The 144179-nt window shown below is 38.2% G+C and overlaps 1 protein-coding gene, 3 non-coding genes and 2 pseudogenes across 4 annotated transcripts; 3 read left to right on the forward strand and 3 right to left on the reverse strand.

The window, feature by feature from the left end:
* Window positions 1-14193: 14193 nt before the first annotated feature.
* On the reverse strand, window positions 14194-93817 carry LOC114411190 (annotated as a pseudogene).
* Window positions 22859-22965, reverse strand: LOC114413907. Its single transcript, XR_003667047.1, has one exon. It is a non-coding gene; the product is annotated as a small nucleolar RNA R71 (small nucleolar RNA).
* Window positions 93818-97274: 3457 nt separating the features above from the next.
* Window positions 97275-97381, forward strand: LOC114413906. The gene has a single exon (XR_003667046.1). It is a non-coding gene; the product is annotated as a small nucleolar RNA R71 (small nucleolar RNA).
* Window positions 97382-101985: 4604 nt separating this feature from the next.
* LOC114413852 lies at window positions 101986-102092 on the forward strand. The gene has a single exon (XR_003666997.1). It is a non-coding gene; the product is annotated as a small nucleolar RNA R71 (small nucleolar RNA).
* A 16661-nt stretch (window positions 102093-118753) lies between these two features.
* LOC114411191 lies at window positions 118754-120801 on the reverse strand. Its single transcript, XM_028374944.1, has 8 exons — window positions 120773-120801; window positions 120581-120665; window positions 120355-120440; window positions 120193-120259; window positions 120031-120113; window positions 119756-119876; window positions 119569-119649; window positions 118754-118774 (listed from the first exon to the last, which is right to left on the reverse strand). Exons 1-8 carry the CDS (start codon window positions 120799-120801, stop codon window positions 118754-118756), a joined length of 573 nt encoding a protein of 190 aa, XP_028230745.1.
* Window positions 120802-141310: 20509 nt separating this feature from the next.
* LOC114411610 lies at window positions 141311-142717 on the forward strand (annotated as a pseudogene).
* The last annotated feature ends 1462 nt before the right edge of the window (window positions 142718-144179 follow it).

The following is a 144179-nucleotide window of genomic DNA, read 5'->3' on the forward strand; positions in this document are numbered from 1 at the left end:
AGAACTACGTAGGTCTGAGTTCCTCATTGGAGGATACGTAGGAGCAAGAGCTTTGCTTTTGTCGGCCGCCCCATAATCTTTGTCATACTGACCCTGAGGTCATGTGACGTGCACCCTTGTATCATCCAGAGGCGGCGGGCCCGATGATACGCGGAGATACCTTACGGTTATCCGCACCCTTTTGTCATCCAGAGGCGGCGGGCCCGATGACAAGCAGAGACCAAGTTTGGTCATTCTGCACCCTTGTATCATCCAGAGGCGGCGGGCCCGATGATACGCGGAGATACCTTACGGTTATCCGCACCCTTTTGTCATCCAGAGGCGGCGGGCCCGATGACAAGCAGAGACCAAGTTTGGTCATTCTGCACCCTTGTATCATCCAGAGGCGGCGGGCCCGATGATACGCGGAGATACCTTACGGTTATCCGCACCCTTTTGTCATCCAGAGGCGGCGGGCCCGATGACAAGCAGAGACCAAGTTTGGTCATTCTGCACCCTTGTATCATCCAGAGGCGGCGGGCCCGATGATACGCGGAGATACCTTATGGTTATTCGCACCCTTTTGTCATCCAGAGGCGGCGGGCCCGATGACAAGCAGAGACCAAGTTTGGTCATTCTGCACCCTTGTATCATCCAGAGGCGGCGGGCCCGATGATACGCGGAAATACCCGAGTGGTTATCCGTATAAACATTCTTTTGCTATCTGTAAGACAGAACGCTTGATAGCATGCAGAGACTGACATAGTCTTCTGCACCTTTTGTTCCTCCGGGAACAACAAGTCATTTACATGTGGAAATTTCATGGTCGCCCGCGACTCTCGTCAACCGAGAGGAGCGAAATTAGTGTCATACACTGATTTTCGGGGACCTTTGCTTGATGACATGCGACCATTCTTTGGTCCTTGTGAGGTGCTTGGCATCCATCATTAGGCAATTTGTGAAATTCTAGGAGCGACCAGTCATGGTCACCCGCGACTCTCGTCAACCGAGAGGAACGAAATTAGTGTCATACACTGATTTTCGGGGACTTTTCCTTGATGACAAGCGACCATTCTTTGGTCCTTGTGAGGTGCTTGGCACCCATCATTAGGCAATTTGTGGAATTTTGGGAACAACAAGTCATTTGCATGTGGAGATTTTATGGTCACCTGCGACTCTCGTCAAATCGAGAGGAACGAAATTAGTGTCTTATCTTTACTTTCCTTTTATCTCCAATAAAAGACAAGTAAAGAGGGGCAACTGTCATACCCTAATTTCGTCCGGGGACCTTTGCTCGATGACGTGCGACCATTCTTTGGTCCTCGTGAGGTGCTTGGCACCCATCATTAGGCAATTTGTGAAATTCCAGGACATGCCGAAAAACCAAAAAAATATTGATGCACAATCCGTAAGTTTCCGTGACACACCGGAAATCAAATGGAAGCATCGTTGCATAATTAAGTGAGGTTCCGTAACATTCCGTAAGTCAAAAAGGGGATGATTATGTAATCCGCAAGGTTCCGTAACATTACGGAAAGAAAACAAGTATCGTTACGAAATTCGTAAGTTTCCGTAACTTTACGAAAAAAGAATCACCAAAAAACAGCAGAGGGTGGTGTACTTAGTAAAAATGGGGGTGCAAATAGCACCCAGGCCCATTTGGGCCCTCCAGAAGATTCCTCCAGAAGGCGGTTGCTTCTGGAGGAAGCAACCCTGCTCGCCTGGGCGAGCTGGGCGGCAACCACCTCCCCTATTTTGCTATAAATAGGGGAGGAAGGCAAGAAGGAAGGGGTTCAGCCCCTTAGGCACTTCTCTCTCTTTCGAATTTGCTTGGAAAAATTGTTTCCGTGAAGAAAATCTAAGCCGAGGCGCTTCCGAAACGTTTCCGTAACGTTTTCCGTGAGGAATTTCGCAAAGATTTCAACCGTTCTTCGACGTTCTTCATTCGTTCTTCGTCGTTCTTCGATCTTCAACGGGTAAGTACCTCGAACCAAGCTTTTCGATTCATTCTATGTGCCCGTGGTGGTCCACATTGTGTTTCGTGCATTTTTATTCTCGTTTTGTTTACTTTTTATACCCCCTGTTGACGTGCTTAAGCCATTTTACTTAAGTCATTTCTCGCTTAACTTAAAAATAAAATAAATTTCCACCGAACGTTTGAATTGTATTACCCATTAACTTCGTTTAAAATAAATTCCGACCGTTCGGTCGTGCCGTAACCACGTTGGAAATCAAAAAGAGGTAAAAAATAATATAATAATCAAAAAATATCTTTTTAGTAAAATAAAGCGGAAAATCAATCGGACGTTTTCTCTTTGGGATTTCTCATTCTTGATCGAATTGATTAATAACTAAAGTGAAACTAAAGGCTAAAATCAATTCGCCTAGTCAAGCTCGTCCACAAAAATAGGCTTTTGAAGTTTGTCATCTCAATTTCTCACTAAGTAAAATGGATCATTTTTAAGGTCCAACGCCTTAAAATGATCACCACTTAAGGAAAAAAGAATCACTTGATAAGAAAGAACTACGTAGGTCTGATTTTCTCATCCCAAATTGGGGAATACGTAGGAGCAAAGGGAAACACCCTTGTCGACCACAAAAAGAGAAAATATAAAAAGGGTATAAAGGATATAGAGACATAAAAAGGGAACATAAAAAATCAAAGTCATGTTTGCACATTCGATTAAAGGCTGCCGTCCCTTGGGACGGACGTGTGGGGTGCTAATACCTTCCCCGTGCGTAAATACAACTCCCGAACCTTTCAACTTAAAAGTTCGTAGATCGCGTCTTTTCCGGTTTTTCCGACGTTTTCCTCGAATAAACGTTGGTGGCGACTCCACGCGTATTCCTTTCGTGGAACACGCATCCCGCGAGTCACGCGTCGCCCTCCCGCCGAAGGGTAGGTTGCGACACTCGGCTTTGACGCACCCTTGCCCTACCAGTGAGTCCAATCCTGGCATGAATTCCAATGCGAGGAGAAACCATCCAGTAAAGAAGCTTTCGGAGTTTGCCCCAATTCCAGTGTCATACGGAGACTTATTGTTGTCCTTAATCACCAACCAATTGGAAGTGGTAACTCCCGGGAGGATTTACCAGTCCCCCTTCCCAAAGTGATACAACCCCAACGCGACCTGTCCGTATCACGGGGGTACTCCGGGGCATTCAATTGAGCAGTGTGTGGCCCTCAAGCACAAAGTGCAAAGCTTGATTAACACGGGATGGCTAACTTTCCAAGAAGATGGCCCGAATGTGAAGATGAACCCACTCGCCAATCATGGAGGATCAGCCATGAATGCGATAGAGGCGGGCGAACTGTAAAGGCCCAAGCAAATGAAGGACGTAGCAACCTCTAGGAGGTTTATCCTTGAAGCCTTGCAAGAGGCGGGCATGCTTTCCCTTGATAGGCACAAAGGGGAATGCTATTTGATGCATCTGGGTGCATCACATGACATGGAAACATGTTTAACGGTGGAGAAGCTGTTACACAACAAGGAAGAACAACATGTGTGTATGCAGTTGGCGAACAAAGAAATCCCCACTAAACCCAAGCCTTTGGTGATACACTTCACTAGGGATGCGGCCTCCCATAAACCCTGAGGTTCTTGACCTATCTTGGGTAGCAAACCTGTCCCTTTCCCCATTAAACCTAAGGCGGTCCTGTGGATATACGCCTCTTAGAAGCCAAGCGAAAGGAAAAAGGAGGCCACCAGCATTGACTTACTTTTCACTAAAGTTACCAACATCACCGGCCTAAGTGGTGTGACCCATAGCGGTCGCGTCTTTGCAGCACCCAACCCATCGGTGCGACCCACGGATGCCAAAGGAAAAGTGAAGGTGGTCATGGAGGAGACCAACGAAGTGTTCGCGGCCTGCAAGTATACCGGATCGCACAAGTAGTATAAAATGGTACGAACCGAGTATCGAACTTTGTGGGAACTTGTGTTATCTGGCAAGCTATTTCGGTAAATAGGTGTCTGGTATGAAAAGATGATTGTGGTTATGAACAGGTATGTAAACTATCTATGCAAAAAGAAAGAAAATCACGCAAGAGAAATGTTGTGTAAAAACAAGTAGAGAACGCATTGGTATTTCTAATAGGTTCCTGATGCTAAAATGGATGTTCTCTATCTAACAATGCCTATGTATTCCTATATTGTCTCCTGGACTGCTAGACCCTAATTCCTCATGATAGCCTAGCCTAATCCTGATCAAGCCTCGTTCGCATATTCCTCTTGTAAGACTAAACTCAACCAGGATCGCATTAAGACACACATACACAACTAAGTTCTTGTACCTCGATTCCTCATGACAACACAACAATTTAGCCCCGTACTATCAAGGACTTTAGAATCAGACCAGTTTCCACTGTTGAATGACCCTAACAAAGCATGCATCTACGTGATCAAGGTAAAGGCATACTGGAATGAAAAGCAGATAGCACAAAGAACACACAAAACATCATAACATAAATAGAAATATATTTACATCAAGTACCTAGAGGGAAGATCCAATAGAGGATTTAGCTTTCCATGGTCCGGAAACCTCCTTTACAACACAGAGAAGAACAAGATGAAAGATTGCAAAAATAAAAGTGGTGAGGATGTCTCCTTCACCTCTAGGATCTCACAATCACTCACAAACTCATCTCAAGTTCTCAGAATGGCTTCCGTTTCGATCTCTCGTTTCTGCAGATCTTCACACAACAAAATCTCTCAAAACTCTATGGAACTTGGACCTTTCCCTCTCTAGAACTTCCTAAACATGCAAAAGCTTCAAGCCAAGGCCAGACTCTCATGCATGCAGAGGCTTCTTCAAGAAAAATGCCAAACTCCATAAAAAAATCTGATTTCAAGCTTAAATAGGTGGGTTGGTCCGTTCTCGCACGCTTAGCGAAAATCTGGATCACTTAGTGCGCATAAGTGGATTGTGGCTTAGCGTGCTTCTCTCGCTTAGCGGATGAGCTGAAGCGGTGTGCTTGATGACCTGGAGCGGTGCGCTGAACAAACCTGAAAGCTCATCTTCTTCTGGATTCTTCCTCGCGCTTAGCCACTGAGTGTCGCGCTTAGCGAATGCTCGCTAAGCCAGCAGATTGGCTTAGCGAGAAGGTGAAAACAACACTTTTGCCAATTTGCCTAATTAACATGAAATTGAGAGAAATTGATTATTAAACACACAAAACAAAAGTATAAATTATCTATTACCTATATTTAACATAAAGTACTTATAATATTATAAAACAACTATAAATTGGAGAAGTTTGATACAATATACAAAAGTTTTATACACAAAAGTTAGTTGTTTTCATCGACTAGCGACTCCCCCAAATTTACAGTTTTGCTTGTCCTCAAGCAAAAGAGAACAACTCACTTGACCTCAAGTGGTAAAACATGTAGTGTTTATGTACAAAGGTGTATGCATCAAAATTTATTGATTGCATGATGAGAAAGATGAAGCAATGTGTACCTATCACTTGTTTTCACAAAATATGCAGCTAGACAAATAGGAGAACAAAATGTGAACTATACAGTTAGATGAAGTTAAGCATAAGACAAATATCAAGGAAAGTAGCTCAAACCACAGTCTAATGGCTACTGTTTCACTCAAGCACAAGTGTTTAAGCTATTCATTGATAACAACAAACAAGAAGTCCAATCTTTGCATCTCATCTCATGCCATCAAGTTAGAAATGTATAAACAAAATCAGAAGAACTTTCTCAGGCTTGTAGTGAGGTTTGGCTACAAAAATTCATTGGTTTTTCTAGGATTCAAAGGTTTAGGTTCTAAGAGAGCACAAATCCTTGACTTATCCCAATGGTCTTGTATTATAACAGTAGCTTTCTCACTATCTTTTCCTTCCAAGTTGCTTTTGACCTTATTGTAACAACACAATTTATTCTTTTTTTTTTAACATACAACTTATTTATTATGTGTGCTGATGCTTAACCTTTTTCTTTTCACTGGAATTGACTTCCCTCCCCTAAATTTAGAGTAAATTTGCCTTGAACCATATGCTCTCCTAGAATCTAAACAAGGTATCAGGAGATATTTATTTAAGTTTAGGATTCAAATTTTTTTACAATATCATTCAGCTCCAAAAGGGAGCAAAGGATGCAATTATCATTTAAGGTAAGTTGTTTGGTCAAAAGAGCTTGTGTATGTACAATCATGGCCTTCATCATGTCCTCATTTATACATTTCATTCTAAAATTCAGAGATTCATGCAAAGATTATCACTCACAGTTAGTCATTCACTCATAGTTTAAGGTCACACCCTCACCGGTTTTGGTTCAAGCTTTTCTTTCACAATCAATATGTCTACTGACTAACAATTCTACTGTGAGTTCACACTCTTGTTCTTTCTTTGTTCAACATGCATATTCGTTCAAATTAATGAAAAGAAACACAAATCTCATATTCAGTATGCATTCAATTTAAAACAAGGCATACATCCATTTTTCAAAATAAATAAACTATTTTACTGCAACACCAACATAAGTTAAGTTAAACTGTTCCAGATGCTTTAGAATGAGCAACTACACTACTCATGCACAAAACTAACAAGAAGAAAATAATGTAATAAAACCATAATTATACTACTAGATCAAAAAGCAAAAAAAGAAGCATAAACTCTTCAGAAATATCCACATTCTTATCAAGATGAACCACAACTTTCTTAATTGTCCATCTAGTCAGAAAAGTCCGAACCATCCTCTAGGTAGTAGGCTGGTGAGTTAGAAGGAGCAACAGCTTCAGCATCTGAGTCATCAAGAATGAGTATCAAAGGTGGTGCCGGTGGAGCTAGTGGAGGAGATAGTATCTCAACCTCTAGAGAAGCCGGTGGGTCTACTACTGGAGGTTGTGACTCAGTTGGTGCAGGCTCTGTCCTTGTTGGTATAGGACTGGGAAGAACAACCTCAGGGGCTCTTCCCAAAAGAAGTTGGGCTTCAGGCCAGGCCACCTTGTCCAGAAATTGTTCCATGGATAATATTGGCCTATTGTGAGCTAACTGTTGCTGGTTGTATACAAGCATCAACTGCCCCCTGAATAAGCTCTGCAACATAGGAATTAGGGTAGTGCTTGTTGGGCATCTGGTTCCATGGTTGCTGTCAGAGGAGGTGGATTGGATGATGAAGGGATGTTTTCAGCTCTTGCTCTCTTTCTTGAGGCCATCTGTAAGAAAAGAATGTGAACATTTAAAAAAATAAAGTCAACAGAAAGATAAAGGCTGCTTAGCGAAATAGCAGTCGCTTAGCGGTTCCCACAAAATAATATACATTGCTTGGCGAAGCAAAAGCCGCTTAGCGACCTATAGAGCCCACTAAGCCTAAGACCAGCCGCAAGGATATGCGCTTAGCTCTCCCTGAGCCGCGCTTAGCGGTATTACATAGTAAAATTTTCACAAATTTTACTAAGTCATGGGAGCTCAGCGAACCAGGTCGCTCAGCTCAGTAACTGACACAAAGAAAACCGCTTAGCGCAGGGATATTGTCTTAGCGTGCAGCTATCAGCACATTATAAAAATTTTCTACGTTACCTGGGCTTAGCGAATCAGCCTCGCTTAGCCACAAGTACTTATCAAGAGGATGAATATTCATCCTCTATAGGTCAGATCTCTTAGCGCAATGAACACGCTCAGCGATTGCTTTTGAAGAATACAACTACTATTGGTACACTCGCTCAGCGCGACATGTGCACTTAGCGAGTTCTTTCAAAACATTCAATGAGCATTGATAATCTCGCTCAGCGCGGCAGGTGCGCTCAGTGAGCTCGTTGCATTTTCCAAAAAGATAGCAGGAAAAACAGTGCATTTCACACATGCAAAGTTCCAAACACATTTTACAACAAACAACCTATACATAAACCTAAAGTTTAACTACTTATAAACATACTAAAATCCTATAATTCCTAAAGCTAATATTAAAGGTCATTTAACCTAAGGTTGAGCAAAATAACAAAGAAAAGGATTATATGGAACTTACTTGAATCGTTGATGCAGTAGACCAAATGCAGATGCTGTATTAGACGAGGGATGGAGAAAGAGGTAAAAATGTTTATGTAGAAAAGAATTTTCCACTGTTCCTTACACTGAACACTTGTCAAAGTACTGAAGCTACACTTAATCAAGTGCTTTTCGACTCTCCCGCTTAGTGAAGAATTCGCTCAGTGGGAGAGTCGTTTGGTTTCTCAAGGCCAGCTGCTTAGCCGAGCTCTTTTTTTTTTCTTAGCTTAGCACGCGAATTCTACCGCTTAGCAAAATATTCAAATAAGAAAACCTGAAAGTTTCTCTAAGCCAAGATCTGGGCCCGCTTAGCTGAAATCATGTATTTTAAGTGCAGAGGAGTTGCGCTAAGCGGTTAATAACATCGCTTAGCGCGCATACTGCCGCAAGCGATTAAGCTCAGTGACCATGAGTGGTGCTAAGCTGCATCAAATCCAGTTTAAACCACAAGAATATCCGCTTAGCCAACATATTAAGCGCTAAGCTCCATGACCCTTAATTCTGGCCGCAATGAATTGCGCTTGGTGACACCGGGTCTTGCTTAGCCAAGGAAAGCCATCGCTCAGTGATCAGTCTGTCGCTTAGCTAAATTCAACTTGGATTGATTTTGGCTTAGCTAAATCTTGGCTAGCTTAGCAGAATTAATTTGCCTCAGATGCTAGGGTTGTGCGCTAAGTGTGGCGTCTCCAAAATAATGACTGGTTTAATAGTATTGATTTAAATAACAAAAACCATGGTGATTTTTTTTTCTTCTTTTTATTTTTCATTTCTTTCTCTTTTCACAATAATTAAGTTCAGAAGGAAAATCATCACTATAGAGTTCTGAATGCCCAGTTCACAACTCTATTCGGAGTCATTTCTTTCTGATCACTCATAACCTCTAAATATTTGCTTTTTCAAAAGGAAAGGTATGCCAGCCATTACTTTAGGTCGTCACGTGAAAGTAATAAAATAAAATACGGTCGATAAACTCTTTTGCAAATAAAGTTAGCTAGTGCTTTCTTTTCAAATAACAAGATTAAACATAAGTACTTTCATCATTTAAAGCTGTGAACTGGTCCATAGAACTGTAAGTCCTAGATACACCCACCCTCAAAAAGTATATAAAACTAGTCCATAGAACTGTCTACTATGATGAAGAGCCTCCACTGATCGCCATCTCTCCAGGGCCACTATCCTCCGTAGAGTCTTCCTCGGATGCCGACATGATGTCCTCGGGAGAATCCACCTCAGGGAGTGGGTCATCATCACCCTCTAGAAAGTCAAGAGCATCCACAGTAGGCTCAGGAGGTATCTCCTCGAGATCCTCCTCAGGGTCTTCCTCGGATGACATTACCTCAATCACTTGGACTGGCTCCACTAGACGGTATGGTGTAGGCGTGGGTAGTATCCACTCCATAGTACCCTGAAATGTGCGCGCGGGTTCATCTGGATGCACCAATGAAGTAGCCGTAAATCGAATCGTGCCCCGAAATCGACACCTCGTGTTGCCTTCGAGGGTCTCCCAAGCTCCCTCTAGGCACTCCATCTCCACTCGATCATTGATTAGCTGCGCCGCCATCACGATCTACAAGAAAGAAAAGAAAGGGGTAGACTCTTTCACGAAAATCTAACTACGCCGCAACACAATGCGTCTCATAACCACTACATGCAAGTAAAAGGGGTATCTTTAGGCTTTTCATCTCTGGAAATCGATTACACAGCCTTGGTAATCGATTACCAGAGGCCAAACTCAAATTACACAGCTTCAGGACATGAAAACATGAAAAAGGCACTGTGTAATCGATTACACATACCTAGTAATCAATTACCAGTGGCCTATTCCTCTGTGTAATCGATTACACAGACTGGTAATCGATTACCAGAGGCCTCCATGATCTTCTAGTCCCATTTCTAAGCCTGGTAATCGATTACACCCCTTGGTAATCGATTACTAGAAGCCCTCCTAGCTTCCTGACCTCGTTTTCAAGCCTGGTAATCGATTACACTCCCTTGGTAATCGATTACCAGAGACCATCTTAGCTTCCTGTCTTCACTTTTAAGCCTTGTAATCGATTACCCACCCTTGGTAATCGATTACCAGAGGCCATATCCCATGTAACACTCAAAGTTCACAGCTGGCCAGCCACCACACAAGCCTCCTTGCTTTGTGGTCTTAGTTCCTTTTATCTATTGACTGCCAGGAGCTCGCCTGCTTAGGTACATCACAGGTTCTCACTGACTAACTATGCCCGGGTTGGGTCGGGATTGGTCAAGCTTGGTTTTGGGCAATAGCACCCCACCTGACGTCCCCAAGGTCTCCTGACCCCCGCGACATATCTCCAGGTACCACTCTGTGGTCAACGAATAAAAGCAGGAAGTTTCACCCTTCTACACTTCCTCATTTCAAGCTTGTAGGATTATGGGGTACCCATTACATGTGGTACTAGGTGGGGGTCGGGCGATGGTGCAAAATGATTCTCCACATCCACAAATCACGTATAACCCACCATCCCCTGCTGCCCACCTCCAATTGAGCTCACGTACTCCCACGTAGCCCTTATCCTCGTTCCTCTCAACGTCGGGTCCCCATCAATCCTCCCAAGCTTCCACAACATCCAGGTAATTCCACCTCCAATCATCATGGACTAACAAAACCAAGCAAAACAGGGCAAAGGCAGAAAACTCTGCCCAAAACACAACTCAAAATCACAGCTTTTCACATACATATACCCCAGTAACATTTCCTTCGTTCCAATTCGTTAACCGTTGGATCGACTCGAAAATTTTACTGGAAGTCTCTAGTACATAAGTCTACATTATGACCGTTGGGATCTGCTAGAAAACGTCCAGAGCCGAATCTGTACTACTCTTTCCACAACCAACAAATACATAACATTTTCTGCACAAAGCCAAAATTCTGCTGCACCTATTTGACAGCAAAATTCTGCATAAGTGCAGATTTTCGAAATCACACTTTCCCCTCATCCAATTTTGCCCAAATTGAATCCTACAAGTCCCAAATCATGTATCAATCATGTCTAAACCAAGGACAAGCTTCAGACCAAAGCAATTCAAAATCTTGGTATCTAAAACCCCTCAATTTAATGGATTTTCAAGGTTTGAGAAGTGAAATTGAGAATGGGGTAAATTTGGAGCAAACTCTCACCTCACACACATCTATAACATCAATTTAAACTTGTTCAAACTGAATTTACACCTCAAATTCCACCGAACCAAAATTTGACTCCTCAACACCCAATTTTACCCTAGAAATGGCTCTTTGTTCACTTTGGTCATTTGTTTTTCTCTCTAGCACAGCCCAAACTTTCTCGTAAGTCCTAAATGACATTTCAAGCTAGGATTAACTCACTTTAACCTCCAAATACCACTAAATCCAGATTTGGCCTTCCAACTCTCAAAACCTCACTCTTTTTCCACTCATAACACCATATTCTCACTTTCTAACCCTAGGTTAACTCCACCCTTCATCTCTAACAGTTTTCCATCCACAATTTCAGCACATAAACATCACAAGCATCATCATAAAAACCCTAAAACTGAATGGGTAAGCTTAACTCATCCAAACATGGCAAGTTCAACATGCTTTCAACAAATTTCCTCACAAATAACTATCATGAAGCAGAAACCTAGCAAAACTACCCATCATATCTCCCAAAACCCAATACCCACGAAAATCAAGTGAGAAAGAAGTCTACCCAAACCTGAAATTTCGAAGTCCCACACGTAGAGATGCGTTTCACGACTCCGAAAATGCCTTCCTTTCACGATTTGGAGCAGAAATGGCTACCAAAGGTTGGAGCTTTGTTGGAGCTTCAATGGTGGAGGAAGAAGAAAAGAATGGAAACGTGAGAGAGAGAGAAAAAGGCTTCTGAAATTTTGGGGCTGAGTGAGGAGAGAGAATACAACTTTTTAGTTTAAAAGAAAGGCTTTTCTCTTTTCCTATTATTTTATTTTAAGCTATGCCACATGTCTCCATTTGAGTGGAGCCAAAAAGGGCCCACTTTTCTTTTGATGTGACCCATACACAGCCACAGGAAGTGAGAAAAATCTGACCTTTGAAACGCTAAAATCTTGCATCGGTTTGTGTGCTGTTTCTCTGGTTCCAGTTCCTCACGTTTCTCTACGCCCGTCGGGGCCAGTTTTCGAAAGTAGGCAAAATATATATCAAAACGCTCAGAATGAAACCCCGAGTGTGGTTCAGAGGTTGGTTTTGTTAAATTTTAAGTTGCACGCAAAACGATGATTTTTAGACTAATTAATTGAGAATTAACCTATAACCATCCAGTTATGGATTTCTCTTCCTTAATTAGCCTAACCCGCGTATCTTGCCCCCACTATTCCTACTCCTACCAGGAATATATATGCATATACACTGAATAATACTTATATATATATATATATATATATATATATAATCATTCAAAATACACCGTTTACAAAAATTCCGGGTAGAAATCTCCAGGATGTCACACTAAGCGCTTGAACTCGTGGCTTAGCGCATAAATGATTATGCGCTTAGCGAGAAGCAAGCGCTTAGCGAAAGCACTAATTTTCAAAAAGTTTTCTAAGTTTTCTACTTAGTCCTTTCCCAAGAAATTGAAACCCTTAATTTTACCATTCAAAGGGAGGCTGATATGCTCCAAAGTTCAGATTATACAACAAGTTCCCAATGATCAAATGCATGAAAAACCAAAAATAACACAAATTTAAAACTGGGTTGCCTCCCAGGGAGCGCTTTTTTAACGTCATTAGCTTGACACTTTTACCTCACTGGGCGATCAAATGAACAGTGTCCTGTGTCCTGATAAATTCCTTCCCATGATACAATTTTAACCTTTGGCCATTTACAACCCATGTCCTTTCCGGATTCTGTAATTGTGGGTCATACAGCTCTATTGCACCATAAGATCGAACTTTCTTGATAACAAAGGGTCCAGACCATTTGGATTTCAGCTTACCAGGAAACTACTTCAATCTTGAATTAAACAGTAGTACTTCTTGCCCTGGTTTGAGTTCTCTCTTCAACAACTTCTTCTCGTGATATATCTTCACCTTTTCTTTGTAAAGTCACGAAGATTCATAAGCTGTTAATCGCATTTCTTCTAGTTCCAACAATTGGATCTTTCTTTGCTCTCTGGATGCCTTCTCATCGAAGTTCAAAAATTTTAGAGCCTAGTATGCCTTGTGTTCCATCTCAACTAGTAAATGACATGATTTGCCATACACCAATTGAAACGGAGACAACCCAATTGGAGTTTTGTATACAGTTCTATAGGCCCACAATGTGTCTTCCAATTTGGATGACCAGTCTTTTCTAGTTGATGCCACTATTTTTTCTAGTATTTTCTTTAATTCTCGGTTAGAGACTTCGACTTGCCCATTTGTTTGTGGATGGTAAGGGGATGCCACTCTATGACTTACATGGTATTCTCCCAATGCCTTTTGAAGCTGAGTATTACAAAAGTGCGAACCACCATCACTGATCAAGATTCGAGGTACCCCAAATTGAGAAAAAATGTTCTTCTTGATAAATTTCACCACAGTTTTAGCATCATTCCTTGCAGTGGCCATAGCTTCCACCCATTTAGATACATAATCCACAACCACCACAATATACTCATTCCCTGCCGATGAAGGAAAAGGGCCCATGAAATCAATGCCCCAGCAATCAAAAACTTCAACTTCCATAATGTTTTGCAGAGGCATCTCATTTCTTCAGGAAATTCCCCTCATTCTTTGACATTGGTCACACGTTAAGACATGATGATGGGTGTCTTTGAAAATTTTTGGCCAAAAAAATCTTGATTCTAAGACCTTGGTTGTTGTTTTGCTTCCGCCATAATGCCTACCACACGATGAATTGTGGCAGTGCCACAATATGCCCTTGGCCTCTTCACTCGTCACACATCTCCGAAGGAGGTTATCTGACCTATTTTGAACAAGTGGGGGTCATCCAAAACATAATGTCGAGCATCAGAGAAAAACCTCTTTCTCTGCTGCCAATTGAGGTCTTTAGGAATGACCCCGGCTGCCTTAAAATTTGCCATGTCAGCAAACCAAGGTCTCCCATCAATCAAAAACAAAGACTCGTCAGGGAACTTATCTCTTATTTCAGCTTCCTTTGAGGTGACATCCTCATTCACCAATCTGGATAAGTGATCAGCTACCACATTTTCAGATCCTTTCTTGTCCTTGATGACCAAATCAAATTCTTAAAGTAGCAGTATCCATCTGATCAATCGTGGCTGAGAGTCAGCTTTGCGCAGCAAATATTTGATTGCAGCATGATCAATGTAGATCACTATCTTTGATCCTACCAGATAAGACCTAAATTTCTCAAGTGCAAACACAATTGCCAGTAATTCCTTCTCAGTGGTGGCATAATTATTCTGCGCTTCATTCAATACTTTGCTAGCATAGTAGATGGTATGAAATATTCTGCCTTTCCTCTGCCCGAGCATAGCACCTATTGCATAGTCACTTGCATCACATTTTAATTCAAATTCTTGTCCCCAATCTGGTGATGTGATCACAAGAGCAGAAACCAATTTAGCTTTGAGAGTGTTAAAAGCTTTTAGTCATTCATCATTAAATACAAACACAGCCTCCTTGTTCAATAGGTTGCTAAGAGGTTTAGAAATTTTGGAGAAGTCTTTAATAAACTGTCGATAAAACCCTGCATGACCCAAAAAACTACGGATGCCTTTCACATTGACTGGAGGTGGAAGTTTATCGATAACATCTAATTTCTCTTTATCCACCTCAATTCCTTTTTTTGAAATCTTGTGTCCCAGCACGATGCCCTCTTGAACCATAAAATGACATTTCTCCCAGTTAAGTACCAGATTGGATTCTTCACACCGTTGTAACACCTTCTCTAGATTTTCTAAACAATTCTCAAAAGATGCACCAAAGACTGAAAAATCATCCATAAAGACTTTGATGCATTTCTCTACCATGTCAACAAAGATAGCCATCATACATCTTTGGAAAGTAGCAGGGGCATTACATAAACCGAATGGCATGCGGCGATAAGAAAAGACACCGAAGGGACATGTGAAAGCTATCTTTTCTTAGTCTTAGGGATCTACTGCGACCTAATTATAACCCGAGTATCCATCCAAAAAACAGTAGAAAGATTGCCCTGCAAGTCTCTCGAGCATTTGATCCATGTAGGGAAGCAGGTAGTGATCTTTTCTTGTGGCTTCATTAAGCTTTCTATAATAAATGCAAATTCGCCATCCTGTGACTGTTCTGGTAGGAATTAGTTCATTTCGATCATTCTTTACTACTGTCATTCCTCCTTTTTTTGGAACAACTTGAACAGGACTAACCCATGGGCTGTCTGAAATTGGATAAATGAGGCCCACCTCTAGTAATTTGAGCACCTCTTTTCTTACCTCTTCTTTCATTATAGGATTCAACCTTCTCTGAGGCTGTCGCACCGGATTACAATTGGTTTCCAAATTGATTTTGAGCATACAATATGATGGGCTAATTCCCTTCAGATCTGAAATGTGCCAACCAATAGCCGCTTTACGATGTTTTAGAATATGCACCAGTTGATCCTCTTCTTCCTTCTTCAAAGAGTTACTAATTATGACCGGTTTAGTCTCGTCATCTTCCAAAAATACATACTTTAAATGTGCTGGAAGGGTTTTTAATTTTGCTTTGGGCTTTTCTGGTGGTCTCATTTTCTCCAATTCTTCAAAAACCACATGATCAATGCAATTGTCTTTCGGATCATCACACTCTTCATTATCGACTAAGTTATCTATCTCATCACCCAATTCTTTTTCCAAAGGAAACTGTTGTATCATGGTTGAAGCTAATAATACTATTTCCTATTCCACCTCTTCCTCCTCAGAACAAGCATCACCCATATTTGAGTGTTTGATGGCCTCAAAGAGGTCAAAAGAGACATTTTGATCCTCCACATTGAGTTCCAATCTACCTTTCTTTGTTCCTCCAACATAGCCAGCAGTGGCTGGACAGGAATATTCTGGAGTACTGGAGACTTCAGATGTTTTCTCTTCAGTGGTCATCTGATGATGGATTGAGGTAACTTTAAAAATGCTTTCTTGATGCGTTTCTGATGTGTCATTATTTTCTCCTATTTCTTAACCCTTTTTGTCACCATTTTAATTACTTATTAGCCTTAATTGTCAAATTAACTATGCAGTTTTATCATTTGGGCCTACTTGACTAATTTTGTGTTTTCAATTTAATTTCAAGAGAATTATAAGCAATTGGGCTGAACTGGCTTGGACTTGAAGAGAGCAGACAATTTTATTTTATTTTGCCCAATTTTATTTTATTTGGCCCAATTTTATTTTATTTCATTTTTGGGCTTGGAATTTAAAACAGATTTGTAAGCTTTGGGGCTGAGGACATATATAACAGCACCAAGGTTTTAGTAGAGGGGGGGTGGACAGAGGAGAAGAATTTTAGGGTTTTGCATGTTACTGTTCATGCGCACTGTTCACGTAGCAATAAATTTCATTTTCTACTTCAATTTGCAATTGTGTTTTGTGCTTCTGTCCTTGAATTCATTTTCATTTTCTGTTGATTAATGGAAGGCTAAGTTTCCAGTGTTGTTTTCTATTGAGGATCAAGCACAACTCTCTTTGAGGTTTTGTTATTACTATTGAATTATGTTCAGTTTTTCCCCTTCACCAATTGCTCTGTATTTGTTGCTATTAATCCATGCATGCTTAATGCTTGATTAATTGTCTCTGTGCTTAATTTACATTCATGCTTAATGATCAATTTCATTCATGCTTAATGGACATGTGAGAGGGATTAATTGGTGTATGTGTTGCTTAATCACATAATGACAACCTTATGTTAATTTTCACTTAGTAAATTAATGTCGGGTTGGTTTAAGTGGTTGAACTGATTAGGGATAAATTTTTGTAACCTAGGATAAGAGACTTGCTTTTGAATCAAGGGGAAACAAACAACCCCCCCCCCCCCCCACTTCATTACTGTTTGATTAACATATGTTATGAATGTTTGGTTTATCATTGCTCACTGAGAGATGACCTAGGATCACTTCCTAGATACTGCATTTTTAATATTTATTTGATTCGGGTACGACCTTTATCAGTTTCAATCTTTGCACGCTCTTCCTCTTGTTTGGCCGCAGCACTAGCCATGTCATCCACCAACTTACTAATCTTAGTTGCAATTCTTCTAAAGGCTTGTTGCATTGACTCTACTGTATCTTTGAATTGCATTAACAGATCATCCAGATTAAGAACTCCTTCTGTTTTATCGTGATAATTTGGTTGCCAGAATGACTCCCATTGATAGCCTGTAGAAAACTGGTTCCTTTGAAACTGAGTTCCCTGCTGTTGCATTCCATAACATGACCCTTTAGAGCTAGCTTGGTATGTCATGAAGTCTGCCAAAATACTCTCAAGATCAGGGGCTCTTTCCTCTTCAAGGTATTCATACATGACCGATTCCTGTCTTCGGTCAAAATTATTTATAGAATAAAAATAACAACTATCTTTGTGCTGCTCTCCTCTGGATAAATCACAGTTCATTAATGGGATTGAGATAATAATCTTCATGATATAGCAATGAAAGAGTTTCCTTACTGAGGAGTAGCTAAATCACATGTAGGAGAGTCTATACACGTAGAATGCTAACAGACAGCGGTTATCCAGTTCAATAACAGAAGACAAATATAATTTAAAGAACAAATACTCATAGAAACAATCAAAGAATAACAAATAAAGAATAGACACCTAAACACGAGCAAACTTCCCAAATAAAAAGAAGTTCCCCGGCAACGACGCCAAAAACATGTTCGCGGCCGGCAAGTGTACCGGATCGCACAAGTAGTATAAAACGGTAAGAACCGAGTATCGAACTCTCGGGGAAATAGGTGTCTGGTATGAAAAGATGATTGTGGTTATGAACAGGTATGTAAAATATCTATGCAAAAAGAAAGAAAATCACGCAAGAGAAATGTTGTGTAAAAACAAGTAGAGAATGCGTTGGTCTTCCTAAAAGGTTCCAGATGCTAAAACGGATGTTCACTATCTAACAATACCCATGTATTCCTATATTGTCCCCTGGACTGCTAGACCCCGATTCCTCATGGTAGCCTAGCCTAATCCTGATCAAGCCTCGTTCGCATATTCCTCTTGTAAGACTAAACTCAACCACGATTGCATTAAGACACACATACACAACTAAGTTCTTGTACCTTGATTCCTTGTGATAGCACAACAACTTAGCCTGTACTATTAAGGACTTTAGAATCAGACCAGTTTCCACTGTTGAATGACCCTAACAAAGCATGCATCTATGTGATCAAGGTAAAGGCATACTGGAATGAAAAGCAGATAGCACAGAGAATACACAAAACATCATTACATAGATAGAAATATATTTACATCAGGTACCTACAGGGAAGATCCAACAGAGGATTTAGCTTTCCATGGTCCGGAAACCTCCTTTACAACACAGAGAAGAACTAGATGAAAGATTGCAAAAATACAAGTGGTGAGGATGTCTCCTTCACCTCAAGGATCTCACAATCACTCACAAACTCATCTCAAGTTCTTAGAATGGCTTCCGCTTCGAGCTCTCGTCTCTGCAGATCTTCACACAACAAAATCTCTCAAATCTCTCTAGAACTTGGACCTTTCTCTCTCTAGAACTTCCTAAACATGCAACACCTTCAATCCAAGGCCAGAGTCTCGTGCATGCAGAGGCTTCTTCAAGAAAAATGCTAAACTCCCTCAAAAAATCTGATTTCAAGCTTAAATAGGTGGGTTGGTCCGTGCTCGCGCGCTTAGCGCAAATCTGGATCGCTTAGCACGCATAAGTGGATTGTGGCTTAGCGCGCTTCTCTCGCTTAGCAGATAAGCTAAAGCGGTGCGCTTGATGACCTGGAGCGGTGTGCTCAGTGAACCTGGCATCTCATCTTCTTCTGGATTCTTCCTCGTGCTTAGCCACTGAGTGTCGCGCTTAGCGAATGCTCGCTAAGCCAGCAGATTGGCTTAGCGAGAAGGTGAAAACATCATTTCTGCCAATTTGCCTAATTAACCTGAAATTGAGAGAAATTGATTATTAAACACACAAAACAAAAGTATAAATTATCTATTACCTATATTTAACATAAAGTAATTATAATATTATAAAACAACTATAAATTGGAAAAGTTTGATATAGTATACACAAGTTTTATACACAAAAGTTAGTCGTTTTCACCGATTAACAGCGGACCCCTCTCTAGAGGAGGACATTCCGGCCAGGAGATTCGCTGAGAAAGGAGGAGAATTCAGTGAAAAGAAGGTGTCCATGGAAGAGGCCAACGAGTTCCTCTGGATCATTCAACAGAGTGAGTTCAAAGTGATCGAGCAACTCATCAAGACCCCGACTAGGGTCTCTCTATTAGAGTTACTCATGAGTTCCAAACCTCACCGGGCGTTGTTGGTTAAATTTTTGAATAAGGCCCACGTGGCCCAAGATATCTCCGTGGAAGGCTTCAAGGGCATCGTCAACAATATTACGGCTAATAACTACCTCACCTTCGCCGAGGAGAAGATCCCTGTCGAGGGGCAGGGGCACAATAGGGCCCTACATGTGTCTGTCAACTATATGGATCACATTATGGCCAAGGTGCTCATGGATAATGGCTCATCACTTAACGTAATGCCCAAAAGCACGTTGAGAAAACTACCATTCAATGCATCTCACCTGAGGCCAAGCTCCATAATAGTGCGGGCTTTTGACGGCACCCACCGGAACGTTATAGGGGAGATCGACCTCCCAATCCAAATTGGGCCCCATGCTTGCCAAGTCACATTCCAAGTAATGGATATCAATCCGGCCTACAGCTGTTTGTTGGGCCGACCATGGATTCACTCGGTTGGGGTGGTCCCTTCGACGCTCCATCAAAAGCTGAAGTTCGTGGTGGAGGGGTGCTTAGTCATCATTTCAGGGGAAGAGGATATTCTAGTAAGCTGCCCTTCTTCCATGCCATATGTTGAAGTTGCGAAAGAATCTTTGGAGACAGCTTTTCAGTCCTTTGAGGTAGTGAGCAACGCTTCTGTGGAATCCCTCCTGATGTTGCCCCACATGTGTCATGCTGCAATGATGGTAGCCCGTGTGATCTTAGGGCACGGATATGAACCCGGAATAGGCTTAGGGAAGAACAATGATGGTGTGGCTAGTTTGATCAAATTCAAGGAAAACCGTGGGAGGTTTGGGCTAGGCTATAAGCCCACGCGTGCCGATGTAAGAAGAGGCGCCCTAGAAAGGACAAGTAGGGGCATGGGTCAACAGCAAAGGCCACAAGTGAAAGAAGCCCCTCCATGCCACATCAGCATAAGCTTCATGAGTGTGAGTGATGTGCCATATTTTCTCTTATTTCTTAACCCTTTTTGCACCATTTTAAGTACTGATTAGTCTTAATTGTCAAATTAATTAGGCAGTTTTATTATTTGGGCCCATTAAGCTAATTTGATGTTTTTAATCTAATTTCAGGAATTAATAAAGCATTGGGCTTGAATCCAGAATTTGGCTTGGACTTGAAGAGGGCAGACTATTTTATTCTACAAAATTTTATCTTATCTAGACTTTATCTTATCTAGATATTATTTAGATTTGATCTCATCTAGATATTATTTCATCTAGATCTTATCTTATCTTATCTAGATTTGATTTTATTTTATTTTTGGGCTTGGATTCAAAACAGATTTGTAAGCTTTGGAGCTGGAAAAAACTATATAACAGCACCAAGGTTCTAGTTTAGGCTCTTCCCTTCTCTCTCTCCTCTTTTCGTTTTTAGTTTTAGGCTTCTCTTCTTATTTTAGACACTTTTTCGTTTAGCAATTCCAGTTGTTACTTTTTGTTTTAGCAATAAAATTTCGTTCTCTATTGATTAATGGAAGGCTAAGTCTCCAGTGTTGTTTTCTCTCGAGGATCAAGCACAACTCTCTTTGAGGTTCTATTATTACTATTAAATTCTGCTCAGTTTTTCCTCTTCACCAATTACTCTGTATTGTTGCTATTAATTCATGCATGCTTAGTGCTTGATTAATTGTCTCTGCGCTTAATTTACGTTCATGCTTAATGATCGTTCATGATTAATTGGTGTATGTGTTGCTTAATCACATAATGAATGCCTTATGTTAAATTTTGCTTAGTAATTTAATTTAGGGTTGGATTAAGTGGTTGAACTGATAAAGGATAAACTCTCGTAACCTAAGATAAGAGACTTGCTTGTGAATCAAGGGGAAGCAACGTGTTTTAATTCTGATATTTTCTAATTCACATCTATTCGCTGTTTAATTTGCAACCCCCCTCCCCCAATTCGTTACTATTTTCCTTCTATCTGTTATGAACGTTTGGTTGACCATTGCTCATTGGGGGACGACCTAGGATCACATCCTAGATACTGCATTTTTAATGTTTATTTGATTCGGGTACAGCCTCAATCAAATTTGGCGTCGTTGCCAGGGAGTAGTGTCCAAAGGTTCATAATATCTAGTGATTCGTGTTTTATGTTTAGTTGTTTTATGCTTTCGTGTGTTGTGTTAGTGTTGTGTTCGTGTTGCGTTAAGTGTTGTTTAGTGTCTTGTTATTTTGTTTAGTGTGGTGTTTTGTTTAGTTTTTCTATTCAGCGCTTCCCCTGTTTCAGTTTTTGTGTTTTGCTGTGAATAGTACTTTGCGACGGATTTAGCGACCACTTTTGTTGAACTGCAAAATAGGGTAGTAGTGGAAATCCCTTAGCGAAGGATTTTAGAGACCACACTTGCTGAATTAATTGGGATTTTTTGTTTTGGTAGCTATATTTGTTATTTTTGGCTGAATTTTTTTTGTGGTCACTTCTTTTGATCCATATTTTGTGGGAAAAATAGCTGGAGACCTTAGTTTGGTCAGATTTGAAAGTTCAAAAAAAGTAGCAAATTTGATTTTTGTCAAAACTTTAAACGGCCATAACTTTTGCTCCGGTTTTCAGAATCGCTATTATTATATATGTATTTGGGGTAGACAAAAATTTCCCATGTTGTGGTACCTTGCCATAGGCTGGCTGAGGTCTCTAGCTAGTCAAAATCGCCTGCTTACTAGTTTTTTTTTTATTTTTCAAGTTTTATTGTTTTATTTTTCTAAACTTTCCTTAGGTTGTTTCCATAGTTAGACTTTGAATTTTTGCCTGAAAATTTTTGTGCCATCTTTTCATGATTTTAGGGTGTTGCTCACATAATTTCAATTCATTTGGATATCATTTGAGGGTAGCTGTAGTTCAAACCTACATTGTTACTTGCATAAGAAGGCAACTAGTTGTGCATGCTGAATATAGTGTATGACTAGAGGCAATCCATCTGACTTACAACCCTTTGATCCTGAGATAGATAGGACATTTCATAGATTAGTTAGACATCATTTAGTACTTTTTGAGCATCCTGAGCATTCTGTTATTGGTGATTTTGAGCATTATAGTTTTGAACATTCTGATTTTGAACATTCTGAGAACATGGCACAACCTCCACCCCGTGAGAGGACTCTAAGGGAAATGGCTGCACCTGATTTCATCTACGAAAGCTTGTGCATCCAATACCCTGATGAGGATGTCCCATATGTTCTTAAAACTGGACTGATCCATTTGCTTCCAAAGTTTCATGGCCTTGCAGGTGAAGACCCACAAAAACATTTGAAAGAATTCCATATTGTCTACTCCACCATGAAACCCCCAGATGTCCAGGAGGATCACATATTTCTGAAGGCCTTTCCTCATTCTTTAGAGGGAGTGGCAAAGGACTGGCTATATTACCTTGCTCCAAGTCCATCACGAGCTAGGATGACTTCAAGAGAATATTCTTAGAATAATTTTTCCCTGCTTCCAGGACCACGACCATCAGAAAGGATATTTCAGGCATTAGACAACTCAGTGGAGAGAGCTTATATGAATATTGGGAGAGATTTAAGAAACTATGTGCCAGTTGCCCTCACCACCAGATTTCTGAGCAGCTTCTCCTCCAATATTTTTATGAAGGACTCTGTAACATGGAGAGAAGTATGATAGATGCTGCTAGTGGTGGAGCCCTTGGAGACATGACCTCTCCTGAAGCCAGAAATTTAATTGAGAAGATGGCTTCAAACTCCCAGCAATTTAGTGCCAGAAATGATGCTATTGTCATTAGAGGAGTGCATGAAGTAGCCATGAATTCATCTTCATCCGCCGAGACTAAGAAGCTTGAAGGTAAACTAGATGCCTTGGTTAACCTAGTAACCCAACTGGCCATGAATCAAAAATCTGCACCTATCGCCAGACTCTATGGTTTATGCTCCTCTGTCGACCACCACACATACCTTTGCCCTTCTATGCAACAATCTGAAGCAATTCAATAGTGTCATACCCTAATTTCGTCCGGGAATTATTATTTGATGATATACAACCTTGGATTGGCCGCTTCGAGACACTTGGCGTCCTTTGTTGCACAATGAATGAAGTCCAGAGACGTGTCAGAAATCAAAAGGAAGCAGGCTTGCGCAATCCGTGAAATTCCGTAATGTGGTGGAAATCGAAAAGAGGTGTTTTTGCGCAATCCATAAGTTTCCGTAACTTCTTCGAAAGCTAAAAAAGAGTAAATACATAATCTGTAAGGATTCGTAACCTTGCGGAAGAAAAATAAGTATCGTTACGAAATTCGTGAAGTTTCGTAACGTTACGGAAAAAGAATTACCAAAAAAATAGAAGGGGTGCATTTAGTAAAAAGGGGGGTACAAATAGCAATCTGGCCCACTTGGGTCTTCCAGATCCTTCCTCCAGAAGGTTGTTGCTTCTGGAGGAAGCAACCTTGCTCGCCTGGGCGAGCTGGGTGGCAAGCTCCTCCCCTATTTTGCTATAAATAGGGGGAGGAGTGAAGAAGGAAAGGGTTCAGCCTTCTTAGCACTTCTCTCTCTCTCAAAATTGCGGAGGAAAATTATTTCCGTGAAGAAAATCCAAGCCGAGGCGCTTCCGTAACGTTTCCGTGAGTAATTACGCGAGGATTCTCGACCATTCTTCAAGATTCATCGTTCGTTCTTCGTTTTCTTCAGTCTTCAACGGGTAAGTACCTCAAACCGAGCTTTTCAATTCATTCTATGTACCCGTGGTGGTCCACATTTTGTTTCATGTATTTTTATTCTCGTTTTCATTCGCTTTTTATACCCCCTTTTGACGTGCTTAAGCCATTTATTTAAGTCATTTCTCGCCTAATCTAAAAATAAAATAAATTTCCACCGATCATTTGAATTTTATCATCCATTAATTTCTGTTAAAATGAATTTCGACCGTTCGGTCGTGCCGTAACCACGTTGGAAATGAAAAAAGAGGTAAAATAGTAATATAATAATCAAAAAAATGCCTTTAAGTAAAATGAAGCGAAAAATCAATCAGACGCTTTCTCTTTGGGATTTCTCATTCTTAATTGAATTGACTAATAACTAAAGCGAAACTAAGGCTAAAATCAACTCGCCTAGTCAAGCTCGTCCACAAAAAAAGTAGGGTTTAGAAAGTTTATCATTTCAGTTTCTTACCAAGTAAAATGGATCATTTTTAAGGTCCAACGCCTTAAAATGATCACCCTTCAAGTAAAAAGAATCACTTGATTCACGCATAATAAAGAACTACGTAGGTGTGATTTCCTCTTCGATGGAGGGTACGTAGGAGCAAGAGCCCCGCTTTTGTCGACCTCAAAAAATAAAAAGAAATAAAGTTAAGGTAACACAATTTCCACAATTCTAAAAAATAGGTTGTTGTCCTTTGAGACAAACGTGAGAGGATCTAATACCTTCCTCAAGCGTAAATACAACTCCCGAACTTAGAATTTTCATTTTGACCAGTTTCCTTCGGTTTTTCCGACGTTTTCCACAAATAAACATTGGTGGCGACTCCGCGCATCTTTCCTCCTTTGGAAAGCGCACCCGTGAGCCTCGCCCTCGCTTGCCCGCAAAGGGCACGTTGCGACAGTTGGCGACTCCACTGGGGACCTTTTTGTGAGTTAGGCCTATTTTAAGGAATTGGGGATTTGTGAAACTTCGTGTGTGCATTTGTTGAACTGTGTAAAATGTAAATAATTGTTGTATATTTCGCATTCTTTACACTATATTCTAAGCACCCACGGGTTTGAGTAAAAAAGGGGCCCTATACCCGGGTTCATGGGAATTTAAGGAGTGGAGGTGAATCTATCATCATGCTAGGTCCTTGCTTGATAATAGTGAAACCTCGTCTAGAGCTTTCTCTCTTTATAATGTGTTGTCGCTGGTATTCCATACCGCCACAATATTATTATCTTGAGTGATGATACCTCTAGAAAACAGCCGTGTGAGTTATGAATTGTTGGGGAGTAGTTATTAGAGACCCCTAGATATTATCCTATAGGTTCCCAAATAGGGGCAAAGAGCAAACACGCTCCATGCCATTCGTTCTCATGCATTTTTGGTAAATAGCACTAGTTTATAGTTTTGCTAGTGATGTTTGGTTTCTTTAGAGTAATATGTAACCTTTTTAATACTATGTTGAGGCGCCATCATGCCCAAAACGTAGCATTAAAGTTGGATCTCTGCAGTCTCGTATGTGTGAATTACCCCTTTGTGTTGTTTTCTTTCCTTTTCATGCATGCGCATCTGCATCATACTGTCACACATGCGTTGTATGTGGGTCTCGTCTTTTGTCATGGGAAGTCGAAAGATCCATATCGTCTTCTTAACTGCACACATGGGGCGTCGCGCCCCCAAATGCGCAAGTAAGGAGAGATGATTTTCCGGGCTCTTGTGTCCGTAAATGCATTCATATCATGCACCGCATAAACATCTCTTCAGCATCATAATGAACATATCGTTCTTGCATTTGTCCGTTATCACATCACATTTTGCATGAGTCATTGCATCATCATGCATATGTGTTCAACAAACTTTTTTGATCTACAAATTGCATACTAATTATTTTCATGTTTGCTCATGCGTGACCCTTGCGTTTTCCCCTTCAACTGACAAAAACAAAAAAAGAAAGCGCGAAAGTTCATGCTGCATTCTTAGTTGCATATATTCGGTACCATGAGCCAACCATGTTGGGATCATAAACCCATTTCACTTAAAAAAAATGATTAAACATGGTACCTAATGCATGGTTAACTAAGAAAGGATGTTTCTTCGGGCATCTCAATCTCATAATTACATTTTCCATGCATAGCATGCATATTCCCGAGTCTTGCATCCCTATGAATTGTTGATGAAGTATTGGCGATCAAAATTGCCATTCCCTGGGTTATGGGGCTGAACCAAGCTCGCGCTTTTACGAAAAGGTTCATCGAGTCAAGTTGAAGCATGGAAGTAACCATCTTGCAAAAATTGGGGCAAAAGATGGATCGTGTTACATCATTGCTTCGTCTACTGCCAAACACATTTAGGGCTGTCGATGTCCCTGTTACTTCCAGTTTCACCTTGACGGAGATGTCATGGACCATGTTGAAAATCTAAATTGATTCAACCCCATATCTAGTGTAAAAATTTGCAATACTTCAACTGTGCATCATTCGCAAACATCCATGTTGTTCATTGGTTGCATTGCTCATTGCATTCTTTCCTTGAAAAAAAAAGAACTTAATCATTGTTATAAAAAAGAAAAAAAACATGCTTTACGGTGCCCTCACCGAACTTGTGCTAGAGCTAGAGTAATGGGTGAAGTAGAGGAGATGCAAGAGAAGATGAAGGCCGACATGGAGGCCATGAAAGAGCGAATGGCCACGATGATGACCATGATGAGCGTGAAGAAGATAATGGAAGCCAATGCGGTTGCAATTGCCGCTACCAGCGTTGTTGCTAAGGTGAACCCGACGTCACCATCCGGCATCAATGAATCATCCAACCTCAGATATGGTAGGCAAAGATTTGGGAAGTATGGGCGGCCCCCATGATGTGCAAATTCAAAACGAGCACGCATTCCCGCCATATGGCTTGCCTCTCAACTATATGCCACCCAATGTGGCATACAATCCCAATAAGAATGTCAATAACTCCACTCCTATACCCATTGAGAGCCAGCAACCCCAAACTGATCATGCACATGTCTCTTAAACTGTGGGGGAGACACATGAAATTCCCCATCACAATCTAGCCGACTTCGAGCCTTGGCTCGGATATGCCACGGAAGGGCAAGCAGTTGGTGGTATATCCCTACAAAACCCTTTGGAGGGCCCTCAGTATCACCCACAACTACACCTCTTGCATTCCACAACAAGTAAAAACCCTCATGCTATGGCAGAAATGGGAAAGCTGGATCATCTAGAGGAAAGGCTCAGGGCCATTGAAGGAGGTGAAGATTATTCCTTTGCTAGCCTAGAAGAGTTGTTCCCAATACCCGATATCATCACCCCTCTCAAGTTCAAGGTGCTGGACTTTGACAAGTACAAGGGGATTACTTGCCCCAAGAACCATCTAAAGATGTATTGTCGGAAGATGGGGGCATACGCAAAAGATGTGAAATTGCTGATACATTCCTTCCAAGAAAGTCTTACTGGGGGTAGCTGTTACCTGGTACACTAACTTGGAACCTTCCCGAGCCCATGATTGGAAGGACCTAATGGTTGCCTTCGTTAGGCAGTGTCAGTATAATGGCTTCGGATAGGATGCAACTACTGAACATGTGCAAAAAAAGGGGGCACAGATCTTTCAAAGAATACGCCTAAAGATGGAGGGATCTGGCAGCCCAAGTGGCACCCCCAAAGATGGAAAGGGAGATGATAATCGTAATGGTAGACACAAACCAAGAGCACCAACCAAGAAATGAATTTTGCAGCGAGAAAGCCTGTAGAATTCACCCCAATTCCAGTGTCCTATGCTGACTTGCTCCTATATCTACTTGATAATTCAATGGTAGCCATAACCCCAACCAAGGTTCATCAACCTCCATTTCTCCGAGAATACGACTCGAACGCAACGTGTGCTTGTCACGGAGAAGCCCCGGGGCATTCCATTGAGCATTGTAGGGCTCTGAAGCGTAAGGTGCAAGGTCTAATTGATGCGGGCTGGCTGAAATTTGAGGAGAATCACGTGTAAATCCCGACATTGACAAGAGATGCCACACATGGGGCAATTTTGAAAGCTGTTGTTAGATGTCTCTAATGACTCATCAGGATTTTCAACTTTCACCGGAATTGGGTGCAAGCCATTGGTCTATTTGCTCAAGCGACCTGTGACCTTTCAATCAGAGATTACTCGTCTTGCACGTTGGTGGGGCTGCCGTAAAACAACAAGTAAAGTTCAAAACAAATAAATTTCAAAATATAAATAAAAATTAAAATTAAAATTAAAAAAAAGGGTTAAAAAAAAACATTTGATTGACTATGTTTTCAAGACGTTCATATGACCTAATTCCGGAAAGTTTGTCTTTTTAGAGAGAAGTGAGTTATCAAGAATAGGATGTTGGACAAATGGCCTCAGTTACCTTAAGAAAAAGAGGGGATTGAATTAAGATACGAAGACTATTCCCCAATTAAACTTTCACTCTCTCTTTTCGGATTAACAATGCACCCTTAAACATGAATTACTCAAAAGACAATTCAAAATAAACTTCTTTAAAGAAAAAGATAAATAGCAATAAATAAAAGAAGTTTAAGGGAAGAGAGGAATGCAAACTTGATTTATATTGGTTCGGCCACTTGCCGTGCCTACATCCAGTCCTCAAGCAACCCACTTGAGATTTTCCACTCTCTTTGTAAAACTCCTTTTACAAAGTCTGAATCACACAGGGACAACTCTTCCCTTGTGTTCAAGAATCCTCTACAACAAGAGACCCACGGTCTCTTAATCCCTTTTCAAAAATAAGAAGAAGAGAAGAAGAAATCTCTCTTAAAAGAGGTAGATTGTAAAATGAAGATCAATCAAAATTCCTTATTGAATATGCAAGTGGTTGACCAAGGAATCTTTTTGAGAGGATAAAACATTTCAGTTCAAAAAAAAAACTCTTAATCTTTTGAGAGGATAAAATTTTTTGGCAACTCTCTTTAAATTCGTGTTTCCAAGTCACATATAAGTAGACCTTTGATGGTCATTCATAAACCATTTGAATAGATGTGACTCTTGGGAATTATATTCTGAAAATCCCCTCTGGTAATCAATTACAAGACTTATGTAATCGATTACAGGTTTTAAAAATTTGAATTAAAACGTTCAATAAACTGCTGGTAATCAATTATCGTCCATGTGTTATCAATTACGCGTTATAAATTTTGAACTCAAATTTCTAGTGACTGTTATAAACATTTTTCTGCTGCTGGTAATCGATTACCAGAGAGCAAATCTCAATTTGAAATGATAGAATTCTTTGGTCAAACCTTTTGTATTTTCAATTTGGAAACTTCTTCCTAAAGATTCTACAGATCAACTTGATCATATCTCTTGATTTTCTTGGATTCTTGTCTTGAGTAAAACTTAGAAGCACTTGATCCTTTAGCATCATCAAGACATCAAAACATCTTGCTTCTACATAGGAGTCATTTGACTTAATCCATCAACTGAAAGATCCTTCAACTATTTCTCGTCCTTGGAAAATTCTTTTTGCAAGAATCAACTGCATCTTTCATTCTTCCTTACTGCGAAGTTGTGAAAACAAGACAACGATTGTACCTCAAAGCCCTACACTGGGGCAATGAAAGGCCCCATGCATAAACCTCAAACGTACCTAGAGGCAGATTAGAAGTTCTCACCCAATAGGTTCCTTGCTACAAGGTCATGACGAAAGACAACGATCGTACCTCAAAGCCTTACACTGGGGCAATGAAAGGCACCATGCAAAAACCTCAAGCGAACCTAGGGGCAGATTAGAAGTTTTCACCCAATAGGTTCCCAGATACAAGGTCATGATGAAAGATAACAATTGGTACCCCAAAGCCTTACACTGAGGCAATGAGGGGCATCGTGCATGAGCCTCAAGTGAACATAGGGGCAGATCAAAAGTTCTCATCCGTCGATGTTTTTAAACAAAGAAAAGGGAGACAAGCCCTGGAATCTCAATAGATTGATTAAATGTCAAACGGCTCCATTGCCGTCACTCCAAAATGGTCAAGTGACTAAATCAAACAGAACATACACTCTGAGGGAGTTCTTGGAGAGATTTGCAAAAGATAGGATAGGGTTGCATGAATTATCACCTTTTTCAAACGGACAGTCAATCTGTGTTTTCCAAAAAGATTAAATCAAAATCAAAATCACAAAATAGGGAAAGAATGTCATGAACATTGTACAACTTTCCATTGCATTGCATTATTTCATATGAGGTCAGCATTACCAAATTTCACAACAAAAGGTTGCATGCGTCTGCATCCCTAAAAATCATGTTAACTGCATAGATTTCCTACATCTCGTGTCCAATCTTGTTGGATGACCGGCCCTCTCGATGAGTCGATCTCTTGCTTTCTCATAAAGGTGGACCCTTGGGTACTAGTACCTATCACCTTTAGAGGACTATATGTCCTCACCATCAGAGGACTGCACATCCTCGCCTGCAGAGGGCTGCACGCCCTCGCCTTTAGAGGGCTACGCGTCCTAAATTTCTGTGTACTCCATATCCACACCTTAGGAGAATATAAGGTCCTTTGCCCTTAGATGCTTAACCGAGACTTGCGCTCCCGGTTAAGGGGCTCGTAGTTTCCTTTTATCAGTTCCTGGGCCACCCCCTGATATTGGAGGGCGACCAACTATGCGAGCACATCCAGAGAGGGAGACTATCATGCATCTACTATGCAAACCGGGGCAAGATTTCCCCCGTGCCGCTGCAAAAAGACGAGTGCGGATCATGCGCACCAACATGGCCACCCTGACGTGGATGACGTTGCTATTTAGCAACATTCTGCCCAGCGACCACAATGCCAATCTCCCCCTGCAGATGTATCGGTTGGTCTGTGCCGTCATGACATAGGTAAGTATGCACATGGTTCAATTGATTTCTGGTGTCATCTATTGTTTGCAGGGATCGCGCCCACAAGACGCCCAGTGGGCCCGGAGAAGTCCAACAGGTCCCTGGGGTTTCCAGCTCTGGTTACGGGCCTCTGTCAGCCCTATAGGGTGCCCATTCCCCCAGCGAGGTCATGTCATCGTGATATAGGTAAGTATACATATGGTTCAACTGATTTCTGATACCATCTATTGTTTGCAGGAATGGCACCCACAAAGACACCCAGTGGACCCGGAGAAGTCCAACAGGGCCCTAGGGTTTCCAGCTTTGGTTACCGGCCTCTGTAGCCCTATAGGGTGCCCGTTCCCCCCGGCAAGGTCACGTCATCATGACATAGGTAAGTATACACCTCGCTCAACTGATTTTTGATTTCATCTATTGTTTGCAGGGATCGCGCCTGCAAGACACCCAGTGGACCCGAAGAAGTCCAACAGGGTCTTGGAGTTGTCAAGCTCTAATTACGGGTCTCTATCAGTTCTACGGAGTGCTTGTCACCTCCGGCAAGGGCATCAGGCCCCTTACTAATCGAGCTTTCATCAAGAAGTACTGCGCCCCCAGGCAGGCACAGGGCGAAACACCACAGCAGCCTGGGGATGGCCAGCAGCGGGCAACAGACGCACCGCCATCACCTCTAGAGTTCACCTCAGCTCATCCACAAAAAGGTTAGAGCCAAAGGTAAAGCAAAGTACTAGGTCCGTGACCGACAAGCCATCAAGCATCCAGCTCAAGACGTTAAAGAAGCGCTACTAGGAGGCAACCTAGTAACTTTTAAATCTCTGCTTGTTTGATCACCTTTGTTTCTCAAGTAATAGTAGGACACACCTAGTTGCTCATGATCCTAGGAATTTAAATAAAACAAGCACAAGCTCGGAAGGTAGTCATACCTCACAAACAATATATGTATATATGTATGTTTAGGTAGAAAGATACCTTGGATATGCATGTATATAGCAAAAATATCTCACAAAACATATATATGTATGTTTAGGTAGCAAGATACCTTGGATATGCATGTATATAGCAAAAATATTGTACGTATGTTTAGGTAGCAAAATACCTCATGAAAAAAAAGAGAGCGAGCAAGAAAAGAATAAGAAGGAAGAAAAAAATAGAAAATAAAAAATAATAAAAGTTGTCTAGCTAAAAAACAACATGCTTGTGAAAAGAGATAACTTCCAGCTTTTCTTTGAAAAATTCACTGATCATAACCAGTTTTTGAAAAAATGTGTATACACCTGAAGGGTGAGTGCTGTGAAAATTTTCCCGAACGCCCAAAATGGACTCGGATGAATGCATGAATTGATAAAAGAATATATTTTGGAAATACCGGGTTGACTTAAAATAGGGAAAATAAATCCTGAGCCCTAGTGTCACATGACCATAAAAACTTGATGCTTGAGTGTCCACATGGGTGCATGCATGACCAGTTTTGCATAAAATTTCCTAATCATCATTTGTTGCATGTGTATCATGGGAATAATGTGGGGACATCCCCTTTATCCCCGAACCGCTGGCCAAATCCTAACATGTATCATGACCAGCCGTTCTACAAGCCTTGAGCCAAAATCCCAACTCACCATAATCCTTACCCTCGGAAGAAAACACAAAAGAGAAGGAAAATTCCCAATCCAAGAAAAGGAGAAGACACAAAAAAAGAAGAGAGAATTCCCAATCCAAGAAAGGGAGAAGACACAAAACAGAAAGAAAATTCCCAATGAAAGAGTGGGAGAAAGTAAAAAAAAAAAAAAGAAAGGAAAATTCTCGATCAAGGATCGGAAGAAAACAGAAGAAATATGCAGAAAGGTCTTCGGACCGGACAATATCTGAACAATACAGAATTGTCACCAAGTAAACAAAAAAGAAAGGAAACCACGACCCAAAGTGGCCCTCTCCCTTTGATTGCCAACCAAAATCCTGTGCGCTAGCAACTTTCTCGCCATGCACTAAACAAAAACAGAAAAGGAAAAGGCAAAAACACTCAAAGCCAAATTCCCCACCTAAAAACCATTCCCAAAATAAGTCCTATTGATCCATGATCACGCATGTAATCTTTGATTTGATAGGAAATGATTTGCAAAATCAAGTCATGCCATATCTATGGTTCGGAATTAGGATAAAACACTTACCTGTGTGAGATTGATACACTTTGAGTGATTTTCTCCTATCTTTGTTGGACCCAGTGTTTCCTCTAAATGGTCGTTTAGAAATGAAATGCTAACATCCAAAATCTCATTTACGGTTATGAGAAAATTTCATCAGCATACTCTCCTTCCCCGATAGACACATTGTTTTTCATCCAAAAGCATATGTTGCTCTGATCAGTTGGAAGTTTTGTCTCTTTACTAAAGCATGTTCGCATTTTGGTGAAGAAAACACCGAGACTATTTTTAGTCTCACAGCTATCAAGAACTACGTAGGTCTGAGTTCCTCATCACAAATTGAGGATACATAGGAGCAAAAGTCCTGCTTTTGTCGACCACCCCACTTTTTGTTACCGTGACCCAAGAGTCCGGGGGCATGCGGAGCCACATGACCGTGGGATCCCCAAATTCGTATGTTCCATCATTTATCATTTGTATGCTATCTTTTGTTTGACTAAGGGACTAATGTTTGTTTCTTGTTTTGACTTTTGTTTTGTACATACATATCGTTTGAGTTGTTACGTCGGTACTTGTTTCATTGTTGTCAATAGTGTTTGTTGAAATTCCGGAACCGTGTAGAGTTTTTTCATTTAGGAACATTGTCCTAAAAGTAAAATGAACCAAAAATCCTAATAAAAAAAGAGAAGCGTTGTGAATAAAAGTCATGTTCATAAAGAAAAGAAAAAGTGTTTTTGTATATATACCTGTATGTAAAAGGAAAATGTGTATAGAAGGTTTTGTGTGTGTAAGTGATGCGTGGAGAGAAATTCTTGTGTGTGTGAGCAACGAATGTATATAAAGAAACTTTTGTATGAACCATAGGTGTGCGTTGGAGAAAAATGAAAAAGATCTTTGAATGTAAATAGGGTTTGACCGTGTGACGTAAAGAGAGAGAGTTCCAATGCGTGTACAGAAAAATTTTGTCATGTATAAAGAGTGTAGATATACAAAGAAAAATTTCTTCATAGAGGACCATAGGTGTATAGTTTTGTGAATATATAAAAATGAAACAAAAAGGAAAAAGAAAGAAATACCGCGAAGGTCGACATGTTATAGTTAAGAAGTATAAATCATTCGTAAAGAGCAAACGTATCTTCTGGAAACAAGGGATTGATGCTAAGAGTTTATTTTCCGGAATAAACCGAGATAAGAATTGATGAATTCATTGAACTGATAAAAGAACATAATTGGGAAACGTTGGGTCTGTTTGTGTAAATTCCCAACCGTAGTATCACAATGCCATAAACAGGATGCTTGAGTGCCCACCTGGGTGTAGCCATGACTAATTTTGCACGTTGTTTTCAAATCATCATTGTCACGCGTGCCTTATGGAGTGATAGGGGAGTTCGGCCCGAGACCGACACCTTGACACCCAAATTTGTTTCGCCCCAGATATCAAGATTGGGTTCCCACGATAAAAGACCCCATTGAAACACAACCTTAGACCTTTTTGAACCTTGGCCTGTAAAAAGGAATCCTCATTCTTTCCCCGGAAGCAAAGGACAGCGGAATCTCCTCAAGGGAGAGCAAATAGAATGCCAAACCCGATTTCCCAAAGAAAGGGATGGGGAAGGAAAAGTGAAAAAAAAGAAAAGAAGAAATGGAAAGAAAGAAAAAAGAAAAATGAAAATAAAGAAAAGAACAGAAGAAAGGAAAGAAGGATTCCCGATCAAAGGTCGAAAAGAAGTGAAAAGGGAAAAGAAGCAATTCTCGATCAATGAAAAAAAGATGACAGAAATTCTTCAAAGCCAGATTGCCACTCAGAATCATTCTTGACTGGCAATATCCCACCCCACATGAACAAAGAGGAAAAGACCGAAACACCCAGCTTCCTCTCCAAAAAACACTATCCTCGAGAAAATCCTATTGGTCCGTGATCGTACGTTTGATCTTTGATTTGATAGGAAATCGTGTGCAAAATGAAGTCATGGTGCAGTTATGGTTTGAGAATAGGATAAAACACTTGCCTTGTGAGTTTTATACACTATGAGTGATTTATTTTCAGCTTAGCCCGATGTTTCCCTTGCATGTTCATTTGAAAGCTAAAAGTTGACATCCTGCCCTTCATTCTCGGTTACAAGGAAAATTACCCGTGGCACAAGTATATTGTTTCTCTAAGATATGGTGCTCTCGCGAATGATTTATTTTTCTTTACAAAAAGCATGTTTGCCTTTCAGGTGGAAAAACCCGGTGGACCGTTCGGTCCTGCCAACCCTTTTCGGAGCCCCATGAATGTTATTGCCTAGCGTTGTTCATGTGTCCTCCACTTTCGAGTTTGAAGTTGTGTTTCATGATTGCCTAAGTGCGGACCCTCAAGGCAATCCTCCATTCTCCCCCTTTTTGGAGCCCCATGAATGTTATAGCCTAGCGCTGTTCATGTGTCCTCCACTTTCGAGTTTGGAGCTGTGTTTCATGATTGCCTAAGTGCGGACCCTCAAGGCAATCCTCTATTCTCACCTTTTGTCGGAGCCCTATGAATTTTATTGCCTAGCGCTGTTCATGTGTCCTCCACTTTTGAGTTTGGAGCTGTGTTTCATGATTGCCTAAGTGCGGACCCTCAAGGCAATCCTCCATTCTCACCTTTTTTCGGAGCCCCATGAATGTTATTGCCTAGGGCTGTTCATGTGTCCTCCACCATCGAGTTTGGAGCTGTGTTTCATGATTGCCTAAGTGCAGACCCTCAAGGCAATCCTCCATTCTGCCCTTTTTTTTTCGGAGCCCGATGAATGTTATTGCCTAGCGCTGTTCATGTGTCCTCCACTTTCGAGTTTGGAGCTGTGTTTCATGATTGCCTAAGTGCGGACCCTCAAGGCAATCCTCCATTCTCCCCTTTTTTCGGAGCCCCATGAATGTCATTACCTAGCGCTGTTCATGTGTCCTCCATTATCAAGCGCAAAGCCTCTGGTGACTGGGAAACACGTTCTTCTGTTGTTTTCTGGATCGGTTCCTTCGCCAAATATGTGTATATGTGTATATGTATATTATATTTGTTGTTCTGGTTGTTGTTTGTATTTTGTTTTGTGCAGAAGAAAAAAGAAGGAGTAGAGACGAGAGTCGTCATCACGGAAAGGGCAGGACGGACGAAATCAGTGTCCTATCTTTGCTTTCCTCTTATCTCCGATGAGAGGTAAGTAAAGAGGGGCAACTGTCATACCCTAATTTCGTCCGGGGATTATTATTTGATGATATACAACCTTTGATTGGCCGCTTCGAGACACTTGGCATCCTTTGTTGCACAATGAATGAAGTCCCGAGACGTGTCAGAAATCAAAAGGAAGCAAGCTTGCGCAATCCGTGAAATTCCGTAATGTGGCGGAAATCGAAAAGAGGTGTTTTTGCGCAATCCGTAAGTTTCCGTAACTTCTTCGAAAGCTAAAAAACAGTAAATACATAATCCGTAAGGATTTGTAACCTTGCGGAAGAAAAATAAGTATCGTTACGAAATTCGTGAAGTTTCGTAACGTTACGGAAAAAGAATTACCAAAAAAATAGAAGGGGTGCATTTAGTAAAAAAGGGGGTACAAATAGCAATCTGGCCCACTTGGGTCTTCCAGATCCTTCCTCCAGAAGGCTGTTGCTTCTGGAGGAAGCAACCTTGCTCGCCTGGGCGAGCTGGGTGGCAAGCTCCTCCCCTATTTTGCTATAAATAGGGGGAGGAGTGAAGAAGAAAAGGGTTCAGCCTTCTTGGCACTTCTCTCTCTCTCTCAATTGCTGAGGAAAATTATTTCCGTGAAGAAAATCCAAGCCGAGGGGCTTCCGTAACATTTCCGTGAGTAGTTACGCGAAGATTCTCAACCGTTCTTCAAGATTCATCGTTCGTTCTTCGTTTTCTTCAATCTTCAACGGGTAAGTACCTCAAACCGAGCTTTTCAATTCATTCTACGAACCCGTGGAGGTCCACATTTTGTTTCATGTATTTTTATTCTCGTTTTCATTCGCTTTTTATACCCCCTTTTGACGTGCTTAAGCCATTTATTTAAGTCATTTCTTGCCTAATCTAAAAATAAAATATATTTCCACCGATCATTTGAATTGTATCATCCATTAATTTCTGTTAAAATGAATTCCGACCGTTCGGTCGTGCCGTAACCACGTTGGAAATCAAAAAAGAGGTAAAATAATAATATAATAATAAAAAATTCCTTTTAGTAAAATGAAGCGAAAAATCAATCGGACGTTTTCTCTTTGGGATTTCTCATTCTTAATTGAATTGAGTAATAACTAAAGCGAAACTAAGGCTAAAATCAACTCGCCTAGTCAAGCTCGTCCACAAAAAAAATAGGGTTTAGAAAGTTTATCATTTCAGTTTCTTACCAAGTAAAATTGATCATTTTTAAGGTCCAACGCCTTAAAATGATCACCCTTCAAGTAAAAAGAATCACTTGATTCACGCATAATAAAGAACTACGTAGGTCTGATTTCCTCTTCAATTGAGGGTACGTAGGAGCAAGAGCCCCGCTTTTGTCGACCTCAAAAAATAAAAAGAAATAAAGTTAAGGTAACACAATTTCAACAATTCTAAAAAATAGGTTGTTGTCCTTTGAGACAAACGTGAGAGGTGCTAATACCTTCCTCAAGCGTAAATACAACTCCCGAACTTAGAATTTTCATTTTGACCAGTTTCCTTTGGTTTTTCCGACGTTTTCAACAAATAAACGTTGGCGGCGACTCCGTGCATCTTTCCTCCTTTGGAAAGCGCACTCGTGAGCCTCGCCCTCGCTCGCCCGCGAAGGGCACGTTGCGACAAATAGCCTGAAGCTTATGCTGCAAACATCTACAATAGACCTCCTCAACCTCAGCAGCAAAATCAGCCACAACAGAACAATTATGACCTCTCCAGCAACAGGTACAATCCCGGGTGGAGGAATCATCCCAACCTTAGATGGTCGAATCCTTCAGAACAGCAGCAACAACGACAACAACCTTATTTTCAGAATGTTGCTGGCCCTAGCAGACCATACGTTTCTCTACCAATCCAGCAGCAACAACAACAACAGCAACAGCCCCAGAAACAACAAACAGTTGAGGCTCCTCCGCAACCTTCCCTTGAAGAACTTGTGAGGAAAATGACTATGCAAAACATGCAGTTTCAACAAGAGACCAGAGCCTCCATTCAGAGCTTAACTAATCAGATAGGACAATTGGCTACACAGTTAAATCAACAACAGTCCCAAAATTCTGACAGATCACCTTTTCAATCTGTCTAGAATCCCAAAAATGTGAGTGCCATTACATTGAGGTCGGGAAAGCAGTGTCAAGGACCTCAACCAGTAGCATCTTCCTCATCTGCAAATGAACCTGCCCAACCTCACTCTACTCCAGAAAAAGATGATGACAAAAATTTAAAGAGTAAGTTACCTAACAATTTCTATGCAGGTGAATCTCCCATTGGTAATTTTGATTTACAAAAGCAGCATATCCCTCTTCCATTCCCTCCAAGAGCAATTTCCAACAAAAAAATGGAAGAGGCAGAGAAGGAGATCTTGGAAACATTTAGAAAAGTAGAGGTAAACATACCTCTGCTGGAAGCAATAAAGCAAATTCCAAGATATGCTAAATTCTGGAAGGAGCTGTGCACTAATAAGAGGAAGCTTAAAAGAAGTGAAAGAATTAGTATGGGCAGAAATGTCTCCGCATTGATTGGTATATCTGTTCCCCAAATCCCTAAAAAATGTAAAGATCTAGGTACATTCAGCATACCTTGTATTATAGGGAACATTAAGTTTGACAATGCCATGCTAGATTTAGGAGCTTCTGTTAGTGTTATGCCTCTGTCTATTTTTAATTCTCTATCTCTAGGTCCTTTGCAGTTAACTGATGTGGTAATTCATTTAGCTAATAGAAGTGTTGCCTATCCTGTTGGTTTCATGGAGGATGTCTTAGTTAGAGTTGGTGAACTGATTTTCCCTATTGATTTTTATATTTTGAATATGGAGGAGGGATTTTCTAAAGGATTAATTCCCATCATTCTAGGTAGACCTTTTATGAAAACTCCTAGAACTAAGATAGATGTATATGCAGACACACTATCTATGGAATTTGGTGATATAACTGTTCATTTTAATATTCTTGATGCTATGAAACACCCATCTGAAGATCTTTCTGTATTTCGTGTTGAAATAATTGACCATATTGTTGATAAATACATGACTGATCTTCATTCTAATATGCATGCCTGTCACTCTTCATGCATTGAATCTGAATTTGTACTTGATCATATGTCTGAATTTGATGCTGAGAGTGAATCTGAATTTGACATTGATTACATGTTTGGTGATGTTTTACCTCTTGAGATTGATTTCATAGGAACTAACCATGTTTCAGGAAGTACACATACCTCTGACTTTCTTTATGAGTTACGGGCTGAGAAACCATCTCTTTCTACCACTATCCAGCCACCCACACCAGAATTGAAGCCTCTGCCATCAAATTTAAAATATGCTTACTTGGATGATAGCAAAAGTTTTCCAGTAATTATATCTGCCTCCCTTGCTGATGAGCAAGAGGAGAAGTTGTTATCTGTTCTCAAGAAGCATAAGAAGGCTATAGGCTGGACCCATGCGGACATTCCTAGTATTAGCCCATCCACATGTATGCATCGAATAAATTTAGAAGATGGGGCTAAACCAGTAAGACAACCACAGAGAAGACTCAACCCGGTGATTCTTGATGTAGTGAAGAAGGAGGTAACCAAGCTTTTGCAAGATGGAATCATTTATCCTATCTCCGACAGCCAATGGGTGAGTCCCATCCAGGTAGTTACGAAGAAAACCGGCCTCACCGTGATCAAAAATGAGAAGGAGGAGCTGATTCCTACTCGGGTGCAGAACAGTTGGAGAGTATGCATCGACTATAGGAGGCTGAACCAGGTTACCAAAAATGACCATTTTACACTGCCATTCATTGACCAGATGCTTGAACGCCTGGCAGGTAAATCTCACTACTGTTTCCTTGATGGTTTTTCTTGTTATATGAAAATCACTATTGCTCCTGAGGACCAGGAAAAGACCACATTCACCAGCCCCTTCGGCACTTTTTCCTATAGGAGGATGCCTTTCGGCCTATGCAATGCCCCTGGTACCTTCCAGCGGTGCATGATTAGTATTTTCAATGATTTTTTAGAAAATTGCATAGAGGTATTTATGGATGATTACACTGTATATGGATCCTCTTTTGATGTTTGTTTGGATAGTCTGGAAAAAGTTTTGAATAGATGCACTGAAACTACCCTTGTTCTAAATTTTGAAAAATGTCATTTTATGGTTGAGCAAGGTATAGTTTTAGGCCACATTATTTCCAAAAAGGGCATTGAAGTAGATCCTGCAAAAATTTATGTTATTTCACAATTGCCTTACCCATCTTGCGTGCGAGAGGTGCGATCTTTTCTTGGTCATGCAGGATTTTACAGGCACTTTATAAGAGATTTTAGCAAAGTAGCCCTTCCACTGTCCAACTTGTTGTAAAAAGAGGTGGAGTTTGACTTTAATGATAAATGCAAAGAGGCTTTTGATTGCCTCAAAAGAGCACTGACTACCACCCCCATCATCCTGGCACCCGACTGGACAACCCCTTTTGAGCTTATGTGTGATGCATCCAATTATGCATTGGGGGTTGTCCTTGCTCAAAGAATTGATAAATTGCCTAAGGTGACATATTATGCTTCTAGGACTTTAGATGCTGCCCAAGCGAATTATACTACTACTGAGAAAGAGCTACTAGCCATAGTTTTTGCTCTTGGAAAATTTCATTCTTATTTGCATTATTATTTATACTGACCATGCAGCTTTAAAGTACTTGTTGAAGAAGGCTGATTCAAAGCCTAGGTTGATCCGATGGATGCTCTGGCTCCAAGAATTTGACTTGGAGATCCGTGATAGGAGCGAAGAACAAAATTTAGTTGCTGATCATTTGAGTCGGATCGAACATGTGTCTGATGAGAATTCACCCATGCGGGATGATTTCCCGGATGATCATTTATATATATTGTATAGTATTTATGATTCTCTTTCTACTCCTTGGTTTGCTAACATTGTCAATAATTTAGTTGCTTCTGTTTTTCCTCCCTTAGCATCTAAGGCTCAAAAAGATAAAATTAAAAGTGATGCTAAGCATTTTATTTGGGATGACCCCTACTTGTGGAAATTGTGCAGTGATCAGGTCATTAGACGATGCATTCCAGATCATGAGACTGACTCAGTCCTACAGTTCTGTCATTCTTCCGCACCGGGAGGTCATCTAGGTGTTCAAAGGACAGCTCGCAAAGTGCTTGACTGTGGCTTTTATTGGCCCACCATCTTTAAAGATGCATGGAAGATTTGTAGCACTTTTGAGTAGTGTCAGAGAGCAGGAAGTGCACTTCCATGGCGACAACAAATGCCTTAGCAACCTATGCTATTCTGTGAGGTGTTTGATGTCTGGGGCATAGATTTCATGGGCCCTTTTCTTGTATCTTTTGGTTATGTTTACATTCTCCTTACAGTTGATTATGTTTCAAAATGGGTGGAATCCAAGCCCACTAGAACTAATGATGCTAAGGTTGTTGTAGATTTTGTCAGATCTAATCTGTTTTGTAGGTTTGGAGTACCTAAAGCAATCGTTAGTGATCAAGGAACCCATTTTTGCAACAAATCAATGCATGTCTTGCTTAAAAAGTACAGGGTTGTACACAGGGTATCCACACCATACCACCCCCAAACCAATGGACAGGCAGAAATTTCTAACAGGGAGATCAAGAGAATTTTAGAGAAGATTGTGCAGCCAAGCAGGAAAGATTGAAGTACCAGGCTTGATGATGCTCTTTAGGCACATAGGACTGCCTACAAAGCACCTATAGGAATGTCTCCTTATCGGGTTGTCTTTGGAAAGGCATGTCATCTTCCAGTTGAGATTGAGCACAAAGCATACTGGGCAGTGAAGACCTGCAACTTCTCTATGGATCAAGCTGGTGAGGAAAGAAAGTTGCAACTGAGTGAGTTAGATGAGATCCGCCTAGAAGCGTATGAGAATGCCAAGTTCTACAAAGTAAAGACCAAGAAGTTCCATGATAGCATGATAATTAAGAAGGACTTCATGGTTGGGCAAAAAGTGTTATTGTATAATTCTAAGCTTGGACTCATGAGTGGTAAGTTGAGGTCTAAGTGGATTGGTCATTTTGTTGTTACTAATTTTTTTCCTTATGGTACAGTTGAGATCAAAAGCGACTCCATAAACAAGAGCTTCAAGGTCAATGGACACCGACTTAAGCCATTCCTCACAAACCCTTCTTTAGTGGACGTAGTGGTGGAAGAGACTTCCTTACTCCACCCTACTCTTCCTCCACCATGACTTAGGGAGTTTTTCTTTTCCTATCTCCTTCTTTACTTTTATTACATTTGTCCGATTCTATTTGATGGTTTAATTGCTTTTAATCTTTTAATTGTGCTACATTGAGGACAATGTGTTGTTAAGTATGGGGAGGGGGGAGTGTTCTTTGGTTTTGGTTTTGCTACTTTTGTTAGTTTTGTTTGTGTTAAATTTGTTAGTTTTGTTGGGTTTCTAGTTTAATATTTTAGGTCAATTTTGTTTGCATGTACAACTTTGCATATTTTTCTTTGAATTATAGGATATGTTCAAGAAATGGGTAATTGTTCTGAAAATAAAAGTCTCTTGACATTTTGTGATTTGAAATCCTTGTTTTTCCTCTACATGTCATGATAGTTTTGAAAGATCAATTTGAAAGTGATAAGTTTACCTTTGTAAGAATTTGAGCCATCCATCATCATAATCTTTTGGTGTGTTTTGCCCCATTGATTGCTTGCACAATAGCCTTGGCTTGATTCTTGTTGATGCTTCCTAATTCACATGCATATTTGGAAATGATTTAGGAAATTTTGTTCTTATAAGCCTCTAGCCAAATGAACCTACCCTAAATTAATTCCTTTGATAGCCCCTTTGACCCTATGTTCCCCTTTCTTTGTTTTGAGCTCATTACAAGCCTTAAGTGAAAAACCATGATTTCACCTTACCCTTAAGGAATTTTGGAGCTTTAGAATTGTTTTGGGAATAAGTGTTGGGGGGGGGGGGGGTTGTTGGATAACATGTTTTGTGGGCTATGCTTCATGATGTATTTTTGGGCCATACTGATGTACATTGTATATGGGTTAAATGTTAGACATGCTGCTGAATGATATGCTAGTTCTCAAATGTTACTGTTAAAAAAAATGATGAAAAAAAATTGCAAAAAAAAAAAATTCAAGCTAAATCAATTCGGAAAAAAAAAAGAAGAAAAAGAAAAACAATAATGTTGAGTGAATAAGATCTTAAATAGAAAAATAATGATGAGACTCTTGGTTCTACTCTTTATGTTTAAATTTTATCTTTAGGTCTTTTTATTTTTTCTAAATATGCACTTATTCCCCATTGCTCCTCTATTGGGATTTAGCTACTTATTCCATATTTTTCCCTACCTTGTCCTTGGCCCCATTACAACCTTAAAAGACCTTTTGATCCTTATGTGCTTGTGTTTATGGGTTGATTGTCAATTTTAGAATCTTGCCAAATTTATTCGGTGTTGGTTTTCATGGGTGCTTTGAGGGTAAATAGTAGCCTAGACACTTGAGAGATAGAGTGTATATCTTGTGATGCTTTATCACTTTTCATTATTGAGCTAATTAACTATTTTTCCATGATTGGGTTGCTTGGATGATTTTCACGAATGTCTTGACTCTTTGGATCTCTTCATCTTAGATGTTACCCATTCCTTTTATTCCTTGATGTTCATTGAGAAATATGTAAATGTTTTTGTTTGTCTCTGTTTGATATCCTTTGGTTTTGTTCTTTATTTCATTTTGCCAAGGAGTGCAAAAGGCTAAGTATGGGGGGTTTTGATGTGCCATTATTTTCTCCTATTTCTTAACCCTTTTTGCACCATTTTAAGTACTGATTAGTCTTAATTGTCAAATTAATTAGGCAGTTTTATTATTTGGGCCTATTCAGCTAATTTGATGTTTTTAATCTAATTTCAGGAATTAATCAAGCATTGGGCTTGAATCCAGAATTGGGCTTGGACTTGAAGAGGGCATACTATTTTATTCTACAAAATTTTATCTTATCTAGACTTTATCTTATCTAGATATTATTTAGATTTGATCTCATCTAGATATTATTTCATCTAGATCTTATCTTATCTTATCTAGATTTTATTTATGGGCTTGGATTTAAAACAGATTTGTAAGCTTTGGGGCTGGAAAAAACTATATAACAGCACCAAGGTTCTAGTTTAGGCTCTTCCCTTCTCTCTCTCCTCTCTCTCTTCTCTCTCTCCTCTTTTCGTTTTTAGTTTTAGGCTTCTCTTCTTCTTTTAGACACTTTTTCGTTTTGCAATTCCAGTTGTTACTTTTCGTTATAGCAATAAAATTTTGCTCTGTATTGATTAATGGAAGGCTAAGTCTCCAGTGTTGTTTTCTCTTGAGGATCAAGCACAACTCTCTTTGAGGTTCTATTATTACTATTAAATTCTGCTCAGTTTTTCCTCTTCACCAATTACTCTGTATTGTTGCTATTAATTCATGCATGCTTAGTGCTTGATTAATTGTCTCTGCTCTTAATTTACGTTCATGCTTAATGATCATTCATGATTAATTGGTGTATGTGTTGCTTAATCACATAATGAATGCCTTATGTTAAATTTTGCTTAGTAATTTAATTTAGGGTTGGATTAAGTGGTTGAACTGATAAAGGATAAACTCTCGTAACCTAAGATAAGAGACTTGCTTGTGAATCAAGGGGAAGCAACGTGTTTTAATTATGATATTTTCTAATTCACATCTATTCGCTGTTTAATTTACAAAAGCAAACAACCCCCCCCCCCCAATTCGTTACTATTTTCCTACTATCTGTTATGAACGTTTGGTTGACCATTGCTTGTTGGGAGATGACCTAGGATCACTTCCTAGATACTGTATTTTTAATGTTTATTTGATTTGGGTACGACCTCGATCACCGAGTTGGAGGTGTGAAGAGCAAGTCGCCATGATACACGATGAAGCCCCCAAAGAGCGTTCAAGCTGGGTTCATTCTTGCCTTCCTGATTTCCAATTAGGAAACTGGCGAATGGTTGAACGACCTGAAGTTTTCGTGGCAGGCATAATGTAATTCGTTAGTTTTAACCCTACAACTGGGCCTAGGCTTTAGGGTTTTCTCCTTGTTAGGGTGTCATACCCTAATTTCGTCCGGGGACTATTGCTTGATGGCATACAACCTTTAATTGACTGCTCCAAAGTACTTGGCACCATTTGTTGCACAATATGTGAAGTCCCGAGACATGCCGAAAATCAAAAGGAAGTATTGTTACGCAATCCGTGAGTTTCCATAACTTTTTCGAAAGCTAAAAAAAAGGAATTACATGATCCGTAAGGTTCCATAACCTTACGGAAAGAAAATAAGTATCATTACGAAATTTGTAAAGTTTCGTAACGTTACGGAAAAAGAATCACCAAAAAAGTAAAAGGGGGTGTATTTAGTAAAAAGAGGGGTGAAAATAGCAATCAGACCCACTTGGGCCTTCCAGATTCTTCCTCCAGAAGGCGGTTGCTTCTGGAGGAAGCAACCTGGCTCGCTTGAGTGAGCAGGGTGGCAAGCTCCTCCCCTATTTTGCTATAAATAGGGGGAGGAGTGAAGAAGAAAAGGGTTCAGCCTTCTTGGCACTTCGTATTCACTTGAAATTGCTGAGAAAAATTGTTTCCGTGAAGAAAATTCAAGCTGAGGCGCTTCCGTAACATTTCCGTGGGTGATTCCGTGAAGATTTTCAACCATTCTTCGTCATCCATCGTTCGTTCTTCATTGTTCTTCGGTCTTCAACCGGTAAGTACCCCAAACCGAGCTTTTCAATTCATTCTATGTACCCGTGGTGGTCCCCATTTGTTTTGTGTACTTTTATTCTCGTTTCATTTACTTTCCGTACCCCCTTTTGACGTGCTTCAGTCATTTATTTAAGTCATTTCTCACCTAATCAAAAAATAAAATAAATTTCCACCGATCATTTCATTTGTAATATCCGTTAATTTCTGTTAAAATGAAATCCGACCGTTCGGTCGTGCCGTAACCACGTTGGAAATCAAAAAAGAGGTAAAATAATAATATAATAATAAAAAAATACCTTTAAGTAAAATAAAGCGAAAAAATCAATCGGACGTTTCTCTTTGGGATTTCTCTTTCTTAATTGAATTGACTAATAACTAAAGTGAAACTAAGGTTAAAATCAACCAACAAAGTCAAGCTCGTCCACAAAAAATCACTAAAAAAGGATTTGAAAAGTTCAATATCTAAGTTTTTCTTACCAAGTAAATGGATCATTTTTAAGGTCCAACGCCTTAAAATGATCACCTTTCAAGTAAAAAGAATCCCTTGATTCACCATTAAAAAGAACTACGTAGGTCTGATTTCCTCTTCGATGGAGGGTACGTAGGAGCAAGAGCCCCGCTTTTGTCGACCTCAAAAATAAAAAAGAAATAAAGTTAGGGTAACATAATTTCACACAATTCTAAAAATAAGGCTGTTTTCCTTTGAGACAAACGTGAGAGGTGCTAATACCTTCCTCAAACGTAAATACAACTCCCGAACTTGGAATATTCTTTTTGACCGGTTTCCTTCGATTTTTCCGACGTTTTTCACAAATAAACGTTGGTGGCGACTCTGCGCATCTTTCCTCCTTTGGAAAGCGTACCCGTGAGCCTCCCCTTGCTCGCCCGCAAAAGGGCATGTTGCGACAGTTGGCGACTCCACTGGGGACTATTTTTTTAAGTTAGGGCTATTTTAGGAAAGTGTGGAATTGTGAAACTTTTGTGTGTGCGTTTTTCTTGAACTGTGTAAAAATAATAAATGTTGTCTTTTCCACATTTTTACACTGCATTCTAAGCACCCACGGGTTTGAGTAAAAAAGAAGCCCTATACCCGGGTCCATGGGAATTTAAGGAGTGGAGGTGAATCTATGGTCATGTTAGGTCTCCAACTTGCTTGATAATAGCGAAACCTCATCTAGAGCTTTCTCTCTTTATAATGTGTTGTCGCTGGTATTCCATACCGCCGCAATATTATTATCTTGAGTGATGATACCTCTAGAAAACAGCCATGTGAGATATGGATCGTTGGGAGTTGTTATTAGAGACCCCTAGATATTATCCTATAGGTCCCTAAAATAGGGGCACGAAGCGAACACGCTACATGCCTTTTAAACACTGTCATGCATATAAATGTCATGTATGCCTTTGTTGTATGATTATTTGAGGATATTGCCATCCTGTGTAAAAATTTGCAATACTTCAACTGTGCATCATTCGCATACATCCATGTTGTTCATTGGTTGCATTGTTCATTGCATTCTTTCCTTGAAAAAAAAAAGGGGAGAAAAAGAACATAATCATTGTTATAAAAAAAACATGCTTTACGGTGCCCTCACCGAACCTGTGCTAGAGCTAGAGTAATGGGTGAAGTAGAGGAGGTACAAGACAAGATGAAGGCCGACATGGAGGCCATGAAAGAGCAAATGGCCACAATGATGGAGGCCATGATGAGCATGAAGAAGATAATGGAAGCCAATGCGGTTACAATTGCCGCTACCAGCACTGTTGCTAAGGTGAACCCGATGCCCCCATCTTGCCTCAACCAAATGAATCATCCAACCTTAGATATGGTAGGCAAAGATTTGGGAAGTAGGGACGGCCCCCATGATGTGCAAAATCAAAACAAGCACGCCTTCCCGCCATATGGCCTGCCTCCCAACTATACACCACCCAATCTGGCGTACACTCCCAATGAGGATGTCAATAACTCCACTCTCATACTCGTTGAGAGCCGACAACCCCAAACTGATCATGCACATGTCTCTTAAACCGTGGGGGAGACACATGAAATTCCCCACCACAATCTAGCCGACTTCAAGCCTTGCCTCGGATATGCCACTGAAGGGCAAGTAGTTGGTGGTATACCCCTACAAAACCCTTTGGAGAGCCCTCAGTATCATCCCCAGCTACACCTCTTGCATTCCACAACAAGTAAAAACCCTCATGCTATGGTAGAAATGGGAAAGTTGGATCATCTAGAGGAAAGGCTCAGGGCCATTGAAGGAGGTGAAGATTATGCCTTTGCTAACCTAGAAGAGTTGTTCCTATTACCCAATATCATCACCCCTCCCAAGTTCAAGGTGCTGGACTTTGGCAAGTACAAGGGGACTACTTGCCCCAAGAACCATCTAAAGATGTATTATCGGAAGATGGGGGCATACGCAAAAGATGAGGAATTGTTGATACATTCCTTCCAAGAAAGTCTTACTGGGGTAGCTGTTACCTGGTACACTAACTTGGAACCTTCCCGAGTCCATTCTTGGAAGGACCTAGTGGTTGCCTTCGTTAGGCAGTGTCAGTATAATGTCTTTGGATAGGATGCAACTACAGAACATGTGCAAAAAGGGGGCACAAATCTTTCAAAAGAATATGCCCAAAGATGGAGAGACCTGGCAGCTCAAGTGGTACCTCAATGATGGAGAAAAAAATGATGACAATGATAGTAGACACATTACCAGTATTCTACTATGAAAAGATGGTGGGCTACACACCTTCAAGCTTTGATGATATGGTCTTCACCGATGAAAGGATCAAAGTGGGTCTAAAAAGAGGCAAATCTGATCATCATGCTTTGATAAATGCCAAAAAAAACTAGGGCAAATGAAGAGGGTGAGAATGAGGGAGAAGCCCATGCTGTGACTGCCATTCCTATACAGCCAAGTTTCCCACCAACCCAACAATGTCATTACTCAGCCAATAACAAACCTTCTCCTTACCCACTGCCCAGTTATCCACAAAGGCAATCCCTAAATCAACCACAAAGTCTGTCTACCGCACTTCTAATGACGAACACCACCTTTAGCACAAACCAAAAACACCAATCAAGAAATGAATTTTGCAGCGAGAAAGCCTGTAGAATTCACCCTAATTCCAGTGTCCTATGCTGACTTGCTCCCATATCTACTTGATAATTCAATGGTAGCCATAACCCTAGCCAAGGTTCATCAACCTCTATTTCTCCGAGAATACGACTCGAACGCAATGTGTGCTTGTCATGGAGAAGCCCCGGGGCATTCTATTGAGCATTGTAGGGCTCTGAAGCGTAAGGTGCAAGGTCTAATTGATGCAGGCTGGCTGAAATTTGAGGAGAATCGCGTGTAAATCTTGACATTGAGAAGATATGCCACACATGGGGCAATTTTGAAAGCTGTTGTTAGATGTCTCTAATGACTCATTAGGATTTTCAAGTTTGTACCATTATTGTAAACCATAATTACAATGTTAAATGAAATGGATAAAGTTGATATCTTTGTCCCTCATCCTCTCAGAAACGCATCTTTGCTTATTCAACTTTCACCGGAATGTGGGTGCAAGCCATTGGTCTGTTTGCTCAAGCGACCTGCGCTCCTGAGTGTTGACTTCCAAGACCGTTCAATCAGAGATTACTCTTCTTACACGTTGGTGGGGGTGCCGTAAAACAACGAGTAAAGTTCAAAACAAATAATTTTCAAAATAAAAAAAAGGGTTCAAAAAGAAAAAGAAAAAAAGGAGCATTTGATTTACTGTGTTTTCAAAACGTTCATGTAACCTCATTTTATCATTCCGGAAAGTTTGTCTTTTTAGAGAGAAATGAGTTACCAAGAATAGGATGTTGGACAAATGGCCTCAGTTATCTTAAGAAGGGGGGGGGGGGGTTGCATAAGATACAAAGACTATTCCCCAATTAAACTTTCACTCTCTTTTTTTGGATTAACAATGCACCCTTAACATGAATTACTCAAAAGACCATTCAAAATAAACTTCTTTAAAGCAAAAGATAGATGGCAATAAATAAAAGAAGTTTAAAGAGAGGAATGCAAACTTGATTTATACTGGTTCGACCACTTCCCGTGCCTACGTCCAGTCCTCAAGCAACCCACTTGAGATTTTCCACTCTCTTTGTAAAATTCCTTTTACAAAGTCTGAACCACACAGGGACAACCCTTCCCTTGTGTTCAGGAATCCTCTACAACAAGAGACCCACGGTCTCTTAATCCTTTTTCAGAAAGAAGAAGAGAAGAAATCTCTCTTAAAAGAGATAGATTGTACAATGAAGATCAATCAAAATTCCTTAATATGCAAGTGGTTGACCAAGGAATCTTTTTGAGAGGATAAGACATTTCAGTTCAGAAAAACTCTTAATCTTTTGAGAGGATAAAACTTTTTGGGCAATGAAAACTCTCTTTAAATTCGTGTTTCCAAGTCACATATAAATAGACCTTTGATGGACATTCATAAACCATTTGAATAGATGTGACTCTTGGAAATTATATTCTGAAAATCCCCTCTGGTAATCAATTACAAGACTTGTGTAATCGATTACAGGTTTTAAAAATTTGAATTAAAACGTTTAAAAAACTGTTGGTAATCAATTACCATCCATGTGTAATAAATTACACGTTATAAATTTTGAATTCAAATTTCTAGTGACTGTTATAAACATTTTCAGCTGCTGGTAATCAATTACCAGAGAGCAAATCTCAATTTGCAACGATAGAATTCTTTGGTCAAACCTTTTGTTTTTTCAATTTGGAAACTTCTTCCTAAAGATTCTAGAGATCAACTTGATCATATATCTTGATTTTCTTGGATTCTTATCTTGAATAAAACTTAGAAGCACTTGATCCTTTAGCATCATCAAGACATCAAAACATCTTGCTTCTACATAGGAGTCATTTAACTTAATCCATCAACTAAAAAATCCTTCAACTATTTCTCGTCATTGGAAAATTCTTTTTTCAAGAATCAACTGCTTATTTCATTCTTCCTCACTACGAGGTTGTGAAAACAAGACAACAATTGGTACCTCTAAGCCCTACACTGGGGCAATGAAAGGCACCATGCAAAAACCTCAAGCGAACCTAGAGGCAGATTAGAAGTTCTCACCCAATTGGTTCCCAGCTACAAGGTCATGACGAAAGATAACAATTGGTACCTCAAAGCCTTACACTGGGGCAATGAGGGGCATCGTGCATGAGCCTCAAGTGAACATAGGGGCAGATCAAAAGTTCTCACCCGTCGATGTTTTTAAACAAAAAAAAGGGGGGGAGACAAACCCTAGAATTTCAATAGATTGATTAAATGTCAAACGGCTCCATTTTCGTCACTCTAAAATGGTCAAGTGACTAAATCAAACAGAACATACACTCTGAGGGAGTTCTCGGAGAGATTTGCAAAAGATAGGATAAGGTTGCATGAATTATCACCTTTTTCAAAAGGACAGTCAATCTGTGTTTTCCAAAAAAATTAAATCAAAATCAAAATCACAAAATAGGGAAAGAATGTCATGAACATTGTACAAACTTTCCATTGCATTGCATTGTTTCATATGAGGTCAGCATTACCAAATTTCACGACAAAGGTTGCATGCGTCTGCATCCCTAAAAATCATGTTAACTGCATAGATTTCCTACATCTCGTGTCCAATCTTTTTGGATGACCGGCCCTCTCGATGAGTCGATCTCTTGCTTTCTCATAAAGGTGGACCCTAGGGTACTAGTACCTATCACCTTTAGAGGACTATATGTCCTCGCCATCAGAGGACTGCAAATCCTCGCCTGCAGAGGGCTGCATGCCCTCGCCTTTAGAGGGCTACGCGTCCTCATTTTCAGGGTGCTCCATACCCACACCTTAAGAGAATGTAAGGTTCTTTGCCCTTAGATGCTTCACCAAGACTTGCACTCCCGGTTAAGGGGCCAGTAGTTTCCTTTTATCAATTCCTGGGCCATCCCTTGATAATGGAGGGCGACCAACTGTGTGAGCACATCCAGAGAGAGAGGCTATCACGCATCTACTATGCATACCGGGGGAAGATTTCACCCGTGCCGCTGCAAAAAGACGAGTGCGGATCATGCTCACCAACATGACCACTCTTACATGGATATGGATGACGTTGCTATTTAGCAACATTCTTCCCAGTGACCATAATGCCAATCTCCCCCTGCAGATGTATCAGTTGGTCTGTGCCGTCATGACATAGGTAAGTATGCACATGGCTCAATTGATTTATGATGTCATCTATTGTTTACAGGGATTGCGCCCACATGACACCCAGTGGACCCGAAGAAGTCCAACAGGGCCCTGGGGTTTCCAGCTCTGGTTACGGGCCTCTGTCAGTCCTACAGGGTGCCTGTTCCCCCAGCAAGGTCATGCCATCGTGACATAGGTAAGTATACATATGATCAACTGATTTCTGATACCATCTATTGATTGTAGGAATCACACCCACAAAGACACTAGTGGACCCGAAGAAGTCCAACAGGGTCTTGGAGTTGCCAAGCTCTAATTACGGGCCTCTGTCAGTTCTACGGAGTGCCTGTCGCCCCCAGCAAGGTCATCAGGCCCCCTACTAATCGAGCTTTCATCAAGAAGTACTGTGTCCCAAGGCAGGTGCAGGGCGAAACACCACAGTACCCTGGGGATGGCCGGCAGTGGGCAACAGACGCACTGCCCTCACCTCTAGAGTTCACCTCAGCTCATCCACAAAAAGGTTAGAGCGTTGCATACGACCCATGGCCGACCAATAGGCAACCAAGTCCAAAGCCAAAGGTAAGCAGAGTACTAGGTCCGTGACCGACAAGCCATCACGCGTCCAACTCAAGACGTTAAAGAAGTGCTACTAGGAGGAAACCTAGTACCTTTTAAATCTCTGCTTTTTATTTGATCACTTTTGTTTCTCAAGTCATAGCAGGACACACCTAGTTGCTCATGATCCTAGGAATTTAAATAAAACAAGCACAAGCTCGGAAGGTAGTCATACCTCACAAAATATATATATATATATATATATATATATATATATATATATATATATATATATATATATATATATATGTATGTATGTTTAGGTAGAAAGATACCTTGGATATGCATGTATGTAGCAAAAAATACTTCACAAAATATATATATGTATGTTTAGGTAGAAAGATACCTTGGATATGCATGTATATAGCAAAAATATCTCACAAAACATATATATGTATGTTTAGGTAGCAAGATACCTTGGACACACATGTATATAGCAAAATACCTCACAAAAATATACGTATGTTTAGGTAGCAAAATACTTCATGAAAAAAAGAGAGCGAGCAAGAAAAGAGAAAGAAGGAAGAAAAAAATATAGAAAATAATAATAATAATAATAATAAATAAAAAGTTGTCTAGCTAAAAACAACATGCTTGTGAAAAGAGATAATTTCCAACTTTTCTTTGAAAGATTTTATTGATCTTAACCAGTTTTTGAAAAAAATGTGTATACACCTGAAGAGTGAATGCTGTGAAAATTTTCCGAACGCCCAAAATGGACTCGGATGAATGCATGATTTGATAAAATAACATATTTTGGAAACACTGTGTTGACTTAAAATAGGGAAAATGAATCTTGATGCTTGAGTGTCCACATGGGTGCATGCATGACCAGTTTTGCATAAAATTTCCTAATCATCATTGTTTCATGTGTGTCATGGAAATAATGTAGGACATCCCCTTTATCCCCGAACTGCTGGCCAAACCCTGACATATATCATGACCAGCCGTTCTACAAGCCTTGTGCCAAAATCCCAACTTATCATAAACCTGGACCCAGGGTGAGAATGTCAATCCTTGCCCTCGGAAAACAACAAAAAAAAAAGGAAAGAAAAATTCTCAATCAAAGAGTGGGAGAAAGCAAAAAAAAGGAAAGAAAATTCCCGATCAAGGATCGGAAGAAAATAGAAGAAACATCCAGAAAGGTCTTTGGACCAGACAATATCTGAACAATACAGAATTCTCACCAAGTAAACAAGAAAAAGGAAACCGCGACCTAAAGTGGTCCTCTCCCTTTGATTGCCAACAAAATTCTGTGCGCTAGCGACTTTCTCGCCACACACTAAACAAAAACTGAAGAGGAAAAAGCAAAAGCACTCAAAGCCAAATTCCCCACCTAAAAACCATTCCCAAAATAAGTCCTATTGATCCATGATCACGCATGTAATCTTTGATTTGATAGGAAATGATTTGCAAAATCAAGTCATGACATATCTATGGTTTAGAATTAGGATAAAACACTTACCTGTGTGAGATTGATACACTTTGAGTGATTTTCTCCTATTTTTGTTGGACCCAGTGTTTCCTCTAAATGGTCGTTTAGAAACGAAATGCTAACATCCAAAATCTCATTTATGGATATGAGAAAATTTCATCAGCATACTCTCCTTCCCCGATAGACACATCATTTTTCATAAAAAAAAAAAGCATATGTTGCTCTGATCAGTTGGAAGTTTTGTCTCTTTACTAAAGCGTGTTCGCATTTTAGTGAAGAAAACACTGAGACTATTTTTAGTCTCACAGTTATCAAGAACTACGTAGGTCTGAGTTCCTCATCACAAATGGAGGATACGTAGGAGCAAAAGCCCTGCTTTTGTCGACCACCCCACTTTTTGTTACCGTGACCCAAGAGTCCGGTGGCATGCGGAGCCACATGACCGTGGGATCCCCAGATTCATGTTCTTTTTATGTTTCATCCTTTATCATTTACATGTTATTTCTATGACTTGAGGGACTAACATTTGTTTTTTGTTGTTGCGATTGTCATTTGTTTTGTGCATATATTTTGTTTGGACTATTGCGTTAGTGCTTACTTCGTTATTGTCGATAATGTTTGTTCAAATTCTGGAACCGTGTAGAGTTTTTCATTTAGGAACGTCCTCCTAAAAATAAAATGAACCAAAAATCCTGATAAAAAGAAAGAAGCGTTGTGAATAAATGTCATGTCTATGTATATAAAGAAATGAAAAAGGTTTTATATATATATGTAAAAGGAAAATGTGTATAGAAGGATTTTGTGTGTGTAAATAATATGTGAAAAGAAATTCTTGTGTGTGTGAGCGACAAGTGTATATAAAGAAACTTTTGTATAAACTACGGGTTTGTGTTGGAGAAAACGAAAAAAGAAATCTTTGAACATGAATAGGGTTTGTATATAGACCGCGTTGACGTAAAGAGAAGGAGTTTTAATGTGTGTGTATACAGAAAAAGTTCGTCATGTATAGGAATGTGGGTGTACAAAGAAAAGTTTTTCTCATAGATAGCAATGGATGTATAGTTTTTTGTGATCATAAAAAATGAATAAAAAAGGAAAGGAAAGAAAGACCTCGAAGGTCGGCATGTTATGGTCGTAGAAAGCATAAATCATTCGTAGAGAGCAAACATATCTTTTGGAAACAAGGGACTGACGCTAAGAGTTTATTTTCCTGAATGACCGAGATAAGAATGGATGGATTCATTGAACCGATGAAAGAACATAATTTGGAAACGTTGGGTCTATTTGTGTAAATCCCCAACCGTAGTATCACAATGTCGTAAAATGGATGCTTGAGTGCCCACCTAGTTGTGGCCATGACTAATTTTGCACGTTGTTTCTGAATCATCATTGTTACGCGTGCCTTGTGGAAATGATATGGAAGTTCAACCCGAGACCGATACCTTGACACACGAATTTGTTGTGCCCCAGATATCAAGATCGGGCTCCCACGATAAAAGACCCCGTTGAGACACGACCTTAGACTACTTTGAACCTTGGCCTATAAAAAGAATCCTCATCCTTTCCCCCGAAGCAAAGGACAACGGAATCTCCTCAAGGGAGGGCAAATAACGAATGCGACAACCTGATTTCCCAAAGAAAGAAATGGAGAGGGAGAAATGAAAAGTAAGAAAAGGAAGAAATGAAAAGAAAGAAAAGGCAAAAATGAAAAGAAAGGAAAATAAGGATTCACGATCAAAGATCGGAAGAAAGTAAAAAGGAAAAGATCGGAGGAAAACAGAGTAATTCCCGATCAATGAAAGAAAGAAAACAGAAGATCTTCAGACCAGATAAATTTTCGGCAAGGTAAATGATTGTCGGCAAAGGAAAACCCATTTTTTGGTGGTTCTTCCTTTGGGATTGCCATTCAAAGTCATTCTCGACTGGCGATATCCCGTCCCACTTAAACAAAGAGGAAAAGATCGAAACACCCAGTTTCCTCTCCAAAAACACTACCCTCGAGAAAGTCCTATTGATCCGTGATCGTGCGTGTGATCTTTTGATTCGATAGGAAATCGTGTGCAAAATAAAGTCATGGTGCAGTTATGGTTTGGGATTAGGGTAAAACACTTGCCTGTGTGAGTTTTAATACACTATGAGTGATTTATTCCCAGTTTTAGCTTGACCCGATGTTTCCCCTAAATGTTCATTTAAAAGCTAAATGTTGACATCCTGCCCTTCATTTTTGGTTACAAGGAAAATTACCTTTGGCATGGGTATATTGTTTCTCTAAGATATGGTGCTCTCGCGCATGATTTATTTTTCTTTGCAAGAAGCATGTTTTCCCTTTTAGGTGGAAAAACCCGATGGACCATTCGGTCCCACCCTCTAATCTTTCAGAGACCCATGAATTGATTGCCTAGCACTATACATGTGTCCTCCACCATCGAGGCTGGAGCCCCGCGAATTGATTGCCTAGCGTTGTTCGCCTATCCTCCATCCTCTAATCTTTCAGAGACACATGAATTGATTTCCTAGCGTTGTTCATGTGTCCTCCACCATCGAGTCTGGAGCCCCGCAAATTGATTGCCTAGCGCTGTTCGCCTATCCTCCATTCTCCACTTTTATTCAGAGACCCATGAATTGATTGCCTAGCGCTGTTCATGTGTCCTCCACCATCGAGGCTGGAACCAAGTGAATTGATTACCTAGTGTTGTTCGCCTATCTTCCACCCTCAAATCTTATTCGGAGCCCCATGAATTGATTGTCATTCATGCATCCTCCACCATCGAGGCTGGAACCCAGCGAATTGATTGCCTAGCGCTGTTCGCCTATCCTCCACCTTCAAATCTTATTCGGAGCCCCATGAATTGATTGTCATTCAAGCATCCTCCACCATCGAGGCTGGAACCCAGCGAATTGATTGCCTAGCACTGTTCGCCTATCCTCCACCCTCAAATTTTATTCGGAGCCCCATGAATTGATTGTCATTCATGCATCCTCCACCAACGAGTCTGGAGCCCCGCGAATTGATTGCCTAGCGTTGTTCGCCTATCCTCCACCCTCAGATCTTATTCGAAGCCCCATGAATCGATTGTCATTCATGCATCCTCCACCAATGAGTCTGGAGCCCCGCGAATTGATTGCCTAGCGCTGTTCGCCTATCCTCCACCCTCGAAATCTTATTCGGAGCCCCATGAATTGATTGTCATTCATGCATCCTCCACCATCGAGTCTGGAGCCCCGCGAATTGATTGCCTAGCGCTGTTCGCCTATCCTCCATTCTCCACTTTTATTCAGAGACCCATGAATTGATTGCCTAGCGCTGTTCATGTGTCCTCCACCATCGAGGCTGGAACCCAGCGAATTGATTGCCTAGCGTTGTTCGCCTATCCTCCACCCTCGAAATCTTGTTTGGAAACCCATGAATTGATTGCCTAGCGTTGTTCATGTGTCCTCCACCATCAAGTGCGGAGCCTCCGGTGACTGGGAAATGTGGTTTTTGTTATTTTCCCGATCGGTTCCTTCGCCAAACATGTGTATATATGTATATTATATTATTAGTGTTTTTGTTGTTTGTGTTTTGTTTTGTATTATGCAGAAAAAAGGAGAAGGAGAGACGGGAGTCGTCATAGACTAATCACGGAAAGGGCGAAGACGGACGAAATCAGAGTTTCATCTTTGCTTTCCTCTTATCTCCGATAAAAGGTAAGTAAATAGGGGCAACTGTCATACCCTAATTTCGTCCGGGGACTATTGCTTGATGGCATACAACCTTTAATTGACCGCTCCAAAGTACTTGGCTCCCGAGGTTCTTCATACTCTGGGCTCTTTCCCTCGACACCTGTAAAAAGAATAAAAACATATGTATTAGTGGTGTTGGATATGTTAGAGTAGGATAAGGTCTAAAAACCCCTTTCATGGACATCTTCCCACGAGGGAACATGGTTCCTCACCAACTCAATGACTGGTGCTACAAGCCTACAAGTATAGAAAAATATGGGACAAACCTTTTGTAAAAGTTTGTTAAGTCATGGCAGCCCCAGATTTCCTTTATATTTGGTGGAGTAGGCCAATCAAGAATGACCTTTATTCTCTTAGGATATGTGCGAACCCCTTGATCACTATTTAAAAAATTAAGGAAATTAATGCAATAAAATGTACCGCTTTATGCATTTTCATGTTGATTATTCCTACAAAAAAATACGACAAACCCAAGGTGTCCCATATGAGCACCTTGGTTTGTATGAAAACCAAAAATAAGAACAAACCTACCTAATGAGTCCCTATGTACATGAATCATGAAGATGTTGGGTGCATGACTGATTCTACAAAAGAGGGTTGCAACACTCAACAAATTCATCATATCACTTATTTTAGGGATTTGGTGCCTAATAATACCTATTTTGGGCACCAACAAAGCACAAGGATTTAAGCTCTTACGAACCATACCCTCATCCAACAACTCCTTTACTTGAGGAATAACCTCAAGCTAAGAGGTGTGGTAGTGCTAACAAGTGTCTTTTTACAAAGGAGAAGATGTGGAGGTTGTCTAAGAGGGGAAGTTTCTTTAATATTTGTCTTTATTTCAAAATGACTTTCCTTCTTAGCTAACCTCTTGAAGGAGACACTTACCTCCTTACACTCCTTCTTAACCATTAATGGTTGTCCTTCTTCTTGGGGGCAGATTTCTTCACTAGCTTCTTCCCCTTTTGCTTCTTCACTTTCACTAGAGGAAGGTGAAGTAGTAGCCTCATCTTGGCTACTATAAATGTCTTGGCCCCTCATAATCATGGTTTTCTTGGTGGGGCATTGAGAAGTAATGTGCCCTCTTCTAAGACATTTAAATCACTTTATGGAGCTAGTCTTCTCTTGCATAATAACCTTAAGGGGCTGCTTTTCTATTGTCTTCCCCTTATCATCTTTGGGCTTAGAAGGTGTCACCCTAAGATGCCTTGACCTTGGTCTTTCTTTGGATAAGAGTGAGAGCCATAAGATTTTGGCCATTCTAGTAATATAGGGTTTTAGCCTTGTATTTCAGGGTATTTTTTAGTGTTCTTTGTAGTAGGGATTTTTTTTGTATTTTCATGTATTTTGGCATGGGGGTGAGCTTAGCTATTATAAGGGGTGTGTAGCTAAGCTCTAGCTTCTCATCTTAAAGAGGTGAGCTTAGTTATTAGAGAGGTGTGTGTAGTTAAGCTCTAGCTTCTCTAGGAATCTTCTCAAGTAAGCTTCTCAAGGAAGTTTCTCTAGGAAGCTTCTCAAGGAAGCTTCTCAAGGAGGTGAGCTTAGTTATTAGACGGGTGTGTGTAGCTAAGCTCTAGCTTTTTTAGGAATCTTCTCAAGGAAGCTTCTCAGGGAGGTGAGCTTAGCTATTAGAGGGGTGTGTGTAGCTAAGCTCTAGCTTCTCAAGGAAGTTTTCTCAAAGAAGCTTCTCAAGGAAGTTTTCTCAAGAAAGCTTCTCAAAGAAGCTACCTAGTCTATAAATAGAAGCATGTGTAACACTTGTTGTAACTTTGATTAATGAGAGTCTTGTGAGACACAACTCAAAGTTCAACTTCTCTCCCCTTTTCCTTCTTCAATTTCATGCTCCCCCCTTCTCTTTTTCTCTCTCTCTTTCTTTTTCTCCATTGAAGCATCCTCTCCAAGCTTCTTATCCAAGGCACATTCTTGGTGACAAAGCTCCTTCTTCCATGGCTTATTTCCTAGTGGATGGCGCCTCCTCTCACCTCTTCTCCTTTATCATCCGCTGCATCTCCATGGTGGAAAATCACCATTGAAGGACCTCATTGAAGCTCAAAGATCCAGCCTCCATAGAAGCTCCATAAGCAAGTGATTTTGATAAAATTAAAAAATACTAAAAATCAAAGAAGTTGGCAGAAAAATCAGTATCCAGGAAAAGAAAAGTGAAAGGGAAGTGTGCTTGTTGTTTTGGCTCAAAATTTATTCTATAATTGGTGCCTATTTTATACCAATCTTAGTTCCTAAATTTCAATTGAAAATTAGCGTGAAAACAAGTGCCAAAGCTAGAGGTTTGTTGAGTTTTTTTTTTGTTTTTTTTACTCTACTCTAGAGCCATTCTAAGTTTCTCTTTGAGTCCTAGCTTGCTTCTATGTCCTTTTCATTGCTTTAATTGTTGAGTAATCCTTGAAAAATTGTATTGTTAAAACTTCATTGGTTTAGCTTTAATTTCATTTTTTGGTCTTTGGTTATTGCTTGTCTCTTTGTTTCCTTGTTTTTGAGTTGCCATATAGGGGAATTGGAAAGGAGGATTGGTGCCATCCCTTGAAGAATTTGAGTCAAGAAGCAAGGGGCCAACCACCTTAAGAGCTATTGGACTAAGAAGCACTCCAAATTAAGTGAATCACCAAAGAGAGAACAACCACCAAAATTAAGGACCTTTTTGTAATTTTGTAATTGACAATTTACTTACCTTCATTACTTTCAAATTTTGTAACAAATGGCCTTTCATTGGAAGTAAGTTGGGAGCCTCCAATAGGTCACCCTACTTTCATTTGTGTGTAATAATTTTAGGATTGTGAGTGTTTTGTTGGGAACCTTAAATGTCGTCATCCAAACACTCTTAGGATTCACCTCGTTTACATTTCTTGCTTACTTTCATACCTTAATGCCTTTACCTTCCATTGTCAAACCGCCTAGATAGCTTGCCTTTTACCAATTAGTTTTTAACTTATCTTTCACACCTCTTTTAGTGTTTATTTTGGCTAGTTTCAACCATAGTTTCTTTTACCTTTTTTTTTCAAACCCCCATCAAGAAAGAACCACAACTTAGAAACCAACATGAGTCTTCATTCTTCATCTAGTGTTAATGGTGAGGGTTCTACTCCTAAGGACCCCTTGTATAAGATATTAGATGAGTTGAGATCCCTTAAGTCGTGGAAAGAAAAACAAGAAAGAAAAGAAAAAGGAAAAAAAAGGTGGAAGAAATAAGTCAATATGAAAGAAAGAAAATAAAAAAGGAAGAAAGAAGACAAATAATGAAAGAAATGAAAAGAGAAAAACATGCCTCCTATAGTAGTCATAACTCTTGCAAGAGCCTAAGTGAAGAAGTTCGTGACTATTACGAAGGAAGGCATAGGTCACATCTTAGACCTCACTCCCATAGGAGAGAAAAGGAAAGAAAGTCTCAAGAGGCTAACATTGACCTCCCATACATCCATGGGAAGGACAATGTAGAGGCTAACTTAGATTGGGAAATAAGGGTAGAGCAACAACTTAAAAGGAAGTCTACCTCAAAATCTTATGGCTCTCACTCTTATCCAAAGAAAGACCAAGGTCAAGGCATCTTAGGGGTGACACCTTCTAAGCCCAAAGATGATATGGGGAAGACAATAGAAAAACAACCCCTTAAGGCTAGTATGCAATAGAAGACTAGCTCCATAAAGTGCTTTATATGTCTTGGAAGAGGACACATTACTTCTCAATGCCCCACCAAGAAAACCATGATTATGAGGGGCCAAGACATTTATAGTAGCCAAGATGTGTGACATCCTGGAAATTTCTACCCAGAATTTTTGAAAACGATGTATTTTGAATGATTATATATATATATATATAAGTATTATTCAGTGTATATGCATATATGTTCCTGGTAGAAGTAGGAATAGTGGGAGCAAGATACGCGGGTTAGGCTAATTAAGGAAGAGAAATTCATAACTGGATGGTTATAAGTTAATTCTCAATTAATTAGTCTAAAAATCATCGTTTGCGTGCGACTTAAAATTTAACAAAACCAACCTCTGAACCACGCTCGGGGTTTCATTCTGAGCGTTTTGATATATATATTGCCTACTTTTGAAAACTGGCCCCGACGGGCGCAGAGAAACGCGAGGGACTGGAACCAGAGGAACGGCACGCAAACCGAGGCAGAATTTTGGCATTTCAAAAGGTCAGATTTTTCTCTTCATGTGGCTGAGCATGAGTCACATCAAGAGAAAAGTGGGCCTTTTGCTCCACTCAAATGGAGACATGTGGCATAGCTTAAAATAAAATAAAAGAAAAGAGAAAAGCTTTTCTTTTTAACCAAAAAGCTGTTTTCTCTCTCCTCACTCAGCCAAAGAAAATTTCAGAAAGCTCTTCTCTCTCTCACGTTGCCATTCTCTTCTTCTTCCTCCACCATTGTTGCCCAACAAAGCTCCAACCTTTGGTCACCATTTCTGCTCCAAATCGCGAAAGGAAGGCATTTTCGGAGTCGTGAAGCGCATCTCTACGTGTGGGACCTCGAAATTTCAGGTTTGGGCAGACTTCTTTCTCTCTTGATTTTTGTGGGTATGGGGTTTTGGGAAGTATGATGGGTAGTTTTGCTAGGTTTCTGCTTCATGATAATTAATTGTGAAGAAATTTGTTGAAAGCATGTTGAACTTGCCATGTTTGGATGAGTTAAGCTTACCCATTCAGTTTTAGGGTTTTTATGATGATGCTTGTGATGTTTATATGCTGAAATTGCTTATGGAAAACTGTTAGAGATGAAGGGTAGAGTTAACCTAGGGTTAGAAAGTGAGAGTATGGTGTTATGAGTGGAAAAAGAGTGAGGCTTTGAGAGTTGGAAGGCCAAATCTGAATTTAGTGGTATTTGGAGGTTAAAGGGAGTTAATCCTAGTTTGAAATGTCATTTAGGACTTATGAGAAAGTTTGGGATGTGCTAGAGAGAAAGACAAATGACCAAAGTGAACAAAGAGCCATTTCTAGGGTAAAATTGGGTGTTGAGGAGTCAAATTTTGATTCGGTGGAATTTTAGGTGTAAATCCAGTTTGAGAAAGTTTAAATTGATGTTATAGACTTGTGTGAGGTGAGAGTTTGCTCCAAATTTACCTCATTCTCAATTTCACTTCTCAAACCTTGAAAATCCATTAAATTGAGGGGTTTTGGATACCTAGATTTTGAGTTGCTATGGTTTGAAGCTTGTACTTATTTTAGAAGTGATTGATACATGATTTGGGACTTGTAGGATTCAATTTGGGCAAAATTGGGTGAGGGAGAGTGTGATTTCAAAAATCTGCACTTATGCAGAATTTTGCTGTCAAATAGGTGCAACAGAATTTTGGCTTTGTGCAGAAAATGTTATGTATTTGCTGGTTGTGGAAAGAGTAGTACAGATTATGCTCTAGACGTTTCTAGCAGATCCCAACGGTCATAATGTAGACTTATGTACTAGAGACTTCCAGTAAAATTTTCGAGTCGATCCAACGGTTAAAGAATTGGAACAAAGAGAATGTTACTGGGGTTTTTGAATGTGAAAAGCTGTGATATTGGTTTGTGTTTTGGGCAGAGTTTTCTGCCTTTGCCCTATTTTCTTGGCTGTGTTAGTTTGTGATGATTGAATGTTGAATTACTTGGATGTTGTGGAAGCTTGGGAGGATTGATGGGGACCCGGTGTTGAGAGAAACGAGGATAAGGGCTACGTGGGAGTACGTGAGCTCAGTTGAAGGTGGGCAACAGGGGATGGTGGGTTTATATATGATTTGTGGATGTGGAGAATTGTTTTGCACCATCGCCCGACCACCACCTAGTACCACATGTGATGGGTACCCCATAATCCTACAAGCTTGAATTGAGGAAGTGTAGAAGGGTGAAACTTCCTGCTTTTATTCGTTGACCACAGAGTGGTACCTAGAGATATGTCGCGGGGGTCAGGAGACCTTGGGGACATCAGGTGGGGTGCTATTGCCCAAAACCAAGCTTGACCAATCCCGACCCAACCCGGGCATAGTCAGTCAGTGAGAACCTATGATGTACCTAAGCAGGCGAGCTCCTGGCAGTCAACAGATAAAAGGAACTAAGACCACAAAGCAAGGAGGCTTGTGTGGTGGCTGGCCAGCTGTGAACTTTGATTGATATATGGGATATGGCCTCTGGTAATCGATTACCAAGGGTGGGTAATCGATTACAAGGCTTAAAAATGAAGACAAGAGGCTAAGATGGTCTCTGGTAATCGATTACCAAGGGCTGTAATCGATTACCAGGCTTGAAAACGAGGTCAGGAAGCTAGGAGGGCTTCTGGTAATCGATTACCAAGGGGGTGTAGTCGATTACCAGGCTTAGAAATGAAGGTAGCAGGTTGTGGAGGCCTCTGGTAATCGATTACCAGTCTGTGTAATCGATTACACAGAGGAATGGGTCACCGGTAATCGATTACCAGTTATGTGTAATCGATTACACAGTGCATTTTTGCAGGTTTTATACCTTGAGGCTGTGTAATTCGAGTTTGGCCTCTGGTAATCGATTACCAAGGCTGTGTAATCGATTACCAGAGATGAAAAGCCTAAAGATACCCCTTTTACGTGCATGTAGTGGTTATGAGACGCATTGTGTTGCAGCGTAGTTAGATTCTCGTGAAAGAGTCTACCCCTTTCTTTTCCTTCTTGTAGATCGTGATGGCGGCGCAGCTAATCCATGATCGAGTGGAGATGGAGTGCCTAGAGGGAGCTTGGGAGACCCTCGAAGGCAACACGAGGTGCCGATTTCGGGGCATGATTCGATTTACGGCTACTTCATTGGTGCATCTAGATGAACCCGCGCGCACGCTTCAGCGTACTGTGGAGTGGATACTACCCACGCCTACACCATATCGTCTAGTGGAGCCAGTCCAAGTGATCGAGGTGACGTCATCCGAGGAAGACCCTGAGGAGGATCTTGAGGAGCTACCTCCTGAGCCTGCTGTTGATGCTCTTGACTTTCTAGAGGGTGATGAGGATCCCCTTCCTGAGGTGGATTCTCCCGAGGACGTCATGTCGGCATCTGAGGCAGACTCTACGGAGGATAGTGGCCATGGAGAGATGGCGATCAGCGGAGGCTTTTCATCCTAGCGGAAAGCTCTTCGGACTAGTTTTATATACTTTTTAAGGGTGGGTGTATCTAGGACTGACTGTTAGGTTTACTCTTTTGTTTTTGGTATGGGTAGACCTATTGTATAGGTATTTGATGATTGTATACATGTGGCTAAAGCTACTACAGTGGATACTTTTGCTCTGGATGACACTATGTATTTTGTAAAACTCCCATATTTTGGACAGCTTTAAATGATGAATGTATTTATGTTTAATCTTGTTATTTTAAAAAAAAGCATTAGCAAACTTTATTTGTAAAAGGTTTTATCGACTGTATTTTTATTCTTTTATTTTCACGTGACAACCTAAAGTAATGGCTGGTATACCTTTCCTTTTGAAAAACCAAATATTTAGAGGTTATGAGTGATCAGAAAGAAATGACTCCGAATAGAGTTGTGAACTGGCCATTCAGGACTCTATAGTGATGATTTTCCTTCTGAACTTAATTATTGTGAAAAGAGAAAGAAATGAAAAAGAAAAAAAAATATCACCATGGTTTTTATTATTTAAATCATTACTATTAAACCAGTCATTATTTTGGGGACGCCACAAGATGAGGCTACTACTTCACCTTCCTTTAGTGAAAGTGAAGAAGCAAAAGGGGAAGAATCTAGTGAAGAAATCTACCCCCAAGAAGAAGGACAACCTTTAATGGTTAAGGAGGAGTGTAAGGAAGTAAGTGTCTCCTCCAAGAGGTTATCTAAGAAGGAAAGTCATTTTAAATAAAGACAAATATTAAAGAAGCTTCCCCTCTTAGACAACCTCCACATCTTCTCCTTTGTAAAAAGATACTTGTTAGCACTGCCACACCTCTTGGGCTTGAGGTTATTCCTCAAGTAACGGAGTTATTGGATGAAGGTTTAGTTCATAAGATCTTAAATCCTTGTGCTTTATGTTGGATCAAGTGGCCTCGGAATAATTAAGAAGGTGGGGGGGTTGAATTAATTATTAATGTGTCTTGACTAATTAAAACTTATCCTTCTTAATATTACTAAATTCAATTAGGCTTTACTACTAAGTTATGAGAAAGTAAAGAACAGAAACAATAACTTAGACAAAAGTAAAGTGGAAATAAAAAGTACACAAGAGATGCACCCTCTCTTGTTCTCAGTATAACAAGCAAGGATCCACAAGGGATGTACCCTCCCTTGTTCTCTTTGAACAACCAAGTGGATGTACGCTCCACTTGAACTGATCCACAAGAGATGCACCCTCTCTTGTTCTCAGTATAACAACCCAAGTAGATGTACGCTCTACTTGTACCACAAAGGATGTACGCTCCAATGTGTTAAGACAAAGAATTCTTAGGCGGTTAGTCCCTTGAATCTTTGTAAGGGGAAACAAAAGATATCTCAGGCGGGTAGTCCTTTGAAATCTTTTGTTTAAAGGGAAAGGGAAAAAGATATCTCAGGCAGTTAGTCCTTTGAAATCTTTTGTAAGAAATAGAAGATATCTCAGGCGGTTAGTCCTTTGAAATCTTTTGTCAAGAGGGAGAAGCGAAGAAACAAAAGAATTCTCAGGCGGTTAGTCCTTTGAATCTTTTGACAAGAGAGAAGGAATGAAGAAGAAGAATAGCACAAGTTTTTGGTCAATGAACTTTTCTTGAAAGAGAAAGTATTGAACAAAAACTTTTAGAAAGATGAAGAGAAATGAATGAAAGAAATTTTGTTATGCATGAAAGGAATCAGTTATTGAAATTCATGCCATGGTCACATATTTATAATCATTTGATGACTCAAATTAAAGTTTGTGACTCTTGGCAATTTCTTTAAAACTAGTCACTTTAAGAGTTGTGACTTTTGTGCAAACTAGTCACTTAAAAAGTTGTGACTTTTGAAAGAAAAATCTTCAGAAACAAGTCACCTTAAGAATTGTGACTTTTGGTAATTTATTTTTCAAAACAAGTCACTGGTAATCGATTACCATCATAGTGTAATCGATTACAAATCAACAGATGTGACTCTTCATGTTTAAATTTAAAATTAAAACGTTTAGAAACATTGGTAATCGATTACAAGTATTGTGTAATCGATTACACAAGTTTGAAATGATTTGAAAATGTTTTATCACAAGTTGTGACTCTTGAAATTTGAAATCTAATGTTTTAAAACATTGGTAATCGATTACATGATTATGGTAATCGATTACAGCTTTGTAAATCAGTTTGAAAACAATGTTGGCTACTAGTAATCAATTACTGCCTTCTGGTAATCGATTACCAGAGAGTAAAACTCTTTGGTAAAATTTTTCTTTTGAAAAATTCTTTTGTACAAAATTGTGATATTCAATAGTTTTTGAAAAACTCTTTTAATACTTATCTTGATTGAGTCTTCTTTTGATTCTTGAATCTTGAGTCTTGATTCTTTACATGAATCTTGAATCTTGATCTTGATTCTTGAAACTTGCTTGACTCTTGATTCTTTGGAACTTGCTTGACTCTTGATTCTTTGACATCATCAAAATAATCTTGGAAGGCATTGCTTCCACACTTTATTGGTGCCCAAAATAGGTATGAATAGGCACCATATCCCTAAAATAAGTGATATGATGAATGTGATGAAAGTTGCAACCCTCTTTTGTAAAATCAGTCATGCACCCAACATATTCATGATTCATGTACATAGGGACTCATTAGGTAGGTTTGTTCCTACTTTTGGTTTTAATACAAACCTAGGTGCTCATATGGGACAACTTAGGTTTGTCGTACTTTTTTGTAGGAATAATCAACATGAAAATACAAAAAAAGGTACATTTTATTGCATTACTTTCCTTAATTTTTTAAATAGTGATCAAAGGGATCCCACAGACCCTAAGAGAATCAAGGTCATTCCTGATTGGCCCACTCCACCAAGTATAAGTGAAATCTGGGGCTGGCATGACTTAACAAACTTTTACAAAAGGTTTGTCCCATATTTTTCTAAACTAGTAGCACCACTCATCGAGTTGGTGAGGAACCATGTTCCCTCATGGGAGGATGTCCATGAAAGGGGTTTTCAGAACTTACCCTACTCCAGCATACCCAACACCACTAATACATATATTTTTATTCGTTTTACAGGTGTTGAGGGAAGGATCCCAAAGTATGAAGAAACTCGGGATTTGAGGTCGAATCCTTTCCAAGGTGGAGGGGATGATGCAATCCTACCCCCCAAGGGTATTGAATAGAAGACTCCAAGAGGATTGGGCTAGAGCTGCTAAAGAAGGCCCTGGGGTTCTCATGAACATAAGGGTAGATTTTTTGAGCCCATGGGCCAAGGTTGGGTCCACTCTTCTTTGTAAATATTAGAATAGGTTTTTCCTTCTTTTTGGGCTTGTATTTTGGCCAATCTAGTAATATAGGGTTTTAGCCTTGTATTTCAGGGCATTTTGTGTAATCTTTCTAGTAATGACTATTTTTGTATTTCCATGTATTTTGGCATGGGTGAGAGCTTAGTTATTATAGGAGGTGTGTAGCTAAGCTCTAGCTTCTCATCTTAAAGAGGTGAGCTTAGTTATTAGAGAGGTGCGTGTAGCTAAGCTCTAGCTTCTCTAGGAATCTTCTCAAGGAAGTTTCTCAAGGAAGCTTATTAAGGAAGCTTCTCAAGGAGGTGAACTTAGTTATTAGAGGGGTGTGTGTAGCTAAGCTCTAGCTTTTTTAGGAATCTTCTCAAGGAAGCTTCTCAAGGAGGTGAGCTTAGTTATTCGAGGGGTGTGTGTAGATAAGCTCTAGCTTCTCAAGGAAGTTTTCTCAAAGAAGTTTCTCAAGGAAGTTTTCTCAAGAAAGCTTCTCAAGGAAGCTACCTAGTCTATAAATAGAAGCATGTGTAACACTTGTTGTAACTTTGATGAATGAGAGTCTTGTGAGACACAACTCAAAGTTCAACTTCTCTCCCCCTTTTCCTTCTTCAATTTCGTGCTCCCCCCCTCTCTCTTCCTCTCTCTCTTTCTTTTCCTCCATTGAAGCATCCTCTCCAAGCTTTTTATCCAAGGCACATTCTTGGTTGCGAAGCTCCTTCTTCCATGGCTTATTCCCTAGTGGATGGCGCCTCCTCTCACCTCTTCTCCTTTATCTTCCGCTGCATCTACATGGTTGAGAATCACCATTGAAGGACCTCATTGAAGCTCAAAGATCCAGCCTCCATAGAAGCTCCACAATCAAACTTCCATCAAGTGGTAATCAGAGCACAAGAGCTTCAAGTAGGTGCTCCTTAAACCTCCATTAATTTTTTGCTTTACCTTCTCTTCCATTGTTGTTTCTTCATTTTTCTCCATGTATCTCCTCACATGTCTTGTGCTAAATGTTTTTAGCATGATTCTTTAGAGTTTCCACCGATTAAACTTGCTATAGAAGCCAGATTTGATTTTCTATGATTCAAATTTCTTGTTCTTGTTCTTGAACCATGAATTGTGTTGAGTTTAGGTTCCTTTGAGTTTTGTCTTGTTATTTTTTGTGGCTGAAACCTAAACCATAAAATTCTTACAAAAACATTAAAGTAGAATAAAACCTCAAAAATCTAGAGTGACTTGTTCACCTATTGTAGTTTTCTCATAGAAGTCATGTCTAGTCGTGAAACTTGTCACATAAGATTTCTTATGTTGTGCTGAATTTTATTTTTCTTGTTTCTTTTTCTAACTCATTTGTTCATGAGTGTATAAAATTATTTTAGCCTAGTATTTGATTTGAGTTAAATCTTTGCATGTTAATTAGTCCTTAACATGTTCATGCAAAATGCTTAGAGAGTCTTTGATTGTGATCCTTTTCTTGAACTTTTAGGTTTCCTTATGATTGTGTTTGTTGTGAATTTGAGTTTTGGTGAATGAATTGCTGGCTGAAATTTTGATTCTAAGTGAATATTGAACTCCTAAAACTGTGGTAAACAAGCCTAGTGAGTTCAACATACATAGGAAGGTTGAAAGTAAGCCCAAGGCAATCAATATTCCATGCTAGAAAAAAAAATTCGAAGTCTGAAATCGCTGGTCCTGGTAGCTTGGACATACAAACTTGTAAAAATTACTGAGAATTGGTTACTTCGAATTTTGAGCTGAATTTTTACTGAATTTTATATACATCTGGAAAAAAGTTATAAAAAAAGAACCAAGTGATTTGGATAAAAGGAAAAAATACTAAAAATCCCAGAAGTTGACAGAAAAATCACTATCCAGGAAAAAAAGTGAAAGGGAAGTGTGCTTGTTGTTTTGGCTCAAAATTTATTCTATAATTGGTGCCTATTTTATACCAATCTTAGGTCCTAAATTTCAATTGAAAATTAGTGTGAAAAAAAGGGCCGAAGCTAGTGTGAAATTTAGTCTTTTTTTACTCTACTCTTACGAAAACTTCCTTCAAAAGATTCTTTGAGAAAACCTCCTTGAGAAGCTAGAGCTTAGCTACACACACCCCTCCAATAACTAAGCTCACCTCCTTGAGAAGCTTCCTTGAGAAGATTCCTAAAAATGCTAGAGCTTAGCTACACACACCTCTCTAATAACTAAGCTCACCTCCTTGATAAGCTTCCTTGAGAAGATTCCCAGAAAAACTAGAGCTTAGCTACACACACCTCTCTAATAACTAAGCTCACCTCTTTAAGATGAGAAGCTAGAGCTTAGCTACACACCTCCTATAATAGCTAAGCTCACCCCCATGCCAAAATACATGAAAATACAAAAAAAGTCCCTACTACATAGACTACTCAAAATGCCCTGAAATACAAGGCTAAAACCCTATATTACTAGAATGGCCAAAATACAAGCCCAAAAAAGAAGGAAAAACCTATTCTAATATTTACAAAAAAGAGTGGACCCAACCTTGGCCCATGGGCTCAAAAAATCTACCCTTAGGTTCATGATAACCCTAGGATCTTCTTTAGCAACTTTAACCCAATCCTCTTAGAGTCTTCTATCCAATACCCTTGGGGGGTAGGATTGCATCATAATGTTAGCCTGTTGAGGCTTTCTTTCCATTTCTCTCCTATGGGAGTGAGGTCTAAGATGTGACCTATGCCTTCCTTCATACTAGTCACGAAGTTCTTCACTTAGGCTCTTGCAAGAGTTATGACTACTATAGGATACATGTTTTTCTTTTCTTAACTCTTCTAGTATTTTCCTTCTTTCTTCTTCCCTTATTTTCTCTTTTTCATCTTGACTTATTTCTTCCACTCTTTTTTTTCCTTTTTCTTTTCTCTCTTGTTTTAATTTCCATAACTTGAGGGAACTCAACTCATCTAAGATTCTAGATAGAGGGTCCTTATGACTAGTACCATCACCATTAACACTAGCTGAATGATGACTCATGTTGGTTCCTAAGTTGTGGTTCTTTCTTGTTGGGGGTTTGAAAACAAAAGGTAAAAGAAACTATGGTTGAAACTAGTCAAAATAAACACTAAAAGAGGTGTGAAAGATAAGGTAAAAACTAATTGGTAAAAGGCAAGCTATCTAGGCGGTTTGACAATGGAAGTTAAAGGAAATAAGTTATGAAAGTAAGCAAGAAATGTAAACTAGGTGAATCCTAAGAGTGTTTGTACGACCATATTTAAGGTTCCCAACAAAACACTCATAATCCTAAGGGAAAATTGCTTAAAATTATTACACACAAATGGAAGTAGGGTGACCTATTGGAAAATCCTTTTACAAAGTCTGAACCACACAGGGACAACCCATCCCATGTGTTCAGGAATTCTTACAAATTAAGGGACACTCAATCCCTTAATCAATTTTTTTGTATAAGAAGAAAGAAGAGGAATTCTCTCTTGAAGAGAAGGATATTGCAATTGAAGTCCATGGATGAACTCTTAATCGATTTGCAAGTGTTTGCCCAAGAGTTTCTTTTGAGAGAGCATTTGGCAATGAAGTTCTCTTGGAATATCTCTCTCATTGCTTTTTGATGTCAGACACACCCATATATATAGGCCCTTCATGCCCTTTCAAAATGGTTTGAAGAGATTTTTCTTTTCAAAAAGCTTTTTTTGAAATTATTCACTGGTAATCGATTACAGAGATACACAATTATATTTTGAAGGGTCATGACTTTTGAATTTGACTTTCAGGAGTTTTGTTGTTGGTAACCGATTACAGACATATGGTAATCGATTACATGTTCAAAATTCAAATTCAAAACCCTTTTCAATAGCTATTTCTCAAACTTCCCTTCTGGTAATCGATTACACTTTCTGGTAATCAATTACCAGAGCCTTGCATGACTTTGAAACCCTTTCTTTTGAGGCAAGGCTTGATCTTGAAGAAATCTTGAAGCAAGGCATTATTTGTTGAAGCAATCTTGTATTAACCTTGAAGCAAATGCTTATCCTTTGAAGCAGCCTTGTTTGATTCTTCTTTGGCATCATCAAAATCATGTATACGTACATTCATATTCTCCCTCTTTTTGATGATGACAATAAGTGATTTCTTTTTGACATCATCAAAACATACATGATTCACATTCTCCCCATTTTCGATTATGACACTCATTATCAAGCAAATTCTTTTTGACATCATCAAAACCTGCATGATTTACATTCTCCCCCTTTTTGATGATGACAACCACTTGTTGGTTAGGAGCAACAAGAACAAAAAGTATCTATTTGTATATAGTTTTACTCCCCCTTGGTTTTGCAATGTTTGCTTATACAAGACAGTTGAAAATTTCATAGATTTCATATATAAAAAGTTGTCTCATAAAGAATAGATAATTTCCCTTACCCTCTTATCTTTTATCTATCTTTCCCCCTTTGTCAACATAAAAAAAAAATAATCATGAGCCAAGAGGAGAAAACCACTTGTTGCAATGTATAAGAGTCAAGTGATACCAACAGACATTAAAACAAACTATTTTGCACCCACAAAAAATACATATCCAATATAAAACAATCAAAATATATAATAAAGGAAAATAATCAATAATCAACATAACCTTCAAACACAATCATCAAAATCAATCATCAAAAACAATCATAATAACTCTCAAAGACAATCATCATAGACAATAAAAAACTCAATCAAAAACAATCATAAAAAAATAATCATTAAAGACAATCAAAACTCAATAAAGAACAATCATAAAAAACAATCATCAAAGATAATCAAAACTCAATCAAGAACAATCATAAAAAACAATCAACATAACTCTGAAACACAATCATCATAGGCAAAAATAATCAAAAGTAATCGATCCAAGACAAGTGACCTGTTGGTATCATTTGATACCACTTGTTGGGCTTGTTGATCAAGTGGCCTTTGTTTATTGTCTCCATAAATCACATATTCACTATTTTTGGGAGAAATATGAATAAACATTGATACATCTCCCCGCCATGTGTTTGGAGCAACCGCTATTAGTGTCTCAACTTCGCTTCAAGGAGTCCATCATTCATATAATCATATTGATTTTGGTACCCAAATTTTCTTGGGTCCTTGTATGTTAGTTTTGAGTAAGGATCCTTTTGAAACTCATACCATTCTTCCAATGCTACTATCATTGTTTCTGATATAACATTTAGATGCACTATGATCTTCCTTTCTTATCACCATAAAAGAAGTAGAACTAGTAACAAGACTAAATTTGGCAATAATAATTTTTAAATCTTCAAATTTTAAATTTTAAATTTTAAATTTCAAATTTGAACTTCCAACTTGCAACTTCCACTTCCAATTTCAACTTCCAACTTCCACTTCCAACTTCCAACTTCCAATTTTCACTCCCAACTTCTAACTTCCAGCTTCCAATTTCAAATTTCAAATATCAAAATTCAAATTTAATCTCGCTCTGATACCACTTGTTGGACAAATGTCCTCAATTATCTTAAGAAGAGGTGAATTAATTTCCCACTAACAAACTTTTAACCCCCTTCTAAATGATAGGCTCAGAATGCAGAAGTAGAAGTAGAAATCAATTTAATAATGTTCTTTAAACATACAAGACAAAATTGATTGCAATAATATAAATGAGATAAGGGAAGAGAAAATTCAAACACAGTTTTATACTGGTTCGGCAAAGTCCGTTGCCTATGTCCAGTCGTCCAGCAACCCACTTGAGGTTTTCCTTTCTCTTTGTAAAATTCTTTTACAAAGTCTCAACCCTACAGGGACAACCCATCCCTTGTGTTCAGGAATTCTTACAACTTAAGAGACCCTCGGTCCCTTAATCAATCTTTTTGTATAAGAAGAAAGAAGAGGAATTCTCTGTTAAAGAGAAGAATAATACAATTGAAGTCCATGGATAAACTCATAATGGATTTGCAAGTGTTTGCCCAAGAGTTTCTTTTGAGAGAGCATTTGGCAATGAAATTCTCTGGGAATATCTCTCTCATTTCTTTTTGAAGTCAGACACACACATATATATAGGCCCTTCATGCCTTTTCAAAATGGTTTGAAGAGATGTGTCTTTTCAAAAAGCTTTTTCTAAAATTCTTCACTGGTAATCTTTTTGATGTCAGACACACACATATATATAGGCCCTTCATGCCTTTTCAAAATGGTTTGAAGAGATGTGTCTTTTCAAAAAGCTTTTTCTAAAATTCTTCACTGGTAATCAATTACAGAAACCTGTAATGACTTTTGAATTTGAATTTTAGGAGTTTCGTTGCTGGTAATTGATTACAGACATATGGTAATCGATTACATGTTCAAAATTCAAATTCAAAACCCTTTTCAACAGCTATTTCTCAAACTTCCCTTCTGGTAATCGATTAAACTGCATGGTAATCGATTACCAGAGCCTTGCATGACTTTGAAACCCTTTGTTTTGAGACAAGGCTTGATCTTGAAGAAATCTTGAAGCAAGGCTTTATTTGTTGAAGCAATCTTGTATTAACCTTGAAGCAAATGCTTATCCTTTGAAGCAGCCTTGTTTGATTCTTCTTTGACATCATCAAAATCATGTATACATACATTCACATTCTCCCCCTTTTTGATGATGACAATAAGTGATTTCTTTTTTACATCATCAAAACATACATGATTCACATTCTCCCCCTTTTCGATGATGACACTCATTATCAAGCAAATTCTTTTTGACATCATCAAAACCTGCATGATTTACATTCTCCCCCTTTTTTATGATGACAACCACTTGTTGGTTAGGAGCAACAATAACCAAAAATATCTATTTGTATATAGTTTTACTCCCCCTTGGTTTTGCAATGTTTTCTTATATGAGACATTTGAAAATTTCATAGATTTCATATATAAAAAGTTGTCTCATAAAGAATAGATAATTTCCCTTACTCTCTTATCTTTTATCTATCTCTCCCCCATTGTCAACATCAAAAAACAAATCATGAGCAGGGAGGAGAAAACCACTTGTTGCAATGTATGAGAGTCAAGTGATAGCAAAAGGCATTAAAATAAACTATTTTGCACCCACAAAAAATACATATCCACTATAAAACAATCAAAATATATAATAAAGAAAAATAATCAATAATCAACATAACCCTCAAACACAATCATCAAAACACAATCATAATAACTCTCAAAGACAATCATCATAGACAATAAAAAACAATCATAAAAAAACAATCACTAAAGACAATCAAAACTCAATCAAGAACAATCATAAAAAACAATCATCAAAGATAATCAAAACTCAATCAAGAACAATCATAAAAAACAATCAACATAACTCTTAAACACAATCATCATAGGCAAAAATAATCAAAAGTAATCGATCCAAGACAAGTGACCTGTTGGTATCATTTGATACCACTTGTTGGGCTTGTTGATCAAGTCGCCTTTGTTTGTTGTCTCCATAAATCACATATTCACTATTTTTGGGAGAAATGTGAATAAACTTTGATACATCTCCCGCCATGTGTTTGGAGCAACCGCTATTAGTGTCTCAACTTTGCTTCAAGGAGTCCATCATTCATATAATCATATTGATTTTGGTACCCAAATTTTCTTAGGTCCTTGTATGTAAGTTTTGAGTAAGGATCCTTTTGGAACTCATACTATTCTTCCAATGCTACTATCATTGTTTCTAATATAACATTTAGATGCACTATGATCTTCCTTTCTTATCACCATAAAAGAAGTAGAACTAGTAACAAGACTAAATTTGGCAATAATAATTTTTAAATCTTCAAATTTTAAATTTTAAATTTTAAATTTCAAATTTCAATTTCAAATTTTAAATTTCAAATTTCAACTTCCAACTTGCAACTTCCACTTCCAATTTCAACTTCCAACTTCCAACTTCTAATTTCGAACTTCCAACTTTCAACTTCCAATTTCAAATTTCAACTTCCAACTTTTCACTCCCAACTTCCAACTTCCAATTTCAAATTTCAAATTTTATACTGGTTCAGCAAAGTCAGTTGCCTATGTCCAGTCTTCAAGCAACCCACTTGAGATTTTCCTTTCTCTTTGTAAAATCCTTTTACAAAGTCTGAACCACACAAGGACAACCCATCCCTTGTGTTCAAGAATTGTTACAACTTAAGAGACCCTCGGTCCCTTAATCAATCTTTTTGTATAAGAAGAAAGAAGAGGAATTCTCTCTTGAAGAGAAGGATATTACAATTGAAGTCCATGGATGAACTCTTAATGGATTTGCAAGTGTTTGCCCAAGATTTTCTTTTGAGAGAGCATTTGGCAATGAAGTTCTCTTGAAATATCTCTCTCATTGCTTTTGAAGTCAGACACACACATATATATAGGCCCTTCGTGCCTTTTCAAAATGGTTTGAAGAGATGTGTCTTTTCAAAAAGCTTTTTCTAAAATTCTTCATTGGTAATCGGTTACACAGTTATATTTTGAAGGGTCATGACTTTTGAATTTGAATTTCAGGAGTTTCGTTGCTGGTAATCGATTACATGTTCAAAATTCAAATTCAAAACCCTTTTCAACAGCTATTTCTCAAACATCCCTTCTAGTAATCGATTACACTTCCTAGTAATCGATTACCAGAGCCTTGCATGACTTTGAAACCCTTTGTTTTGAGGCAAGGCTTGATCTTGAAGAAATCTTGAAGCAAGGCTTTGTTTGTTGAAGCAATCTTGTATTAACCTTGAAGCAAATGCTTATCCTTTGAAGTAGCCTTGTTTGATTCTTCTCTGGCATCATCAAAATCATGTATACGTACATTCACAATCAAAGCAACACTTTAACATCTTCAATGTCAATTAGTTAATAATATGAATTCTAGGTATTATATACGCACTAACCAAATCAAAACATTAAGTATAAAATACTGATATGTACCTCTAAGTCTGAATTAATTAACTACTAAAAGATTTAACTAATAGGTAAGCATGTATTATGATTAATGAAATATATCTAACTTCAAAGCGTATAAATATATTTACATGTAGTGAATATATATAACACATCATAATACAATTACATGAAATACCAAATATATATATATATATATGTATATATATTAATTTTAAATAACAATATATATAAGTAAGAATGTATTAAATATGTGTGTGTGTATGTATAAAAGAAAAAACCGTATCGATATTATCACTGCTGCACAACCGTTTACGAATTAATATTTCCAATTATTAACATATATTATTGCACCATGAAAGAAATGTTTACCTGCTACAATCCGTTTATCAATTTAATATGAAAAAAAAATCATTAACGTATTAAACTTATATATTGCACCTTAACGTATCAATCTTTTTTTTTAACCGTTGCAATTCTGTTTAGACTATTAAAACATTTATCAATTTTCACACAGTTAATTATTATAACCAAAGGACATAGGGGTGCGATGCTGCTTTAATGCCAAACTCAAAAAGTCCAGGCCATAAGAATCATTCATACAAAAAAAATCCATTTGAGGTTTGGCCATTCACGTTAGGGGACCGTGTGTGTGTATATATATATATATATATAAATCGTATAACTCCGTATATATATAATATAATTATATAATTATTATACAATTCAAAATTTGAAATCAAAGCTTGAAACATGTAAATGATTCACATAAAATCAAAGCTGGAAACATATCTAAAAAAAATCAAATTTTGCACGAGTGAAAATCGATCACACAATGACAAGCGAATTTTTTTTTTAAAAATAGAATTTAATTTCAGAAAAAAAGAAGAAATAACCCAGAATTGATCCTCTAGGGATCCCTATACATGCTTCTTCTAATCCTCAAGTGTGAGTAACTCATCCCTTACCTCGAGGTAGTCACTCAAGCGTTCTCTGTTATCAATGATGGCGTTTCTGATGCTCTCTAGAGCTCCTCCTCCAGTTGCTCTATTAGGGTTCTTGTACGTTAGAAGAAGAAAAAAGAACAGAATATGTTTTTGTAAAAGCTGCTATGGGTTAAAAGTTAATTTATATAATGAGGGAATTGATGACCTATTTTTATTATTTATTTATTTATTTATTTAAAGGAAGTAAAGGGATGGCTGTTACACTATATATGGATTAGATCGATACAACGTGATTACAAGAAATGTCAACTCCTTAAGGATGTGTTAGTACTCCATGGGAATTACCAACAATAGTGTAAGATTAGTTAGATATCTCAAAGCTAAGACATAAAATCATTTTCTTACATTACACCTTATCTTGAGGAGTTTTTAGAATCTTATCATCTATAGAGGGATAATGGGCTGAGAGTAATAGAGAAGTCTATAGTGGATGAAAAGGTTATTATTTTCTAATGTAAAGTTGTCTTAATCACTTGGGAGTGAATGCCTTTTGTATGTCATTCCTCTTTATTCAAATGGTGTAGTGCTATAGGTAGTCTATTGTTGGGAAGTAATTGAGAAGTCTATTGTTGGGTCCCGACTCTCATACCCTAATTTCGTCTGGGGACCATTTGTTTGGTGGCATGCAACCTTCGCTTGACCGCTTTGAGGTACTTAACACCCATTGCTAGGCAATCCGTGAAGTTTCGCGACATGCCGGAAGTCGAAAGGAAGCATTGTTGCGCAATCCGTAAAGTTCCGCAACATTCCAGAAGTCAAAGAGGGGATTGTTGCGTAATCTGTAAAGTTTCGAGACATGACGAAAAGAAAACAAGTGTCGTTACGTAATCCGTAAAGTTCCGTAATGTTTCGTGAAGAAACCGGTAAAAAAAACACGAAACGGGAGTGTACTTAGCAAAATGGGGAGTGTAAATAAAAAGGAGTTCATTTAGCAAAGGAGGGGAGGTGAACTTATCAAGATCCTCCACGTTTTTTTGGAAAATGGTTTCCGGAGCTTCCGACGCTTTCGTAATGCTTCCGTAAAATTCCTAAAAACTTTGAGTAAGCCTATTTCACTTAATATTAGTGAAAGAGAAGAGATAATAGAGGGAAATCAAGTCATATATGCTTCCGTAAGGCTTCTGTAATGCTTATGTAAAATTCTCATAACCCTAAATAAGAATATTTCACCTAATATGGGTGAGAAGGAATAGAAAAAAAGAAGAAATTCAAGTCCTATATGCTTCCGTAACTTTTCCGTAAATTACAAAAGAAAGGGGTGAACTTATCAAACGGGGGGTGCAAAAAAATTGTTTCTGTGAAGAAATTTCATGCCGAGGTGCTTCCGTAACGCTTCCGTGATGTTTCCGTGAACAAATCCGTGAAGGTTTTCCATCGTTCTTCACCGTTCTTCATCCGTTCTTCGTTCGTTCTTCGTTCTTCAACGGGTAAGTTTTCGAATCTGAGACTTTCAATTCATTTCTTGTTTTATTAGCTTTCATCTTCATTTTGTTCATTTTCGGTTTTCTTTTCTTTCATTTTTAACGAGCTTTAACCGATCGTTTAAGCCGTTATCTCGCCTAATAAATGATAAAATGAATTTCAACCGATCATTTGCATTATAATCTCGTTTAATCACTGTTTTAACAAAATCTAACCGATCGTTCACACTGTAACCACGGTTAAACCAAAAAAGGAAAAAATAATAATAAAATAATCAAAATATCTTAAAAAAAATAATAATAAAATAATCAAAATATCTTTGAATAAAATAATAAAAAAAAATCAATCGGGCGTTTTTCTTTGGAAGTTTCCTTGGATCAATTGACTAATAACCAAAGTGAAACTAAGGCTAAAATCAACTCAGAAATCAAGCTTTTGTCCGCAAAAGTCACTCAAAACCGTTTTAAGGTCCAACGCCTTAAACGGTCCTCTTCGCTTTTATCGGTTAACATGGACCGTTCAAAAGCATAAAATCAACATGTAACTTTACCGTTTTTGTAAGAACTACGTAGGTCTGATTTCCTCATCGCAAATTGAGGATACTCCACAGGGGACTGTTTTTAGAGAGTTAGGCCTTCTAATCTTGTGCAATATCATGACTTCCTCTTTTGTCGGTTTCCTTTTTTTTCTCTTACATTCTTGTATATAACCCTTTGATGCTTTTAGTGTGTTTTTAAAATGTATGCATGAGATAGATATTTATTCATTTGATGCACCCAAACACCAACACTATTTGCACACACTGTGAGTTGATAACAGTGGAGGTGAATTTGTGGTCATGCTGGGTCTCCAACTTGCTTGATAATAGTGAACCCTCATCTAGAGTTTTTTTCTTTGATAACATATTATTGCTGGTAGTCCCTATTGCCGCAATATGTTTTTCGAAGGGGATGATACCTCTAGAAACCATCAAGAGAGATATGACCACCTTGGGAATTATCACTAAAAGCCTTTTAGTTCCTCTCATTTAGGTCCCTAAAATAGGGGCATGAAGCGAACACGTTGCGTGCCTTTTAAACACTGCCATGCATATAACCTAAATGTCATGTACGCCTTTGTTGTATGATTATTTGAGGATATTGTCATGCTGCGTACATCCCCCTGTTGCGCTTTTGCGTATCTGCATCATGTCGTCACACATGCGTTGTATGTTGGTCTCGTCTTTTGTCATGGGAAGCCAGAAGGTCCATATCACCTTCTTAACTGCACACATGGGGCACTGCGTCCCCGAATGCGCAAGTAAGAAGAGATAATTTTCCGGGCTCTTGTGTCCGTAAATGCATTCATATCATGCATCGCATAAGCATCTCTTTATGGCATCATAATGAACATATCATTCCTGCATTTGTCCGTTATCATATTCCAGCATCACATTTTGCATGAGTCATTGCATCATTATGCATATGCGTTCAACATACTTTTTGTTCTACAAACTGCATACCTTTTGTTTTCATGTTTGCTCATGCATGATCCTTGCATTTTTCTCTGCAAAATGAAAACAAGAAAAGGAGGCGTGAAAATTCATACTACATTCTTAGTTGCATGAGCCAACGATGTTGGGATCATAAACCTATTTCTATAAAAAAAAAATAACAACAAAACAAAATAATTGAGCATGGTACCTAATGCGTGGTTAACTAGGAAATGATGTTTCTTCGGGCATATCAATCTCATAATTACTTTTTCCATGCATAGCATACATATTCCCGAGTCTTTCATCCCTATGAAATGTTGTCGAAGTATTGGCGATCAGAATTGCCATTCCTTGGGTTATGGGGTTGAACCAAACTCATGCTTTTACGAAAAGGTTCATCAAGTCACGTTGAAGCATGGAAGTAACCATCTTGCAAAAATTGGGGCAAAAGAGGGATCGAGTTACATCGCTGCTTCGTCTACTGCCAAACACATTTAGGATTGTTGATGTCCTTGTTACTTCCAGTTTCACCTTGACAAAGATGTCATGGACCATGTTGAAAATCTAAATTGATTCAACCCCGTGTCCTGTCTAAAATCACAGTACTTCAACAATGCATCATTCTCATACATCCATGCTTTTCATTGGTTGCATTGTTCATTGCATTCTTTCCTTGAAATCCAAACTGTAAACATTGTAATCAAACCGAAAGAACACGCTTTACAACGCCCTTACCAAACGCGTGCTAGATCTAGAGTAATGGGTGAAGTAGAGGAGGTGCAAAAGCAGATGAAGGCCGACATGGAGGCCATGAAAGAGCAAATGGCCACAATGATGGAGGCCATGGTGAGCATGAAGAAGATAATGGAAGCCAATGCAGTTGCAGTTGCCGCTACCAGCGCTGTTGCTAAGGTTAACCCGATGCCCCCATCTGGCCTCAACCAAATGAATCATCCAACATCAGCTATGGTAGGCAAAGATTTGGGGAGTACGAGCGGCCCCTATTATGTGCAAATTCAAAACAAGCACGCCTTCCCGCCATATGGCTTGCCTCCCAACTATACACCACCCAATGTGGCGTACACTCCTAGTGAGAATATCAATAACTCCACTCCCCTACTCATTGAGAGCCGACAACCCCAAACTGATCATGCACATGTCTCTCAAACTGTGGGGAAACACATGAAATTCCCCACCACAATCTAGCCGACTTCAATCCTTGCCTCAGATATGCCACTGAAGGGCAAGTAGTTGGTGGTATACTCCTGCAAAACATTTTGGAGGGCCCTCAATTTCGCCCCCAAACCACAACCCTTGCATTCCACAACAGGTAAAATCCCTCCTATTATGGAAGGAATGGGAAAAGTTAGATCCTCTAGAGGAAAGGCTCAGGGTCGTTGAAGGAGGCAGAGATTATGCCTTTGCAAACCTAGAAGAGTTGTTCCTAGTACCCTATATCATCACCCCTCCCAAGTTCAAGGTGCCAGACTTTGACGAGTACAAGGGGACTATTTGCCCCAAGAACCATCCAAAGATGTATTGTCGGAAGATGGGGGCATACACAAAAGATGAGGAACTGCTGATACATTTCTTCCAAGAAAGTCTTACTGGGGTAGCTGTTACCTAGTACACTAACTTGGAACCTTCCCGAGTCCATTCTTGGAAGGACCTAATGGTTGCCTTCGTTAGGCAGTATCAGTACAATTCTGATATGACTCTGGATAGGATGCAACTACAGAGCATATGCAAGAGGGGGCACGGATCTTTCAAAGAATACGCCCAAAGGGAGAGGGATCTAGCGGGTCAAGTGGTTCCCTCAATGACGGAGAAAGAAATGATAACAATGATAGTGGACACATTACCAATATTTTACAATGGAAAAATGGTGGGGTACGCACCTTCAAGCTTTGTGGATTTGGTCTTCACCGACAAAAGGGTCGAAGCAGGTATGAAAAGAGGCAAATTTGATCATCCTGTTGTGATGAATGAGAAAACTGGGGCAAATGAAGAGGATGAGATTGAAGGAGAAACCCATGCTGCGACTGTCATTCCTACGTGGCCAAACTTCCCACCAGCCCAACAATGTCATTACTCAGCCAATATCAACTCTTCTCATTACCCATCACCCAGTCATCCACAAAGGCCATCCCTAAATCAACCACAAAGCTTGTCTACCACACTTTCAATGACGAACATCACATTTGGCACAAACCAAAACACCATCCAGAAATGAATTTTGCAGCAAAAAAGCCTGTAGAATTCACCCCAATTTCGGTGTCTTATGCTGACTTGCTCCCATATCTACTTGATAATTCAATGGTAGCCATAACCCCAACCAAGGTTCATCAACCTCCATTTTTTCGAGGATACGACTCGAACACAACGTGTGCTTATTATGGAGGAGCCCCGGGGCATTCCATTGAGCATTGTAGCACCCTGAAGCGTAAGGTGCAAACTCTAATTGATGCGGGCTGGCTGAAATTTGAGGAGAATCGCTTGTGAATCCTAACATTGACAAGCGACACCACACATGGGGCAATTTTTTAAAGTTGTTGTTAGATGTCTCTAATGATCCATCAGGATTTTCAAGTTTATGCCATTATTGTAAACCACAGTTACAATGCTAAATAAAATGGATAAATTTGACATCTTTGTCCCTCATCCTCTCGTAATTACATCTTTGCTTCCACTGGAATGTGGGTGCAAGCCATTGGTTTGTTTGCTCAAGCGACCTGCGCTCCTGAGTTTGGACTTCCAAAACCGTTCAATCAGAAATTACTCGTGCTACACATTCGGTGAGGGTGTCGTAAACACGAGTAAAGCAAAAAAAAAAGAAGTTCAAAAAGGAAAAAGAAAAAAGCCTTTGATTGACTGTGTTTTCAAGTAAAAATATAGACATTCATGTGAGCTCATTTTATCATTCCTGAAAGTTTGTCTTTTTTAGAGAGAAGTGAGTTATCAAGAATAGGAGTCATTTGACTTAACCTGTCAATTGAAAAATCCTTCAAACTATTTTTCGTCCTTGAAAAATTCTTTTTGCGAGAATCAACTCCTCTTGCTACAAGGTTGTGAAAACAAAACAACGATGGGTACCTCAAAGCTTTACACTAGGGCAATGAAAGGCACCATGCATAAACCTCAAGCGAACCTAGGGGCAGATTACAAGTTCTCACCCAATAGGTTCCCTGCTACAAGGTCATGACAAAAGACAACGATTGGTACCTCAAAGCCTTACACTGGGGTAATGAGGGGCACTGTGCATGAGCCTCAAGTGAACCTAGGGGTGGATCAAAAGTTCTCAACCGTCGATGTTTTTAAACAACAAGGGGGGGGGGGACAAACCCTGGGATTTCAATGGATTGATTAAACATCAAACAACTCCATTGCCGTCACTCCAAAATGGTCAAGTGACTAAATCAAACAGAACACACACTCTGAGGGAGTTCCCGGAGAGATTTGCAAAAGATAGGATAAGGTTGCATGAATTATCACCTCTTTCAAAAGGACAGTCAATCAGTGTTTTTAAAAAAAAAATAAATCAGAATCAAAATTACAAAATAGGGAAAGAATGTCATGAACATTGTACAACTTTCCACTGTATTACATAGTTGTATACGAAGTCTGCATTTACCACATTTCAAGAGAAAGGTTGCATGCATCTGGATCCCTAAAGGTCATGTTAACTACATGGATTTCCTACATCTAATGTCCAATCTTTTTGAATTTGGGATGACTGGCCCTCTCAATAAGTCAATCTTTTGCTTTCTCATAAGGGAGGACCCTTGGGTACTAGTACCTATTGCCTTAAGAGGGTTGCACGCCCTCACCTTTTGAGGACTACACGTCCTCAACTTCAGAGGACTACATGTCCTCACCTTCAGAGGGCTACACGCCCTCGCCTTAAGAGGACTACAGGTCCTCGCCTTCAAGGGACAACACGTCCTCGCCATTAGAGGACTACACGTCCTCACCTTCAGAGGGCTACACGCCCTCACCTTCACAGGACTACACGTCCTCACCTTCAAAGAACTACACGTCCTCACCTTTAGAGGGCTACACGCCCTCATCTTTAGAGGACTACACGTCCTTGCCTTTAGAGGGCTGAACACCCTCGCCTTCAGAGGACTACACGTCCGCGCCTTCAGAGGGTTGGACGCCCTCGCCTTCAGAGGACTACACGTCCTCACCTTCAGAGGACTACACGTCCTCACCTTCAGAGGGCTACACGTCCTCACCTTCTGACGGCTACACGCCCTCACCTTGAGAGGACTACATGTCCTCGCCTTCAGAGGGCTACACGTCCTCGCCTTCAGAGGACTACACGTCCTCGCCTTCAGAGGACTACACGTCCTCGCCATCAGAGGGCTGCATGCCCTCACCTTCAGAGGACTACACGTCCTCACCTTCAAAGGACTACACGTCCTCACCTTCAGAGGGCTACATGCCCTCACCTTCGGTGGACCACACGTCCTCACCTTCAGAGGGCTACACACCCTCTCCTTTAGAGGGCTTCACGCCCTCGCCTTCAGAGGACTACACGTCCTAGCCATCAGAGGGCTACCCGCCCTCGCCTTTAGAGGACAACACGTCCTCCTCTTCAGAGGACTACACGTCCTCACCTTTAGAGGACTGGACGTCATCACCTTCAGAGGGCTACACGCCCTCGCCTTCAGAGGGCTACACGCCCTCGCCTTCAGAGGACTACACGTCCTCACCTTCAGAGGGCTACACGCGCTCGCCTTCAGAGGACTACACGCCCTCGCCTTCAGAGGGCTACACGCCCTCGCCTTCAGATGACTACACGTCCTCACCTTCAGAGGACTGCACGTTCTCACCTTCAGACGGCTACACGCCCTCACCTTCAGAGGGCTATACGCCCTTGCCTTCAGAGGATTACACGTCCTAGCCATCAAAGGGCTATACGTCCTCGCCTTCAGAGGACTACACGTCCTCGCCTTCAGAGGGCTACACGTCCTCCCCTTTAGAGGGCTACATGCTGATCGAGGCCGTTGCCGAATCAAATAAACATTAAAAATGTAGTAACTAGGAAGTGATCCTAGGTCGTTTCCCAATGAGCAATCATAAACCAAATGTTCATAAGAGATTGTAAGAAATAGTAACAAATTGGGGGGGGGGGGTTGTTTTGCTTTTGTAAATTAAACAGCGAGTAAAATTGAATTAGAAAATATCAAAATTAAAATACATTGCTTCCCCTTGATTCTCAAGCAAGTCTCTTATCCTAGGTTGCGAGAATTTATGTTTTATCAGTTTAACCACTTAATCCAACCCTAAATTAAATTACTAAGCGAAATTTAACATAAGGTATTCATTATTTGATTATGCAACACATACACCAATTACTCATAAACGATCATTAAGCGCAGAGACAATTAATCAAGCACTAAGCATGCATGAATTAATAGCAACAAATTCAGAGTAATTAGTGAAGAGGAAAAACTGAACAGAAGTTAACAGTAATAGTAGAACCTCAAAGAGAACTGTGCTTAATCCTCAAGAGAAAACAATGTTGGGGACTTTCCCTTCCATTAATCAATAGAGAATGAAATTTTATTGCTAAAACGAAAAGTCAGAACAGGAATTGCAAAACGAAAATAATGTCTAAAAGAAGAAAAGCCTAAGACTAAAAATGAAAATAGGAGAGAGAGAAGAGAGGGCTAAACTAGAACCTTGGTGCTGTTATATAGTTTTTCCAGCCCCAAAGCTTACAAATTTGTTTTAAATCCAAGCCCATAAATAAAATAAAATAAAATCTAGATAAGATAAGATAAGATAAGATCTAGATGAAATAATATCTAGATGAGATCAAATCAAAATAATACCTAGATAAGATAAGATAATATAAGATCTAATTTTGTAGAATAAAATAGTTTGCCCTCTTCAAGTCCAAGCCCAATTCTGGATTCAAGCTCAAGCCCAATTCTGGATTCAAGCCCAATGCTTCATTAATTCCTGAAATTAGATTAAAAACATCAAATTAGCTTAATGGGCCCAAATAATAAAACTGCCTAATTAATTTGACCATTAAGACTAATCAGTACTTAAAATGGTGCAAAAAAAGATTAAGAAATAGGAGAAAATAATGGCACATCAAAACCCCCCATACTTAGCCTTTTGCACTCCTGGGAAAAATGAAATAAAGAACAAAATCCAAGGATATCAAAGAGAGACAAACACAAACATTTACATGTTTCTCAATGAACATCAAGGAATGAAAGGAATGGGTAACATCTAACATGAAGACATCCAAAGAGTCAAGACATTTGTGAAAATCATCCAAGCAACCCAATCATGGCAAAATAGTTAATCAGCTCAAGAATGAAAAGTGATAAAGCCTCACAAGATATACACTCTATCTCTCTCAAGTGTCTAGGCTACTGTTTACTCTCGAAGCACCCATGAAAACAAACACCACATAGACTTGGCAAAATTCTAAAATTGACAACAACTTGACAAACACATGCACATGAGGATCAAAAGGTCTTTAAAGGTTGTAATGGGGCCAAGGACAAGGTAGGGAAGAAAAATATGGAATAAGTAGCTAAATCCCAAAGGAATAGAGGAACAATGGGGAATAAGTGGAAATTAAGCACAAGTAGTAAACCCAAACCCTCTAATATCAACAAAATCAACCAAGGCTCCTAAATCAAGTTCTCATAACAAGACCTCATCTATTCAACTTCACTTCTTTTCTTCTTCTTGTTTTTTTTTTTAAAAGTTCGAATTTGCAGAATTTGTAGCAATTGAATTTTTTTTAAAACAGTATGAATTTGAAGATTAAAGCAAGAACTAGGCAATATACAAATACATCAAGCATGGCCAAAAATTATATCTTCCTATGAAACATACCCCCACACTTATTCCCAACTTATTCCCAAAACAATTCCAAAGCTCCAAAATTCCTTATGGGTAAGGTGATATCATGGTTTTTCACTTAAGGCTTGTAATGAGCTTCAAAACAAAGAAAGGGGAACATAGGCTCAAAGGGGCTATCAAAGGAATTAATTCAAGGTAAGTCCATTTGGCTAGAAGTTTATATGAACAAAATTGCCTAAATCATTTCCAAATATGCATGTGAATTAGGAAATATCAACAAGAATCAAGCCAAGGCTATTGTGCAAGCAATCAATGGGGCAAAACACACCAAAAGATTATGATGATGGATGGCTCAAATTCTCACAAAGGTAAACTTATCACTTTCAAATTGAGCTTTCAAAACTATCATGACATGTAGAAGAAAAACAAGGATTTCAAATCACAAAATGTCAAGAGACTTTTATTTTCAGAACAATTACCCATTTCTTGAACATATCCTATAATTCAAAGAAAAATATGCAAAGTTGTACATGCAAACATAATTGACCTAAAATATTAAACTAGAAACCCAACAAAACTAACAAAAGTAACAAATTTAACACAAACAAAACTAGCAAAACCAAAACCAAAGAACACACTCCTCCCCCCCCCTACTTAAACAACACATTGTCCTCAATGTAGCACCATTAAAAGATTAAACGCAAGTAAACCATCAAATAGAATCGGACAAATGTAATAAAAGTAAAGGAGGAGATAGGAAAATAAAAACTCCCTAAGTCATGGTGGAAAAAAAGTAAGTTGAAGTAAGGAGATCTCTTGAGCAAGGACAACCCCCAATGTGTAATTGGATGCATCGCACATTAGCTCAAATGGGGCTGGCCAATCAGGTGCCTGAATGATAGAGGTGGTAGTCAGTGCTCTTTTGAGGCAATGAAAGGCCTCTTTGCATTTATCATTAAAGTCAAACTCCACCTCCTTTTGCAACAAGTTGGATAGTGGAAGGGCTACCTTGCTAAAATCTCTTATAAAGCGCCTGTAGAATCTTGCATGACCAAGAAAAGATCGCACCTCTCGCACGTAAGAGGGGTAAGGCAACTGTGAAATAACAGAAATTTTTGCAGGATCTACTTCAATGCCCTTATTGGAAATAATGTGGCCTAAAACTATACCTTGTTCAACCATAAAATGACATTTTTCAAAATTTAGAACAAGGTTATTTTCAGTGCATTTATTCAAAATCTTTTCCAGACTATCCAAACAAACATCAAAAGAGGATCCATATACAGTGAAATCATCCATAAACACCTCTATGCAATTTTCTAAAACATCACTGAAAATACTGATCATGCACCGCTGGAAGGTACTAGGGGTATTGCACAGGCCGAAAGGCATCCTCCTATAGACTCTCCAACTGTTCTGCACCCAAGTAGGAATTAGCTCCTCCTTCTCGTTTTTTATCACGGTGAGGCCGGTTTTCTTCGGGACTACCTGGACGGGACTCACCCATTGGCTGTCGAAAATAGGATAAATGATTCCAGCTTGCAAAAGCTTGGTTACCTCCTTCTTCACTACATCAAGAATCACCGGGTTGAGTCTTCTCTGCGGCTGTCTTACGGGTTTAGCTCCATCTTCTAAATTTATTCGATGCATACATGTGGATGGGATAATACCAGGAATGTCCGCTAGGGTCCAACCTATAGCCTTCTTATGCTTCTTTAGAACAGATAACAGCTTCTCCTCTTGCTCATCAGCAAGGGAGGCAGATATAATTATTGGAAAACTTTTGCTATTGATCGAGGCTGCACCCGAATCAAATAAACATGAAAATGCAGCAACTAGGAAGTGATCCTAGGTCGTTTCCCAATGAGCAATGACAAACCAAATGTTCATAATATACTTGCGCAGTAACAGTAACGATTGGTGGGGGTTTGTTTGTTTCGTGATTAAAGAGCAGAACAAGTAAACTGGAATTTTAAACTACTAATATTAAAAACGGGTTGTTTCCTCTGATTCAGAAGCCATTCGCTTTTCTTGGGTTATGGAGAATTCGTCCCTAACAGTCAACCACTTAATCCAACCCTATTTCAATTTACTAAGCGAAAATCAACTTAGGGTTTTCAATACGTGATTAGGCACCACATACACCAGTTAGCCCTTCGTCCATTAAGCATGAACACAAGTTAGGCTCAGAGGCAATTAATCGAACACGAAGCGTGCACTGATTAATATTCACGAATTTGGGATAACTGGTGAAGGGAAAACTTCGAGCAAACCACATTACAAACGAAACCTCAAAGAGAGTTGGGCTTCATCCTCAAAAGGAAACAACACCAGAAAATCTAGCCTTCCATAGATTCAAACAGAAAACGCAAATGAAACATGAAGCAGAAACGTAAATGAACTGAAACGTAAATGAAACAGAAACGTAAATGAGAGTAGAAGAAGAAGCAAGAACGAAATTGTAATTAGAAGTAGAAAACGTAAAATTGCATTAGGTGAACAGTAGCATCAAAGCAGAAAACGTAAAACCCTAAAACCAAAGCTCTGAATAATGAATAGCATAACAGAATGCCTTGCACGAATCCCAAGGCTGCTATTTAAAAAAGAGTCACTCAAAGTCACTGGGCCCTATTACAATACTCTGGCCCAAAACGAAATAAACACTGAACAACATAAAATAAAATTGCGAAATTTCCTAATTAGAAATTAACTAAGGTAAGCGCTGCTTTATTTGCCCTCTTCAAGTCCACAACCAAAATCCGGATTAAGCCCAATGTTTCATTAATTCCTGAAATTAGATTAAAAACATCAAATTAGCTAAATGGGCCCAAATAATAAAACTGCCTAATTAATTGACAATTAAGACCAATCAGTAATTAAATGGTGCAAAAAGGGTTTAGAAAATAGACGAAAATGATGGCACATCAAAACCCGCCATACTTAGCCTTTTGCACTCCTGGGCAAAATGAAACAAAGAACAAAATCCAAGGATATCAAAGAGAGACAAACAAAAACATTCACATATTTCTCAATGAACATCAAGGAATGAAAGTAATGGGTAACATCTAACATAAGGAGATCTGAAAAGTCAAGACATTCATGAAAATCATCCAAGCAACCCAATCATGGAAAAATAGTTAATCAGCTCAAGAATGAAAAGTGATAAAGCCTCACAAGATATACACTCTATCTCTCAAGTGTCTAGGCTACTATTTACCCTCAAAGCACCCAAGAAAACAAACACCACATAAACTTGGCAAGATTATAAAATTGACAATCAACCCATAAACACAAGCACATGAGGATCAAAAGGTCTTTTAAGGTTGTAATGGGGCCAAGGACAAGGTATGGAAAAATATGGAATAAGTGGCTAAATCCCAAAGGAATAGAGGAGCAATGGGGGATAAGTGCATAATAAGAAAAAAATAAGAAAATAAAAAGAAGTAAAGATAAAATTTAAACATAAAGAGTAGAACCAAGAGTCTCATCATTCTTTTGCCATTTAAGATCTTATTCACTCAACTTTATTGCTTTTTTTTTTCATTTTCGATTTTTTTTTTACTCTATATCCTTTGAGAAACAGCATTTCATTCAGCATGTCCAACATTTAACCAATATACAATGTACATCAAGTATGGCCCAAAATACATCATGAAGTATAGCCAACAAAACAAGTTATCCAATGAAACAAACCCCCCCCCCCCCCCCCACACACTTATTCCCAAAACAATTCCAAAGCTCCAAAATTCTTTAAGGATATGGTGATATCATGGTTTTTCACTTAAGGCTTGTAGTGAGCTTCAAAACAAGGAAAGGGAAACAAGGCTCAAAAGGGCTATCAAAGGAATTAATTCAAGGTAAGTCCATTTGGCTAGAAGCTTATAAGAACAAAATTGCCTCAATCATTTCCAAATATGCATGTGAATTAGGACGCATCAACAAGAATCAAGCCAAGGCTATTGTGCAAGCAGTCAATGGGGCAAAACACACCAAATGATTATGATGATGGATGGCTCAAATTCTCACAAAGGTAAACTCATCACTTTCAAATTGAGCTTTGAAAACTATCATGACATGTAGAGAAGAATCAAGGATTTCAAGTCACAAAAAACAATTACCCATTTCTTGAACATATCCTATAATTCAAAGAAAAACATGCAAAGTCGTACATGCACACAAAATTGACCCAAAATATTAAACTAAAAATTTGACGAAACTAACAACATTAACAAATTAACACAACTAACAAATTAACAAAACCAACAAAACTAGCAAAACCAAAGAACACTCCCACCCCATACTTAAACAACACATTGTCCTCAATGTAGCACAATTAAAAGATTAAAAACAATTAAATCATCAAATAGAATCGGACAAGTGTAATAAAAGCAAAGAAGGAGATAGGAAAAGAAAAACTCCCTAAGTCATGGTGGAGGAAGAGTAGGGTGGAGTAAGGAAGTCTCTTCCACCACTACGTCCACTAAAGAAGGGTTCGTGAGGAATGGCTTAAGTCGATGTCCGTTGACCTTGAAGCTCTTGTTTGTGGAGTCGCTTTTGATCTCAATTGTACCATAAGGAAAAACATTAGTAACAACAAAAGGACCAATCCACTTAGACCTCAACTTACCACTCATGAGTCCAAGCCTAGAATTATACAATAACACTTTCTGCCCAACCACGAAGTCTTTTTTAACTATCATGCTATCATGGAACTTCTTGGTCTTTTCTTTGTAGAACTTGGCATTCTCGTAGGCTTTTAGGCGGATTTCATCTAACTCACTCAGTTGCAACTTTCTTTCCTCACCAGCTTGATCCATAGAGAAGTTGCAAGTCTTCACTACCCAGTAAGCTTTGTGCTCAATTTCCACTGGAAGATGACATGCCTTTCCAAAGACAACCCGATAAGGAGACATTCCTATGGGTGCTTTGTAGGCAGTCCGATGTGCCCAGAGAGCATCATTAAGCCTGGTACTCCAATCTTTCCTGCTTGGCTGCACAATCTTCTCTAAAATTCGCTTGATTTCCCGGTTAGAAATTTATGCCTGTCCATTGGTCTGGGGGTGGTATGGTGTGGATACCCTGTGTACCACCTCGTACTTTTTAAGCAGGGCATGCATTGTCCTGTTGCAAAAATGGGTTCCTTGATCACTAACAATTGCTTTAGGTACTCCAAACCTGCAAAACAGATTAGACCTGACAAAGTCTGCGACAACTTTAGCATCATTAGTTCTAGTGGACTTGGCTTCCACCCATTTTGAAACATAGTCAACTGCAAGGAGAATGTAAACATAACCAAAAGAGACAGGAAAAGGACCCATGAAATCTATACCCCAGACATCAAACACCTCAAGAATAGCATAGGTTGCTGAGGCATTTGTTGTCGCCATGTGAGTGTATTTCCTGCTCTCTGACACTGCTCACAAGTGCTGCAGATCTTCCACGCATCTTTAAAGATGGTGGGCCAATAAAAACCACAATCAAGCACTTTGCGAGCTGTCCTTTGAACACCCAGATGACCTCCCGGTGCGGAAGAATGACAGAACTGCAGGACTGAGTCAGTCTCATGATCTGGAATGCACCGTCTAATGACCTGATCACTGCACAATTTGCACAAGTAGGGGTCATCCCAAATAAAATGCTTAGCATCACTTTTAATTTTATCCTTTTGGGCCTTAGATGCTAAGGGAGGAAAAGCAGAAGCAACTAAATAATTGACAATATTAGCAAACCAGGGAGTAGAAAGAGAGTCAGAAATACTATACAGTATATACAAATGATCATCCGCGAAATCATCCCGAATAGGTGAATCTGCATCAGATACACGTTCGATCCGACTCAAATGATCAGCAACTAGATTTTGTGCTCCGCTCCTATCACGGATCTCCAAGTCAAACTCTTGGAGCCAGAGCATCCATCGGATCAACCTAGGCTTAGAATCAGCCTTCTTCAACAAGTACTTTAAAGCTGCATGGTCAGTATAAACAATAATGCGGGTACCAAGCAAATAAGATCGAAATTTTTCAAGAGCAAAAACTATGGCTAGAAGCTCCTTCTCAGTAGTAGTATAATTCGCTTGGGCAGCATCTAAAGTCCTAGAAGCATAGTATATCACCCTGGGCAATTTATCAATTTTCTGAGCAAGGACAGCCCCCAATGCATAATTTGATGCATCACACATAAGCTCAAAAGGGGCTGTCCAGTCGGGTGCCTGGATGATGGGGGTGGTAGTCAGCGCTCTTTTGAGGCAATCAAAAGCCTCTTTGCATCTGTCATTAAAGTCAAACTCCACCTCCTTTTGCAACAAGTTGGACAATGGAAGGGCTACTTTGCTAAAATCCCTTATAAAGCGCCTGTAGAATCCTGCATGACCAAGAAAAGATCGCACCTCTCGCACACAAGAGGGGTAAGGCAATTGTGAAATAACAGAAATTTTTGCAGGATCTACTTCAATACCCTTTTTGGAAATAATGTGGCCTAAAACTATACCTTGCTCAACCATAAAATGACATTTTTCAAAATTTAGAACAAGGTTAGTTTCAATGCATATATTCAAAACTTTTTCCAAACTATTCAAACAATCATCAAAAGAGGATCCATGTACAGTGAAATCATCCATAAACACCTCTATGCAATTTTCTAAAAAATCACTGAAAATACTAATCATGCACCGCTGGAAGGTACCAGGGGCATTGCACAGGCTGAAAGGCATCCTCCTATAGGCAAAAGTGCCGAAGGGGCAGGTGAATGTGGTCTTTTCCTGATCCTCAGGAGCAATAGTAATTTGCATATAACCAGAAAAACCATCAAGGAAACAGTAGTGAGATTTACCTGCCAGGCGTTCAAGCATCTGGTCAATGAATGGCAGGGGAAAATGGTCCTTTTTGGTAACCTGGTTCAGCCTCCTATAGTCAATGCAGACTCTCCAACTGTTTTGCACCCGAGTAGGAATTAGCTCCTCCTTCTCATTTTTTGTCACTGTGAGGCCGGTCTTCTTCGGGACTACTTGGACAGGACTCACCCATTGGCTGTCGGAGATAGGATAAATGATTCTAGCTTGCAAAAGCTTGGTTATCTCCTTCTTCACTACATCAAGAATCATCGAGTTTAGTCTTCTCTGTGGCTGTCTCACTGGTTTAGCTCCATCCTCTAAATTTATTCGATGCATACATGTGGATGGGCTAATACCAAGAATGTCCGCCAGGGTCCAGCCTATAGCCTTCTTATGCTTCTTGAGAACTGACAACAACTTCTCCTCTTGCTCATCAGCAAGGGAGGCAGATATAATAACTGGAAAACTCTTGCTATCATCCAAGTAAGCGTATTTTAAATTTGATGGCAGAGGCTTCAATTCTGGTGTGGTCGGCTGGACAGTGGTAGAAGGAGATGGTTTCTCAGTCTTTACCTCATAAAGAAAGTCAGAGGTATGTGTACTTCCTGAAACATGGTTAGTCCTATCTGACTCTATAAAATCAATCTCAAGAGGTAAAACACCACCACCAGACATGCAATCAATATCACTCTCAGATTCACTCTCAGCATCAAATTTAGACATATGATCAAGTACAATTTCAGACTCAATGCATGAAGAGTGAGAGGCATGCAGATTAGAATAAAGATCAGTCATGTATTCATCAACAACATGGTCAATTATTTCAGCATGAAATACAGAAAGATCTTCAGATGGGTATTTCATAGCATCCAGAATATTAAAATGAACAGTTATATCACCAAACTCCATGGATAGTGTGCCTGCATAAACATCTATCTTAGTTCTAGCAGTTTTCATAAAGGGTCTGCCTAGAATGATGGGAACTGATCCTTGAGAAAATCCATCTTCCATATTCAAAATATAAAAATCAACAGGGAAAATCAGTTCACCAACTCTAACTAGGACATCTTCTATGAAACCAACAGGGTAGGCAACACTTCTATTAGCTAAATGAATTACCACATCAGTTGACTGCAAGGGACCTAGAGATAGAGAATTAAAAATAGACAGAGGCATAACTCTAACAGAAGCTCCTAAATCTAGCATGGCATTGTCAAACTTAATATTCCCTATAATACAAGGTATGCTGAATGTACCTGGATCTTTGCATTTTTCAGGAATTTGAGGAACAGATTTACCAATCAATGCGGAGACATTTCTGCCCATGCTAATCCGTTCACTTCCTTTAAGCTTCCGCTTATTAGTGCACAGCTCCTTCAAGAATTTGGCATATCTTGGAATTTTCTTTATTGCATCCAACAGAGGTATGTTTACCTCTACTTTTCTAAACGTGTCCAAGATCTCTTTCTCTACCTCTTCCATTTTTTTGTTGGAAACTGCTCTTGGAGGGAATGGAAGAGGGGGAATGTGCTGCTTCTGCAAATCAAAATTACCTGTGGAAGAAGATTCACCTGCACAGAAATTGTTAGGTAAATTTTTGTCATCACCTTTTTCTGGAGTAGAGTGAAGTTTGGCAGGTTCATTTGCAGATGAGGAAGGTGCTACGGGTTGAGGTCCTTGACACTGCTTTCCCGACCTCAATGAAATGGCACTGACATTTTTGGGATTTTGGACAGCTTGAGAAGGTAGCTTGTCAGAATTCTAGGACTGTTGTTGATTCAATTGGGTAGCCAATTGTCCCATCTGATTGGTTAAGCTCTGAATGGAGGCTCTGGTCTCTTGCTGAAACTGCATGTTCTGCATAGTCATTTGCCTCACAAGTTCTTCGAGGGAAGGTTGTGGAGGGGCCTCAACTGTTGGTTGTTTCTGGGGTTGTTGCTGTTGTTGGATTGGTGGAGGAATGTATGGTCTGCTTGGGCCAGCAGCATTTTGGAAGGAAGGAGCAAGCTGCAGTTGTTGTTGCTGAGGGCTGGACCATCTGAGGTTAGGGTGATTCTTCCATCCAGGGTTGTATCTGTTGCTGGAGAGGTCATAATTGTTCTGCTGTGGTTGATTTTGCTGCTGAGGTTGAGGAGGTCTATTGTAAATATTTGCAGCATAAGCTTCAGGCTGCTCGATTGCTCCAGGTTGCTGCATGGAAGGGCAAATGTCTGTATGGTGGTCAGCAGAGGAGCACAAACCACAAACCCTTGCAACAGGTACAGATTTTTGATTCAAGGCCAGCTGGGTTACCAAGTTAACCAATGCATCCAGTTTGCCTTCAAGCTTCTTAGTCTCAGATGATGCAACTGAGTTTGTAGCTACCTCATGCACTCCTCTAATGACTATGGCATCATTTTTGGCGCTAAACTGCTGAGAGTTGGAAGCCATCTTCTCAATTAAATTCCTGGCTTCAGCAGGAGTCATGTCTCCAAGGGCTCCACCACTGGCAGCATCTATCATACTTCTCTCCATATTACTGAGTCCTTCATAAAAATATTGGAGAAGAAGCTGCTCCGAAATCTGATGGTGAGGGCAACTGGCACATAGTTTTTTAAATCGCTCCCAGTACTCATACAGGCTCTCTCCACTGAGTTGTCTAATACCTGAGATATCTTTCCTGATGGTTGTGGTCCTGGAAGCAGGGAAAAATTTTTCCAAGAATACTCTCTTAAGGTCATCCCAGCTCGTGATGGACCTTGGAGCAAGGTAATATAGCCAGTCCTTTGCCACTCCCTCCAGAGAATGAGGAAAAGCCTTCAGAAATATGTGATCCTCCTGGACATCTGGGGGTTTCATGGTGGAGCAGACAATATGAAATTCCTTCAAATTTTTGTGCGGGTCTTCACCTGCAAGGCCATGAAACTTTGGAAGCAAATGAATCAGTCCAATTTTAAGAACATATGGGACATCCTCATCAGGGTATTGGATGCACAAGCTTTCGTAGGTGAAATCACGTGCAGCCATTTCCCTTATAGTCCTCTCACGGGGTGGAGGTTGTGCCATGTTCTCAGAATCCTCAGAATCAGAATGCGCAAAATTATAATGCTCCAAATCAGGATGTTCAAAATCACCAATAACAGAATGCACAGATTCACCAGTAATGGAATGCTCAGGATGATCAAAAGGTATAAAATGATGCCTAACTAATCTATGAAATGTCCTATCTATCTCTGGGTCAAAGGGTTGTAAGTTGGATGGATTGCCTCTAGTCATACACTACATTCAGCATGCACAACTAGTTGCCTTGTCATGTAAATAAAGGTGCAGGTTTGAACTACAGCTACCCTCAAATGATATCCAAATGACTTGAAATTTTGTGAGCAACCTTATAAAATGATGAGAAGATAGCACAAAAATTTTCAGACAAAAATTCAAAGTCTAACTATGAAAGCTAAAATTGGTGGGTTAAGAAAAATAAGTGAATAAAACTTGAAAAATAAAAAACTTTTGACAGAATCGTTTTTTTTTTACGATTAAGACCTCAGCCGGCCTACGGCGGCCTGCCACAGCGTAGGAAATTTTTTTCTACCCCAAATGCATATATAATAATTGCGATTCTGATAACCGGAGCAAAAGTTATGGCCGTTTGAAGTTTTGAAAAACACAAAATTTGCTAGTTTTTTGGAACTTTCAAATCTGACCAAACTAAAGGCTCTAGCTATTTTTCCCACAAAATATGGATTAAAAGAAGTTACCAAAAAATAAATTCAGCCAAAAATAACAACCCTAGCTACTAAAACAAAAAATCACAAATAATTCAGCATGGGTGGTCGCTAAAATCCGTCTCTAATTGATTTCTACTACTACTCTGTTTTGCCGCAAACAAAAGTGGTCGCTAAGTCCGTCGCAAAACACTATTCACAGCAAAACACCCAAGACTGAAACAGGGGAAACGCTTAATGGGAAAACTGAAACAGAAGACACACTAAACAAAATACCAGGACACTAAACAACACTAACACACATACTAACACAATACTAACAATTAAACATAAAACACGAAAGGATTAAACACACACACTAGCTAGCTATTATGAACCTTTGGACACTACTCCCCGGCAACGGCGCCAAATTTGATCGAGGCCGCACCCGAATCAAATAAACATGAAAATGCAGTAACTAGGAAGTGATCCTAGGTCGTTTCCCAACGAGCAATGACAAACCAAATGTTCATAATATACTTGCGCAGTAACAGTAACGATTGGGGGGGGTTTGATTGTTTCGTGATTAAAGAGCAGAACAAGTAAACTGGAATTTTAAACTACTAATATTAAAAACGGGTTGTTTCCTCTGATTCAGAAGCCATTCTCTTATCCTGGGTTATGGAGAATTCGTCCCTAACAGTCAACCACTTAATCCAACCCTATTTCAATTTACTAAGCAAAAATCAACTTAGGGTTTTCAATACGTGATTAGGAACCACATACACCAATTAGCCCTTCGTCCATTAAGCATGAACACAAGTTAGGCTCAGAGGCAATTAATCGAACACGAAGCGTGCACTGATTAATATTCACAAATTTGGGATAACTGGTGAAGGGAAAACTGCCAGGAAACCACATTACAAACGAAACCTCAAAGAGAGTTGGGCTTCGTCCTCAAAAGGAAACAACACCAGAAAATCTAGCCTTCCATAGATTCAAACAGAAAACGCAAATGAAACATGAAGCAAAAACGTAAATGAACAGAAACGTAAATGAAACAGAAACGTAAATGAGAGTAGAAGAAGAAGCAAGAACGAAATTGTAATTAGAAGTAGAAAACGTAAAATTGCATTAGGTGAACAGTAGCATCAAAGCAAAAAACGTAAAACCCTAAAACCAAAGCTCTGAATAATGAATAGCATAACAAAATGCCTTGCACGAATCCCTAGGCTGCTATTTAAAATAGAGTCACTCAAAGTCACTGGGCCCTATTACAATACTCTGGCCCAAAACGAAATAAACACTGAACAACATAAAATAAAATTGCGAAATTTCCTAATTAGAAATTAACTAAGGTAAGCGCTGCTTTATTTGCCCTCTTCAAGTCCACAACCAAAATCCGGATTAAGCCCAATGTTTCATTAATTCCTGAAATTAGATTAATAACATCAAATTAGCTAAATGGGCCCAAATAATAAAACTGCCTAATTAATTGACAATTAAGATCAATCAGTAATTAAATGGTGCAAAAAGGGTTTAGAAAATAGAAGAAAATGATGGCACATCACTATCATCCAAGTAAGGATATTTTAAATTTGATGGCAGAGGCTTCAATTCTGGTGTGGGCGGCTGGATAGTGGTAGAAAGAGATGGTTTCTCAGCCTGTACCTCATAAAGAAAGTCAAAGGTATGTGTACTTCCTGAAACATGGTTAGTTCTATCTGACTCTATAAAATCAATCTTAAGAGGTAGAACATCACCAGACATGTAATCAATATCAAATTCAAATTCACTCTCAGCATCAAATTCAGACATATGATCAAGTACAAATTCAAATTCAATGCATGGAGAGTGACAGACATGCAGATTAGAATGAAGATCAATCATGTATTCATCAACAATATGGTCAATTATTTCAACACGAAATACAGAAAGATCTTCAGATGGGTGTTTCATAGCATCAAGAATATTAAAATGAACAGTTATATCACCAAACTCCATAGATAGTGTGCCTGCATATACATCTATCTTAGTTCTAGCAGTTTTCATAAAAGGTCTGCCTAAAATGATGGGAAATGATCATTTAGAAAATCCATCCTCCATATTCAAAATATAAAAATCAATAGGGAAAATCAATTCACCAACTCTAACTAAGACATCCTCTATGAAACCAACAGGATAGGAAACACTTCTATTAGCTAAATGAATTACCACATCAGTTGACTGCAAAGGACCTAGAGATAGAGAATTAAAAATAGACAGAGGCATAACACTAACAGAAGCTCCTAAATCTAGCATGGCATTGTCAAACTTATTGTTCCCTATAATACAAGGTATGTTGAATGTACCTGGATCTTTACATTTTTCAGGGATTTGGGGAACAGATTTACCAATCAATGCGGAGACATTTCTGCCCATACTAATTCTTTCACTTCCTTTAAGCTTCCGCTTATTAGTGCACAACTCCTTCAAGAATTTAGCATATCTTGGAATTTGCTTTATTGCATCTAGCAGAGGTATGTTTACTTCTACTTTTCTAAATGTTTCCAAGATCTCCTTCTATGTCTCTTCCATTTTTTTGTTGGAAATTGCTCTTGGAGGGAATGGAAGAGGGATATGCTGCTTTTCTTTAGAGTCACCTGCATAGAAATCGTTACGTAACTTACTCTTGACATTTTTGTCATCATCTTTTTCTGGAGTAGAGTGAGGTTGGGTAGGTTCATTTGCTGGTTGAGGTTCTTGACACTGCTTTCCCGATCTCAATGTAATGGCACTCATATTTTTGGGATTCTGGACTGATTGAGAAGGTAATCTGTCAGAATTCTGGGACTGTTATTGATTTAACTGTGTAGCCAATTGTCCCATCTGATTAGTTAAGCTCTGAATGGAGGCTCTGGTCTCTTGTTGAAACTGCATGTTTTGCATAGTCATTTGCCTCACAAGTTCTTTAAGGGAAGGTTGCGGAGGGGCCTCAACTGTTTGGTATTTCTGGGGTTGTTGTTGTTGTTGCTGCTGGATTGGTGGAGGAACGTATGGTCTGCTTGGGCCAGCATCATTTTGAAAATAAGGTTGGGATGATTCCTCCACCCGAGATTGTACCTATTGCTAGAGAGGTCATAATTGTTCTGTTGTGGCTGATTTTGCTGCTGAGGTTGAGGAGGTCTGTTATAGATGTTTGCAGCATAAGCTTTAGGCTGTTCAATTGCTTCAAATTGTTGCACAGAAGGGCAAAGGTCAGTGTGGTGATCGGCAGAGGAGCATAAACCATAGAGTCTGGCGACAGGTGCATATTTTTGATTCATGGCCAGTTGGGTTACCAGGTTAACCAAGGCATCTAGTTTACCTTCAAGCTTCTTAGTCTCACCTGATGAAGATGAATTTGTGGCTACTTTATGCACTCCTCTAATGACAATAGCATCATTTCTGGCACTGAATTGCTGGGAGTTGGAAGCCATCTTCTCAATTAAATTTTTGGCTTCAGCAGGGGTCATGTCTCCAAGGGCTCCACCACTGGCAGCATCTATCATACTTCTCTCCATGTTACTGAGTCCTTCATAAAAATATTGGAGGAGAAGCTGCTCAGAAATCTGGTGGTAAGGACAACTGGCACATAGTTTCTTGAATCTCTCCCAGTATTCATATAAGCTCTCTCCACTGAGTTGTCTAATGCGTGAAATATCCTTTCTAATGGTCGTGGTCCTGGAAGCAGGGAAAAGTTTTTCTAAGAATACTCTCTTGAGGTCATCCCAGCTCGTGATGGACCTTGGAGCAAGGTAATATAGCTAGTCCTTTGCCACTCCCTCTAAAGAATAAGGAAAGGCCTTTAGAAATATGTGATCCTCCTGGGCATCCGGTGGTTTCATGGTGGAGTAGACAATATGGAATTCTTTCAGATGCTTGTGTGGGTCTTCACCTGCAAGGCCATGAAACTTTGGAAGCAAATGGATTAGTCCAGTTTTAAGAACATATGGGACATCCTCATCAGGGTATTGGATGCATAAGCTTTCATAGGTGAAATCAGGTGCAACCATTTCCCTTAGAGTCCTCTCACGGGGTGGAGGTTGTGCAATGTTCTCAGAATGTTCAAAACAATAATGTTCAAAATCACCAATAACAGCATGCTCAGGATGCTCAAAAGGTACTAAATGATGTCTAACTAATCTATGAAATGTCCTATCTATCTCAGGATCAAAGGGTTGTAAGTCAGATGGATTGCCTCTAGTCATACGCTATATTCAGCATGCACAACTAGTTGCCTTCTTATGCAAGTAACAATGTAGGTTTGAACTACAGCTACCCTCAAATGATATCCAAATGACTTGAAATTTTGTGAGCAACCTTATAAAATGATGAGAAGATAGCACAAAAAAATTTCAAACAGAAATTCAAAGTCTAACTATACAAGCTAAAAATGACAAGTTAAGAAAAATAAGAGAATAATACTTGGAAAATAAAAAACTTTTGACAGAATCACAATTTTTGGAAGAATGAGACATCAGACCAGGCTTCCACGGCATGGGAAATATTTTTCTACCCCAAATACATATATAATATTTGCGATTCTGATAACCGGAGCAAAAGTTATGGTCGTTTGAAGTTTTGACAAAAATCAAATTTGCTACTTTTTTTGGAACTTTCAAATCTGACCAAACTAAGGGCTCCAGCTATTTTTCCCACAAAATATGGATCAAAAGAAGTGACCACAAAAAAATTCAGCCAAAAATAACAACTATAGCTACCAAAACAAAAAAAATCCTAATTAATTCAGCAAGGGTGGTCTCTAAAATCTGTCGCTAAGGGATTTCCACTACTACCCTGTTTTCCAGCAAGTGTTTTATTTAGCAAAAGTGGTTGCTAAATCCGTCATAAAATAATATTCACAGCAAAACACCAAAACTGAAACAGGGGAAGCGCTGAACAGAAAAACTAAAACAGAACACACAATAAACAAAATAACAAGGTACTAAACAATACTAACACAATACTAACACAGCACAAAAGAATTAAACACTAACACAAGAATTAAACACTAACGAAAGAATTAAACACTAACACGACACTAGCTATTACGAACCTTTGGACACTGCTTCCCGGCAACGGCGCCAAATTTGATCGAGGCCGTACCCGAATCAAGTAAGTAATAAAAATGTAGTAACTAGGAAGTGATCCTAGGTCATTTCCCAACGAGCAATGATAAACCAAATGTTCATAACAGATAGTAAAAAATAGTAACAAATTTGGGAGGGGGGGGGGGTTGTTTGCTTTTTTAAATTAAACAGCGAGTAAAATTGAATTAGAAAATATCAGAATTAAAATACGTTGCTTTCCCTTGATTCACGAGCAAGTCTCTAATCCTAGGTTGCGAGAATTTATCCTTTATCAGTTTAACCAATTAATCCAACCCTAAATTAAATTACTAAGCGAAATTTAACATAAGGTATTCATTATGTGATTAAGCAACACATACACCAATTACTCATAAATGATCATTAAGCATGAACGTAAATAAAGCGCAGAGACAATTAATCAAGCACTAAGCATGCATGAATTAATAGCAACAAATTCAGAGTAATTAGTGAAGAGGAAAAATTGAACACAATTTAACAGTAATAATAGAACCTCAAAGAGAACTGTGCTTGATCCTCAAGAGAAAACAACGCTGGGGAGTTAGCCTTCCATTAATCAATAGAGAACGAAATTTTATTGCTAAAACGAAAAGTCAGAATTGGAATTGCAAAACGAAAATAATGTCTAAAAGAAGAAAAGCCTAAGACTAAAAACGAAAATAGGAGAGAGAGAAAAGAGGGCTGAACTAGAACCTTGGTGCTGTTATATAGTTTTTCCAGCCCCAAAGCTTACAAATCTGTTTTAAATTCAAGCCCATAAATAAAATCAAATCAAATCTAGATAAGATAAAATAAGATAAGATCTAGATGAAATAATATCTAGATGAGATCAAATCTAAATAATATCTAGATAAGATAAGATAATATAAGATATAATTTTGTAGAATAAAATAGTTTTCCCTCTTCAAGTCCAAGCCCAATTCTGGATTCAAGCTCAAGCCCAATTCGGGATTCAAGCCCAATGCTTCATTAATTCCTTAAATTAGATTTAAAATATTAAATTAGCTGAATGGGCCCAAATAATAAAACTTCCTAATTAATTTGACAATTAAGACTAATCAGTACTTAAAATGGTGCAAAAAAGGGTTAAGAAATAGGAGAAACTAATGGCACATCACACGCCCTCGGCTTCAGAGGGCTACAAGCCCTCGCCTTCAAAGGACTACACACTCTTGCCTTCAGAGGACTACACGTCCTCACCTTTAGAGGGCTACACGCCCTCACCTTCAGAGGGCTACACGCCCACGCCTTCAGAGGACTACACGTCCTCACCTTCAGAGAACTACATGTCCTCGCCTTCAGAGGGCTACACGTCCTCCCCTTCAGAGGGCTACTTGCCCTCGCTTTCAGAGGACTACACGTCCTCGCCTTCAAAGGGTTGCACGCCCTCACCTTTAGAGAACTACACGTCCTCTTCTTCAGAGGACTACACGTCCTCGCCTTTTAGAGGACTGGACGTCCTCACCTTCAGAGGGCTACACACCCTCACCTTCAGAGGACTATACGCCCTCGCCTTCAGAGGACTACACGTCCTCGCCTTCAAAGGGCTGCATGCCCTCGCCTTCAGAGGGTTGCACGCATTCGTCTTCAAAGGGCGACACGTCCTTGACTTCAGAGGGCTGTACGCCCCCTCGCCTTTAGAGGGCTACGCGTCCTCACTTTCAGTGGGCTCCATATCCACACCTTAAAAGAATTTAAGGTCCTATGCCCTTAATGCTTAACTGAGACTTGAGCTCCTGGTTAAGGGGCCAGTAGTTTCTTTTTATCAGCTCCTGGGCCACCCCCTGATCCTGGAGGAGGGCCAACTATGCGAGCACAACCAAAGGAGGAGGCTATCACACAACTACTGTGCATACCGGGGCAATATTTCACCTGTGCTGCTGCAAAGAGACGAGTGCAGATCATGCGCACCAACATGACCACTCTTACACAGATATGGATGACGTTGCTACTTAGCAACATTCCGTCCAGCGACCATAATGCCGATCTCCCCCTGCGAAAGTATCAGTTGGTCTGTGCCATCATGAGATAGGTAAGTATGCACATCGCTCAACTGATTTCTGATGTCATCTATTATTTGCAGGGATCGCGCCCACAAGGCACCCAGTGGACCCGGAGGAGCCCAACAGGGCCCTAGGGTTTCCAGCTCTGGTTACGAGCCTCTGTCAGTCCTACAGGGTGCCCGTCCCTCCGGCAAGGTCATGGCATCATGAGATAGGTAAGTATGCACATCGCTCAACTGATTTCTGATGTCATCTATTGTTTGCAGGGATTGCGCCCGAAAGACACCCAGTGGACCCAGAGAAGTCCAATAGGGTCTTGGGGTTTTCAGCTCTGATTACAAGCCTCTGTCAGTTCTACGGAGTGCTTGTCACCCCCAGCAAGGTCATCAGGCCCCCTACTAACTGAGCTTTCATCAAGAAGTACAGCACCCCCAGGCAGGCGCAGGGCGAGACACCACAGCAGCCTAGGGATGGCCGGTAGCGGGCAATAGACGCACCGCCGCCACCTCTAGAGCCCCTCAGCTCTTCTACAAAGGCTGGAGTGTTGCCTACAACACATGGCTGACTAGCAGGCAACCAAGTCCAAAGCCAAAGGTAAGCAAAAGTACTAGGTCCGTGACCGATAAGTCATCACGCGTCCAACTCAAGACGCTAAAGAAGCGCTACTAGGAGGCAACCTAGAATTGACTACGAAGAAGCTCCCCGCGAAGAGGTCCAAGAAGGGCACCATTGAAGAGGATTCCAATGTGGACCCACAAGTTAACACAGGCTTTGACAAACACCGATTCCAGAGCGTGGAACATCAATAGTGTTTCGAGGCCATCAAAGGATGGCCATTCCTTCGATAGAGACCAGGGCAACTAAGGGATTATGAATTTCCGCACTTCCTTGGAGGAGGCGAAGCCATGCAACCGGGATCGCCAAAATTGTGATTTATCCTTCATTACTGCTTTCAGTTATTCTATTATTTTGTTATTTCCCTTGTGATCTGACATTATCTGCTTCCAATTATTATGTCCATTGTGATTGAACTGCACATGCAGTTATCTGTCGCATTGTGAGTAATTTACCGCTTTTGGCATATGGTCGTACTTACTTGACGATGATTTGTTCGAAACGCAAAAAAAACTGTGTAGGTCTTGTGCACATTCGTTGCACACCTTTTTCAAGAAAAAAGATGTGATCTCGGGCATCAACCGTGCCCAGGTTGCAAGCTGTTTAAAAAAAAATGGAAGAAAGAAAAAAAAACAAAAACAAACAAGAACAAAAATATATCTTTCGGCTGAAAAGCCAGCATGCTTTTGAAGAGAAATAACTTCCAGCTTTTCTTTGAAAAATCTTCATTGATCATAACCAGTTTTTGAAAAAAGAATGTGTGTACACCTGAAGGGTGAATGCTGTGAAAATTTTCCCGAACGCCCAAAATAGACTCGGATGAATGCATGAATTGATAAAAGAACATGTTTTGGAAACACTGGGTTGACTTAAATAGGGAAAATGAATCCTGACCCCAAGTGTCACATGACCATAAAAACTTGATGCTTGAGTGTCCACATGGGTGCATGCATGATTAGTTTTGCATAAAATTTCCTAATCATCATTGTTGCATGTGTGTCATGGAAATAATGTGGGACATCCCCTTTATCCCCGAACCACTGGCCAAACCCTGACATATATCATGTCCATCCGTTCTACAAGCCTTGAGCCAAAGTCCCAACTCACCATAAACCTTGCCCTCAAAAGAAAACAAAGCAAAAGGAGAAAATTCCCGATCAAAAAATCGGAAGAAAGCAAAAGGGGAAAATTCCTGGTCAAAGAGTGGGAGAAAACAAAAAAGGAAAGAAAATTCCCGATCAAACATGGAAGAAAACAAAAGATATATGCAGAAAGATCTTTGGACCAGATAATATCTGAACAATACAAAATTGTCACCAAGTAAACAAGAAAAGAAAGGAAACCATGACCTAAAGTGGTCCTTTCCCTTTGATTGCCAACCAAAATCCTGTGCGTCGGTGACTTGTTCGCCTCACACTAAACAAAAACGGAAAAGGAAAAGGCCAAAAACACTCAAAGCCAAATTTCCCACCAAAAAGCACCATGCCCCAAGAAGAAGTCCTATTGATCCATGATCACGCATGTAATCTTTGATTTGATAGGAAATGATTTGCAAAATCAAGTCATGACATATCTATGGTTCGGAATTAGGATAAAACACTTATCTGTGTGAGATTGATACACTTTGAGTGATTTTCTTCTATTTTTGTTGGACCCAGTGTTTCCTCTAAATGGTCATTTAGAAACGAAATGCTAACATCCAAATTCTCATTTATGGTTATGAGAAAATTTCATCAGCATACTCTTTTTCCCCAATAGACACATTGTTTTTCATCAAAAAATCATGTGTTGCTCTGATCGGTTGGAAGTTTTGTTTCTTTACTAAAGCATGTTCGCATTTTAGTGAAAAAACACCAAGACTATTTTAGTCTCACAGTTATCAAGAACTACGTAGGTCTGAGTTCCTCGTCACAAATTGAGGATACGTAGGAGCAAAATCCCCATTTTTGTCGACCACCCCACCTTTTGCTATTGTGACTTATGAGTCTGGTGGCACGCGAAGACACCCGATCGTTATCCGCGCACATTTTTTGCTATCGTGACCAGTGAGTCTGGTAGTGTGCGGGGATACCTTATGCTTATCTGCACCTTTTGTCAACCAGAGGCAAGCGAGCCCGTTGACGCGTAGAGTCTAACGTCATCATATGCACCTTTGTCATCCAGAGACGGCGAGTCTGATGACATACGGGGGTACCTTATGGCTATCCGCACCTTTTGTCAACCAGAGGCAAGCGAGCCCATTGACACGCAGAGACTAACGTCGTCATCTGCACCTTTGTCATCTAGAGACGGCGAGTCCGATGACATGCGGGGGTACCTTATGGTTATCCACACCTTTTGTCAACCAAAGGCAAGTGAGCCCGTTGACACGCAGAGACTAACATCGTCATCTGCACCTTTGTCATCCAGAGATGGAGAGTTCGATGACATGCGGGGGTACCTTATGGTTATCTGCACCTTTTGTCAACCAGAGGCAAGCGAGTCCATTGACATGCAGAGACTAACGTCGTCTTCCGCACCCTTTGTCAATCGTGGCCAACGAGCCCATTGACAGGCGGAGATTTACGTCGTCTACCGCGCACCAGCAATCTCTGTCAATACTAACCCTTGAAGTTAGGGGGCAGGCGGAAATACCCAAGTGGTTATCCGTATAAACATTCTTTTGCTATCCATCAAACCTAGAGCACGATAGCATGCAGAGACTAATGTCATCTTCTTCACCCTTTGTCAATCCCGGTCCGAGCCCGTTGACACGTGGAGATTTACGTCGTCTTCCGCGCTTTCTGTCACACTGACCTTGAAGTCGGGTGACATGCGGAGATACACAAGTAATTTCTCTGCACCATCAATCTCTGTCAATACTAACCCGTGAAGTTAGGGGGCAGGCGGAAATACCCAAGTGGTTATCCGTATAAACATTCTTTCGCTATCCATCAGACCCAGAGCACGATAGCATGCAGAGACTAACATCGTCTTCTGCACCTTTTGTCATCCTGACCCATGAAGTCAGGTGACATGCGGGGTTACCTTATGGTTACCCGCACCTTTCGTCGACCAAGGGCAAACGAGCCCGTTGACGCGCAGAGACTAACATCGTCTCTTGCACCTTCTGTCGTCCTGACTCATGAAGTTAGGTGACATGTGGGGTTACCTTATGGTCACCCGCACCTTTCGTCAACCAAGGGCAAATGAGCCCGTTGACACGCAGAGACTAACATCGTCTCCTGCACCTTCTGTCGTCCTGACCCGTGAAGTCAGGTGACATGCGGGGTTCCCTTATGCTTACCCGCACCTTTCGTCAACCAGGGGCAAACGAGCCCGTTGACGCGAAGAGTGACATCGTCTTCTGCACCTTTTGTCATCCAGGGACAACGAGTCAGGTGGCAGGCAGAGATACCTTTTGGTCATCTGCGCCTTTTGTCAACCGAGGGGAATGAATTCGACGGTATCAGGATGATGTTGGTCGTCCGGTGCTGATCATTTTCAAAATTTTTGCAGGTTTTTACTCTCGTCGTCCGAAAACATTCAGGCCCAACGACGCGCGAGATTCTTCTCTACTGGCCAGGGACAATCGAGTGCAATAGTGAAGGGAAGTGTCGTGGTTGTCCAACTTTGTCATTTTCAAGACACTGAAGTTTGTTGACGCTTCTGATGCCTTTCCTTTTCTTTCTGAATGACAAGTTCCGCTGGCGGGGATATTGACCGGCCGAATGATGTTCCGCTCGAATGAAATTAGTGTCTTATCTTTACTTCGCTTTTATCTCCATTAAACGATAAGTAAAGAGGGGAAATTGTCATACCCTAATTTCTTCCAGGGATCATTTGTTTGGTGGCATGCAACTTTTGCTTGACAGCTTCGAGGTACTTAACACTCATCGTTAGGCAATCCGTGAAGTTCCGCGACATGCCGGAAGTCGAAAGGAAGAATTGTTGCACAATCTGTAAAGTTTCGCAACATTCCAGAAGTCAAAGAGGGGATTGTTGCATAATCCGTAAAGTTTCGCGACATTACTGAAAGAAAACAAGTGTCGTTACGTAATCCGTAAAGTTCCGTAACCTTTCAGGAAGAAACCGATAACAAAAACACGAAAATGGGAGTGTATTTAGCAATATGGGAGTGTAAATAAAAAGGAGTGCATTTAGCAAAAGGGGGAGGTGAACTTATCAAGATCCTCCACGTTTTGTTGGAAAATGGTTTCCAGAGCTTCCGACGCTTTCGTAATGCTTCCGAAAAATTCCGAAAAACTTTGAGCAAGCCTATTTCACTTAATATTGGTGAAAGAGAAGAGGAAAAAGAGGGAAATCAAGTCCTATATCCTTCTGTAAGGCTTCTATAATGCTTCCGTAAAATTCTCATAACCCTAAATAAGAATATTTCAACAAATATGGGTGAGAAGGAATAGACAAAAAGAAGAAAGTCAAGTCCTATATGCTTCCGTAACTTTTCCGTAAATTACGAAAGAACCGGGGTGAACTTATCAAAAGGAGGGTGCAAATACAAATTTTAAAATTTTCGAATCCGGACCTTCCAAAATATTTTTGAAGCAGGGTTGCTTCTGGAGAAAGCAACCCAGCTCGCCTGGGCGAGCTGGGTGGCAACCTCCTCCCCCTTTTTCCTGTAAATAGGCGAAAAGGGGTTGTTCCAAATATCCCTAACCCCCCTCGCTATGAATTTCAGCTGTTTTGGGTGAAAAAAATTGTTTCCGTGAAGAAAATTCATGCCGATGTGCTTCCGTAACGCTTCCGAGACGTTTCCATGAGCAAATCCGTGAAGGTTTTTCATCGTTCTTCACCGTTCTTCGTTCTTCAACGGGTAAGTTTTCGAATCCAAGACTTTCAATTCATTTCTTGTTTTTTAGCTTTCATCTTCATTTCGTTCATTTTCGGTTTTCTTTTCTTTCGTTTTTAACGAGCTTTAACTGATCGTTTAAGTCGTTATCTCGTTTAATAAATGATAAAATGAATTTCAACCGATCATTTGCGTTGTAATCTCATTTAATCACTGTTAAAACAAAATCTAACCAATCGTTCACACTGTAACCACGGTTAAACCAAAAAAGGGAAAAATAATAATAAAATAATCAAAATATCTTGAAAAAATAATAATAAAATTGGCCTAAGATAAACCAATATTAACTCTCTATGTCTGTTTATCTTCTTTCTCCCTTTACATCTAAATTGGCCTAAGGTTTGAATTTGATTTTGTTTGAAACTCTTTTTGTTTTTGTAAAATATGTATTCATCGTCAAAACATGTTTTTGTACAAATTTGTTATTCTCTTCGTCTCATTATAATTGTCGTACTTGGTAGTTTTACACAAACCAACAAAAATTAATAAATAGATGAAAGAGAACATTAGTTTTACAAAGTTAACCTTATAATCATTAATTAATTTTTTTTTTGTAGCCCATATCATTAATATTATAAGGGATATAAGTAGAAAAAGACAATTAATGTTACATTAATAAACTAAAATGGCAATTATGTTAGGACAATTTTTTTTTCTTCTTCCACGATGGAGGAAGTATCTATTTTACAAAGTTATTTTCAGAAGATAACTTTGTTTTCCGCAAAAAAAGACTTTAAATTTATTAAAATCACAATTCAATCCCCCTTCTTGTGACATTCACCTTCACTCTCACTAAAAGAACTAGAAGAGCTAGAAGAAGATGCACTAGTGATATCCCCATTACCCAACACAACCATAGTCCTTTTGTTAGGACATTGGGAGGCAATATTACCCTTTCCCAAACACTTAAAACATTTAATAGAACTTTCCTTTGAAGAAGTGGGAGTAGGGTTAAAATTATTTTTACCAAGGGCAGCACCTTTTTCATGAGATTTGAATGAAGATCCTTCCTCCTTCTTGAATGTTAACTTATCATTTACCAACATCAGTTTTTTGGACAAACCAATGTTAATGGACGTTAGGGAGTGATGTTAACATCGGTTTTATAAAAACTAATGTTAACCTACTGTGTTAACATCGGTTCTTTGAAAAACCGATGTTAAGAAAGTCACGTTATTTACCATTATGCCACCGTGTTTTTGTTAAAATCGGTTTTTTATAAAATCGATGTTAAGTTAGCGACATTAAATCTATATTTTGTAGTAGTGATTAAAAAGAGTTTATTTTAATATAACATTACAATACCTTTTCAATCTACCACAATATGCAAAACAAAGAGGGATTTTTTTCTTTTGACCATTTATTCTTTATCAAAGTATGCTAAATTCAAATATAAACTCATAATGCAGATTAACTAGTAAAGACATTAGACTAATCATTTAGTTTCATCAATTCATGCTAATTAGAAAAAAACCTAATTTCTAGGGTTCACACTCAACACAAGAACACATCAATTTTATAGCAATTTTGCATTAAGACATCAATTGGCTCGTAAAAATATATAATTAAAAAATATAGATGTAAATATAGAATCAAAATTGCAGAAATACCTCGAAACCCATCTCAATTGTTCCTCTAAGGATCCCTACACATGTTCTCGCTACTCCCCAACTGTGAATAACTCATCCCTTACCTCTAAGCGGGCTCACGTGTGTAGTCTGGCAGCGATCATGGTGTCTCTAGCAGTTTCCTAAGATTCCTCAAGCTTTTCCTCTGGTTGTTCTGCTAGGGTTTCCAAGCATTAGAGAGAAGGAGAAGAGATTCAAGCCTCAATTTCATTGTTTCTGTGTGAGGAACGTTTCTCTTTACAAATATTAATTCACAAATCCCAATGGTTAGAACATGAGGAAATGAGATTGAAACCTGGTGTCCAAATTTCAGGACGATCCAACGGTTAATGAGTCCAAGTTCATAGTTTTACTGGGATAGGTTTGAGTGTATTCAGGAAAAAGAGAGGGTTTTGGGAGAGGAAGAAGAGATAACGAATTTGGGAGGAAGAGAGAGCGTAAAAAAATATCATAAATGTAAAACCTGAACTAATATGTCTCTATTTATAGCTAGGGTACTGTGAGCTTATTATTTACTCTATTTTTTTATTTTTTTATTTTATAAAAAGAAACTTTATTTTACTCTTTCATTGAATAAATAACCAATTAAAGCATTCCTTTATTTTCTAAAACATCATTTACTTTATTTACTTTAACAAAAACCCTTTCTCTCATTCAATTTATTTTCTAAAAACTCTATTAATTTTTAAATAAAATTATTTTTGTTTATTTTACGAAAAAAATGGGGTGTGACAATTAGGGTCTCTTAGTCTTTACAACATTTACCTCTTCTACATTCCTGAAATTATCAATTAACTTCTAGACATCTGAAAGTTCTTCCTTAAATTTCAGCCAGAACATCATTGGAATTTGAATAAATTCCTACTTTATTATAATTTATAACCTTTTTAACCAACTATCATCATATTCAAAGAGATTATACAGTAAGAAAAAATGAAACTACTTAATAGTGAATCCGAACAATAAATGTCGAAAACTCCTCACTATATTCTCCAATCCTTCTTCAGAGAAGTATGATGATGAAGCATTACATGAATGAACCCTAAAATTACTAATCGTATAATGATGAAGCATATATGGGTTCATGAGAAAAAATACCTCATTTGCGAAATCAATGGTCGAAAATGTGGCTTTCGGTGCCCATCTGAGTATGTCATCAATGTGCTTCAAAGGATGCATGACCAACTTTTGGGTGTTGCCATGGTCCCCTGCTGAATGCTCGTGGTCTACTACTGCTCCTTTGTGGACCCATGCGTGCGTGAGTCTGAGAATATAAGACAAATTGTACAAAGATTGATGACCCCCCGTATTCAGTTTTCCTTTATAAAGGGTTAGGGCATTTTTTTGTATCTTTTAAATTAATTAGTTCTTTTAAATTAATTAGAAATTTTGTATCATTTTTTAGTTATATTTTTTTATTATAGATAATAGATAAATTAATTAGAACTTTTATACAATAACTCCAAAATCTAACAGCAGAATATTTAAATGTACTCAAACTATATTTTGGAAGTCTGATGCAAAATAATGATAATAATAATAATAATAAGTCTAAAAATCACACTTAAAAAATACAATATTAAATTAATACATGCTGATATTGAAGGATAATGATTGTATTACAAAATATATTAATTTATCAATCATTTTATAAGTAGGGGTTATATAAGTAACTGATTCTTTGACAATCAAATTCCAAAAATTACAATAGCATAACCATAAACAAAATCCTTAAGTTCATACCCTCTCAAAAGTGGACATGTCAATCCTTTGAATCCATAAAATGAACATGATGTCCTGTTTTTCATGCTACAACTACTACACATATACCAATAATAATCAGACTACACACAATGCATGAAGATATGTTCATCTCTCCAAAAAAATGTATAACCTATTATATGTATTGACTATAGGTTTTCAAAAACTTATTTTCTTTTGGTAGCATGGATATCCATCATCATCCATTGTGGAGGAGTTTTCAAATTTCTTTAGTATTTAGAATATTTCCTGTCTTTCATGCAAGGAGACTTCAAGTTAGCTAATCCACATGGTCCATGCATCATGTAAGTTGCAACTATTTTGGACAATTTGGGATATAAATCAGGATTGGACAGCTCAGGTGAGATGATTTTATCAATATCACTTCTATTATGCAGCCGATTTTACCATCCAACCATAATAATATATGTGCATGTAGAAGTCCTTTGTTTTGTAAACTCAACAGTGTACATGCCTGAATATACTGAAGTTAAATTCTTAGTAATAATAAGATAAAATATGGAATTTGCAATTATGAACACATTCAACTACCAAAACTATTGCTAAATAATTACGTGCATTAACTTTTCCAAATATGTTTTTCTTTCTTAAAATTTGACATCAACTCATCTAGCTTCATCTTAAACACCCTACAAACAATATTAGGTTTATCGGATGACATAAGGCCTTTTTGATGCACAAAATCATGTATCTCACTCCAGCTTGTGTTGCATGTAATTGTTATGAACAAATATAGATATCCAAACATCTTACAAATTTCCATTGCATCTTGAAAATTATGAAACATGTATCTCATTCCACCAGTAAAGGATGATGGTAAGATAACATGTTTGACAATAGAAGAAGGATTTGTTTCTCCTATTGAGACTACTTCTTGCAATCCATTTAGAACATCATATCTAGTTATCTTTTGATTGAATCTCATCCATGTTAAACGTTGGGACCCAACCATAGAATAACAATCAACCAAGAACTGTTGAAATAGTCTTCATGCATTCAATATGGTACCGAATTCTACACTTCTATCTTGAATTCTAAATGCAACCCACTCCCTCAAAGTTACACGCACACTCCTGCAAGTTTTCCCTATCATTTGTCAACTGACTTATTGGAACATCCTCTTGAAAATCATCTTTGGCATAAGGAAACAATAGTGAATATTGTAATGGAATGAAAGAAGTATGTGTCTCATGAAGCTGTTGTAGTTAACCAGAAATGCTCTTGACAACAATGTCTCCAAAATTCCATACCATCTGAGTCCCCTACTATCAAAGCAACAACCTCATAAGTATTAGGGATATTATAAACACGTGGATCCTTGCTTTGATCTCAGTACAACCTCAAACAAAATCTTTTACTTGCATCACCTTTAACAAAATCTCTAACCTTCCTAAAATGTTTAGCAAGATAATTAAATTGATCAGCCATTTTAGTTAGATCCTCAACCAATGTTTTATCAATCATTTTTAGGCAATAAACTCTCAATACGGTGGTAATTTTGACCACTAAGTATAAATTGTGGAGGACTAACTCCATCATTGATTGAAGAGTGAATCTTTCCTCCAATTGAAGTAAAAGAGAACATACTTTTGTATGCTCTTCTTTTTTTGCCTTGAAATGAATACTTCTTGCATCACAACTGTGTACATTAGTAACATATGTTGTTGAACTTTTCCCTTTTGAAAATATAATGAGAAACATATGTTGTTGTTTGTTGTTGATTTCTCAACTCTCTCTTGAAACCATAATTCAACTTTACAAAATGCACATTGTGTTGATGGTGTTCCGTATTTCACACATTCTGAAAATAAGAAATAACTTTATATGCTAGGTATGGTTCAAACAGATGCACTAACGTTATTTTATTTCATTATAAATTTTATATATTACCTTGAATTTTAGCTTCCTTATACAGGTTAGATACAAGTTTTGCTTATGTATTTACTTCATTCAAAAAATTTGTGCTTACACCTAAAAAATGCATATTAAGAAATCAATGAGTCCAAATTAACATAATAAGTCAGCTACTAATACATTAGTAACATAACTTAACAATTGAATACTAAATTTAACCTAAATATTGAGGTTGTTTTCATATTCTGCACTATTGAAATTCAATATGGTTCTTCCAATAGATTGTAGTACATCAGTAGATTGTTGAATATATTTGCAATGCTTAATTCTACGCACAAAAGTGTTTAAGTTTGAAGATTGAGGAGAATAATCTACATTTAGGAAATACGGTGGCATAATTAAATATATGAATTATATTTTTAATAAGGCAGAGGAGTAAAATGACTCAATAGTAGGATAGTTCACTAACTGCAATCACGTGTAGAACTATTGTTGCTACAACCATTGGTCAAATCTTCATAGAATATTGATCTTTTCTTAAGTTTGAGGTTAGTGTTAACCACACTATTTTGGATGTTTTCGACACTTGTCACAGTAAACATTGATAAATATTGTTATTGACAGAAATCCTGTGATAGTATTTTGGATGAGTTGCATCCTCAATAATTTTTTACATTGACACTACAAAAACAAATAAAAAAGGTTACCATTAGACAATATTAAATAATGATGTTGTGTACTTGGTATACATGTTCAACTCCTGTCATATGATAACAAAACATGACATGCATTTGTTTGCATGAAATTAAATTGAAAAAAAGCCTTATATCCAGTTACCACATGATAAATTTGAAATTTCACCAACACGATCTTCAAGTAGACTAAACTCGATTGACATAGTAGTTTTAGTAGAATCTGCATTGTTTGCGACAAAAATGATTGCAAAGCAGGATTAGAAATCTGATATCATAAAAAGAATTACAAAATACAATATGACTAATGAATTTACTTAAGCTAATCATATGATTACTATTTTTGTTATTCCTCATTAGTATCTTCCTTCTCATTCTTTCTTTTTTAGTTGAGCTTAACTCCATCTCCATGGAGTGGGATTACTGTTCTGCACTATTTGGTAAGAGGGTATGAGGGTGTATTTTTTAGTTGCTATAATATTCGTGTGTTTTGTAAAACCTATTGTGTTATGAATTAGCAGTATGTGTTCCTCGATGTATGCGTGTGTGTGTTGACAATGGACCTACTTTTTGGAATGTTTAAAATAACAACTGTTATGTGACTTTTCTAATGTTCCTACCTAATTAGTATGTTAAGTCAAATATACTATGGTTGTATGCAGAGTCAACTTTCATTTCCATATAAACTTTCAAACACAGTTTGTGTTTTCCTTTTCACTGAATTGTTTATTTATCAGCTCGGATTGTTGTGTTTTGTTTTAAACTTTGTCCATATGCATCCATTTTTAAAAATGACTCCAATTATACTACATTCTTTTACTGATATCAGTATATTGTCATTTCATTTGTATTTCATTTGTAATTCCACTAATGAAGGAGTCATTGTAAGTCATTTTACTGTCTATTTTTGTGTGGAACCTATTGTACTACAACCACTGTCCAAATCTTCACAAAATACTGATATTTTCTTAAGTCTGAGATTAGTTTTAACCTCATTATTTTGGATGTTTTCAAAACCTGTGACAGTGAACATTGTTAAACATTGTTATTGACAGAAATCCTATGACAGTATTTTGGATGAGCTGCATCCTCAAAAAAATTTATGTTGACACTACAAAAACAAATAAAAAAAATGTTATCATTAGACAATGTAGATAATGATGTTCTACTCCAACTTTTGTTGTGTACATGGTGTACATGTTCAACTCTTGTCATATGATAACAAAACATGACATGCATTTGTTTGTATGAAATTAAAATGGAAAAAAATTATATTCAGTTACAAATTGATGAAGTTGAAAATCCACCAACATGCTCTTTAGCTCAGATTGTTGTGTTTGTTTTAAACTTTGTTCCTATACAGCTAATTTAAAAAATGACTCAAATTACACTACACTCTTACTGATATCAGTATACTACCATTTCATCTGTAATTCTATTAATGAAAGAATCATTGTAAGTCATTTTACTATCTATTTTTGTAACTTCTACATAAATACTTTTGTCATGGTGTAAGTTCCATTATTTTTAATTTACTTGGTTAAATTTATATCCATACTTTTCCAACAGCCATAACATGACAAATTTAATAACTTAAGTTGCTGAACATGAAATTTTTTTTTAAAAAATGATGCAGATTAGAAAATAAAAGTGGATTCGAAATTCTTTATTAAATTTGCCACCCTTTCTGAATTGGGGGTCGAAAAACAAATACATTGGTAAACAAACAACATTAACTCTTGAATCACATTACTTAAAGTCACATAAACAAAATCTAACTTGTCGTTAACAGAGTACATTAGTCTCAACCATCATCAAATATTGTCTGCAATTTGATATCAAAAACCAATAGACAAACACAAAAAAAACAAAACAACCCGCCCTACATAATTCCACTTCTGCAGCAGGTATAATCCATGAATTTGAAATCAAATTTTCTCAACCTTGATCCTTTTCTTCAAAAAATTTAGTGGCAAATGCATTTCTAAAGATTGACTCTGCATCAGTTCAACATCCATAATAACACAATCTATCTTCCCTTTCACTCTAGAGTTTTCTTTAGTTTTGACATTTTCCAAACACCCACTTTCCAGTTGTTTATCTGCCCCTTCCATGTTTTTGGTTAGTGAATGTATTTGAGTTCCAAATACAATTCCAACAGGAGTCAAATCTCCAGAATTATTGAACAAAATATCATTTTCTTGATTTCGGATTGCAAACTCGCTTTCATTTGGAGTCAATTCTCCCACGGCTGATTTGCAACAAAAATTGTGTTTAGTAGGGGTTAACTCTTTAGAATCCTTTGATAAATCAATTGCTTCTTTTTCACCACATTATGAATCATTTTCAACATCAGAAAATTTGGGCATCATATCTTGTTAAACAAACAAGACATAACCAATCAAGTTAGTATATAATCGAACTTAGGGTAACACGAGCTTCCTTGAAAATACATGCTACAGATATAAGTATTTAATAGAATTTGGATTGGTCATAAAAAACCTGAGTTTGGGTCAAAGATGTGTCATCAACCAAACCTTCTTTGAGCAACTTGATAATGGATAAATTGGTATAAATTTTTTTGACTCTAAAAGTTTTCTCAAACTGTGAGTTGCATACACTCTTAACCTCAACTTTAAAAAGGAAAAACCTATCCACCAAATTAGTAATATCCCTTGGAAAAGTTCCAACAAGACCTCTCTACAACACAAAATTGCAATGATGAATATTTGAAATGAAACAACAATCTAACATATATGAAGTACCTCTTATCAAAATCACAAAAGTCACTATAAATTTAAAAGACCTTCTGGTATGTTTCAAACATATTAGCACATGACTTGCTGAAAAGGATAGTAGCATCCCAATCAAAAATCACAAAAGTGGCTGAATCTGTTTTATCAATAACACCAACCTTGATACGACACCTAAAAATATAGTCAAAATATATAAGGTGTCAAATAAGAAGACAAAGTAAAATTGGAAAATAAGTGGCACAAATATTACCTTAAAACGACATTTGTGACAAGTTTGTTGCATTTTTTTTAAAAAAAAAAACATTTTCAATCAGGGTACACTGACTTGTTGCATGTGCAAGCAGTATACCACCATTCCTCATCATCTACAACGTGTTTCATGGTACCAAAAACTACAAAACAGGTATCCTATAATTTGAAAATAAATAAATATCAGAAATTGTTCATAACTAAAATCATGTTTTAGTTTTATATCAATAACTTTTACCTCAAAACAATCTTTAAGAGCACTAATAGTCTTCCTGGGTGTATTATACAGAAAATCCTCTGACATTCTTGAAAAAATATGAACAAAAAACATGAATAAATTAAACCAGCCAATAAAAAAACGTTGCCATTACTCTGTTTTCCATTTTTGAGAAAAAATTACCTTGTTGCCAACTCTTTTACCTCTTCACATTTAGCATTGAACACAACTCTTGTACCACAAATACAATTTTGAAGATGCAATTTTATCTATATTTTTTAAAAAGTGAATATCATTTTAAATAGATGATAGTAGTTTACATATATTATTTCACAATAAGTCTTTAACAACTAGAAGACAATATTCAACTACCTTGGAAACACTTCACTTTGGCTACATGAACTATTACCACAACATTTTCAACTTCTCCAGATTCAAGAAATGCATTAAGTTCATCCACAAATGGACCAAACAAAGTACACTCTATGCTAAGCCTATGTTTAAAAAATTATGGTAAACAAAAAATACTTAATACTTAATAAATTAAAAACCATATGAAACACCGTATAAAACTAAATATAAAGAGTAAAATACCACTTACCCATCATCCTCTATTTGGATGACATTCATCTTTGTTCTCCTTCAAGTTTTTTCATTTTCTCTTTCAGTGCCAACACCAATCAAAATACCCATGAAATCTATGCAAATGAAACATTTAATTTAATCATTTTAAATTGACATGAACTCAAAATAATCGTCAAAATATTTGCACTGAGCGAAAACCTTACCAACTAAATAATCATTGTCATAACCACCACAAACAATGGCTTTTATAGGTACAAAATCATATACAGAGTCTGGAACACTTGCATTGTCCACCAATACAACCTTAGTGGAGTATTGAAACACAATTTTGTATTTGTGGTGGGTGGTTCTATACATACCTCCATTTTCAGCAACACCAAAAAATTGAATAGAGTAAACTTTCCCTTTTTGTAAGCTTTTTTCAAACTTATAAATGAGAGTCTGCTTCATAGAACCATGGACTTTATCTCCATACATTCAAAATAGTGAGTAAAAATTTTGCAATATTACAAAATATCACAAATGAAAAAAATTGTAAATTTTTAAAATGAATAAACCTTTGAGTCCACTAACACCATCTCCATGGATAATGGTATTTTGTTGTTAGATGTTTGTTTGTGAGTTGAAACATCATATACCATCCACAAACGAAGAACCTTAACTATGATTCTCCAACTCTCTTTCTCTGCATTGATCTCAACAATTGAGTTGTATTTGTTAGCCATTTTTAATATAGAAAACAATAGAGTAAAAAACTCAAATAGAGTATATATATTTATAATGTAAATCGATTTTCAGCAAATACAACATAACTCATACGTCGATCTTACATTATTTATAGACGAACATAGAAGAGAAAAACATGCTTAGACTTTGGTGGGAAGACAAATGAATTTGAATTTCAAATTCAAATTGAAAAATGAGCAAATTTAAAGTATTCATCATTTTCTTCTTCAATCAGACATATAAAGGTTGCAAAAAAAGATTCAGTTATGTTGACCTACAAAAATGCCAAATACATGATACATGAAAGACTTTTACTCTCCTTCTTTGTTGGGACTTAGTTGTTGTAGGTGTATGAACCAAAACTTTTGGGTCATCCTCCCAAAAATTATCATTTGTTGTGTGGTGTTACTCTTCTACACACAGTATCATACGCATGCAACCTGTTATGTGTTGTGTTCACTGTTGTGTGTTGGCAGGGAGTAGCTCGTTTTTTGGGCATTTGTTTTTCTTCAAACTAGCAAAGTTATGAAACCGTTTTATGTACATTGTGTGCAATTGTGCAATCTTCTAGCTTATTTTTGGTTTTAGCATGAAACTGTTTTCCTCAAATGGACAATTGTTTCAAAACCTTTTTGTTGGATGTGGTTAGTTTTTAGTCGTTGAGTTACTTCCTTAAGAAGCAAAATAGTTGTAATCCTTTTTTTTAACCTAGTGCACCACCTTTTGAAATGTGTAATTTTTTGCCAATAAGAACAATTTTTGGATCCTCAAATGTTAGTATTATAGATTTATATAAAAATTTATATTTTCATGACAAATAAATTTAGTAATAATTAAAATTTATTTCACTTTCCTCCACCATTAATGCTAAATACAAACTTGTGATTGATATTATTTCCCATAAAAATCTTGAATAGTACTAATATGATATTCAAGTTACATAAATTTGGGTGAGATTTGCATGAAAAAGGCGAGAAAATTTCACTGCAGAACTTTTTCGCTTTAACAATAAGAGATTAGAAGAGGTTTTGAAAATATTATCTCTTGATATCCTCCAAAAAAAAATTGTGAGTGTGAAGATTTCAAAGAATTAAACTCAATTAAAAGAGTTTCTAAAATAAAAGAAATTCAATATTTAATGAAAATAGATAATAGAATGCGTCTGTTCGATTTTTCAATTCTATTCGCAAGGAATATTAAAGGAAACATTGTCTAGGAAAGAAATCAATCAGTAATATATAAGCTTCCAATTTAAATTTATATGTCTATATTTAAACATTATTAGAAAAAAACATTTGACTTTTAAATTTATATGTCTATTTATAAGACTATTTATAAGATTATTTAAACCGTCTTTGAAGTCAACATCGTAAAACCATATTAAAAAGATACAATTTCTAAGACGGTTTTGTCTAAGAATCGTCTTAGAACGTATTTTTTTTTAAATAAAAATTAAAAAAAATGAAAATTCTAAGACAATTCTTTCAAAAACCATCTTGGAAAGTAAATTTTCTAAGTTGATTTTTGAAACAACCGTCTTAGAATATTTTTTTAATAAAAATTAAAAAATTAATGAGGATTCTAAGATAATTTTTTAAAAACTGTCTTAGAAAATTTACTTTCTAAGACGGTTTTTTCAGAGAACCTTCTTAGAATATCTTTTTTCTAAAAAAAAGTTTTAAAATTTGAAGATTCTAAGTTGGTCAGAATGTAGATTTTCTAAGAGGGTTTTTCTAAGAACCGTCTTAGAATATATTTAAAAAAAATAAAATAATGAAAATATTATTATTAAAAAATTATGTAGATAAGACATAATTTTTTTTAATCATTTGGCTACGAATAGCTTAAATGTATGGGATGTTGGATCGAGTGGCCTTAGAATAATTAAGAAGGGGGGGTTGAATTAATTATTCCTAAAACTTTACCAATCAAAAAATTACTCTTTTAAGGCTTTTACTTTTGTTGTTAAGAGAATATGGAGTAGAAGAGAAACTTAACAGAAAGTAAAAGCGAAAATTAAAGTGCACAGCGGAAATTAAAAGAGTAGGGAAGAAGGAAACAAACACACAAGAGTTTTTATACTGGTTCGGCAACAACCCGTGCCTACCTCCAGTCCCCAAGCGACCTGCGGTCCTTGAGATTTCTTTCAACCTTGTAAAAATCCTTTTACAAGCAAAGATCCACAAGGGATGTACCCTCCCTTGTTCTCTTTGAAACCCTAGTGGATGTACCCTCCACTAGAACTGATCCACAAGAGATGTACCCTGTCTTGTTCTCAGTCAAACCCAAGTAGATGTACCCTCTACTTGTACCACAAAGGATGTACCCTCCAATGTGTTAAGACAAAGATCTCAGGTTGTTAAACCTTTGATACTTTGTGAATGGGGATACAAAAGAATTCTCAGGCGGTTAAACCTTTGAACGCTTTTGTATTAGGGAATGGGAAGAATCAAAAGAATTCTCAGACTGTGTCGTTTTGAATTCTTTGACAAGGGAGAAGGGAGACACAAAAGAATTCAGGCGGTTAGTCCCTTGTTCTTTTGGAAAAGAGAGAAGAGAGACACAAAAAGAATTCAGGCGGTTAGTCCTTGGCGAATTCTTTTTGGCAAAGGGAGAAGAGAATGAAAAGTTGAATAGAACAAGTTTTCAAGGTTTAGAAAACCAGAAAACTTCAGAAAGCTTTTGGTACAAAAGAAGAAGAAGAAGAAGAACTTCAAAGAGATTTCAAGGCTTGTAAAGGATTGTAAGAGATTGTTAGAAAGATTTTTTTGGAAAATGCAAAACAAAGCCTTGCTTTTATAGACTCTTCATGTCTGGTCAAGAAGGTCATTCAGAAGAGTTATAACTTTTAGAAAAACTTAAAACCCATTTGAAAAAGTCAAAAACTTTTTGAAGAGTACATCTTTAGATTTTTCAGAATCAAACACTGGTAATCGATTACCAAATATGTGTAATCGATTACACAAAGCTTTTGAGTGAAACAATGTGACTCTTCACTTTTAAAATTGAATTTCAACGTTCAAGGACACTGGTAATCGATTACCAAAACATTGTAATCGATTACAGCCTTTTGAAAATATTTGGAACGTTGTAAATTCTGTTTGAAAACTTTTTCAAACTCATTTTGCTACTGGTAATCGATTACAACAATATGGTAATCGATTACCAGAGAGTAAAAACTCTTTGGTAAAGGTTTTGTCAAAAACTCATGTGCTATTCAAAGTTTTGAAAAAAACTTTTTAATACTTATATTGATTGAGTCTTTTCTTCATTCTTGAATCTTTAATCTTGATTCTTAATTGTAGGCTTTCTTCTTGAGTCTTGAATTCTTCTTGATTCTTGAACTCTTGACTTGTTCTTGATTCACTTGAGATGTTCTTTGATTCACTTGAGTTGTTCTTTGATCTTTTGAGCTTTTTGTTCATCACCTTTGTCATCATCTTTTGTTGTCATCATTGTTATCATCAAAACACCTTTGAATCATTGTTGATTCATCATGAAGCTTTGCTTCCACATGGGAAAGGGAAACAATCAAACATTTACAATCAAACATACTATATATACTACTCTTGCACCCACTACCATAAAATAACTTGAATGTTGAAACTAAAGTGCATTTGTAAAGAATAGGGTTTAATGCCAAAAACAAGGCCTAAATGGTTTTAGAAGCATAACATTTTTCAAATACACAAACATTACAATTACTTTATAAAGTTATACCTACATCAGAAAACTCACTTCCACACCCTTACTTTAAACAAGAGAATATTAGAATTGTTTATCAAACCCCTCCTAGGATAGCCTCATACACATTGGCTCATGTTAGCTGAGTGTCTTTAACTGACAGATTACAAATTTCACTATCACAAATAATAAATAACATCTAATTAAGTTTAAATTCTTATTCATCTCTTTCAAGCACCCACTGAACAACTTTAGTGTGTTAGATTTGTTAGATCTACAACATTATTTCAGAGAATACTTCTTGACATGTATGGCTTAGTACAAGCCGTATGGGCACTTTTCCCTGAGTTTTATGCATATAACATTGAAGATCATCTCTTAATTAAACCATGCAGAAGGAAGTTGAAGAAAGTCTATTGCATTTTTAATAAGACTCCTATTCCACGTGATAAGGAACCAATAAACCAAAAAGATATATAATGGAGACAAAATCAAAAAATTAAAATGTCTAGGAACTACTAGCCTCTTACTAGGACTACTAGGCAACATGGAAAGAACAAACTTGATCCATCCTTTTTTTTAGTAAGAGAAAATATCATGTCGACAATATATTTGGAAGATTCTTACGCAACATTTTGCTCCTCTCAGTGTCTCACATCGATAGTGTTAGCCCTTTCTGATGTAGCTCCATTGGAGCTTGTAGGCCTTGGATCTTCTTCATCAATGGATTCCTTTGCTTCTTGAGATATGATTGCACTGGAATGGAGAAGGAGAAAGATGAATGGATACGCCACTTCAAGTAGAAGATGAGTCTAGAAGAAGCTCACCACCATAGGAAGGCATGGATAAGAGCTTGAAGGTAGAAGAAGATGAATGAAGGGAGAGGAAGAGAAGAGCACGAAATTTAGTGCCTTTAAAGAAGTCTGAACTTTGAAGTTTAATTCTCAAATGATCAAAGTTGAAAAAATGCACACACATGGCCTTTATTTATAGCCTAAGTGTCACACAGAAATAGAGGGAAATTTGAATTTCTATTCAAATTTCACTTGAATTTGAAATTGAATTTGTGGAGCCAAAATTTCACTAATTATGATTAGTGAAGTTTAGCTATGGTTCAGCCCACTAATCCAAGATCAAGTCCAAGATTCTCCACTAAGTGTGCTTAGGTGTCATGAGTGTAGAAGCAAGCTTCATGATGAATCAAGATTGATTCAAAGAGTTTTGATGATAACAAAGATGATGACAAAAAACTTAAAAGTCAAGAACACTTCATGATAACAAAGATGATGATTTCAAGAATCAAGAATCAAGTTCCAAGATTCAAGTTCCAAGAATCAAGATCAAGATTCAAGACTAAAGATTCAAGAATCAAGAGAAGACTCAATCAAGATAAGTATTAAAAAGTTTTTTCAAAAACTGAGTAGCACATGATTTTTTCTCAAAAACCTTTTTTACCAACGGATTTTTACTCTCTGCTAATCGATTACCAGATTGTTGTAATCGATTACCAGTAGCAAAATGGTTTTCAAAAAAGCCTTCAACTGAATTTACAACGTTCCAATTGATTTCAAAATGTTGTAATCGATTACAATGATTTGGTAATCGATTACCAGTGTGTTTGAACGTTTGAATTCAAATTTAATTGTGAAGAGTCACATCCTTTCACAAAAAAAGCTTTGTGTAATCGATTACACTGATTTGGTAATCGATTACCAGTGATAGTTTCTGAACAAAATCAAAAGATGTAACTCTTCCAATAGTTTTCAAATTTTTCTAAAAGTTATAACTTTTCCAAATGATTTTTTAAGTTTTCCTAAAGGTTATAAATCTTCTAATGGTTCTCTTGACCAGACATGAAGAGTCAATAAAAGCAAGGCTTTGATTTGCATTTCAATGTACTTTTCAATTCATTCTTTAGACAACAAACTTTTGCCAATTGATTTCTGAGTCTCTTTGAACTTCTTCTTCTTCCTTTGCAAAAGCTTTCTAAAGTTTTCTGGTTTTCCAAACCTTGAAAACAAAACTTGTGCTATTCATCCTTTTCATTTCCTTCTCCCTTTGCCAAAAAGAATTCGCCAAGGACTAACCGCCTGAATTATTTTTGTGTCTCTCTTCTCCTTTTTCCAAAATAACGAAGGACTAACCGCCTGAATTCTTTTGTGTCTCCCTTCTCCCTTGTCAAAGAATTCAAAACGACACAGTATGAGAATTCTTTTGATTCTTCCCTTTCCCATATACAAAAGATTTCAAAGGACTAACTGCTGAGAATTCTTTTGTATCCCCATTCACAAAGTTTCAAAGGTTTAACCGCCTGAGAACTTTGTCTTAACACATTGGAGGGTACATCCTTTGTGGTACAAGTAGAGGGTACATCTACTTGGGTTGTTGACTAAGAACAAGAGAGGGTACATCTCTTGTGGATCAGTTCTAGTGGAGGGTACATCCACTAGGTTGTTCAAAGAGAACAAGGGAGGGTACATCCCTTGTGGATCTTTGCTTGTAAAGGAATTTTACAAGGTTGAAAAGAAATCTCAAGGACCGCAGGTCGCTTCGGGACTGGATGTAGGCACGGGTTGTTGCCGAACCAGTATAAAAACTCTTGTGTGTTTGTCTCCTTCTTCCCTACTCTTTTAATTTCCGCTGTGCACTTTAATTCCCGCTTTTACTTTTGGTTAAGTTTCTTTTCTATTCTTCATTTACTTAACAACATAGTAAAAGTCTTAGAAGAGTAAATTTTTTAATTAGTAAAGGTTTAGGAATAATTAATTCAACCCCCCCTTCTTAATTATTCTGAGGCCACTTGATCCAACAATGAGGCATGTAAAGCATGAAGGACATGTACAAAGTGTGACTATATGATGTGGCAACGGGGTGTAGCAAGCAAATGCTCACCTCCCCCTCTAAAATTTAATTGTATTGGGCTTCTCCCAATTCAATTAAATCTATTTCCAACCACACACATCAAATATTCACTTTAGTGCATGTGAAATTACAAAACTACCCTTAATACAAAAACTAGTCTAGGTGCCCTAAAATACAAGGGCTGAAAAATCCTATATTTCTAGGGTACCCTACCTACATTATGGAGTCCTAAATACAAAGACAAAAAAATAATGAAATCCTAATCTAATATGTACAAAGATAAGTGGACCCAACCTTGGCCCATGGGCTCAAAAATCTACCCTGAGGTTCATGAGAACCCTCGAGCCTTCTTCAATAGTTGTAGCCCAATCCTCTTGGAGCCTCTTGCTCATGGCTCTGGTAACTAGTCCCTTCCTAGGGAGTATTGCATCATCCCCTCCCCCTTGAAGAGGATTTGACCTCAAATCTGTCGATTCCTCCTCCTCAATATCAGCTCCATCTACAAAAGGAATTAAAATAGAAATATTAAAAGTGGTACTAACTCCATACTCTTCTGGGAGGTCCAACCTATAGGCATTGTTATTGATCCACTCCAAGACCTAAAAAGGTCCATCCCCTCTAGGGCTAAGCTTGGATTTCCTTTTAGTAGGGAATCTATCCTTCCTAAGATGGAGCCAAACCCAGTCCCCCTCATTAAGAACTAGCTCATTTCTTCCTCTATTGCCTTTAGTTGAATACACCTTTGTTTGGTTCTCTATTTGGTTCTTAACCCTCTCAAGCAACTTCTTTACAAACTCTGACCTAGATTCCCCTTCTTTATGTATAAAAGAAGTGTCAAGTGGGAGGGGAATGAGGTCTACGGGCTTTAGGGGATTGAACCCATAGACAACCCCAAAAGGGGATTGCTTGGTAGTTCTATGAAGCCCCATGTTGTAGGCAAATTCTACATGAGGAAGATACTCATCCCAAGACTTATGGTTGCCTTTCAGAAGAGCCCTTAAAAGGGTGGATAAAGACCTATTCACTACTTTTGTTTGCCCATAAGTTTGTGGATGACAAGTGGTAGAGAAAAGAAGTTTGGTTCCTAGCTTAGCCCATATGGTTTTCCAAAAGTGGCTAAGGAACTTAGCATCTCTATCTGACACAATGGTCCTAGGCAAACCATGGAGTCTCACAACTTCCCTAAAAAAGAGTTTTGAGATGTGAGAAGCATCATCCACCTTGTGGTATGGTATAAAGTGTGCCATCTTGCTAAACCTATCCACCACCACAAAGATAGAGTCTACACCTCTTTGGGTTCTAGGAATCCCAAGGACAAAGTCCATACTAATGTCTACCCAAGGTGCAGATGGGATGGATAAGGGTGTGTATAGCCCATGAGGCATCACCATAGACTTGGCTTGTAAACAAGCCACACACCTAATGCAATGCTTATGGACATCTTTCTTCATATGGGGCCAATAAAACTTTTCTTTGAGTAAGACAAGGGTCTGGTCTATCCCAAAGTGGCCCATGAGCCCACCCTCATGGCTCTTTTTCACAAGTAATTTCCTAATGGATCCTTGGGGTATGCAAAGCTTTCCCTCTTTGAACAAATACCCCTCAACCAAATAGAATCCATCTTGGGCCTTTTTCCCACAACTCTCATAAATGGGAGAGAAATATTCATCTAAAGCATACAAGTCCTTAATGTTATCAAATCCTAAAATTTGAGTTCCTAGGGAGCAAAACAATGTGTGTCTCCTAGAGAAGGCATCAGCTACCACATTTATTTTTCCCTTTTTGTATTTGATAACATATGAAAATTGCTCTAGGTACTCTACCCATCTTGCATGCCTTTTGTTTAAGTTGTTTTGCCCTCTAATGTACTTAAGTGATTGATGATCACTATGAATGACAAATTCCTTGGAAACAAGGTAATGTTCCCAAGTTTGGAGGGCTCTTATTAAGGCATAAATCTCTTTATCATAGGTGGGGTTGTTGAGGGTTGCACTATGAAGTTTTTCACTAAAATAAGCAATAGCATGCCCACCTTGTAACAATACAGCTCCAACTCCTACTCCAGAGGCATCACATTCTAGCTCAAAAGTTTTAGAAAAGTCAAGAAGAGCTAGAACAGGTGCCCTAGTAAGATTTTCTTTGAGAAAAGAAAAGGCTTGCTCTTATTTTTCACCCCAGGTAAATGCCACATTCTTCTTCACCAGCTCATTGAGAGGTGATGCAATTGTAGAGAAATTAGGAACGAACCTTCTATAGAAGCTTGCTAACCCATGGAAGCTCCTAATATCTCCCACACTTTTTAGGGTGGGCTATTCTTGGATGGCCTTGATTTTCTCAGGGTCCACTTGGACCCCATTTCTACCAAATACAAACCCTAAGAAAACTATATTATCTACACAAAAGGTACACTTCTCTATATTTGCATAGAGGGTGTTTTTCCTAAGGACTGAAAGCACTTGCCTGAGATGTCCTAAGTAATCATCTAGGCTCCTACTGTACACTAAAATATCATCAAAATAAACAACTACAAATCTACTTATGAAATCCCTTAAGACATGATGCATAAGCCTCATAAAGGTGCTTGATGCATTAGTGAGCCCAAAAGGCATCACTAGCCATTCATACAAACCAAACTTGGTCTTGAAAGCGGTTTTCCACTCATCACCCTTTTTCATCCTGATTAGGTGATAACCACTTTTAAGATCAATTTTTGAAAAAAATATTGGCACCATGCAACTCATCAAGTGAATCATCAAGTCTAGGAATGGGGTGCCTATACTTTACAGTGATGTTGTTGATGGCCCTGCAATCTGTACATATTCTCCACGTACCATCCTTTTTGGGCACCAACAACATTGGCACAGCACATGAGCTTAGGCTCTCTTAGACCCAACCCTTCTCCAACATTTCTTTAACCTGAGACTCTATCTCCTTAGTCTCCTGAGGGTTAGTCCTATAGGCTGGCCAATTAGGAAGGCTTGCTCCTGGGACTAAATCTATTTGGTGTTCTATTCCCCTTAAATGAGGTAGCCCAGGGGGTATCTCTTTGGGAAATATATCACCAAATTCATGTAAGAGTTCTTGGACCTTTGGGGTTAGGTCTCAAAGGTAGGAATTGCGGCAATGCTAATGGATGTTTCCCTTGATAGGAGAAGGTAGAAAGATTTTTTAAGAAGGAGTGCTCTTTTAATATCACCTTTTTGTTGCAAAATGATTTTCCTTCTTAAAAATCTTCTTGGAGGAATCCTTTTCCTTTTTTTCCTTCCCCTTGGTCTTTGAAGACAAGGCCTTACTATCCTTCTTTTTCTTTTGTTTTTCTAGTTTCTCTTCCTCATCCCTCTTATCTTTCATAGTTAGTTGATCTTTGGCCACCTGCGAACGTGTTTGAGGATGCAACACAAATTTAGTGCCAAGATGGGTGAGAGTAATCTCATTAGTTACGCCATTGTAAATGATCTTCCTATCAAATTGCCATGGCCTTCCTAAAAGAATACGCCCTGCCTCCATGGGAACTATCTCACAATTAATTTCATCCTTATATGTCCCAATGGAGAAAGGTACCTTCTCTTGTTGGTAAACTATCATTTTCCCTTGCTTATTGAGCCATTAAAGTTTATAAAGTTTTCGGTGGGGAATGATAGTGAGGTTCAACTTGGAAACTAATCTTGTGCTACAACAATTGCAACAAGATCCACTATCCATAATGAGGGAACAAGTTTTATCTAAAATTTTGCATCTGGTATGAAAGATGTTCTCTCTTTGGGATTGAGATAGATCACAAGATTGACCTCTAAGGAGCCTTCTAACCATTAGGAGATCACCTTCTTCGTGGAGGTAGACTTCTTCACTAGACTCTTCATCCCTTACTTCATCTTCACTTCCACTAGAGGAAGGCGAAGTAGTCTCCTCTTGACTACTATAAATGTCTTAACCCCTCATAATCATGGTTTTCTTTGTGGGGCATTGAGAGGCAATGTGACCTCTCCCAAGACATTTGAAGCATTTAATGTTGCTAGTCCTTTCTTGGGAACTAGTCTTAGGGGTGTATTTCTCTATGGTCTTACCCTTATCTTCCTTGGGTTTTGAAGGTGCAGTCCCCAAAATTCAATGGGCTTGGTCCTTCCTTGGATAAGAGTGAGAACCATAAGATTTTGAAGAAGGCTTTCTTTTAAGTTGTTGCTCCACTCTTATACAAAGTTGGACTAGCTCATCTAGGTCCCTATATGGAAGGAGTTCAACCTTGTCCCTCACTTCCATATTAATCCCACTAAGGAACCTAGCTATGCTTGTTCTTTCCTCCTCCCTAAGTCCAACTCTTAAAAAGAGTAGTTCCATTTGTTGTCTATATTCTTCAACACTTATACTCCCTTTTCTAAGGCTTTGGAGCTTGTCCATAAGCTCCTTTTCATAGTAGAAGGGAATGTGTCTCTTCCTAAGGGCACTCTTAAGATCATTCCAATACTATACTGGAGGATTCCCATGAATCCTTCATTCCCTGACAAGGGAAGTCCACCAATAGAGGGCATACCCTTGAAAGCTAAGGGTAGCCAATGGAACTTTTCTCTCTTCACTAATATGATGGCAAGCAAAGAGTTGTTCAACCTTCATTTCCCAATCTAAGTAGGCCTCAACATTATCTTTTCCATGGAAATAGGGGAGACTAATGTTAACCTCTTGAGGCCTTCTATCCTTTTCTCTTCTTTGGGAGTGATGTTTAGTATGTGAACTATGGCGCCCTCTATAATAGTCGCTAAGTTCTTCACTTAAATTCTTGCAAGAGTCATGACTACTGTAGGAAGCATGTTTTCCTCTTTTCATTTCTTTCACTGTTTTTCTTCTTTATTCCTCTCTTATTTTCTCTCTTTCATCTTGACTTATTTCTTCCACTCTTTTTTTACCTTTTTCTTTTCTCTCTTGTTTTTCTTTCCAGAACTTAAGGGATCTCAACTAACTTAGGAGTAGAACCCTCACCATTAACACTAGATGAAGAATGAAGACTCATGTTGGTTCCTAAGTTATGGTTCTTTCTTGTTGGGGGTTTGAAAACAAAAGGTAAAAGAAACTATGGTTGAAACTAGCCAAAATAAACACTAAAAGAGGTGTGAAAGATAAGGTAAAAACTAATAGGCAAAAGACAAACTATCTAGGTGACTTGACAATGGACGGTAAAGGAAATAAGCTATGAAAGTAAGCAAGAAATGTAAACTAGGTGAATCCTAAGAGTGTTTGGATGACCACATTTAAGGTTCCCAACAAAACACTCACAATCCTAAGGGAAAATTGCCTAAAATTATTACACACAAATGGAAGTAGGGTGACCTATTGGAGGCTCCCAACTTACTTCCAATGAAAGGCCTTTTTGTTACAAAATTTGAAAGCAATGAAAGTAAGTAAATTGTCAATTACAAAATTACAACAAGGTTCTCAATTTTGGTGGTTGTTCTTTCTTTGGTGATTCACTCAATTTGGAGTGCTTCTTAGTCCAATAGCTCTTAAGGTGGTTTCCCCTTGCTTCTTGACTCAAATTCTTCAAGGGATGGCACCAATCCTCATTTCTAATTCCCTATACGGCAACTCACAAACAAGGAAACAAAGACACAAGTAATAACCAAAGATAAAAAAAAATGAAATGGAAGCTAAACCAATAGAGTTTTAACAAGACAAATTTTCAAGGATTATTCAACAATTAAAGCAATGAAAAGCACATAAAAGCAAGCTAGGACTCAAAGAGAAGCTTAGAATGGCTCTAGAGTAGAGTAAAAAAACTATAAAAAAAAAGACTCAAGAAACCTCTAGTTTTGGAACTTGTTTTCACAGTAATTTTCAATTGAAATTTTAGAACTAAGATTGGTATAAAATAGGCACCAATTATAGAACAAATTTCGAGCCAAAACAACAAGCACACTTCCCTTTCACTTTTTTTTTCCTGGACACTGATTTTTCTGCCAACTCAACACCACAACTCAACTTCATCATAGGCATCATGTAGGAAACTTAGAAAACAAAAAAAAAAGTTCAACAACAAGACTACTTCTAGGAATTGATTTAGAACATGTTATGAACTAAATAACATGCATGAATTAGACTCAAAATTCAAAAGATAGGCTAAGAATGACAAGAATACATGAACAAATGTATCTAGAATTCAATCAACAAAATAAAAATTCAACACAAACTTAGAACATAATGTGATAATTATTATGACTAAACATGACTCTAAGACAACATGGATTAAGTGATTTACACTTAGATTTTTGTTTTTTTTTTCTAATCAATATTTTGGAAGAAAATTTAGATCTAAAGGTTCAGCACAAGAAGATTATGACTGAAAAATGATAGAACCTAAAATCAACACAAAAACATGATTCAAGAGTAGATCTATAGAATTTGAACCATAGAAATGCAAGAAGAGGTGTAGATCTAAGATTTAATCGGTTTTTTTTTTTTTTTGAATCTACTCTAAACAGCACCAAAACACAAGAAAATGAAGGATATACATGGAGAATAAGATTAATAACAAGGAATTAAAGATAATTGACCGAACAAAAAGATAAAGGAAGCAAAAGAATATCACCTAGATGAAGAGGCTCTTGACACCACATGATGTAGCTCCATTGGAGCTTGTAGGCCTTGGATCTTCTTCATCAATGGATTCCTTTGCTTCTTGAGGTCTGATTGCAACAGAATGGAGAAGGAGAAAGATAAATGGAGACGCCACTTCAAGTAGAAGATGATTCTAGAAGAAGCTCACCACCATAGGAAGCCATGGATAAGAGCTTGAAGGTAGAAGAAGATGAATGAAGGGAGACGAAGAGAAAAGCATGAAATTTAGTGCCTCTAAAGAAGTCTGAACTTTGAAGTTTAATTCTCAAATGATCAAAGTTGAAAAAATGCACACACATGGCCTCTATTTATATGTCACACAAAATAGAGGGAAATTTGAATTTCTATTCAAATTTCACTTGAATTTGAAATTGAATTTGTCGAGCCAAAATTTCACTAATTATGATTAGTGAATTTAAGCTATGGTTCAGCCCACTAATCCATGATCAAGTCCAAGATTCTCCACTAAGTGAGGCATTTAAAGCGTGAAGGACATGTACAAAGTGTGACTATATGATGTGGCAATGAGGTGTAACAAGCAAATGCTCACCTCCCCTTCTAAAATTTAATTGTATTGGGCTTCTCCCAATTCAATTAAATTTATTTCCAATCACACACATCAAATATTCACTTAGTGCATGTGAAATTAAAAAACTACCCCTAATACAAAAACTAGTCTAGGTGCCCTAAAATACAAGGGCTGAAAAATCCTATATTTCTAGGGTACCCTACCTACATTATGGAGCCCTAAATACAAAGACAACAAAATAATGAAATCCTAATCTAATATGTACAAAGATAAGTGGACCCAACCTTGGCCCATGGGCTCAAAAATCTACCCTGAGGTTCATGAGAACCCTCGGGCCTTCTTCAACAGCTTTAGCTCAATCCTCTTAGAGCCTCTTGCTCATGACTCTGGTAACTAGTCCCTTCCAAGGGAGGACTGCATCACTTTCATCCAAAATGACATGTCTTAATCGCACGTTTTCAACTGCCACCAAGAAAGAGACTAGAGCTAGCACTAGCCTAGCTTTTAATACGTAACCATAGTGAAGATTGAAAATCTCGTTACTTTCAACGTCTCCTTAGAGTCATACCGGTTGAGTACATATTGTACTTAATACCTATTTTTTTTACAAAAAAAATTATTTGTCTGCCTATAAAAAAAAGAATCATGATTAAAGTCATCACAAGGCGTTAGAAGTTTTATTTAGGTGAACATAAGAGTGTTAATGACACATTAATTCTAACTTACATTCTATCATTGATTAAAAATTTTAATAAAATAGAGACTCATTAAATATACTAAAATTATAACTTATAAATTTCAATAAAATTAATGTTTTTAAATAATGTATTGTACATAGAGATTAGAAATAGAGTAGGAATGATCTTGCCCGAATGGGCACACAGGTACCTAACTACCTATTGCCAAAGTAATCATCACCAGCTATTTGGACTCAGCCTAAAGTTTGGTGTCGCATCTTTAAGCTTTATGAGCTTTGACGTTTTGTCTCATGACACTTGTAATCAATATCATTTCTTAGCCTATGATTTAAAAGTATATTTATATTAAATAATATGGTGACCCATAAATAATTTTATGCCTCTTTAATGTAATGATAAATAAATATGCAAATAGGTAAATTTATTATTTATTATTAGATATACTTTAAGTTGGTTTAAAAGTCAAACAGATAGATACAGTATTCTAGAATTAGTCCTTATCATTTACTCTTGTTGCATCAAAAGTCATACATGTAAGATTTTTTTTTGAAAGGGCCACAAGTTAGATAAATATTAGACAAATAAGTAATTTTCTAATAATTTTAACAATAGGATTTGATTTGTTGATATTTGTTTTTATCAAAATCCGGAACCGTGACACATCAGGATGAACGTGGTTGAGTAGGGTCTCGAACTTCGCACGTCGACTAGGAGAGGTGCACAGGCTAGTTGTCATGTGCTGAGTGTGTTCGGATGTCATGTAGAGGGATTCGTTGAAACCTGTATTTATAATAACTACGAGCTTATGGATAATGTTAGAGATAAACATTTGCTTATAGATAAAAAGTAGAAGATAATCGTACCTTATATATAATGCATGGGCTTATAGATAATTAAATACCTGCCAGCAGATAAGTTATTCGAATGTATTCAAATATAAGTAGGTTAAAAATAACTTGTTTGTTGGGGAGTTCGACTGCTAAGGGTCAGGCGTCCACGCTCGTGTAGCAGGACTGACATGGAGGGTGGACAAGTGTCTCTGAGTTCCATGTAGGGTGCCACATGTATTTTGTGGATTTTGGACAGTACAATATTATTTTGTAAGGGCTAATATTATATTTTATGCAGGAAATGAATGAAAGAGTTATTAAAAACTTGTGCCAGTTATTTTTAATTTATACAAAAAATTTGAACCTTTTTACTTATTTTATTTATTATGAGTAGTGGTTAAGTAATTTATTCGAACTGTTTGTATAATTTTTTTTATATTTATATCAAGAAAACCAGAAACTTAATTAGTGCCTCCATTTCTTTATCAAACTATTGGTCACACAACATAGAGTGACATATATTAGTTTTCATTTTTCATTTTCATGGCAGGAACACTAGGACATCCCTTAGCAAATTGAATTAGGACGTACAATTGATCATGGTTTTGCCATGGGCCATGCAAACTGTGTTTTTGATTTGAAATCAGTTTGATCAGTATTTTATTTTCATGCTTGTAGTTATTTACATTTCATCAAAAAATCTAAAAGCATCTTTCAATTTACTTAGTGAGCAACTAGCTTCAATGAGCATATTATATATTTATGCATTCGGGGAAACCTCATGACCTATCATATCTGCAAGCACAATCTCAGCATCAACAAGTTTACGATTTTTGCAAAGACAAATTATTAGAGAACCATGGCTGATGACATTAGGCTTTATCCCTACATTGTCCATTTCATCAAGAAACTCAAAACACCTAACAAAATGACCCCTCTAGCCATAACCATTATTCATTGAGTTATAGGTTTCCATAGTAGGGGAAACACCCTTCTCTACCATTCTCCTGACCCATGTCTATGTCTGGTCCACCTCCCCAGTTTAACAAAACATGCTAACGACAGTATTAAAAGTGATTCGATTGGGCTCAACCCTCGTTCCTCCATTTGTTCAGTTCTCAGTATAGCTTTCTTCAAGTCACCCTCTTAGCAATATGCATTCACTAATATGTTATATGAAATCTTGGTTGAAGTAACTCCATTTTCCACTAGTTTGGCCAGAACCTCTTCAGCCTTTTCAATCCTCCCAACCATGCATAGTCCACTCAACAAAATACAATAGGTTCACTCATCATTCTTATTTATTTGCAATCAAACAAACTGATCACCAACACCATTTGAATGATCATCAAACACAAAACTCAAAAATCCTCCAAGCAAAAAACCACCGTCCTTCATCTCTAACAACACCTCCTTCGCATCCTCCACCCTCCCGAACCACAAAGATCATTTAACAAGGAATTATATGTAACAAGATTACACTCCACATTTTGTTCCCTCATTCTCTCCTTGAAGCCAAAAGCTTCCTCTATATCACCCACCTTATAGTACCCATCAATAAGCATGTTATAAGTAATAGTATTTAGAACCACATTTCTCTAAATCATTTCATCAAACAGCTTCCAAGCATCCTGGATCCTTCTCACTTTACACAATCAACTCAGTAACAAGTTATAAGCAAACACAGAAGGGCCCATTCCATCCTTTTCCATGGATTTCATAAACTCAAAACCCTTGTCGAGGTCCTTCAACATCACTGCCGCTTGAATTGCCTCTTCGTAAGTGACAACATTGAGTCAAATACTAGAACCGACAATGACAGTGAGAAGAGAATGAAATCTTGCTTGAAGTAAATCCACCAGGGTTCGGAGCAAGCGGTTGACGGAATGTGTGGAAGTGATAAAATCGTCTTTTCGCATGGAAGAGTACAATTCAATGGCTTCGTTTAGCATTTTGAAGATGGAACAGAGCTATAAGAGGGTGTCCAAAAAGAGGGGTTTGGAGACGTGTGCGTGGAGTTCGGAGAGACAAGAGAATGCGGTTTTGGTGAGAAAAAGGGATCTGAGGAAACTTCTTGCTAGTAAGGTTTTGAGTTTTTGAACCTTTTGAAGGCGATTATGGTATTGGGGATCAGATTCATAGAGTATGAATGATTGGGAGTAAAAGAAGGAAATGGAATTGTTGAAATGCGAATTGGGACGAAGACGGAGAGCAGAATGAGCTCCAAATCCCATTATATGGCGTGAACCCTAACAACGAGGGATTAGGAGCGCTGGGAAAGTGAAACAAGGAAGGAGGAGGAGGAGGGAGAAGGAAAGAGCGGGCGAATTAGGGTTTCTGAAAAAGAGTATTAAAAACACACTCAATTCTAAAACAGTTTTTAGAAAACCATCTTAGAATGACAATCTTCTAAAAATAGTTTTCACAAAACCGTCGTGGTAAAAAAATTCATATTTACAAAATTACCACTGCCTGACTTTCTAAGACGGTTTTCAAGAACCGTCTTAGAAAGTGTGTAGTAAAAAATTGTATTTATAGTAGTAAAAGTCAAGATTTGGGCTCCATAATAAAATAGAAAATGATATTCATTAGTTTACAAAGTTGTCTTGAATTTAGGCCAGAAAAAAAAAATGATAGAATTGGATATGCCAACTCATTTTCCTTTAGTTTTTTTATATAACAAAAAAAATCAATGGTTTAAAAACAATAATATTGAATCTAAGTAATTTCAATCATTATTTTCTTAATATTTTATCAAAATAATTTTTATCCTCAATCATATTAATTTATATTATAATCATATTACATGGTAAAATGAATCACTAAATATTCATAGCCATTGAATTTAATAAATAGAGATTTTACCATTTAATACACCCTAAACTCTCTCAATTACATATGCTAACTTATAATCATATTAAATGGTAATTTATTTATAAGTCACATAAGACGTTGGATTAAAGATTTTTGTATTGGTAAGTTCACATTCTTTCCTTTAAACGTGTATAGTATTATTAAAAATTTAATTTAATTATTTTCAATCATGTTATTCGAAGGTAATTATTTTCAACTTATTATTTTTTAAAGTATGGGTATCTCTAAATTTTTGTTGATGAGGTCATGAGGTCTTGAAGATTCGTGAGCTTATGGGAAGGGATTGGTTATTTCGAGCATTTCTCGGGTGGCTAATTGTGGAGCAGATGTGTTAGCAAGATGGGGCTGAAGATCTCAAGGCCAAGACTAGACTTGGACTTCTCCTCCTTCAGTTTGCTTTAGGGAGTCTTTTATTGGACTCTTCTTTGCTTGTTTTGTTTCTATTATGATCCTTTTGTATTCATACTTTGCAAAAACAAATTAATTTAATTTTTATTTAAATAAAGAAAATGAATTTAAAAATTATTATTGAATCTAAGTAATTTAAAAAATTATAGTGATAATATTTTCTATCAATAATTATTATAATCAATGATTTATAATAACTTTGATTCACTACTACAAAAGGTACCTTCAACGACATTAATTTAAAGATGGTTGAATCAAAACCAATGTTATTATAACTATGGTGGCATTTTTGTAATTAATTGAAATTATTCAAGGACGGTTTTAGTAAAACCGTCTTTGAAGTCCCTTCCCATTTATGCTTTTCATTTCCTTTTTGCTCATGTTTTCTCACTCTCTCGTGCCCATCTCTCTCCTTTCACATTTCCCTTTCACTTATGCTTCCTCTCGTACTAACGTGTCGAAGGTAGCAAAGTTCATGATGTTGAAGGTTGACGATCTGATGAACTAGGCTCGTCGCGGCTCCATCTGGCCCATGACGACCTCGCATGTTGCACCGTCAAAATGATGTACATCGGTGTTGCCCCCTACATTCTTGACCACTTCGACATCATTTTTAGGCCCAACCCTGGCCAGTCTAATTGTGGTCAACACCCTCACCAACAAGATGGCTCCCGCTCTTCGCAAGGAATCCCTCTATCCCTTTTCTAGGGTTTTTTTCTTCCCTATTTTTATTCTTTTCCACCATAGATTCAAAATCACATGACTCACTAATTTTCTTTGTTTGTGTGTGGATACATAATATTCAATTTGGAGGTTGTTGTATACATGTTGAGGAAATTTTAAAGATAGATTTTATGGTCGGTGTTGAAGTAGTTGAATGAATGTCAGTTAATTGAGGATTTCTGTGACTAAATTGCACTTCATGTAAATAGATGTCTAGCAATCTATCGTTTCTATTTTTGGAATCATAGATTATTTTCTTTTAAACTCATTAATCTTCTTTAATTTCTGAATAACAATTGATAGTGAGTAGGGTTCTGTTATTGTTAAGGTGTAATATTCACTCTTTACATTGTGCTTTGTTACTGCAGGACAGTGTTGAGGCAACTGCCAAAGTTTCAAAGACTTCCAATGAAAAAAATTAGAAAATACTGACATGACACTACTATCATGTGTCTATGCTAAAACTAGAAATGTTCTCAAGGTACAATCTTGTGATGAACTAGTTATGATTTTTTTTTAAATGAAACTTTTGTTGCACCTTTCTATGTTTATAATTGCTAATTGCATATGCATCTTTTTATTTTAATATTTTGCTGGTGCTTCTTTCTTGTAGGTTCAAAATCTGTTGGGTCATTGTTCACAACATCTTGATAAAGGTGAAACTCACCAAGGTCCTGTTGTGCTTGGAATTGCTATGGTAGCTATTGCTGAAGAATTGGGACTTGAGATGGAAATTCGGTCATTAGAACATCTTCTACAATATGGAGAGCAGAATATTCGCCGAGCAATTCCTTTTGCCCTTGGTCTACTCTATATATCAAATCCAAAGGTAAAATGGACTTGGTTCCGTGCAATTTTATCACTTTGGCAGTGTTATTATTGAACAATGTGAAACACATTGCCTTGCTCTTAAAAGATGACATATAGTTGTAGGGCTGCAAGATGCCACTAACTTTTGCTAACTTTTCTCTAAATAATTACAGGTCAATGTGCAGACTTAGCCATGATACTGATTCGGAAGTAGCTATGGTAAGATGTTAGTCTCTTTTCTTTGAACATTTGGGTCTATATCTTATTTGTAACTAAAACAATGCTTGAATTGCTGACATGCTTCACAATCTTTCAAGTTATTACTACAAGGATACCAGCCTTCTATTCTGCGTAAGCTTTCCTCCTTATTTTCTAATTTCCACTGTTTTTATGGTCACTAATTTTCTTTTACCTTATCTATAGGTCCGCATTGCCCAAGGTCTTGTACATTTGGGAAAGGGCTTATTAACCCTTAATTCATATCATTCTGATCGCTTCCTACTATCACCGTAAGCAAACCTTTATCAGCCTTTCCCACTAAGTTGGTGACTTAAAATGATGTTTACATCTTTCCTTTAATATTATTTTCTAATCCGTATTCAATATCATTTTTACAGGACAACACTTGCTGGATTAATTACCATGTTGCATGCTTGCCTTGACATGAAAGCTATTGTGTTGGGAAAATATCACTATGTTTTCTACTTCCTCGTTTTGGCAATGCAGGTTTTTATTGGAGTTTCATTTCCTCTTTCCAGTCATAGAATCTTCCCTTACCCCCATTTTAAACCATTCTCAGTTATATTTTGTAATTTGTTGCTTCAGCCAAGGATGTTGTTGACTGTGAATGAGAACTTGAAGCCTCTATCAGTGCCTGTTCGTGTTGGACAAGTAGGTCGTCCAAAAACAACCACTGGCTTTCAGACCCACTCCACCCCTGTTCTCCTGGCTGCTGGGGACAGGGCTGAGCTAACAATGGAAAAGTAATTCACCTATGCCTTAAAATTTTGAAATTGGCTTATATAGTATTTATAATACTAACAATGGTTTTTTCTTCAGATACATTCCCCTATCACCAATTCTTGAAGGTTTCATAATTTTGGAGGAGAATCCAAATTACAGGGAAGAGTGAGAACCACGGTAGTGATTCTTCTTTGGTTCCAATTGTCTGAACAGTAGTTAGTTAAAATGTATTTGAAATTGTGTCAAAATGTAGAAGAAATGCACTTACTCTGACAGACAAACATGTAATTGACTCACTCTGACAAACATGTCATATTTTATATTTATGTATTTTTTATGTAATTTTGTAGATACCTCCCAGGACCAGATGATATGCTAGTTTTGGACATTGCATATTCAATTTATAAAAAAATTGAAGAATATCTAAATGCACTCGAAATTGCATTGTTCATGGATAATGCGCAGGTATGACACTGAAATTCTTTGTAGTGTCTCTTTTAACACTGTAGTTTCTGTTCAATTCTCCTTAAAGGGCTGGTCAAATCCCTACCGCCACCGTGTCAATTCTTGCTAGTGATATGAAGGGCTATTTAATCTGAAGCTATATGTAATTTTATCCCATCTAAACAATGGTATCTTCAGAGAATGCTATTGGATATTGAAAAATGAAAACCATTGAGAAAGAAGAATTATATAAAGTGCTTCGAGTTGGGAATCATAATGGAGCCATGATGCAGATGGTCACTGAGATGGGGGCTATGGATAGCAGTGTAGAGCAACGACGCTTACTGGTGCGGAACGGCGGAGCTAACAAGTTTTAGGTTATCCATTTATCCGCATGACTTTATTATTTTTTCCCCATCCTTTTCATTCTAGTTTTGCGTGCCCAATTGATTAATATATTTCTATACATTGTACAAATGCTAATTAGTGTCTCAAAATTAAGAAATTAAAATATAAATATTTTTTATTGAAACACCTGAAATTATATTATTCTATTATATTCTTACTAACAAAAACCCAGGGGTCGCATCATTTATATATCTATATTTCTATTTCGTTGATGCATTTTACTAGTTATACATTAATGTTCATATTAGTTTTACTTTCGTATGTTTTTTGAATACATGTTATGTGGACAATTTTTTTTTACTTGTAACTTTCAATTTTTTTAATTTATAACTCTTTTGATATTGTGCCTATGTGACTCTATTTTCACTACCCTAAAATTATTAGTATTTAATAAATTATTTTTTGTGCATTGCACAAAAAGTATAAACACTTATAACAAATTAAACATGAGTCATGTGCATATCCTCTTTGGTCATCTATTTGATTTAGGCATGTAATTATCATTTACTTCCTTCTAAATTCTGGGTCAAGTTTTGTCTTCAGCTACAATAACATATTTCAGTTTCACCTCTTTTAGTGTCTTGGATCTATGTTTAGTTTTGAGGTAAGAGAGAAAAAAAATAGGATGGAGTCTTTAAAGTCTATACTTTGAATGTAAAAATATAACTTTTATTTATATCAAAATTTGTATAAAAAGGTATAAAAGAAAATATAATATCTTCCTTCTAAATTTTGGACCAAATTTTGTCTTCGGTTACAATTTGGTTACAATAACATATTTTAGTTTCACCTCTTTTAATGTCTTGGATCTATGTTTAATTTTGAGCCAAGAGAGAAAAAATCGGAGTCATTAAACTCTTC

This window comes from Glycine soja, chromosome 5, assembly GCF_004193775.1.
Source record: "Glycine soja cultivar W05 chromosome 5, ASM419377v2, whole genome shotgun sequence".
NCBI classification, from domain to species: domain Eukaryota; kingdom Viridiplantae; phylum Streptophyta; class Magnoliopsida; order Fabales; family Fabaceae; genus Glycine; species Glycine soja.

What these genes read in the sequence shown, in the direction of transcription:
- LOC114411191 (XM_028374944.1), bottom strand. Translation starts at nt 120,801, where the DNA reads ATGAATGTCATCCAAATAGAGGATGATGG. An exon ending in ACTGCTTGCACATGCAACAA is followed by an intron (nt 119,877 to 120,030) that starts GTCAGTGTACCC and finishes CTATATTTTTAG; the next exon opens with GTGTCGTATCAAGGTTGGTG. An exon ending in TTAAAGTTGAGGTTAAGAGT is followed by an intron (nt 118,775 to 119,568) that starts GTATGCAACTCA and finishes ATCAAATTGCAG; the next exon opens with ACAATATTTGATGATGGTTG.